Source organism: Kogia breviceps, chromosome 20, assembly GCF_026419965.1.
Source record: "Kogia breviceps isolate mKogBre1 chromosome 20, mKogBre1 haplotype 1, whole genome shotgun sequence".
NCBI lineage: Eukaryota > Metazoa > Chordata > Mammalia > Artiodactyla > Physeteridae > Kogia > Kogia breviceps.
This window is the reverse complement of record NC_081329.1, coordinates 38,374,629-38,518,807: the sequence shown is the minus strand read 5'-3', so window position 1 is coordinate 38,518,807 and position 144,179 is coordinate 38,374,629.

Below are 144,179 nucleotides of genomic sequence, written 5' to 3'. Positions count from 1 at the left end.
ACGTTGGGATGCCTGTGACCTGAGGTTCTTTGGTTTTCTTGAAAATATACGTCCTTGAGTGGAAGTGTCCTATGTGCTGTAGCTTTGTTTCTTACATTATTTTTGAATACACCATAGTCTTCGCCAGGGTGCTGATTGCCATTGTTCATCCTGGAATCCACAAAATGTGGGTACGATTTACCTCCATGCTACCCTGAATTTCTAGTCCTTACACTTTTCGTAGATGACCCTTTGTTTAGATGGGAAGTGATAGCACTATGTAGTGTTGATTTGCACCGAGCCCTTGCCTGGTTGCCCAAAAACTGTGTATGCCTTTATTCGGAATATATTCAGGATAAAGGCATACACCGTTTTTCGACAAAGGCATGGTTGAAGAAGTACTGCCACATTCTAGGTTCTTACCAGGCGAGACGCGTCTCCCTCTTGAAATCCCATTTTTGCAATTCTGCCTTGCTCTCAAGTTCTTTTCTCTGGCTCAACCCAAGTCATTTGTCCACATTAGGTGTCTTTGACCATCCTGCAGGCCCATGAATTATAGGCTCGCTGAGATCACCTGCTCAACATCCCACTTTTGGAACTGGTCACAAATCAGCGGGAAATTTTCAAGCCCTATTCTCCTTCTGAGAGCAAGCTTAGACTTGGTTCAATTCTTGTTCAGCAGTTGAAATTAGAGCACCATATGTCTGTCCAAATATATAGGCATCGTGTCTTATTCTTCCCCGTTGTAGTTCATCCATGGAACCAATTCCAAGCTATAAGAAAGAAGGTTTTGAAAGTGCTGACTTCCGCAAGTGGGGATATTTTCAGGAAAGTGGCTGGAAGCTTGAACCCGAGCACCAGGATATGAGAAGATGAGGTGCCTTTTCATGTTTTTTCCCGTTCCAATGGGGTAGCATCCTGTGGCTGACCCATGCATGTGTTTGCTGTAGAAGGGTCGTCTACATTTGGAGATTTCCGGTCAATGGAATCAGGGCAAGGCAGTGTTATTCTACAAGGGCTGCATTTGCTGACTCATGCTCACGAAGACACTCAGACCCACGATTGTCCTCCCTTAGGTCCCATCTTTCTGTGTGTGAATATGTGCTGAAAACAACTCCAATCACAGCCCCTGAACGAAGTCTCGAAAAATTTATCTGTCACTCACTGCCTTTATTTTGCAGTTTATTTTTCTCACCGGGTGTAGCCGATTTTCCGTGCTGTGTTGCTTGCTGCTGTGCATCCACTAGATTCTCTTCCAGAGAGACATAGATAAATTGTTTTTCAAATTCTGACCAGTTGTCAATAATCTTTTCTGGTGTGTAAAGTGGGCTGAGTTCAGTCCTTTGAGGTTTAGAGTAAGTTGTCTTGATTCCCTCCTTGGTCTATATGGAATGGTATTTGTGCTCATTGAAAACACCTGGTTTTTCCTCACCTCATGTGACCTTTGCGCTCCCACAGGCATAAGTGTGTTTGCTAAATGTGTAATTCTCTCTGTCGTCTGCCATTTCGTTCAAGGGACGCAATTTTATATTCCACCTGTACCTCATATCTTTGATAAACCACTTTTTTCTATGTGACTAAATACACTGAGAATGATTGTAACTAAGAACACTCCGGTGGCGCCAAGTGACGTTATTTCATTGATTTCCTGGCTCTGTAATATATCATTGTAGATAAGAATCACATATTCTCCATCCATGTATTCCGTCCAAGGAAATTTATATTGTATCCTAGTCGAGGCTTTTGTATAGAGAGCAGCAGTAAACGTTGGGTTGCCTGTGACCTGAGGTTCTTTGGTTTTCCTGAAAATATACGTCCTTGAATGGAAGTGTCCTATGTGCTGTAGCATTGTTTCTTACTTTATCTTCGAATACACCATAGAATTCGCCAGGGTGCCGATTGCAATTGGTCATCCCACAATCCACAAAATGTGGGTACGATTTACCTCCACGTTACCCTGCATTTCTGGTCTTTACACTTTTCGTACATGACCCTTTGTTTTGATGGGAAGTGATAGCATTATGTAGTGTTGATTTGCACAGAGCCCCTGCCTGGTTGCCCAAAAACGGTGTATGCCTTTATCCTAAAGATATTCAGGATAAAGGCATACACCCTTTTTCGACAAAGGCATGTTTGAAGAAGTACTGCCACATCCTAGGTTCTTACCAGGCGAGACGCTTCTCCCTCTTGAAATCCCAGTTTTGCAATTCTGCCTTGCTCTCAAGTTCTTTTCTCTGGTTCAACCCAAGTCATTTTTCCACATTACGTGCCTTTTACCATCCTGCAGGGCCATGAATTATAGGCTCCCTGAGATCCCCGGCTCAACTTCCCACTTTTGGAACTGGTCCCAAAGCAGCAGGACATTTTCAAGCCCAATTCTCCTTCCGAGAGCAAGCTTAGACTTGGGTCAATTCTTGTTCAGCATTGGAAATTAGAGCGCCATGTGCCTGTCCAAATATATAGCCATCGTCTCTTATTCTTCCCCATGGTAGTTCATCCATGGAACCAATTCCAAGTTATAAGTAAGAGTGTTTTGAAAGTGCTGACTTCCCCAATTGGGTATATTTTCAGAACAGCGGCTGAAAGCTTGAACCCGAGCACCAGGATACGAGAAGATGAGGTGGCTTTTCATGTTTATTTGCCGTTCCAATGGGGTAGCGTCCTGTGGCTGTCCCATGCATGTGTTCGCTGTAGGAAGGGTCGTCTGCATTTGGAGATTTTGGGTCCATGGAATCAGGAAAAGGCAGTGTTATTCAACAAGTGCTGCATTTGCTGACTCATGCTCACGAAGACACTCAGACCCACGAGTGTCCTTCCTTAGGTCCGATCATTCTGTGTGTTAATATATGCTCAAAACAACTTCAATGACAGCCCCTGAACGAAGTCTCGAAGAATTTATCTCTCACTCACTGCCTTTATTTTGCAGTTTATTTTTCTCACGGGGTGTAGCCGATTTTGTGTGCTGTGTTGCTTGCTGCTGTGCATCCACTTGATTCTCTTCCAGAGAGACATCGATAAATTGTTTTTCAAATTCTAACCAGTTGTAAATAATCTTTTCTGGTGTGTAAAGTGGGCTGAGTTCAGTCCTTTGAGGTTTAGAGTAAGTTGTCTTGATTGCCTCTTTGGTCTATATGGAATGGTATCTGTGCTCATTGAAAACACCTTCTTTTTTCCTCACCTCAAGTGAACTTCGCGCTCCTACAGGCATAAGTGTGTTTGCTAAATGTGTGATGCTTTCTCTCGTCTGCCATTTCATTCATGGGATGCAATTTTGTATTCCACCTGTACCTCATATCTTTGATAAACCACTTTTTTCTATGTGACTAAATTTACTCAGAATGATTGTAACTACGACCACTCCTTTGGCTGCAAGTGACGTTATTTCATTGATTTCCTGGCTCAGTAATATATCATTGTAGATAAGAATCACATATTCTCCATCCATGTTTTCCATCCAAGGAAATTTTGATTGTATCCTAGTCGAGGCTTTTGTAAAGAGAGCAGCAGTAAACGTTGGGTTGCCTGTGACCTGAGGTTCTTTGGTTTTCTTGAAAATATACGTCCTTGAGTGGAAGTGTCCTATGTGCTGTAGCTTTGTTTCTTACATTATTTTTGAATACACCATAGACTTCGCCAGGGTGCCGATTGCCATTGTTCATCCTGGAATCCACAAAATGTGGGTACGATTTACCTCCATGCTACCCTGAATTTCTCGTCTTTACACTTTTCGTAGATGACGCTTTGTTTAGATGGGAAGTGATAGCACTATGTAGTGTTGATTTGCACCGAGCCACTGCCTGGTTGCCCAAAAACGGTGTATGCCTTTATTCGGAATATATTCAGGATAAAGGCATACACCGTTTTTCGACAAAGGCATGGTTGAAGAAGTACTGCCACATTCTAGGTTCTTACCAGGCGAGACGCGTCTCCCTCTTGAAATCCCATTTTTGCAATTCTGCCTTGCTCTCAAGTTCTTTTCTCTGGCTCAACCCAAGTCATTTGTCCACATTAGGTGTCTTTGACCATCCTGCAAGCCCATGAATTATAGGCTCGCTGAGATCCCCTGCTCAACTTCCCAATTTTGTTACTGGTCACAAATCAGCGGGAAATTTTCAAGCCCTATTCTCCTTCTGAGAGCAAGCTTAGACTTGGGTCAATTCTTGTTCAGCAGTTGAAATTAGAGCACCATATGCCTGTCCAAATATATAGGCATCGTGTCTTATTCTTCCCCGTTGTAGTTCATCCATGGAACCAATTCCAAGCTATAAGAAAGAAGGTTTTGAAAGTGCTGACTTCCGCAAGTGGGGATATTTTCATGAAAGTGGCTGGAAGCTTGAACCCGAGCACCAGGATATGAGAAGATGAGGTGCCTTTTCATGTTTTTTCCCGTTCCAATGGGGTAGCATCCTGTGGCTGACCCATGCATGTGTTTGCTGTAGAAGGGTCGTCTACATTTGGAGATTTCGGGTCAATGGAATCAGGGCAAGGCAGTGTTATTCTACAAGGGCTGCATTTGCTGACTCATGCTCACGAAGACACTCAGACCCACGATTGTCCTCCCTTAGGTCCCATCTTTCTGTGTGTGAATATGTGCTGAAAACAACTCCAATCACAGCCCCTGAACGAAGTCTCGAAAAATTTATCTGTCACTCACTGCCTTTATTTTGCAGTTTATTTTTCTCACCGGGTGTAGCCGATTTTCCGTGCTGTGTTGCTTGCTGCTGTGCATCCACTAGATTCTCTTCCAGAGAGACATAGATAAATTGTTTTTCAAATTCTGACCAGTTGTCAATAATCTTTTCTGGTGTGTAAAGTGGGCTGAGTTCAGTCCTTTGAGGTTTAGAGTAAGTTGTCTTGATTCCCTCCTTGGTCTATATGGAATGGTATCTGTGCTCATTGTAAACACCTGGTTTTTCCTCACCTCATGTGACCTTTGGGCTCCTACAGGCATAAGTGTGTTTGCTAAATGTGTAATTCTCTCTGTCGTCTGCCATTTCGTTCAAGGGACGCAATTTTATATTCCACCTGTACCTCATATCTTTGATAAACCACTTTTTTCTATGTGACTAAATTCACTGAGAATGATTGTAACTAAGAACACTCTGGTGGCGCCAAGTGACGTTATTTCATTGATTTCCTGGCTCTGTAATATATCATTGTAGATAAGAAGCACATATTCTCCATCCATGTATTCCGTCCAAGGAAATTTATATTGTATCCTAGTCGAGGCTTTTGTATAGAGAGCAGCAGTAAACGTTGGGTTGCCTGTGACCTGAGGTTCTTTGGTTTTCCTGAAAATATACGTCCTTGAATGGAAGTGTCCTATGTGCTGTAGCATTGTTTCTTACTTTATCTTCGAATACACCATAGAATTCGCCAGGGTGCCGATTGCAATTGGTCATCCCACAATCCACAAAATGTGGGTACGATTTACCTCCACGTTACCCTGCATTTCTGGTCTTTACACTTTTCGTACATGACCCTTTGTTTTGATGGGAAGTGATAGCATTATGTAGTGTTGATTTGCACAGAGCCCCTGCCTGGTTGCCCAAAAACGGTGTATGCCTTTATCCTAAAGATATTCAGGATAAAGGCATACACCCTTTTTCGACAAAGGCATGTTTGAAGAAGTACTGCCACATCCTAGGTTCTTACCAGGCGAGACGCTTCTCCCTCTTGAAATCCCAGTTTTGCAATTCTGCCTTGCTCTGAAGTTCTTTTCTCTGGTTCAACCCAAGTCATTTTTCCACATTACGTGCCTTTTACCATCCTGCAGGGCCATGAATTATAGGCTCCCTGAGATCCCCGGCTCAACTTCCCACTTTCGGAACTGGTCCCAAAGCAGCAGGGAATTTTCAAGTCCAATTCTCCTTCCGAGAGCAAGCTTAGACTTGGGTCAATTCTTGTTCAGCATTGGAAATTAGAGCGCCATGTGCCTGTCCAAATATATAGCCATCGTCTCTTATTCTTCCCCATTGTAGTTCATCCATGGAACCAATTCCAAGTTATAAGTAAGAGTGTTTTGAAAGTGCTGACATCCCCAATTGGGTATATTTTCAGAAAAGCGGTAGAAAGCTTGAACCCGAGCAACAGGATATGAGAAGATGAGGTGGCTTTTCATGTTTTTTTGCCGTTCCAATGGAGTAGCATCCTGTGGCTGTCCCATGCATGTGTTCGCTGTAGGAAGGGTCGTCTGCCTTTGGAAATTTCGGGTCCATGGAATCAGGAAAAGGCAGTGTTATTCGACAAGGGCTGCATTTGCTGACTCATGCTCACGAAGACACTCAAACCCACGAGTGTCCTCCCTTAGGTCCGATCCTTCTGTGTGTTAATATATGCTCAAAACAACTTCAATGACAGCCCCTGAACGAAGTCTCGAAGAACTTATCTCTCACTCACTGCCTTTATTTTGCAGTTTATTTTTCTCACGGGGTGTAGCCGATTTTGAGTGCTGTGTTGCTTGCTGCTGTGCATCCACTTGATTCTCTTCCAGAGAGACATCGATAAATTGTTTTTCAAATTCTAACCAGTTGTAAATAATCTTTTCTGGTGTGTAAAGTGGGCTGAGTTCAGTCCTTTGAGGTTTAGAGTAAGTTGTCTTGATGCCCTCTTTGGTCTATATGGAATGGTATCTGTGCTCATTGAAAACATCTGGTTTTTCCTCACCTCAAGTGACCTTCGCGCTCCTACAGGCATAAGTGTGTTTGCTAAATGTGTGATGCTTTCTCTCGCCTGCCATTTCATTCATGGGATGCAATTTTGTATTCCACCTGTACCTCATATCTTTGATAAACCACTTTTTTCTATGTGACTAAATTTACTGAGAATGATTGTAACTACGACCACTCCTTTGGCGGCAAGTGATGTTATTTCATTGATTTCCTGGCTCAGTAATATATCATTGTAGATAAGAATCACATATTCTCCATCCATGTTTTCCGTCCAAGGAAATTTAGATTGTATCCTAGTCGAGGCTTTTGTAAAGAGAGCAGCAGTAAACGTTGGGTTGCCTGTGACCTGAGGTTCTTTGGTTTTCTTGAAAATATACGTCCTTGAGTGGAAGTGTCCTATGTGCTGTAGCTTTGTTTCTTACATTATTTTTGAATACACCATAGACTTCGCCACGGTGCCGATTGCCATTGTTCATCCTGGAATCCACAAAATGTGGGTACGATTTACCTCCATGCTACCCTGAATTTCTCGTCTTTACACTTTTCGTAGATGACCCTTTGTTTAGATGGGACGTGATAGCACTATGTAGTGTTGATTTGCACCGAGCCCTTGCCTGGTTGCCCAAAAACGGTGTATGCCTTTATTCGGAATATATTCAGGATAAAGGCATACACCGTTTTTCGACAAAGGCATGGTTGAAGAAGTACTGCCACATTCTAGGGTCTTACCAGGCGAGACGCGTCTCCCTCTTGAAATCCCATTTTTGCAATTCTGCCTTGCTCTCAAGTTCTTTTCTCTGGTTCAACCCAAGTCATTTGTCCACATTAGGTGTCTTTGACCATCCTGCAGGCCCATGAATTATAGGCTCGCTGAGATCACCTGCTCAACATCCCACTTTCGGAACTGGTCACAAATCAGCGGGAAATTTTAAAGCCCTATTCTCCTTCTGAGAGCAAGCTTAGACTTGAGTCAATTCTTGTTCAGCAGTTGAAATTAGAGCACCATATGCCTGTCCAAATATATAGGCATCGTGTCTTATTCTTCCCCGTTGTAGTTCATCCATGGAACCAATTCCAAGCTATAAGAAAGAAGGTTTTGAAAGTGCTGACTTCCCCAATTGGGTATATTTTCAGAAAAGCGGCTGAAAGCTTGAACCCGAGCACCAGGATATGAGAAGATGAGGTGGCTTTTCATGTTTTTTTGCCGTTCCAATGGGGTAGCATCCTGTGGCTGTCCCATGCATGTGTTCGCTGTAGGAAGGGTCGTCTGCATTTGGAGATTTCGGGTCCATGGAATCAGGAAAAGGCAGTGTTATTCGACAAGGGCTGCATTTGCTGACTCATGCTCACGAAGACACTCAGACCCACGTGTGTCCTCCCTTAGGTCCGATTCTTCTGTGTGTTAATATATGCTCAAAACAACTTCAATGACAGCCCCTGAACGAAGTCTCAAAGAATTTATCTCTCACTCACTGCCTTTAATTTGCAGTTCATTTTTCTCACGGGGTGTAGCCGATTTTCAGTGCTGTGTTGCTTGCTGCTGTGCATCCACTTGATTCTCTTCCAGAGAGACATCGATAAATTGTTTTTCAAATTCTGACCAGTTGTCAATAATCTTTTCTGGTGTGTAAAGTGGGCTGAGTTCAGTCCTTTGAGGTTTAGAGTAAGTTGTCTTGATTCCCTCTTTGGTCTATATGGAATGGTATCTGTGCTCATTGAAAACACCTGGTTTTTCCTCACCTCAAGTGACCTTCGCGCTCCTACAGGCATAAGTGTGTTTGCTAAATGTGTGATGCTTTCTCTCGTCTGCCATTTCATTCATGGGACGCAATTTTGTATTCCAGCTGTACCTCATATCTTTGATAAACCACTTTTTTCTATGTGACTAAATTTACTGAGAATGATTGTAACTACAAACACTCCTTTGGTGGCAAGTGACGTTACTTCATTGATTTCCTGGCTCAGTAATATATCTTTGTAGATAAGAATCACATATTCTCCATCCATGTTTTCCGTCCAAGGAAATTTAGATTGTATCCTAATCGAGGCTTTTGTAAAGAGAGCAGCAGTAAACGTTGGGTTGCCTGTGACCTGAGGTTCTTTGATTTTCTTGAAAATATACGTCCTTGAGTGGAAGTGTCCTATGTGCTGTAGCTTTGTTTCTTACATTATTTTTGAATACACCATAGACTTCGCCAGGGTGCCGATTGCCATTTTTCATCCTGGAATCCACAAAATGAGGGTACGATTTACCTCCATGCTACCCTGAATTTCTAGTCTTCACACTTTTCCTAAATGACACTTTGTTTAGATGGGAAGTGATAGCACTATGTAGTGTTGATTTGGACAGAGCCCCTGCCTGGTTGCCCAAAAACGGTGTATGCCTTTATTCGGAATATATTCAGGATAAAGGCATACACCGTTTTTCGACAAAGGCATGGTTGAAGAAGTACTGCCACATTCTAGTTTCTTACCAGGCGAGACGCGTCTCCCTCTTGAAATCCCATTTTTGCAATTCTGCCTTGCTCTCAAGTTCTTTTCTCTGGCTCAACCCAAGTCATTTGTCCACATTAGGTGTCTTTGACCATCCTGCAGGCCCATGAATTATAGGATCGCTGAGATCCCCTGCTCAACTTCCCACTTTCGGAACTGGTCACAAATCAGCGGGAAATTTTCAAGCCCTATTCTCCTTCTGAGAGCAAGCTTAGACTTGGGTCAATTCTTGTTCAGCAGTTGAAATTAGAGCACCATATGCCTGTCCAAATATATAGGCATCGTGTCTTATTCTTCCCCGTTGTAGTTCATCCATGGAACCAATTCCAAGCTATAAGAAAGAAGGTTTTGAAAGTGCTGACTTCCCCAAGTGGGGATATTTTCAGGAAAGTGGCTGGAAGCTTGAACCCGAGCACCAGGATATGAGAAGATGAGGTGCCTTTTCATGTTTTTTCCCTTTCCAATGAGATAGCATCCTGTGCCTGACCCATGCATGTGTTCGCTGTAGAAGGGTCGTCTACATTTCGAGATTTCGGGTCAATGGAATCAGGGCAAGGCAGTGTTATTCTACAAGGGCTGCATTTGCTGACTCATGCTCACGAAGACACTCAGACCCACGATTGTCCTCCCTTAGGTCCCATCTTTCTGTGTGTGAATATATGCTGAAAACAACTCCAATCACAGCCCCTGAACGAAGTCTCGAAGAATTTATCTGTCACTCACTGCCTTTATTTTGCAGTTTATTTTTCTCACCGGGTGTAGCCGATTTTCCGTGCTGTGTTGCTTGCTGCTGTGCATCCACTAGATTCTCTTCCAGAGAGACATAGATAAATTGTTTTTCAAATTCTAACCAGTTGTAAATAATCTTTTCTGGTGTGTAAAGTGGGCTGAGTTCAGTCCTTTGAGGTTTAGAGTAAGTTGTCTTGATGCCCTCTTTGGTCTATATGGAATGGTATCTGTGCTCATTGAAAACACCTGGTTTTTCCTCACCTCAAGTGACCTTCGCGCTCCTACAGGCATAAGTGTGTTTGCTAAATGTGTGATGCTTTCTCTCCTCTGCCATTTCATGCATTGGACGCAATTTTGTATTCCACCTGTACCTCATATCTTTGATAAACCACTTTTTTCTATGTGACTAAATTTACTGAGAATGATTGTAACTACGAACACTCCTTTGGCGGCATGTGGCGTTATTTCATTGATTTCCTGGCTCAGTAATATATCATTGTAGATAAGAATCACATATTCTCCATCCATGTTTTCCGTCCAAGGAAATTTAGATTGTATCCTAGTCGAGGCTTTTGTAAAGAGAGCAGCAGGAAACGTTGGGATGCCTGTGACCTGAGGTTCTTTGGTTTTCTTGAAAATATACGTCCTTGAGTGGAAGTGTCCTATGTGCTGTAGCTTTGTTTCTTACATTATTTTTGAATACACCATAGTCTTCGCCAGGGTGCTGATAGCCATTTTTCATCCTGGAATCCAGAAAATGTGGGTACGATTTACCTCCATGCTACCCTGAATTTCTAGTCTTTACACTTTTCGTAGATGACCCTTTGTTTAGATGGGAAGTGATAGCACTATGTAGTGTTGATTTGCACCGAGCCCCTACCTGGTTGCCCAAAAACGGTGTATGCCTTTATTCGGAATATATTCAGGATAAAGGCATACACCGTTTTTCGACAAAGGCATGGTTGAAGAAGTATTGCCACATTCTAGTTTCTTACCAGGCGAGACGCGTCTCTCTCTTGAAATCCCATTTTTGCAATTCTGCCTTGCTCTCAAGTTCTTTTCTCTGGCTCAACCCAAGTCATTTGTCCACATTAGGTGTCTTGGCCCATCCTGCAGGCCCATGAATTATATGCTCGCTGAGATCCCCTGCTCAACTTCCCACTTTTTTTACTGGTCACAAGTCAGCGGGAAATTTTCAAGCCCTATTCTCCTTCTGAGAGCAAGCTTAGAGTTGGGTCAATTCTTGTTCAGCAGTTGAAATTAGAGCACCATATGTCTGTCCAAATATATAGGCATCGTGTCTTATTCTTCCCCGTTGTAGTTCATCCATGGAACCAATTCCAAGCTATAAGAAAGAAGGTTTTGAAAGTGCTGACTTCCCCAAGTGGGGATATTTTCAGGAAAGTGGCTGGAAGCTTGAACCCGAGCACCAGGATATGAGAAGATGAGGTGCCTTTTCATGTTTTTTCCCTTTCCAATGGGGTAGCATCCTGTGGCTGACCCATGCATGTGTTCGCTGTAGAAGGGTCGTCTGCATTTGGAGATTTCGGGTCCATGGAATCAGGAAAAGGCAGTGTTATTCGACAAGGGCTGCATTTGCTGACTCATGCTCACGAAGACACTCAGACCCACGAGTGTCCTCCCTTAGGTCCCATCTTTCTGTGTGTGAATATATGCTGAAAACAACTCCAATCACAGCCCCTGAACGAAGTCTCGAGAATTTATCTGTCACTCACTGCCTTTATTTTGCAGTTTATTTTTCTCACCGGGTGTAGCCGATTTTCAGTGCTGTGTTGCTTGCTGCTGTGCATCCACTTGATTCTCTTCCAGAGAGACATCGATAAATTGTTTTTCAAATTCTGACCAGTTGTCAATAATCTTTTCTGGTGTGTAAAGTGGGCTGAGTTCAGTCCTTTGAGGTTTAGAGTAAGTTGTCTTGATTCCCTCCTTGGTCTATATGGAATGGTATCTGTGCTCATTGAAAACACCTGGTTTTTCCTCACCTCATGTGACTTTCGCGCTCCTACAGGCATAAGTGTGTTTGCTAAATGTGTAATTCTCTCTGTCGTCTGCCATTTCGTTCAAGGGATGCAATTTTATATTCCACCTGTACCTCATATCTTTGATCAACCCCTTTTTTCTATTTGACTAAATTCACTGAGAATGATTGTAACTAAGAACACTCCTTTGGCGGAAAGTGACGTTACTTCATTGATTTCCTGGCTCAGTAATATATCATTGTAGATAAGAATCACATATTCTCCATCCATGTTTTCCGTCCAATGAAATTTAGATTGTATCCTAGTCGAGGCTTTTGTAAAGAGAGAAGCAGTAAACGTTGGGTTGCCTGTGACCTGAGGTTCTTTGGTTTTCTTGAAAATATACATCCTTGAGTGGAAGTGTCCTATGTGATGTAGCTTTGTTTCTTACATTATTTTTGAATACACCATAGACTTCGCCAGGGTGCCGATTGCCATTTTTCATCCTGGAATCCACAAAATGAGGGTACGATTTACCTCCATGCTACCCTGAATTTCTAGTCTTTACAATTTTCGTAGATGACCCTTTGTTTAGATGGGAAGTGATAGCACTATGTAGTGTTGATTTGCACCGAGCCCCTGCCTGGTTGCCCAAAAACGGTGTATGCCTTTATTCGGAATATATTCAGGATAAAGGCATACACCGTTTTTCGACAAAGGCATGGTTGAAGAAGTACTGCCACATTCTAGGTTCTTACCAGGCGAGACGCTTCTCCCTCTTGAAATCCCATTTTTGCAATTCTGCCTTGCTCTCAAGTTCTTTTCTCTGGCTCAACCCAAGTCATTTGTCCACATTAGGTGTCTTTGACCATCCTGCAGGCCCATGAATTATAGGCTCGCTGAGATCCCCTGCTCAACTTCCCAATTTTGTTACTGGTCACAAATCAGCGGGAAATTTTCAAGCCCTATTCTCCTTCTGAGAGCAAGCTTAGACTTGGGTCAATTCTTGTTCAGCAGTTGAAATTAGAGCACCATATGCCTGTCCAAATATATAGGCATCGTGTCTTATTCTTCCCCGTTGTAGTTCATCCATGGAACCAATTCCAAGCTATAAGAAAGAAGGTTTTGAAAGTGCTGACTTCCGCAAGTGGGGATATTTTCATGAAAGTGGCTGGAAGCTTGAACCCGAGCACCAGGATATGAGAAGATGAGGTGCCTTTTCATGTTTTTTCCCGTTCCAATGGGGTAGCATCCTGTGGCTGACCCATGCATGTGTTTGCTGTAGAAGGGTCGTCTACATTTGGAGATTTCGGGTCAATGGAATCAGGGCAAGGCAGTGTTATTCTACAAGGGCTGCATTTGCTGACTCATGCTCACGAAGACACTCAGACCCACGATTGTCCTCCCTTAGGTCCCATCTTTCTGTGTGTGAATATGTGCTGAAAACAACTCCAATCACAGCCCCTGAACGAAGTCTCGAAAAATTTATCTGTCACTCACTGCCTTTATTTTGCAGTTTATTTTTCTCACCGGGTGTAGCCGATTTTCCGTGCTGTGTTGCTTGCTGCTGTGCATCCACTAGATTCTCTTCCAGAGAGACATAGATAAATTGTTTTTCAAATTCTGACCAGTTGTCAATAATCTTTTCTGGTGTGTAAAGTGGGCTGAGTTCAGTCCTTTGAGGTTTAGAGTAAGTTGTCTTGATTCCCTCCTTGGTCTATATGGAATGGTATCTGTGCTCATTGTAAACACCTGGTTTTTCCTCACCTCATGTGACCTTTGGGCTCCTACAGGCATAAGTGTGTTTGCTAAATGTGTAATTCTCTCTGTCGTCTGCCATTTCGTTCAAGGGACGCAATTTTATATTCCACCTGTACCTCATATCTTTGATAAACCACTTTTTTCTATGTGACTAAATTCACTGAGAATGATTGTAACTAAGAACACTCTGGTGGCGCCAAGTGACGTTATTTCATTGATTTCCTGGCTCTGTAATATATCATTGTAGATAAGAAGCACATATTCTCCATCCATGTATTCTGTCCAAGGAAATTTATATTGTATCCTAGTCGAGGCTTTTGTATAGAGAGCAGCAGTAAACGTTGGGTTGCCTGTGACCTGAGGTTCTTTGGTTTTCCTGAAAATATACGTCCTTGAATGGAAGTGTCCTATGTGCTGTAGCATTGTTTCTTACTTTATCTTCGAATACACCATAGAATTCGCCAGGGTGCCGATTGCAATTGGTCATCCCACAATCCACAAAATGTGGGTACGATTTACCTCCACGTTACCCTGCATTTCTGGTCTTTACACTTTTCGTACATGACCCTTTGTTTTGATGGGAAGTGATAGCATTATGTAGTGTTGATTTGCACAGAGCCCCTGCCTGGTTGCCCAAAAACGGTGTATGCCTTTATCCTAAAGATATTCAGGATAAAGGCATACACCCTTTTTCGACAAAGGCATGTTTGAAGAAGTACTGCCACATCCTAGGTTCTTACCCGGCGAGACGCTTCTCCCTCTTGAAATCCCAGTTTTGCAATTCTGCCTTGCTCTGAAGTTCTTTTCTCTGGTTCAACCCAAGTCATTTTTCCACATTACGTGCCTTTTACCATCCTGCAGGGCCATGAATTATAGGCTCCCTGAGATCCCCGGCTCAACTTCCCACTTTCGGAACTGGTCCCAAAGCAGCAGGGAATTTTCAAGTCCAATTCTCCTTCCGAGAGCAAGCTTAGACTTGGGTCAATTCTTGTTCAGCATTGGAAATTAGAGCGCCATGTGCCTGTCCAAATATATAGCCATCGTCTCTTATTCTTCCCCATTGTAGTTCATCCATGGAACCAATTCCAAGTTATAAGTAAGAGTGTTTTGAAAGTGCTGACATCCCCAATTGGGTATATTTTCAGAAAAGCGGTAGAAAGCTTGAACCCGAGCAACAGGATATGAGAAGATGAGGTGGCTTTTCATGTTTTTTTGCCGTTCCAATGGAGTAGCATCCTGTGGCTGTCCCATGCATGTGTTCGCTGTAGGAAGGGTCGTCTGCCTTTGGAAATTTTGGGTCCATGGAATCAGGAAAAGGCAGTGTTATTCGACAAGGGCTGCATTTGCTGACTCATGCTCACGAAGACACTCAAACCCACGAGTGTCCTCCCTTAGGTCCGATCCTTCTGTGTGTTAATATATGCTCAAAACAACTTCAATGACAGCCCCTGAACGAAGTCTCGAAGAACTTATCTCTCACTCACTGCCTTTATTTTGCAGTTTATTTTTCTCACGGGGTGTAGCCGATTTTGAGTGCTGTGTTGCTTGCTGCTGTGCATCCACTTGATTCTCTTCCAGAGAGACATCGATAAATTGTTTTTCAAATTCTAACCAGTTGTAAATAATCTTTTCTGGTGTGTAAAGTGGGCTGAGTTCAGTCCTTTGAGGTTTAGAGTAAGTTGTCTTGATGCCCTCTTTGGTCTATATGGAATGGTATCTGTGCTCATTGAAAACATCTGGTTTTTCCTCACCTCAAGTGACCTTCGCGCTCCTACAGGCATAAGTGTGTTTGCTAAATGTGTGATGCTTTCTCTCGCCTGCCATTTCATTCATGGGATGCAATTTTGTATTCCACCTGTACCTCATATCTTTGATAAACCACTTTTTTCTATGTGACTAAATTTACTGAGAATGATTGTAACTACGACCACTCCTTTGGCGGCAAGTGATGTTATTTCATTGATTTCCTGGCTCAGTAATATATCATTGTAGATAAGAATCACATATTCTCCATCCATGTTTTCCGTCCAAGGAAATTTAGATTGTATCCTAGTCGAGGCTTTTGTAAAGAGAGCAGCAGTAAACGTTGGGTTGCCTGTGACCTGAGGTTCTTTGGTTTTCTTGAAAATATACGTCCTTGAGTGGAAGTGTCCTATGTGCTGTAGCTTTGTTTCTTACATTATTTTTGAATACACCATAGACTTCGCCACGGTGCCGATTGCCATTGTTCATCCTGGAATCCACAAAATGTGGGTACGATTTACCTCCATGCTACCCTGAATTTCTCGTCTTTACACTTTTCGTAGATGACCCTTTGTTTAGATGGGACGTGATAGCACTATGTAGTGTTGATTTGCACCGAGCCCTTGCCTGGTTGCCCAAAAACGGTGTATGCCTTTATTCGGAATATATTCAGGATAAAGGCATACACCGTTTTTCGACAAAGGCATGGTTGAAGAAGTACTGCCACATTCTAGGGTCTTACCAGGCGAGACGCGTCTCCCTCTTGAAATCCCATTTTTGCAATTCTGCCTTGCTCTCAAGTTCTTTTCTCTGGTTCAACCCAAGTCATTTGTCCACATTAGGTGTCTTTGACCATCCTGCAGGCCCATGAATTATAGGCTCGCTGAGATCACCTGCTCAACATCCCACTTTTGGAACTGGTCACAAATCAGCGGGAAATTTTCAAGCCCTATTCTCCTTCTGAGAGCAAGCTTAGACTTGGTTCAATTCTTGTTCAGCAGTTGAAATTAGAGCACCATATGTCTGTCCAAATATATAGGCATCGTGTCTTATTCTTCCCCGTTGTATTTCATCCATGGAACCAATTCCAAGCTATAAGAAAGAAGGTTTTGAAAGTGCTGACTTCCCCAAGTGGGGATATTTTCAGGAAAGTGACTGGAAGCTTGAACCCGAGCACCACGATATGAGAAGATGAGGTGCCTTTTCATGTTTTTTCCCTTTCCAATGGGATAGCATCCTGTCGCTGACCCATGCATGTGTTCGCTGTAGAAGGGTCGTCTACATTTGGAGATTTCGGGTCAATGGAATCAGGGCTAGGCAGTGTTATTCTACAAGGGCTGCATTTGCTGACTCATGCTCACGAAGACACTCAGAACCACGATTGTCCTCCCTTAGGTCCCATCTTTCTGTGTGTGAATATATGCTGAAAACAACTCCAATCACAGCCCCTGAACGAAGTCTCGAAGAATTTATCTGTCACTCACTGCCTTTATTTTGCAGTTTATTTTTCTCACCGGGTGTAGCCGATTTTCCGTGCTGTGTTGCTTGCTGCTGTGCATCCACTAGATTCTCTTCCAGAGAGACATAGATAAATTGTTTTTCAAATTCTGACCAGTTGTCAATAATCTTTTCTGGTGTGTAAAGTGGGCTGAGTTCAGTCCTTTGAGGTTTAGAGTAAGTTGTCTTGATTCCCTCCTTGGTCTATATGGAATGGTATTTGTGCTCATTGAAAACACCTGGTTTTTCCTCACCTCATGTGACCTTTGCGCTCCCACAGGCATAAGTGTGTTTGCTAAATGTGTAATTCTCTCTGTCGTCTGCCATTTCGTTCAAGGGACGCAATTTTATATTCCACCTGTACCTCATATCTTTGATAAACCACTTTTTTCTATGTGACTAAATACACTGAGAATGATTGTAACTAAGAACACTCCGGTGGCGCCAAGTGACGTTATTTCATTGATTTCCTGGCTCTGTAATATATCATTGTAGATAAGAATCACATATTCTCCATCCATGTATTCCGTCCAAGGAAATTTATATTGTATCCTAGTCGAGGCTTTTGTATAGAGAGCAGCAGTAAACGTTGGGTTGCCTGTGACCTGAGGTTCTTTGGTTTTCCTGAAAATATACGTCCTTGAATGGAAGTGTCCTATGTGCTGTAGCATTGTTTCTTACTTTATCTTCGAATACACCATAGAATTCGCCAGGGTGCCGATTGCAATTGGTCATCCCACAATCCACAAAATGTGGGTACGATTTACCTCCACGTTACCCTGCATTTCTGGTCTTTACACTTTTCGTACATGACCCTTTGTTTTGATGGGAAGTGATAGCATTATGTAGTGTTGATTTGCACAGAGCCCCTGCCTGGTTGCCCAAAAACGGTGTATGCCTTTATCCTAAAGATATTCAGGATAAAGGCATACACCCTTTTTCGACAAAGGCATGTTTGAAGAAGTACTGCCACATCCTAGGTTCTTACCAGGCGAGACGCTTCTCCCTCTTGAAATCCCAGTTTTGCAATTCTGCCTTGCTCTCAAGTTCTTTTCTCTGGTTCAACCCAAGTCATTTTTCCACATTACGTGCCTTTTACCATCCTGCAGGGCCATGAATTATAGGCTCCCTGAGATCCCCGGCTCAACTTCCCACTTTTGGAACTGGTCCCAAAGCAGCAGGACATTTTCAAGCCCAATTCTCCTTCCGAGAGCAAGCTTAGACTTGGGTCAATTCTTGTTCAGCATTGGAAATTAGAGCGCCATGTGCCTGTCCAAATATATAGCCATCGTCTCTTATTCTTCCCCATGGTAGTTCATCCATGGAACCAATTCCAAGTTATAAGTAAGAGTGTTTTGAAAGTGCTGACTTCCCCAATTGGGTATATTTTCAGAACAGCGGCTGAAAGCTTGAACCCGAGCACCAGGATACGAGAAGATGAGGTGGCTTTTCATGTTTATTTGCCGTTCCAATGGGGTAGCGTCCTGTGGCTGTCCCATGCATGTGTTCGCTGTAGGAAGGGTCGTCTGCATTTGGAGATTTTGGGTCCATGGAATCAGGAAAAGGCAGTGTTATTCAACAAGTGCTGCATTTGCTGACTCATGCTCACGAAGACACTCAGACCCACGAGTGTCCTTCCTTAGGTCCGATCATTCTGTGTGTTAATATATGCTCAAAACAACTTCAATGACAGCCCCTGAACGAAGTCTTGAAGAATTTATCTCTCACTCACTGCCTTTATTTTGCAGTTTATTTTTCTCACGGGGTGTAGCCGATTTTGTGTGCTGTGTTGCTTGCTGCTGTGCATCCACTTGATTCTCTTCCAGAGAGACATCGATAAATTGTTTTTCAAATTCTAACCAGTTGTAAATAATCTTTTCTGGTGTGTAAAGTGGGCTGAGTTCAGTCCTTTGAGGTTTAGAGTAAGTTGTCTTGATTGCCTCTTTGGTCTATATGGAATGGTATCTGTGCTCATTGAAAACACCTTCTTTTTTCCTCACCTCAAGTGAACTTCGCGCTCCTACAGGCATAAGTGTGTTTGCTAAATGTGTGATGCTTTCTCTCGTCTGCCATTTCATTCATGGGATGCAATTTTGTATTCCACCTGTACCTCATATCTTTGATAAACCACTTTTTTCTATGTGACTAAATTTACTCAGAATGATTGTAACTACGACCACTCCTTTGGCTGCAAGTGACGTTATTTCATTGATTTCCTGGCTCAGTAATATATCATTGTAGATAAGAATCACATATTCTCCATCCATGTTTTCCATCCAAGGAAATTTTGATTGTATCCTAGTCGAGGCTTTTGTAAAGAGAGCAGCAGTAAACGTTGGGTTGCCTGTGACCTGAGGTTCTTTGGTTTTCTTGAAAATATACGTCCTTGAGTGGAAGTGTCCTATGTGCTGTAGCTTTGTTTCTTACATTATTTTTGAATACACCATAGACTTCGCCAGGGTGCCGATTGCCATTGTTCATCCTGGAATCCACAAAATGTGGGTACGATTTACCTCCATGCTACCCTGAATTTCTCGTCTTTACACTTTTCGTAGATGACGCTTTGTTTAGATGGGAAGTGATAGCACTATGTAGTGTTGATTTGCACCGAGCCACTGCCTGGTTGCCCAAAAACGGTGTATGCCTTTATTCGGAATATATTCAGGATAAAGGCATACACCGTTTTTCGACAAAGGCATGGTTGAAGAAGTACTGCCACATTCTAGGTTCTTACCAGGCGAGACGCGTCTCCCTCTTGAAATCCCATTTTTGCAATTCTGCCTTGCTCTCAAGTTCTTTTCTCTGGCTCAACCCAAGTCATTTGTCCACATTAGGTGTCTTTGACCATCCTGCAAGCCCATGAATTATAGGCTCGCTGAGATCCCCTGCTCAACTTCCCAATTTTGTTACTGGTCACAAATCAGCGGGAAATTTTCAAGCCCTATTCTCCTTCTGAGAGCAAGCTTAGACTTGGGTCAATTCTTGTTCAGCAGTTGAAATTAGAGCACCATATGCCTGTCCAAATATATAGGCATCGTGTCTTATTCTTCCCCGTTGTAGTTCATCCATGGAACCAATTCCAAGCTATAAGAAAGAAGGTTTTGAAAGTGCTGACTTCCGCAAGTGGGGATATTTTCATGAAAGTGGCTGGAAGCTTGAACCCGAGCACCAGGATATGAGAAGATGAGGTGCCTTTTCATGTTTTTTCCCGTTCCAATGGGGTAGCATCCTGTGGCTGACCCATGCATGTGTTTGCTGTAGAAGGGTCGTCTACATTTGGAGATTTCGGGTCAATGGAATCAGGGCAAGGCAGTGTTATTCTACAAGGGCTGCATTTGCTGACTCATGCTCACGAAGACACTCAGACCCACGATTGTCCTCCCTTAGGTCCCATCTTTCTGTGTGTGAATATGTGCTGAAAACAACTCCAATCACAGCCCCTGAACGAAGTCTCGAAAAATTTATCTGTCACTCACTGCCTTTATTTTGCAGTTTATTTTTCTCACCGGGTGTAGCCGATTTTCCGTGCTGTGTTGCTTGCTGCTGTGCATCCACTAGATTCTCTTCCAGAGAGACATAGATAAATTGTTTTTCAAATTCTGACCAGTTGTCAATAATCTTTTCTGGTGTGTAAAGTGGGCTGAGTTCAGTCCTTTGAGGTTTAGAGTAAGTTGTCTTGATTCCCTCCTTGGTCTATATGGAATGGTATCTGTGCTCATTGTAAACACCTGGTTTTTCCTCACCTCATGTGACCTTTGGGCTCCTACAGGCATAAGTGTGTTTGCTAAATGTGTAATTCTCTCTGTCGTCTGCCATTTCGTTCAAGGGACGCAATTTTATATTCCACCTGTACCTCATATCTTTGATAAACCACTTTTTTCTATGTGACTAAATTCACTGAGAATGATTGTAACTAAGAACACTCTGGTGGCGCCAAGTGACGTTATTTCATTGATTTCCTGGCTCTGTAATATATCATTGTAGATAAGAAGCACATATTCTCCATCCATGTATTCCGTCCAAGGAAATTTATATTGTATCCTAGTCGAGGCTTTTGTATAGAGAGCAGCAGTAAACGTTGGGTTGCCTGTGACCTGAGGTTCTTTGGTTTTCCTGAAAATATACGTCCTTGAATGGAAGTGTCCTATGTGCTGTAGCATTGTTTCTTACTTTATCTTCGAATACACCATAGAATTCGCCAGGGTGCCGATTGCAATTGGTCATCCCACAATCCACAAAATGTGGGTACGATTTACCTCCACGTTACCCTGCATTTCTGGTCTTTACACTTTTCGTACATGACCCTTTGTTTTGATGGGAAGTGATAGCATTATGTAGTGTTGATTTGCACAGAGCCCCTGCCTGGTTGCCCAAAAACGGTGTATGCCTTTATCCTAAAGATATTCAGGATAAAGGCATACACCCTTTTTCGACAAAGGCATGTTTGAAGAAGTACTGCCACATCCTAGGTTCTTACCAGGCGAGACGCTTCTCCCTCTTGAAATCCCAGTTTTGCAATTCTGCCTTGCTCTGAAGTTCTTTTCTCTGGTTCAACCCAAGTCATTTTTCCACATTACGTGCCTTTTACCATCCTGCAGGGCCATGAATTATAGGCTCCCTGAGATCCCCGGCTCAACTTCCCACTTTCGGAACTGGTCCCAAAGCAGCAGGGAATTTTCAAGTCCAATTCTCCTTCCGAGAGCAAGCTTAGACTTGGGTCAATTCTTGTTCAGCATTGGAAATTAGAGCGCCATGTGCCTGTCCAAATATATAGCCATCGTCTCTTATTCTTCCCCATTGTAGTTCATCCATGGAACCAATTCCAAGTTATAAGTAAGAGTGTTTTGAAAGTGCTGACATCCCCAATTGGGTATATTTTCAGAAAAGCGGTAGAAAGCTTGAACCCGAGCAACAGGATATGAGAAGATGAGGTGGCTTTTCATGTTTTTTTGCCGTTCCAATGGAGTAGCATCCTGTGGCTGTCCCATGCATGTGTTCGCTGTAGGAAGGGTCGTCTGCCTTTGGAAATTTCGGGTCCATGGAATCAGGAAAAGGCAGTGTTATTCGACAAGGGCTGCATTTGCTGACTCATGCTCACGAAGACCCTCAAACCCACGAGTGTCCTCCCTTAGGTCCGATCCTTCTGTGTGTTAATATATGCTCAAAACAACTTCAATGACAGCCCCTGAACGAAGTCTCGAAGAACTTATCTCTCACTCACTGCCTTTATTTTGCAGTTTATTTTTCTCACGGGGTGTAGCCGATTTTGAGTGCTGTGTTGCTTGCTGCTGTGCATCCACTTGATTCTCTTCCAGAGAGACATCGATAAATTGTTTTTCAAATTCTAACCAGTTGTAAATAATCTTTTCTGGTGTGTAAAGTGGGCTGAGTTCAGTCCTTTGAGGTTTAGAGTAAGTTGTCTTGATGCCCTCTTTGGTCTATATGGAATGGTATCTGTGCTCATTGAAAACATCTGGTTTTTCCTCACCTCAAGTGACCTTCGCGCTCCTACAGGCATAAGTGTGTTTGCTAAATGTGTGATGCTTTCTCTCGCCTGCCATTTCATTCATGGGATGCAATTTTGTATTCCACCTGTACCTCATATCTTTGATAAACCACTTTTTTCTATGTGACTAAATTTACTGAGAATGATTGTAACTACGACCACTCCTTTGGCGGCAAGTGATGTTATTTCATTGATTTCCTGGCTCAGTAATATATCATTGTAGATAAGAATCACATATTCTCCATCCATGTTTTCCGTCCAAGGAAATTTAGATTGTATCCTAGTCGAGGCTTTTGTAAAGAGAGCAGCAGTAAACGTTGGGTTGCCTGTGACCTGAGGTTCTTTGGTTTTCTTGAAAATATACGTCCTTGAGTGGAAGTGTCCTATGTGCTGTAGCTTTGTTTCTTACATTATTTTTGAATACACCATAGACTTCGCCAGGGTGCCGATTGCCATTGTTCATCCTGGAATCCACAAAATGTGGGTACGATTTACCTCCATGCTACCCTGAATTTCTCGTCTTTACACTTTTCGTAGATGACCCTTTGTTTAGATGGGACGTGATAGCACTATGTAGTGTTGATTTGCACCGAGCCCTTGCCTGGTTGCCCAAAAACGGTGTATGCCTTTATTCGGAATATATTCAGGATAAAGGCATACACCGTTTTTCGACAAAGGCATGGTTGAAGAAGTACTGCCACATTCTAGGGTCTTACCAGGCGAGACGCGTCTCCCTCTTGAAATCCCATTTTTGCAATTCTGCCTTGCTCTCAAGTTCTTTTCTCTGGTTCAACCCAAGTCATTTGTCCACATTAGGTGTCTTTGACCATCCTGCAGGCCCATGAATTATAGGCTCGCTGAGATCACCTGCTCAACATCCCACTTTCGGAACTGGTCACAAATCAGCGGGAAATTTTAAAGCCCTATTCTCCTTCTGAGAGCAAGCTTAGACTTGAGTCAATTCTTGTTCAGCAGTTGAAATTAGAGCACCATATGCCTGTCCAAATATATAGGCATCGTGTCTTATTCTTCCCCGTTGTAGTTCATCCATGGAACCAATTCCAAGCTATAAGAAAGAAGGTTTTGAAAGTGCTGACTTCCCCAATTGGGTATATTTTCAGAAAAGCGGCTGAAAGCTTGAACCCGAGCACCAGGATATGAGAAGATGAGGTGGCTTTTCATGTTTTTTTGCCGTTCCAATGGGGTAGCATCCTGTGGCTGTCCCATGCATGTGTTCGCTGTAGGAAGGGTCGTCTGCATTTGGAGATTTCGGGTCCATGGAATCAGGAAAAGGCAGTGTTATTCGACAAGGGCTGCATTTGCTGACTCATGCTCACGAAGACACTCAGACCCACGTGTGTCCTCCCTTAGGTCCGATTCTTCTGTGTGTTAATATATGCTCAAAACAACTTCAATGACAGCCCCTGAACGAAGTCTCAAAGAATTTATCTCTCACTCACTGCCTTTAATTTGCAGTTCATTTTTCTCACGGGGTGTAGCCGATTTTCAGTGCTGTGTTGCTTGCTGCTGTGCATCCACTTGATTCTCTTCCAGAGAGACATCGATAAATTGTTTTTCAAATTCTGACCAGTTGTCAATAATCTTTTCTGGTGTGTAAAGTGGGCTGAGTTCAGTCCTTTGAGGTTTAGAGTAAGTTGTCTTGATTCCCTCTTTGGTCTATATGGAATGGTATCTGTGCTCATTGAAAACACCTGGTTTTTCCTCACCTCAAGTGACCTTCGCGCTCCTACAGGCATAAGTGTGTTTGCTAAATGTGTGATGCTTTCTCTCGTCTGCCATTTCATTCATGGGACGCAATTTTGTATTCCAGCTGTACCTCATATCTTTGATAAACCACTTTTTTCTATGTGACTAAATTTACTGAGAATGATTGTAACTACAAACACTCCTTTGGTGGCAAGTGACGTTACTTCATTGATTTCCTGGCTCAGTAATATATCTTTGTAGATAAGAATCACATATTCTCCATCCATGTTTTCCGTCCAAGGAAATTTAGATTGTATCCTAATCGAGGCTTTTGTAAAGAGAGCAGCAGTAAACGTTGGGTTGCCTGTGACCTGAGGTTCTTTGATTTTCTTGAAAATATACGTCCTTGAGTGGAAGTGTCCTATGTGCTGTAGCTTTGTTTCTTACATTATTTTTGAATACACCATAGACTTCGCCAGGGTGCCGATTGCCATTTTTCATCCTGGAATCCACAAAATGAGGGTACGATTTACCTCCATGCTACCCTGAATTTCTAGTCTTCACACTTTTCCTAAATGACACTTTGTTTAGATGGGAAGTGATAGCACTATGTAGTGTTGATTTGCACCGAGCCCCTGCCTGGTTGCCCAAAAACGGTGTATGCCTTTATTCGGAATATATTCAGGATAAAGGCATACACCGTTTTTCGACAAAGGCATGGTTGAAGAAGTACTGCCACATTCTAGTTTCTTACCAGGCGAGACGCGTCTCCCTCTTGAAATCCCATTTTTGCAATTCTGCCTTGCTCTCAAGTTCTTTTCTCTGGCTCAACCCAAGTCATTTGTCCACATTAGGTGTCTTTGACCATCCTGCAGGCCCATGAATTATAGGATCGCTGAGATCCCCTGCTCAACTTCCCACTTTCGGAACTGGTCACAAATCAGCGGGAAATTTTCAAGCCCTATTCTCCTTCTGAGAGCAAGCTTAGACTTGGGTCAATTCTTGTTCAGCAGTTGAAATTAGAGCACCATATGCCTGTCCAAATATATAGGCATCGTGTCTTATTCTTCCCCGTTGTAGTTCATCCATGGAACCAATTCCAAGCTATAAGAAAGAAGGTTTTGAAAGTGCTGACTTCCCCAAGTGGGGATATTTTCAGGAAAGTGGCTGGAAGCTTGAACCCGAGCACCAGGATATGAGAAGATGAGGTGCCTTTTCATGTTTTTTCCCTTTCCAATGAGATAGCATCCTGTGCCTGACCCATGCATGTGTTCGCTGTAGAAGGGTCGTCTACATTTCGAGATTTCGGGTCAATGGAATCAGGGCAAGGCAGTGTTATTCTACAAGGGCTGCATTTGCTGACTCATGCTCACGAAGACACTCAGACCCACGATTGTCCTCCCTTAGGTCCCATCTTTCTGTGTGTGAATATATGCTGAAAACAACTCCAATCACAGCCCCTGAACGAAGTCTCGAAGAATTTATCTGTCACTCACTGCCTTTATTTTGCAGTTTATTTTTCTCACCGGGTGTAGCCGATTTTCCGTGCTGTGTTGCTTGCTGCTGTGCATCCACTAGATTCTCTTCCAGAGAGACATAGATAAATTGTTTTTCAAATTCTAACCAGTTGTAAATAATCTTTTCTGGTGTGTAAAGTGGGCTGAGTTCAGTCCTTTGAGGTTTAGAGTAAGTTGTCTTGATGCCCTCTTTGGTCTATATGGAATGGTATCTGTGCTCATTGAAAACACCTGGTTTTTCCTCACCTCAAGTGACCTTCGCGCTCCTACAGGCATAAGTGTGTTTGCTAAATGTGTGATGCTTTCTCTCCTCTGCCATTTCATGCATTGGACGCAATTTTGTATTCCACCTGTACCTCATATCTTTGATAAACCACTTTTTTCTATGTGACTAAATTTACTGAGAATGATTGTAACTACGAACACTCCTTTGGCGGCATGTGGCGTTATTTCATTGATTTCCTGGCTCAGTAATATATCATTGTAGATAAGAATCACATATTCTCCATCCATGTTTTCCGTCCAAGGAAATTTAGATTGTATCCTAGTCGAGGCTTTTGTAAAGAGAGCAGCAGGAAACGTTGGGATGCCTGTGACCTGAGGTTCTTTGGTTTTCTTGAAAATATACGTCCTTGAGTGGAAGTGTCCTATGTGCTGTAGCTTTGTTTCTTACATTATTTTTGAATACACCATAGTCTTCGCCAGGGTGCTGATAGCCATTTTTCATCCTGGAATCCAGAAAATGTGGGTACGATTTACCTCCATGCTACCCTGAATTTCTAGTCTTTACACTTTTCGTAGATGACCCTTTGTTTAGATGGGAAGTGATAGCACTATGTAGTGTTGATTTGCACCGAGCCCCTACCTGGTTGCCCAAAAACGGTGTATGCCTTTATTCGGAATATATTCAGGATAAAGGCATACACCGTTTTTCGACAAAGGCATGGTTGAAGAAGTATTGCCACATTCTAGTTTCTTACCAGGCGAGACGCGTCTCTCTCTTGAAATCCCATTTTTGCAATTCTGCCTTGCTCTCAAGTTCTTTTCTCTGGCTCAACCCAAGTCATTTGTCCACATTAGGTGTCTTGGCCCATCCTGCAGGCCCATGAATTATATGCTCGCTGAGATCCCCTGCTCAACTTCCCACTTTTTTTACTGGTCACAAGTCAGCGGGAAATTTTCAAGCCCTATTCTCCTTCTGAGAGCAAGCTTAGAGTTGGGTCAATTCTTGTTCAGCAGTTGAAATTAGAGCACCATATGTCTGTCCAAATATATAGGCATCGTGTCTTATTCTTCCCCGTTGTAGTTCATCCATGGAACCAATTCCAAGCTATAAGAAAGAAGGTTTTGAAAGTGCTGACTTCCCCAAGTGGGGATATTTTCAGGAAAGTGGCTGGAAGCTTGAACCCGAGCACCAGGATATGAGAAGATGAGGTGCCTTTTCATGTTTTTTCCCTTTCCAATGGGGTAGCATCCTGTGGCTGACCCATGCATGTGTTCGCTGTAGAAGGGTCGTCTGCATTTGGAGATTTCGGGTCCATGGAATCAGGAAAAGGCAGTGTTATTCGACAAGGGCTGCATTTGCTGACTCATGCTCACGAAGACACTCAGACCCACGAGTGTCCTCCCTTAGGTCCCATCTTTCTGTGTGTGAATATATGCTGAAAACAACTCCAATCACAGCCCCTGAACGAAGTCTCGAGAATTTATCTGTCACTCACTGCCTTTATTTTGCAGTTTATTTTTCTCACCGGGTGTAGCCGATTTTCAGTGCTGTGTTGCTTGCTGCTGTGCATCCACTTGATTCTCTTCCAGAGAGACATCGATAAATTGTTTTTCAAATTCTGACCAGTTGTCAATAATCTTTTCTGGTGTGTAAAGTGGGCTGAGTTCAGTCCTTTGAGGTTTAGAGTAAGTTGTCTTGATTCCCTCCTTGGTCTATATGGAATGGTATCTGTGCTCATTGAAAACACCTGGTTTTTCCTCACCTCATGTGACTTTCGCGCTCCTACAGGCATAAGTGTGTTTGCTAAATGTGTAATTCTCTCTGTCGTCTGCCATTTCGTTCAAGGGATGCAATTTTATATTCCACCTGTACCTCATATCTTTGATCAACCCCTTTTTTCTATTTGACTAAATTCACTGAGAATGATTGTAACTAAGAACACTCCTTTGGCGGAAAGTGACGTTACTTCATTGATTTCCTGGCTCAGTAATATATCATTGTAGATAAGAATCACATATTCTCCATCCATGTTTTCCGTCCAATGAAATTTAGATTGTATCCTAGTCGAGGCTTTTGTAAAGAGAGAAGCAGTAAACGTTGGGTTGCCTGTGACCTGAGGTTCTTTGGTTTTCTTGAAAATATACATCCTTGAGTGGAAGTGTCCTATGTGATGTAGCTTTGTTTCTTACATTATTTTTGAATACACCATAGACTTCGCCAGGGTGCCGATTGCCATTTTTCATCCTGGAATCCACAAAATGAGGGTACGATTTACCTCCATGCTACCCTGAATTTCTAGTCTTTACAATTTTCGTAGATGACCCTTTGTTTAGATGGGAAGTGATAGCACTATGTAGTGTTGATTTGCACCGAGCCCCTGCCTGGTTGCCCAAAAACGGTGTATGCCTTTATTCGGAATATATTCAGGATAAAGGCATACACCGTTTTTCGACAAAGGCATGGTTGAAGAAGTACTGCCACATTCTAGGTTCTTACCAGGCGAGACGCTTCTCCCTCTTGAAATCCCATTTTTGCAATTCTGCCTTGCTCTCAAGTTCTTTTCTCTGGCTCAACCCAAGTCATTTGTCCACATTAGGTGTCTTTGACCATCCTGCAGGCCCATGAATTATAGGCTCGCTGAGATCCCCTGCTCAACTTCCCAATTTTGTTACTGGTCACAAATCAGCGGGAAATTTTCAAGCCCTATTCTCCTTCTGAGAGCAAGCTTAGACTTGGGTCAATTCTTGTTCAGCAGTTGAAATTAGAGCACCATATGCCTGTCCAAATATATAGGCATCGTGTCTTATTCTTCCCCGTTGTAGTTCATCCATGGAACCAATTCCAAGCTATAAGAAAGAAGGTTTTGAAAGTGCTGACTTCCGCAAGTGGGGATATTTTCATGAAAGTGGCTGGAAGCTTGAACCCGAGCACCAGGATATGAGAAGATGAGGTGCCTTTTCATGTTTTTTCCCGTTCCAATGGGGTAGCATCCTGTGGCTGACCCATGCATGTGTTTGCTGTAGAAGGGTCGTCTACATTTGGAGATTTCGGGTCAATGGAATCAGGGCAAGGCAGTGTTATTCTACAAGGGCTGCATTTGCTGACTCATGCTCACGAAGACACTCAGACCCACGATTGTCCTCCCTTAGGTCCCATCTTTCTGTGTGTGAATATGTGCTGAAAACAACTCCAATCACAGCCCCTGAACGAAGTCTCGAAAAATTTATCTGTCACTCACTGCCTTTATTTTGCAGTTTATTTTTCTCACCGGGTGTAGCCGATTTTCCGTGCTGTGTTGCTTGCTGCTGTGCATCCACTAGATTCTCTTCCAGAGAGACATAGATAAATTGTTTTTCAAATTCTGACCAGTTGTCAATAATCTTTTCTGGTGTGTAAAGTGGGCTGAGTTCAGTCCTTTGAGGTTTAGAGTAAGTTGTCTTGATTCCCTCCTTGGTCTATATGGAATGGTATCTGTGCTCATTGTAAACACCTGGTTTTTCCTCACCTCATGTGACCTTTGGGCTCCTACAGGCATAAGTGTGTTTGCTAAATGTGTAATTCTCTCTGTCGTCTGCCATTTCGTTCAAGGGACGCAATTTTATATTCCACCTGTACCTCATATCTTTGATAAACCACTTTTTTCTATGTGACTAAATTCACTGAGAATGATTGTAACTAAGAACACTCTGGTGGCGCCAAGTGACGTTATTTCATTGATTTCCTGGCTCTGTAATATATCATTGTAGATAAGAAGCACATATTCTCCATCCATGTATTCTGTCCAAGGAAATTTATATTGTATCCTAGTCGAGGCTTTTGTATAGAGAGCAGCAGTAAACGTTGGGTTGCCTGTGACCTGAGGTTCTTTGGTTTTCCTGAAAATATACGTCCTTGAATGGAAGTGTCCTATGTGCTGTAGCATTGTTTCTTACTTTATCTTCGAATACACCATAGAATTCGCCAGGGTGCCGATTGCAATTGGTCATCCCACAATCCACAAAATGTGGGTACGATTTACCTCCACGTTACCCTGCATTTCTGGTCTTTACACTTTTCGTACATGACCCTTTGTTTTGATGGGAAGTGATAGCATTATGTAGTGTTGATTTGCACAGAGCCCCTGCCTGGTTGCCCAAAAACGGTGTATGCCTTTATCCTAAAGATATTCAGGATAAAGGCATACACCCTTTTTCGACAAAGGCATGTTTGAAGAAGTACTGCCACATCCTAGGTTCTTACCAGGCGAGACGCTTCTCCCTCTTGAAATCCCAGTTTTGCAATTCTGCCTTGCTCTGAAGTTCTTTTCTCTGGTTCAACCCAAGTCATTTTTCCACATTACGTGCCTTTTACCATCCTGCAGGGCCATGAATTATAGGCTCCCTGAGATCCCCGGCTCAACTTCCCACTTTCGGAACTGGTCCCAAAGCAGCAGGGAATTTTCAAGTCCAATTCTCCTTCCGAGAGCAAGCTTAGACTTGGGTCAATTCTTGTTCAGCATTGGAAATTAGAGCGCCATGTGCCTGTCCAAATATATAGCCATCGTCTCTTATTCTTCCCCATTGTAGTTCATCCATGGAACCAATTCCAAGTTATAAGTAAGAGTGTTTTGAAAGTGCTGACATCCCCAATTGGGTATATTTTCAGAAAAGCGGTAGAAAGCTTGAACCCGAGCAACAGGATATGAGAAGATGAGGTGGCTTTTCATGTTTTTTTGCCGTTCCAATGGAGTAGCATCCTGTGGCTGTCCCATGCATGTGTTCGCTGTAGGAAGGGTCGTCTGCCTTTGGAAATTTTGGGTCCATGGAATCAGGAAAAGGCAGTGTTATTCGACAAGGGCTGCATTTGCTGACTCATGCTCACGAAGACACTCAAACCCACGAGTGTCCTCCCTTAGGTCCGATCCTTCTGTGTGTTAATATATGCTCAAAACAACTTCAATGACAGCCCCTGAACGAAGTCTCGAAGAACTTATCTCTCACTCACTGCCTTTATTTTGCAGTTTATTTTTCTCACGGGGTGTAGCCGATTTTGAGTGCTGTGTTGCTTGCTGCTGTGCATCCACTTGATTCTCTTCCAGAGAGACATCGATAAATTGTTTTTCAAATTCTAACCAGTTGTAAATAATCTTTTCTGGTGTGTAAAGTGGGCTGAGTTCAGTCCTTTGAGGTTTAGAGTAAGTTGTCTTGATGCCCTCTTTGGTCTATATGGAATGGTATCTGTGCTCATTGAAAACATCTGGTTTTTCCTCACCTCAAGTGACCTTCGCGCTCCTACAGGCATAAGTGTGTTTGCTAAATGTGTGATGCTTTCTCTCGCCTGCCATTTCATTCATGGGATGCAATTTTGTATTCCACCTGTACCTCATATCTTTGATAAACCACTTTTTTCTATGTGACTAAATTTACTGAGAATGATTGTAACTACGACCACTCCTTTGGCGGCAAGTGATGTTATTTCATTGATTTCCTGGCTCAGTAATATATCATTGTAGATAAGAATCACATATTCTCCATCCATGTTTTCCGTCCAAGGAAATTTAGATTGTATCCTAGTCGAGGCTTTTGTAAAGAGAGCAGCAGTAAACGTTGGGTTGCCTGTGACCTGAGGTTCTTTGGTTTTCTTGAAAATATACGTCCTTGAGTGGAAGTGTCCTATGTGCTGTAGCTTTGTTTCTTACATTATTTTTGAATACACCATAGACTTCGCCACGGTGCCGATTGCCATTGTTCATCCTGGAATCCACAAAATGTGGGTACGATTTACCTCCATGCTACCCTGAATTTCTCGTCTTTACACTTTTCGTAGATGACCCTTTGTTTAGATGGGACGTGATAGCACTATGTAGTGTTGATTTGCACCGAGCCCTTGCCTGGTTGCCCAAAAACGGTGTATGCCTTTATTCGGAATATATTCAGGATAAAGGCATACACCGTTTTTCGACAAAGGCATGGTTGAAGAAGTACTGCCACATTCTAGGGTCTTACCAGGCGAGACGCGTCTCCCTCTTGAAATCCCATTTTTGCAATTCTGCCTTGCTCTCAAGTTCTTTTCTCTGGTTCAACCCAAGTCATTTGTCCACATTAGGTGTCTTTGACCATCCTGCAGGCCCATGAATTATAGGCTCGCTGAGATCACCTGCTCAACATCCCACTTTTGGAACTGGTCACAAATCAGCGGGAAATTTTCAAGCCCTATTCTCCTTCTGAGAGCAAGCTTAGACTTGGTTCAATTCTTGTTCAGCAGTTGAAATTAGAGCACCATATGTCTGTCCAAATATATAGGCATCTTGTCTTATTCTTCCCCGTTGTATTTCATCCATGGAACCAATTCCAAGCTATAAGAAAGAAGGTTTTGAAAGTGCTGACTTCCCCAAGTGGGGATATTTTCAGGAAAGTGACTGGAAGCTTGAACCCGAGCACCACGATATGAGAAGATGAGGTGCCTTTTCATGTTTTTTCCCTTTCCAATGGGATAGCATCCTGTCGCTGACCCATGCATGTGTTCGCTGTAGAAGGGTCGTCTACATTTGGAGATTTCGGGTCAATGGAATCAGGGCTAGGCAGTGTTATTCTACAAGGGCTGCATTTGCTGACTCATGCTCACGAAGACACTCAGAACCACGATTGTCCTCCCTTAGGTCCCATCTTTCTGTGTGTGAATATATGCTGAAAACAACTCCAATCACAGCCCCTGAACGAAGTCTCGAAGAATTTATCTGTCACTCACTGCCTTTATTTTGCAGTTTATTTTTCTCACCGGGTGTAGCCGATTTTCCGTGCTGTGTTGCTTGCTGCTGTGCATCCACTAGATTCTCTTCCACAGAGACATCGATAAATTGTTTTTCAAATTCTGACCAGTTGTAAATAATCTTTTCTGGTGTGTAAAGTGGGCTGAGTTCAGTCCTTTGAGGTTTAGAGTAAGTTGTCTTGATTCCCTCCTTGGTCTATATGGAATGGTATTTGTGCTCATTGAAAACACCTGGTTTTTCCTCACCTCATGTGACCTTTGCGCTCCCACAGGCATAAGTGTGTTTGCTAAATGTGTAATTCTCTCTGTCGTCTGCCATTTCGTTCAAGGGACGCAATTTTATATTCCACCTGTACCTCATATCTTTGATAAACCACTTTTTTCTATGTGACTAAATTCACTGAGAATGATTGTAACTAAGAACACTCCGGTGGCGCCAAGTGACGTTATTTCATTCATTTCCTGGCTCTGTAATATATCATTGTAGATAAGAAGCACATATTCTCCATCCATGTATTCCGTCCAAGGAAATTTATATTGTATGCTAGTCGAGGCTTTTGTAAAGAGAGCAGCAGTAAACGTTGGGTTGCCTGTGACCTGAGGTTCTTTGGTTTTCCTGAAAATATACGTCCTTGAATGGAAGTGTCCTATGTGCTGTAGCATTGTTTCTTACTTTATCTTCGAATACACCATAGAATTCGCCAGGGTGCCGATTGCAATTGGTCATCCCACAATCCACAAAATGTGGGTACGATTTACCTCCACGTTACCCTGCATTTCAGGTCTTTACACTTTTCGTACATGACCCTTTGTTTTGATGGGAAGTGATAGCATTATGTAGTGTTGATTTGCACCGAGCCCCTACCTGGTTGCCCAAAAACGGTGTATGCCTTTATTCGGAATATATTCAGGATAAAGGCATACACCGTTTTTCGACAAAGGCATGGTTGAAGAAGTACTGCCACATTCTAGGTTCTTACCAGGCGAGACGCGTCTCCCTCTTGAAATCCCATTTTTGCAATTCTGCCTTGCTCTCAAGTTCTTTTCTCTGGCTCAACCCAAGTCATTTGTCCACATTAGGTGTCTTTGACCATCCTGCAGGCCCATGAATTATAGGCTCGCTGAGATCCCCTGCTCAACTTCCCACTTTTGGAACTGGTCACAAATCAGAGGGAAATTTTCAAGCCCTATTCTCCTTCTGAGAGCAAGCTTAGACTTGGGTCAATTCTTGTTCAGCAGTTGAAATTAGAGCACCATATGCCTGTCCAAATATATAGGCATCGTGTCTCATTCTTCCCCGTTGTAGTTCATCCATGGAACCAATTCCAAGCTATAAGAAAGAAGGTTTTGAAAGTGCTGACTTCCCCAAGTGGGGATATTTTCAGGAAAGTGGCTGGAAGCTTGAACCCGAGCACCAGGATATGAGACGATGAGCTGCCTTTTCATGTTTATTCCCGTTCCAATGGGGTAGCATCCTGTGGCTGACCCATGCATGTGTTTGCTGTAGAAGGGTCGTCTACATTTGGAGATTTCGGGTCAATGGAATCAGGGCAAGGCAGTGTTATTCTACAAGGGCTGCATTTGCTGACTCATGCTCACGAAGACACTCAGACCCACGATTGTCCTCCCTTAGGTCCCATCTTTCTGTGTGTGAATATATGCTGAAAACAACTCCAATCACAGCCCCTGAACGAAGTCTCGAAGAATTTATCTGTCACTCACTGCCTTTATTTTGCAGTTTATTTTTCTCACCGGGTGTAGCCGATTTTCCGTGCTGTGTTGCTTGCTGCTGTGCATCCACTAGATTCTCTTCCAGAGAGACATAGATAAATTGTTTTTCAAATTCTAACCAGTTGTAAATAATCTTTTCTGGTGTGTAAAGTGGGCTGAGTTCAGTCCTTTGAGGTTTAGAGTAAGTTGTCTTGATGCCCTCTTTGGTCTATATGGAATGGTATCTGTGCTCATTGAAAACACCTGGTTTTTCCTCACCTCAAGTGACCTTCGCGCTCCTACAGGCATAAGTGTGTTTGCTAAATGTGTGATGCTTTCTCTCCTCTGCCATTTCATGCATTGGACGCAATTTTGTATTCCACCTGTACCTCATATCTTTGATAAACCACTTTTTTCTATGTGACTAAATTTACTGAGAATGATTGTAACTACGAACACTCCTTTGGCGGCATGTGGCGTTATTTCATTGATTTCCTGGCTCAGTAATATATCATTGTAGATAAGAATCACATATTCTCCATCCATGTTTTCCGTCCAAGGAAATTTAGATTGTATCCTAGTCGAGGCTTTTGTAAAGAGAGCAGCAGGAAACGTTGGGATGCCTGTGACCTGAGGTTCTTTGGTTTTCTTGAAAATATACGTCCTTGAGTGGAAGTGTCCTATGTGCTGTAGCTTTGTTTCTTACATTATTTTTGAATACACCATAGTCTTCGCCAGGGTGCTGATAGCCATTTTTCATCCTGGAATCCAGAAAATGTGGGTACGATTTACCTCCATGCTACCCTGAATTTCTAGTCTTTACACTTTTCGTAGATGACCCTTTGTTTAGATGGGAAGTGATAGCACTATGTAGTGTTGATTTGCACCGAGCCCCTACCTGGTTGCCCAAAAACGGTGTATGCCTTTATTCGGAATATATTCAGGATAAAGGCATACACTGTTTTTCGACAAAGGCATGGTTGAAGAAGTATTGCCACATTCTAGTTTCTTACCAGGCGAGACGCGTCTCCCTCTTGAAATCCCATTTTTGCAATTCTGCCTTGCTCTCAAGTTCTTTTCTCTGGCTCAACCCAAGTCATTTGTCCACATTAGGTGTCTTGGCCCATCCTGCAGGCCCATGAATTATATGCTCGCTGAGATCCCCTGCTCAACTTCCCACTTTTTTTACTGGTCACAAGTCAGCGGGAAATTTTCAAGCCCTATTCTCCTTCTGAGAGCAAGCTTAGAGTTGGGTCAATTCTTGTTCAGCAGTTGAAATTAGAGCACCATATGTCTGTCCAAATATATAGGCATCGTGTCTTATTCTTCCCCGTTGTAGTTCATCCATGGAACCAATTCCAAGCTATAAGAAAGAAGGTTTTGAAAGTGCTGACTTCCCCAAGTGGGGATATTTTCAGGAAAGTGGCTGGAAGCTTGAACCCGAGCACCAGGATATGAGAAGATGAGGTGCCTTTTCATGTTTTTTCCCTTTCCAATGGGGTAGCATCCTGTGGCTGACCCATGCATGTGTTCGCTGTAGAAGGGTCGTCTGCATTTGGAGATTTCGGGTCCATGGAATCAGGAAAAGGCAGTGTTATTCGACAAGGGCTGCATTTGCTGACTCATGCTCACGAAGACACTCAGACCCACGAGTGCCCTCCCTTAGGTCCCATCTTTCTGTGTGTGAATATATGCTGAAAACAACTCCAATCACAGCCCCTGAACGAAGTCTCGAGAATTTATCTGTCACTCACTGCCTTTATTTTGCAGTTTATTTTTCTCACCGGGTGTAGCCGATTTTCAGTGCTGTGTTGCTTGCTGCTGTGCATCCACTTGATTCTCTTCCAGAGAGACATCGATAAATTGTTTTTCAAATTCTGACCAGTTGTCAATAATCTTTTCTGGTGTGTAAAGTGGGCTGAGTTCAGTCCTTTGAGGTTTAGAGTAAGTTGTCTTGATTCCCTCCTTGGTCTATATGGAATGGTATCTGTGCTCATTGAAAACACCTGGTTTTTCCTCACCTCATGTGACTTTCGCGCTCCTACAGGCATAAGTGTGTTTGCTAAATGTGTAATTCTCTCTGTCGTCTGCCATTTCGTTCAAGGGATGCAATTTTATATTCCACCTGTACCTCATATATTTGATCAACCCCTTTTTTCTATTTGACTAAATTCACTGAGAATGATTGTAACTAAGAACACTCCTTTGGCGGAAAGTGACGTTACTTCATTGATTTCCTGGCTCAGTAATATATCATTGTAGATAAGAATCACATATTCTCCATCCATGTTTTCCGTCCAATGAAATTTAGATTGTATCCTAGTCGAGGCTTTTGTAAAGAGAGAAGCAGTAAACGTTGGGTTGCCTGTGACCTGAGGTTCTTTGGTTTTCTTGAAAATATACATCCTTGAGTGGAAGTGTCCTATGTGATGTAGCTTTGTTTCTTACATTATTTTTGAATACACCATAGACTTCGCCAGGGTGCCGATTGCCATTTTTCATCCTGGAATCCACAAAATGAGGGTACGATTTACCTCCATGCTACCCTGAATTTCTAGTCTTTACAATTTTCGTAGATGACCCTTTGTTTAGATGGGAAGTGATAGCACTATGTAGTGTTGATTTGCACCGAGCCCCTGCCTGGTTGCCCAAAAACGGTGTATGCCTTTATTCGGAATATATTCAGGATAAAGGCATACACCGTTTTTCGACAAAGGCATGGTTGAAGAAGTACTGCCACATTCTAGGTTCTTACCAGGCGAGACGCTTCTCCCTCTTGAAATCCGATTTTTGCAATTCTGCCTTGCTCTCAAGTTCTTTTCTCTGGCTCAACCCAAGTCATTTGTCCACATTAGGTGTCTTTGACCATCCTGCAGGCCCATGAATTATAGGCTCGCTGACATGCCCTGCTCAACTTCCCACTTTCGGAACTGGTCACAAATCAGCGGGAAATTTTAAAGCCCTATTCTCCTTCTGAGAGCAAGCTTAGACTTGAGTCAATTCTTGTTCAGCAGTTGAAATTAGAGCACCATATGCCTGTCCAAATATATAGGCATCGTGTCTTATTCTTCCCCGTTGTAGTTCATCCATGGAACCAATTCCAAGCTATAAGTAAGAGTGTTTTGAAAGTGCTGACTTCCCCAATTGGGTATATTTTCAGAAAAGCGGCTGAAAGCTTGAACCCGAGCACCAGGATATGAGAAGATGAGGTGGCTTTTCATGTTTTTTTGCCGTTCCAATGGGGTAGCATCCTGTGGCTGTCCCATGCATGTGTTCGCTGTAGGAAGGGTCGTCTGCATTTGGAGATTTCGGGTCCATGGAATCAGGAAAAGGCAGTGTTATTCGACAAGGGCTGCATTTGCTGACTCATGCTCACGAAGACACTCAGACCCACGTGTGTCCTCCCTTAGGTCCGATCCTTCTGTGTGTTAATATATGCTCAAAACAACTTCAATGACAGCCCCTGAACGAAGTCTCAAAGAATTTATCTCTCACTCACTGCCTTTAATTTGCAGTTCATTTTTCTCACGGGGTGTAGCCGATTTTCAGTGCTGTGTTGCTTGCTGCTGTGCATCCACTTGATTCTCTTCCAGAGAGACATCGATAAATTGTTTTTCAAATTCTGACCAGTTGTCAATAATCTTTTCTGGTGTGTAAAGTGGGCTGAGTTCAGTCCTTTGAGGTTTAGAGTAAGTTGTCTTGATTCCCTCTTTGGTCTATATGGAATGGTATCTGTGCTCATTGAAAACACCTGGTTTTTCCTCACCTCAAGTGACCTTCGCGCTCCTACAGGCATAAGTGTGTTTGCTAAATGTGTGATGCTTTCTCTCGTCTGCCATTTCATTCATGGGACGCAATTTTGTATTCCACCTGTACCTCATATCTTTGATAAACCACTTTTTTCTATGTGACTAAATTTACTGAGAATGATTGTAACTACAAACACTCCTTTGGTGGCAAGTGACGTTACTTCATTGATTTCCTGGCCCAGTAATATATCATTGTAGATAAGAATCACATATTCTCCATCCATGTTTTCCGTCCAAGGAAATTTAGATTGTATCCTAATCGAGGCTTTTGTAAAGAGAGCAGCAGTAAACGTTGGGTTGCCTGTGACCTGAGGTTCTTTGATTTTCTTGAAAATATACGTCCTTGAGTGGAAGTGTCCTATGTGCTGTAGCTTTGTTTCTTACATTATTTTTGAATACACCATAGACTTCGCCAGGGTGCCGATTGCCATTTTTCATCCTGGAATCCACAAAATGAGGGTACGATTTACCTCCATGCTACCCTGAATTTCTAGTCTTCACACTTTTCCTAAATGACACTTTGTTTAGATGGGAAGTGATAGCACTATGTATTGTTGATTTGGACAGAGCCCCTGCCTGGTTGCCCAAAAACGGTGTATGCCTTTATTCGGAATATATTCAGGATAAAGGCATACACCGTTTTTCGACAAAGGCATGGTTGAAGAAGTACTGCCACATTCTAGTTTCTTACCAGGCGAGACGCGTCTCCCTCTTGAAATCCCATTTTTGCAATTCTGCCTTGCTCTCAAGTTCTTTTCTCTGGCTCAACCCAAGTCATTTGTCCACATTAGGTGTCTTTGACCATCCTGCAGGCCCATGAATTATAGGATCGCTGAGATCCCCTGCTCAACTTCCCACTTTCGGAACTGGTCACAAATCAGCGGGAAATTTTCAAGCCCTATTCTCCTTCTGAGAGCAAGCTTAGACTTGGGTCAATTCTTGTTCAGCAGTTGAAATTAGAGCACCATATGCCTGTCCAAATATATAGGCATCGTGTCTTATTCTTCCCCGTTGTAGTTCATCCATGGAACCAATTCCAAGCTATAAGAAAGAAGGTTTTGAAAGTGCTGACTTCCCCAAGTGGGGATATTTTCAGGAAAGTGGCTGGAAGCTTGAACCCGAGCACCAGGATATGAGAAGATGAGGTGCCTTTTCATGTTTTTTCCCTTTCCAATGGGATAGCATCCAGTGGCTGACCCATGCATGTGTTCGCTGTAGAAGGGTCGTCTACATTTGGAGATTTCGGGTCAATGGAATCAGGGCAAGGCAGTGTTATTCTACAAGGGCTGCATTTGCTGACTCATGCTCACGAAGACACTCAGACCCACGATTGTCCTCCCTTAGGTCCCATCTTTCTGTGTGTGAATATATGCTGAAAACAACTCCAATCACAGCCCCTGAACGAAGTCTCGAAGAATTTATCTGTCACTCACTGCCTTTATTTTGCAGTTTATTTTTCTCACCGGGTGTAGCCGATTTTCCGTGCTGTGTTGCTTGCTGCTGTGCATCCACTAGATTCTCTTAAAGAGAGACATAGATAAATTGTTTTTCAAATTCTAACCAGTTGTCAATAATCTTTTCTGGTGTGTAAAGTGGGCTGAGTTCAGTCCTTTGAGGTTTAGAGTAAGTTGTCTTGATTCCCTCCTTGGTCTATATGGAATGGTATCTGTGCTCATTGAAAACACCTGGTTTTTCCTCACCTCATGTGACCTTTGCGCTCCTACAGGCATAAGTGTGTTTGCTAAATGTGTAATTCTCTCTGTCGTCTGCCATTTCGTTCAAGGGACGCAATTTTATATTCCACCTGTACCTCATATCTTTGATAAAGCACTTTTTTCTATGTGACTAAATTCACTGAGAATGATTGTAACTAAGAACACTCCGGTGGCGCCAAGTGACTTTATTTCATTGATTTCCTGGCTCTGTAATATATCATTGTAGATAAGAATCACATATTCTCCATCCATGTATTCCGTCCAAGGAAATTTAGATTGTATCCTAGTCGAGGCTTTTGTAAAGAGAGCAGCAGTAAACGTTGGGTTGCCTGTGACCTGAGGTTCTTTGGTTTTCCTGAAAATATACGTCCTTGAATGGAAGTGTCCTATGTGCTGTAGCATTGTTTCTTACTTTATCTTCGAATACACCATAGAATTCGCCAGGGTGCCGATTGCAATTGGTCATCCCACAATCCACAAAATGTGGGTACGATTTACCTCCACGTTACCCTGCATTTCTGGTCTTTACACTTTTCGTACATGACCCTTTGTTTTGATGGGAAGTGATAGCATTATGTAGTGTTGATTTGCACCGAGCCCCTGCCTGGTTGCCCAAAAACGGTGTTTGCCTTTATCCTAAAGATATTCAGGATAAAGGCATACACCATTTTTCGACAAAGGCATGGTTGAAGAAGTACTGCCACATTCTAGGTTCTTACCAGGCGAGACGCGTCTCCCTCTTGAAATCCCATTTTTGCAATTCTGCCTTGCTCTCAAGTTCTTTTCTCTGGCTCAACCCAAGTCATTTGTCCACATTAGGTGTCTTTGACCATCCTGCAGGCCCATGAATTATAGGCTCGCTGAGATCCCCTGCTCAACTTCCCACTTTTGGAACTGGTCACAAATCAGCGGGAAATTTTCAAGCCCTATTCTCCTTCTGAGAGCAAGCTTAGACTTGGGTCAATTCTTGTTCAGCAGTTGAAATTAGAGCACCATATGCCTGTCCAAATATATAGGCATCGTGTCTTATTCTTCCCCGTTGTAGTTCATCCATGGAACCAATTCCAAGCTATAAGAAAGAAGGTTTTGAAAGTGCTGACTTCCCCAAGTGGGGATATTTTCAGGAAAGTGGCTGGAAGCTTGAACCCGAGTACCAGGATATGAGAAGATGAGGTGCCTTTTTATGTTTTTTTGCCGTTCCAATGGGGTAGCATCCTGTGGCTGACCCATGCATGTGTTTGCTGTAGAAGGGTCGTCTACATTTGGAGATTTCGGGTCAATGGAATCAGGGCAAGGCAGTGTTATTCGACAAGGGCTGCATTTGCTGACTCATGCTCACGAAGGCACTCAGACCCACGAGTGTCCTCCCTTAGGTCCCATCTTTCTGTGTGTGAATATATGCTGAAAACAACTCCAATCACAGCCCCTGAATGAAGTGTCGAAAAATTTATCTGTCACTCACTGCCTTTATTTTGCAGTTTATTTTTCTCACCGGGTGTAGCCGATTTTCCGTGCTGTGTTGCTTGCTGCTGTGCATCCACTTGATTCTCTTCCAGAGAGACATAGATAAATTGTTTTTCAAATTCTAACCAGTTGTAAATAATCTTTTCTTGTGTGTAAAGTGGGCTGAGTTCAGTCCTTTGAGGTTTAGAGTAAGTTGTCTTGATGCCCTCTTTGGTCTATATGGAATGGTATCTGTGCTCATTGAAAACACCTGGTTTTTCCTCACCTCAAGTGACCTTCGCGCTCCTACAGGCATAAGTGTGTTTGCTAAATGTGTGATGCTTTCTCTCGTCTGCCATTTCATTCATGGGACGCAATTTTGTATTCCACCTGTACCTCATATCTTTGATAAACCACTTTTTTCTAAGTGACTAAATTTACTGAGAATGATTGTAACTTCGAACACTCCTTTGGCGGCAAGTGGCGTTATTTCATTGATTTCCTGGCTCACTAATATATCATTGTAGATAAGAATCACATATTCTCCATCCATGTTTTCCGTACAAGGAAATTTAGATTGTATCCTATTCGAGGCTTTTGTAAAGAGAGCAGCAGGAAACGTTGGGATGCCTGTGACCTGAGGTTCTTTGGTTTTCTTGAAAATATACGTCCTTGAGTGGAAGTGTCCTATGTGCTGTAGCTTTGTTTCTTACATTATTTTTGAATACACCATAGACTTCGCCAGGGTGCCGATTTCCATTGTTCATCCTGGAATCCACAAAATGTGGGTACGATTTACCTCCATGCTACCCTGAATTTCTAGTCTTTACACTTTTCGTAGATGACCCTTTGTTTAGATGGGAAGTGATAGCACTATGTAGTGTTGATTTGCACCGAGCCCCTACCTGGTTGCCCAAAAACGGTGTATGCCTTTATTCGGAATATATTCAGGATAAAGGCATACACCGTTTTTCGACAAAGGCATGGTTGAAGAAGTATTGCCACATTCTAGTTTCTTACCAGGCGAGACGCGTCTCCCTCTTGAAATCCCATTTTTGCAATTCTGCCTTGCTCTCAAGTTCTTTTCTCTGGCTCAACCCAAGTCATTTGTCCACATTAGGTGTCTTTGACCATCCTGCAGGCCCATGAATTATATGCTCGCTGAGATCCCCTGCTCAACTTCCCACTTTTGTTACTGGTCACAAATCAGTGGGAAATTTTCAAGCCCTATTCTCCTTCTGAGAGCAAGCTTAGACTTGGGTCAATTCTTGTTCAGCAGTTGAAATTAGAGCACCATATGCCTGTCCAAATATATAGGCATCGTGTCTTATTCTTCCCCGTTGTAGTTCATCCATGGAACCAATTCCAAGCTATAAGAAAGAAGGTTTTGAAAGTGCTGACTTCCCCAAGTGGGGATATTTTCAGGAAAGTGGCTGGAAGCTTGAACCCGAGCACCAGGATATGAGAAGATCAGGTGCCTTTTCATGTTTTTTCCCTTTCCAATGGGGTAGCATCCTGTGGCTGACCCATGCATGTGTTCGCTGTAGAAGGGTCGTCTGCATTTGGAGATTTCGGGTCAATGGAATCAGGGCAAGGCAGTGTTATTCTACAAGGGCTGCATTTGCTGACTCATGCTCACGAAGACACTCAGACCCACGATTGTCCTCCCTTAGGTCCCATCTTTCTGTGTGTGAATATATGCTGAAAACAACTCCAATCACAGCCCCTGAACGAAGTCTCGAGAATTTATCTGTCACTCACTGCCTTTATTTTGCAGTTTATTTTTCTCACCGGGTGTAGCCGATTTTCCGTGCTGTGTTGCTTGCTGCTGTGCATCCACTAGATTCTCTTCCAGAGAGACATAGATAAATTGTTTTTCAAATTCTGACCAGTTGTCAATAATCTTTTCTGGTGTGTAAAGTGGGCTGAGTTCAGTCCTTTGAGGTTTAGAGTAAGTTGTCTTGATTCCCTCCTTGGTCTATATGGAATGGTATCTGTGCTCATTGAAAACACCTGGTGTTTCCTCACCTCATGTGACCTTCGCGCTCCTACAAGCATAAGTGTGTTTGCTAAATGTGTAATTCTCTCTGTCTTCTGCCATTTCGTTCAAGGGACGCAATTTTATATTCCACCTGTACCTCATATCTTTGATAAACCACTTTTTTCTATGTGACTAAATTCACTGAGAATGATTGTAACTAAGAACACTCCGGTGGCGCCAAGTGACGTTATTTCATTGATTTCCTGGCTCTGTAATATATCATTGTAGATAAGAATCACATATTCTCCATCCATGTTTTCCGTCCAAGGAAATTTAGATTGTATCCTAGTCGAGGCTTTTGTAAAGAGAGCAGCAGTAAACGTTGGGTTGCCTGTGACCTGAGGTTCTTTGGTTTTCCTGAAAATATACGTCCTTGAATGGAAGTGTCCCATGTGCTGTAGCATTGTTTCTTACTTTATCTTCGAATACACCATAGAATTCGCCAGGGTGCCGATTGCAATTGGTCATCCCACAATCCACAAAATGTGGGTACGATTTACCTCCACGTTACCCTGCATTTCTGGTCTTTACACTTTTCGTACATGACCCTTTGTTTGGATGGGAAGTGATAGCATTATGTAGTGTTGATTTGCACAGAGCCCCTGCCTGGTTGCCCCAAAACGGTGTATGCCTTTATCCTAAAGATATTCAGGATAAAGGCATACACCCTTTTTCGACAAAGGCATGTTTGAAGAAGTACTGCCACATCCTAGGTTCTTACCAGGCGAGACGCTTCTCCCTCTTGGAATCCCAGTTTTGCAATTCTGCCTTGCTCTCAAGTTCTTTTCTCTGGCTCAACCCAAGTCATTTGTCCACATTAGGTGTCTTTTACCATCCTGCAGGGCCATGAATTATAGGCTCCCTGAGATCCCCGGCTCAACTTCCCACTTTCGGAACTGGTCCCAAAGCAGCAGGAAATTTTCAAGCCCAATTCTCCTTCCGAGAGCAAGCTTAGACTTGGGTCAATTCTTGTTCAGCATTGGAAATTAGAGCGCCATGTGCCTGTCCAAATATATAGCCATCGTCTCTTATTCTTCCCCATTGTATTTCATCCATGGAACCAATTCCAAGTTATAAGTAAAAGTGTTTTGAAAGTGCTGACTTCCCCAATTGGGTATATTTTCAGAAAAGGGGCTGAAAGCTTGAACCCGAGCACCAGGATATGAGAAGATGAGGTGGCTTTTCATGTTTTTTTGCCGTTCCAATGGGGTAGCATCCTGTGGCTGTCCCATGCATGTGTTCGCTGTAGGAAGGGTCGTCTGCATTTGGAGATTTCAGGTCCATGGAATCAGGAAAAGGCAGTGTTATTCGACAAGGGCTGCATTTGCTGACTCATGCTCACGAAGACATTCAGACCCACGAGTGTCCTCCCTTAGGTCCGATCCTTCTGTGTGTTAATATATGCTCAAAACAACTTCAATGACAGCCCCTGAACGAAGTCTCGAAGAATTTATCTCTCACTCACTGCCTTTATTTTGCAGTTTATTTTTCTCACCGGGTGTAGCCGATTTTCCGTGCTGTGTTGCTTGCTGCTGTGCATCCACTAGATTCTCTTCCAGAGAGACATAGATAAATTGTTTTTCAAATTCTGACCAGTTGTCAATAATCTTTTCTGGTGTGTAAAGTGGGCTGAGTTCAGTCCTTTGAGGTTTAGAGTAAGTTGTCTTGATTCCCTCCTTGGTCTATATGGAATGGTATCTGTGCTCATTGAAAACACCTGGTTTTTCCTCACCTCATGTGACCTTTGCGCTCCTGCAGGCATAAGTGTGTTTTCTAAATGTGTAATTCTCTCTGTCATCTGCCATTTCGTTCAAGGGATGCAATTTTATATTCCACCTGTACCTCATATCTTTGATAAACCACTTTTTTCTATGTGACTAAATTCACTGAGAATGATTGTAACTAAGAACACTCCGGTGGCGCCAAGTGACGTTATTTCATTGATTTCCTGGCTCTGTAATATATCATTGTAGATAAGAATCACATATTCTCCATCCATGTATTCCGTCCAAGGAAATTTAGACTGTATCCTTGTCGAGGCTTTTGTAAAGAGAGCAGCAGTAAACGTTGGGTTGCCTGTGACCTGAGGTTCTTTGGTTTTCCTGAAAATATACGTCCTTGAATGGAAGTGTCCTATGTGCTGTAGCATTGTTTCTTACTTTATCTTCGAATACACCATAGAATTCGCCAGGGTGCCGATTGCAATTGGTCATCCCACAATCCACAAAATGTGGGTACGATTTACCTCCACGTTAGCCTGCATTTCTGGTCTTTACACTTTTCGTACATGACCCTTTGTTTGGATGGGAAGTGATAGCATTATGTAGTGTTGATTTGCACAGAGCCCCTGCCTGGTTGCCCCAAAACGGTGTATGCCTTTATGCTAAAGATATTCAGGATAAAGGCATACACCCTTTTTCGACAAAGGCATGTTTGAAGAAGTACTGCCACATCCTAGGTTCTTACCATGCGAGACGCGTCTCCCTCTTGAAATCCCATTTTTGCAATTCTGCCTTGCTCTCAAGTTCTTTTCTCTGGCTCAACCCAAGTCATTTGTCCACATTAGGTGTCTTTTACCATCCTGCAGGGCCATGAATTATAGGCTCCCTGAGATCCCCGGCTCAACTTCCCACTTTCGGAACTGGTCCCAAAGCAGCAGGAAATTTTCAAGCCCAATTCTCCTTCCGAGAGCAAGCTTAGACTTGGGTCAATTCTTGTTCAGCATTGGAAATTAGAACGCCATGTGCCTGTCCAAATATATAGCCATCGTCTCTTATTCTTCCCCATTGTAGTTCATCCATGGAACCAATTCCAAGTTATAAGTAAGAGTGTTTTGAAAGTGCTGACTTCCCCAATTGGGTATATTTTCAGAAAAGCGGCTGAAAGCTTGAACCCGAGCACCAGGATATGAGAAGATGAGGTGGCTTTTCATGTTTTTTTGCCGTTCCAATGGGGTAGCATCCTGCGGCTGTCCCATGCATGTGTTCGCTGTAGGAAGGGTCGTCTGCATTTGGAAATTTCGGGTCCATGGAATCAGGAAAAGGCAGTGTTATTCTACAAGGGCTGCATTTGCTGACTCATGCTCACGAAGACACTCAGACCCACGAGTGTCCTTCCTTAGGTCCGATCATTCTGTGTGTTAATATATGCTCAAAACAACTTCAATGACAGCCCCTGAACGAAGTCTCGAAGAATTTATCTCTCACTCACTGCCTTTATTTTGCAGTTTATTTTTCTCACGGGGTGTAGCCGATTTTGAGTGCTGTGTTGCTTGCTGCTGTGCATCCACTTGATTCTCTTCCAGAGAGACATCGATAAATTGTTTTTCAAATTCTAACCAGTTGTAAATAATCTTTTCTGGTGTGTAAAGTGGGCTGAGTTCAGTCCTTTGAGGTTTAGAGTAAGTTGTCTTGATGCCCTCTTTGGTCTATATGGAATGGTATCTGTGCTCATTGAAAACACCTGGTTTTTCCTCACCTCAAGTGACCTTCGCGCTCCTACAGGCATAAGTGTGTTTGCTAAATGTGTGATGCTTTCTCTCGTCTGCCATTTCATTCATGGGATGCAATTTTGTATTCCACCTGTACCTCATATCTTTGATAAACCACTTTTTTCTATGTGACTAAATTTACTGAGAATGATTGTAACTACGAACACTCCTTTGGCGGCAAGTGACGTTATTTCATTGATTTCCTGGCTCAGTAATATATCATTGTATATAAGAATCACATATTCTCCATCCATGTTTTCCGTCCAAGGAAATTTAGATTGTATCCTAGTCGAGGTTTTTGTAAAGAGAGCAGCAGTAAACGTTGGGTTGCCTGTGACCTGAGGTTCTTTGGTTTTCTTGAAATTATACGTCCTTGAGTGGAAGTGTCCTATGTGCTGTAGCTTTGTTTCTTACATTATTTTTGAATACACCATAGACTTCGCCAGGGTGCCGATTGCCATTGTTCATCCTGGAATCCACAAAATGTGGGTACGATTTACCTCCATGCTACCCTGAATTTCTAGTCTTTACACTTTTCGTAGATGACCCTTTGTTTAGATGGGAAGTGATAGCACTATGTAGTGTTGATTTGCACCGAGCCCCTGCCTGGTTGCCCAAAAACGGTGTATGCCTTTATTCGGAATATATTCAGGATAAAGGCATACACCGTTTTTCGACAAAGGCATGGTTGAAGAAGTACTGCCACATTCTAGGTTCTTACCAGGCGAGACGCGTCTCCCTCTTGAAATCCCATTTTTGCAATTCTGCCTTGCTCTCAAGTTCTTTTCTCTGGCTCAACCCAAGTCATTTGTCCACATTAGGTGTCTTTGACCATCCTGCAGGCCCATGAATTATAGGCTCGCTGAGATACCCTGCTCAACTTCCCACTTTTGGAACTGGTCACAAATCAGCGGGAAATTTTCAAGCCCTATTCTCCTTCTGAGAGCAAGCTTAGACTTGGGTCAATTCTTGTTCAGCAGTTGAAATTAGAGCACCATATGCCTGTCCAAATATATAGGCATCGTGTCTTATTCTTCCCCGTTGTAGTTCATCCATGGAACCAATTCCAAGCTATAAGAAAGAAGGTTTTGAAAGTGCTGACTTCCCCAAGTGGGGATATTTTCAGGAAAGTGGCTGGAAGCTTGAACCCGAGCACCAGGATATGAGAAGATGAGGTGCCTTTTCATGTTTTTTCCCGTTCCAATGGGGTATATCCTGTGGCTGACCCATGCATGTGTTTGCTGTAGAAGGGTCGTCTACATTTGGAGATTTCGGGTCAATGGAATCAGGGCAAGGCAGTGTTATTCTACAAGGGCTGCATTTGCTGACTCATGCTCACGAAGACACTCAGACCCACGATTGTCCTCCCTTAGGTCCCATCTTTCTGTGTGTGAATATATGCTGAAAACAACTCCAATCACAGCCCCTGAACGAAGTCTCGAAAAATTTATCTGTCACTCACTGCCTTTATTTTGCAGTTTATTTTTCTCACGGGGTGTAGCCGATTTTCCGTGCTGTGTTGCTTGCTGCTGTGCATCCACTAGATTCTCTTCCAGAGAGACATAGATAAATTGTTTTTCAAATTCTGACCAGTTGTCAATAATCTTTTCTGGTGTGTAAAGTGGGCTGAGTTCAGTCCTTTGAGGTTTAGAGTAAGTTGTCTTGATTCCCTCCTTGGTCTATATGGAATGGTATCTGTGCTCATTGAAAACACCTGGTTTTTCCTCACCTCATGTGACCTTTGCGCTCCTACAGGCATAAGTGTGTTTGCTAAATGTGTAATTCTCTCTGTCGTCTGACATTTCGTTCAAGGGACGCAATTTTATATTCCACCTGTACCTCATATCTTTGATAAACCACTTTTTTCTATGTGACTAAATTCACTGAGAATGATTGTAACTACGAACACTCCGGTGGCGCCAAGTGACGTTATTTCATTGATTTCCTGGCTCTGTAATATATCATTGTAGATAAGAATCACATATTCTCCATCCATGTTTTCCGTCCAAGGAAATTTAGATTGTATCCTAGTCGAGGCTTTTGTAAAGAGAGCAGCAGTAAACGTTGGGTTGCCTGTGACCTGAGGTTCTTTGGTTTTCCTGAAAATATACGTCCTTGAATGGAAGTGTCCTATGTGCTGTAGCATTGTTTCTTACTTTATCTTCGAATACACCATAGAATTCGCCAGGGTGCCGATTGCAATTGGTCATCCCACAATCCACAAAATGTGGGTACGATTTACCTCCACGTTACCCTGCATTTCTGGTCTTTACACTTTTCGTACATGACCCTTTGACTTGATGGGAAGTGATAGCATTATGTAGTGTTGATTTGCACCGAGCCCCTGCCTGGTTGCCCAAAAACGGTGTTTGCCTTTATCCTAAAGATATTCAGGATAAAGGCATACACCATTTTTCGACAAAGGCATGGTTGAAGAAGTACTGCCACATTCTAGGTTCTTACCAGGCGAGACGCGTCTCCCTCTTGAAATCCCATTTTTGCAATTCTGCCTTGCTCTCAAGTTCTTTTCTCTGGCTCAACCCAAGTCATTTGTCCACATTAGGTGTCTTTGACCATCCTGCAGGCCCATGAATTATAGGCTCGCTGAGATCCCCTGCTCAACTTCCCACTTTTGGAACTGGTCACAAATCAGCGGGAAATTTTCAAGCCCTATTCTCCTTCTGAGAGCAAGCTTAGACTTGGGTCAATTCTTGTTCAGCAGTTGAAATTAGAGCATCATATGCCTGTCCAAATATATAGGCATCGTGTCTTATTCTTCCCCGTTGTAGTTCATCCATGGAACCAATTCCAAGCTATAAGAAAGAAGGTTTTGAAAGTGCTGACTTCCCCAAGTGGGGATATTTTCAGGAAAGTGGCTTGAAGCTTGAACCCGAGCACCAGGATATGAGACGATGAGCTGCCTTTTCATGTTTATTCCCGTTCCAATGGGGTAGCATCCTGTGGCTGACCCATGCATGTGTTTGCTGTAGAAGGGTCGTCTACATTTGGAGATTTCGGGTCAATGGAATCAGGGCAAGGCAGTGTTATTCGACAAGGGCTGCATTTGCTGACTCATGCTCACGAAGACACTCAGACCCACGAGTGTCCTCCCTTAGGTCCCATCTTTCTGTGTGTGAATATATGCTGAAAACAACTCCAATCACAGCCCCTGAACGAAGTGTCGAAAAATTTATCTGTCAATCACTGCCTTTATTTTGCAGTTTATTTTTCTCACCGGGTGTAGCCGATTTTCCGTGCTGTGTTGCTTGCTGCTGTGCATCCACTTGATTCTCTTCCAGAGAGACATCGATAAATTGTTTTTCAAATTCTAACCAGTTGTAAATAATCTTTTCTGGTGTGTAAAGTGGGCTGAGTTCAGTCCTTTGAGGTTTAGAGTAAGTTGTCTTGATGCCCTCTTTGGTCTATATGGAATGGTATCTGTGCTCATTGAAAACACCTGGTTTTTCCTCACCTCAAGTGACCTTCGCGCTCCTACAGGCATAAGTGTGTTTGCTAAATGTGTGATGCTTTCTCTCGTCTGCCATTTCATTCATGGGACGCAATTTTGTATTCCACCTGTACCTCATATCTTTGATAAACCACTTTTTTCTATGTGACTAAATTTACTGAGAATGATTGTAACTACGAACACTCCTTTGGCGGCAAGTGGCGTTATTTCATTGATTTCCTGGCTCAGTAATATATCATTGTAGATAAGAATCACATATTCTCCATCCATGTTTTCCGTCCAAGGAAATTTAGATTGTATCCTAGTCGAGGCTTTTGTAAAGAGAGCAGCAGGAAACGTTGGGATGCCTGTGACCTGAGGTTCTTTGGTTTTCTTGAAAATATACGTCCTTGAGTGGAAGTGTCCTATGTGCTGTAGCTTTGTTTCTTACATTATTTTTGAATACACCATAGACTTCGCCAGGGTGCCGATTTCCATTGTTCATCCTGGAATCCACAAAATGTGGGTACGATTTACCTCCATGCTACCCTGAATTTCTAGTCTTTACACTTTTCGTAGATGACCCTTTGTTTAGATGGGAAGTGATAGCACTATGTAGTGTTGATTTGCACCGAGCCCCTACCTGGTTGCCCCAAAACGGTGTATGCCTTTATTCGGAATATATTCAGGATAAAGGCATACACCGTTTTTCGACAAAGGCATGGTTGAAGAAGTATTGCCACATTCTAGTTTCTTACCAGGCGAGACGCGTCTCCCTCTTGAAATCCCATTTTTGCAATTCTGCCTTGCTCTCAAGTTCTTTTCTCTGGCTCAACCCAAGTCATTTGTCCACATTAGGTGTCTTGGCCCATCCTGCAGGCCCATGAATTATATGCTCGCTGAGATCCCCTGCTCAACTTCCCACTTTTGTTACTGGTCACAAATCAGTGGGAAATTTTCAAGCCCTATTCTCCTTCTGAGAGCAAGCTTAGACTTGGGTCAATTCTTGTTCAGCAGTTGAAATTAGAGCACCATATGTCTGTCCAAATATATAGGCATCGTGTCTTATTCTTCCCCGTTGTAGTTCATCCATGGAACCAATTCCAAGCTATAAGAAAGAAGGTTTTGAAAGTGCTGACTTCCCCAAGGGGGGATATTTTCAGGAAAGTGGCTGGAAGCTTGAACCCGAGCACCAGGATATGAGAAGATCAGGTGCCTTTTCATGTTTTTTCCCTTTCCAATGGGGTAGCATCCTGTGGCTGACCCATGCATGTGTTCGCTGTAGAAGGGTCGTCTGCATTTGGAGATTTCGGGTCCATGGAATCAGGAAAAGGCAGTGTTATTCGACAAGGGCTGCATTTGCTGACTCATGCTCACGAAGACACTCAGACCCACGAGTGTCCTCCCTTAGGTCCCATCTTTCTGTGTGTGAATATATGCTGAAAACAACTCCAATCACAGCCCCTGAACGAAGTCTCGAGAATTTATCTGTCACTCACTGCCTTTATTTTGCAGTTTATTTTTCTCACCGGGTGTAGCCGATTTTCAGTGCTGTGTTGCTTGCTGCTGTGCATCCACTTGATTCTCTTCCAGAGAGACATCGATAAATTGTTTTTCAAATTCTGACCAGTTGTCAATAATCTTTTCTGGTGTGTAAAGTGGGCTGAGTTGAGTCCTTTGAGGTTTAGAGTAAGTTGTCTTGATTCCCTCTTTGGTCTATATGGAATGGTATCTGTGCTCATTGAAAACACCTGGTGTTTCCTCACCTCATGTGACCTTCGCGCTCCTACAGGCATAAGTGTGTTTCCTAAATGTGTAATTCTCTCTGTCGTCTGCCATTTCGTTCAAGGGATGCAATTTTATATTCCACCTGTACCTCATATATTTGATCAACCCCTTTTTTCTATTTGACTAAATTCACTGAGATTGATTGTAACTAAGAACACTCCTTTGGCGGAAAGTGACGTTACTTCATTGATTTCCTGGCTCAGTAATATATCATTGTAGATAAGAATCACATATTCTCCATCCATGTTTTCCGTCCAATGAAATTTAGATTGTATCCTAGTCGAGGCTTTTGTAAAGAGAGAAGCAGTAAACGTTGGGTTGCCTGTGACCTGAGGTTCTTTGGTTTTCTTGAAAATATACATCCTTGAGTGGAAGTGTCCTATGTGATGTAGCTTTGTTTCTTACATTATTTTTGAATACACCATAGACTTCGCCAGGGTGCTGATTGCCATTTTTCATCCTGGAATCCACAAAATGAGGGTACGATTTACCTCCATGCTACCCTGAATTTCTAGTCTTTACAATTTTCGTAGATGACCCTTTGTTTAGATGGGAAGTGATAGCACTATGTAGTGTTGATTTGCACCGAGCCCCTGCCTGGTTGCCCAAAAACGGTGTATGCCTTTATTCGGAATATATTCAGGATAAAGGCATACACCGTTTTTCGACAAAGGCATGGTTGAAGAAGTACTGCCACATTCTAGGTTCTTACCAGGCGAGACGCTTCTCCCTCTTGAAATCCCATTTTTGCAATTCTGCCTTGCTCTCAAGTTCTTTTCTCTGGCTCAACCCAAGTCATTTGTCCACATTAGGTGTCTTTGCCCATCCTGCAGGCCCATGAATTATAGGCTCGCTGACATGCCCTGCTCAACTTCCCACTTTCGGAACTGGTCACAAATCAGCGGGAAATTTTAAAGCCCTATTCTCCTTCTGAGAGCAAGCTTAGACTTGAGTCAATTCTTGTTCAGCAGTTGAAATTAGAGCACCATGTGCCTGTCCAAATATATAGGCATCGTGTCTTATTCTTCCCCGTTGTAGTTCATCCATGGAACCAATTCCAAGCTATAAGTAAGAGTGTTTTGAAAGTGCTGACTTCCCCAATTGGGTATATTTTCAGAAAAGCGGCTGAAAGCTTGAACCCGAGCACCAGGATATGAGAAGATGAGGTGCCTTTTCATGTTTTTTTGCCGTTCCAATGGGGTAGCATCCTGTGGCTGTCCCATGCATGTGTTCGCTGTAGGAAGGGTCGTCTGCATTTGGAGATTTCGGGTCCATGGAATCAGGAAAAGGCAGTGTTATTCGACAAGGGCTGCATTTGCTGACTCATGCTCACGAAGACACTCAGACCCACGAGTGTCCTCCCTTAGGTCCGATCCTTCTGTGTGTTAATATATGCTCAAAACAACTTCAATGACAGCCCCTGAACGAAGTCTCGAAGAATTTATCTCTCACTCACTGCCTTTATTTTTCACTTTATTTTTCTCACGGGGTGTAGCCGATTTTCAGTGCTGTGTTGCTTGCTGCTGTGCATCCACTTGATTCTCTTCCAGAGAGACATCGATAAATTGTTTTTCAAATTCAAACCAGTTGTAAATAATCTTTTCTGGTGTGTAAAGTGGGCTGAGTTCAGTCCTTTGAGGTTTAGAGTAAGTTGTCTTGATGCCCTCTTTGGTCTATATGGAATGGTATCTGTGCTCATTGAAAACACCTGGTTTTTCCTCACCTCAAGTGACCTTCGAGCTCCTACAGGCATAAGTGTGTTTGCTAAATGTGTGATGCTTTCTCTCGTCTGCCATTTCATTCATGGGACGCAATTTTGTATTCCACCTGTACCTCATATCTTTGATAAACCACTTTTTTCTATGTGACTAAATTTACTGAGAATGATTGTAACTACGAACACTCCTTTGACGGCAAGTGACGTTATTTCATTGATTTCCTGGCTCAGTAATATATCATTGTAGATAAGAATCACATATTCTTCATCCATGTTTCCGTCCAAGGAAATTTAGATTGTATCCTAGTCGAGGCTTTTGTAAAGAGAGCAGCAGTAAACGTTCGGTTGCCTGTGACCTAACGTTCTTTGGTTTCCTTGAAAATATACGTCCTTGAGTGGAAGTGTCCTACGTGCTGTAGTTTTGTTTCTTACATTATTTTTGAATACACCATAGACTTCGCCAGGGTGCCGGTTGCCATTGTTCATCCTGGAATCCACAAAATGTGGGTACGATTTACCTCCATGCTACCCTGAATTTCTCGTCTTTACACTTTCCGTAGATGACCCTTTGTTTAGATGGGAAGTGATAGCACTATGTAGTGTTGATTTGCACCGAGCCCCTGCCTGGTTGCCCAAAAACGGTGTATGCCTTTATTCGGAATATATTCAGGATAAAGGCATACACCGTTTTTCGACAAAGGCATGGTTGAAGAAGTACTGCCACATTCTAGGTTCTTACCAGGCGAGACGCGTCTCCCTCTTGAAATCCCATTTTTGCAATTCTGCCTTGCTCTCAAGTTCTTTTCTCTGGCTCAACCCAAGTCATTTGTCCACATTAGGTGTCTTTGACCATCCTGCAGGCCCATGAATTATAGGCTCGCTGAGATCCCCTGCTCAACTTCCCACTTTTGGAACTGGTCACAAATCAGCGGGAAATTTTCAAGCCCTATTCTCCTTCTGAGAGCAAGCTTAGACTTGGGTCAATTCTTGTTCAGCAGTTGAAATTAGAGCACCATATGCCTGTCCAAATATATAGGCATCGTGTCTTATTCTTCCCCGTTGTAGTTCATCCATGGAACCAATTCCAAGCTATAAGAAAGAAGGTTTTGAAAGTGCTGACTTCCCCAAGTGGGGATATTTTCAGGAAAGTGGCTGGAAGCTTGAACCCGAGCACCAGGATATGAGAAGATGAGGTGCCTTTTCATGTTTTTTCCCGTTCCAATGGGGTAGCATCCTGTGGCTGACCCATGCATGTGTTTGCTGTAGAAGGGTCGTCTACATTTGGAGATTTCGGGTCAATGGAATCAGGGCAAGGCAGTGTTATTCTACAAGGGCTGCATTTGCTGACTCATGCTCACGAAGACACTCAGACCCACGAGTGTCCTCCCTTTGGTCCGATCCTTCTGTGTGTTAATATATGCTGAAAACAACTCCAATCACAGCCCCTGAACGAAGTCTCGAAAAATTTATCTGTCACTCACTGCCTTTATTTTGCAGTTTATTTTTCTCACCGGGTGTAGCCGATTTTCCGTGCTGTGTTGCTTGCTGCTGTGCATCCACTAGATTCTCTTCCAGAGAGACATAGATAAATTGTTTTTCAAATTCTGACCAGTTGTCAATAATCTTTTCTGGTGTGTAAAGTGGGCTGAGTTCAGTCCTTTGAGGTTTAGAGTAAGTTGTCTTGATTCCCTCCTTGGTCTATATGGAATGGTATCTGTGCTCATTGAAAACACCTGGTTTTTCCTCACCTCATGTGACCTTTGCGCTCCTACAAGCATAAGTGTGTTTGCTAAATGTGTAATTCTCTCTGTCGTCTGCCATTTCGTTCAAGGGACGCAATTTTATATTCCACCTGTACCTCATATCTTTGATAAACCACTTTTTTCTATGTGACTAAATTCACTGAGAATGATTGTAACTAAGAACACTCCGGTGGCGCCAAGTGACGTTATTTCATTGATTTCCTGGCTCTGTAATATATCATTGTAGATAAGAATCACATATTCTCCATCCATGTTTTCCGTCCAAGGAAATTTAGATTGTATCCTAGTCGAGGCTTTTGTAAAGAGAGCAGCAGTAAACGTTGGGTTGCCTGTGACCTGAGGTTCTTTGGTTTTCCTGAAAATATACGTCCTTGAATGGAAGTGTCCTATGTGCTGTAGCATTGTTTCTTACTTTATCTTCGAATACACCATAGAATTCGCCAGGGTGCCGATTGCAATTGGTCATCCCACAATCCACAAAATGTGGGTACGATTTACCTCCACGTTACCCTGCATTTCTGGTCTTTACACTTTTCGTACATGACCCTTTGTTTTGATGGGAAGTGATAGCATTATGTAGTGTTGATTTGCACAGAGCCCCTGCCTGGTTGCCCCAAAACGGTGTATGCCTTTATCCTAAAGATATTCAGGATAAAGGCATACACACTTTTTCGACAAAGGCATGTTTGAAGAAGTACTGCCACATCCTAGGTTCTTACCAGGCGAGACGCTTCTCCCTCTTGGAATCCCAGTTTTGCAATTCTGCCTTGCTCTCAAGTTCTTTTCTCTGGTTCAACCCAAGTCATTTATCCACATTATGTGCCTTTTACCATCCTGCAGGGCCATGAATTATAGGCTCCCTGAGATCCCCTGCTCAACTTCCCACTTTCGGAACTGGTCCCAAAGCAGCAGGAAATTTTCAAACCCAATTCTCCTTCCGAGAGCAAGCTTAGACTTGGGTCAATTCTTGTTAAGCATTGGAAATTAGAGCGCCATGTGCCTGTCCAAATATATAGCCATCGTCTCTTATTCTTCCCCATTGTATTTCATCCATGGAACCAATTCCAAGTTATAAGTAAAAGTGTTTTGAAAGTGCTGACTTCCCCAATTGGGTATATTTTCAGAAAAGGGGCTGAAAGCTTGAACCCGAGCACCAGGATATGAGAAGATGAGGTGGCTTTTCATGTTTTTTTGCCGTTCCAATGGGGTAGCATCCTGTGGCTGTCCCATGCATGTGTTCGCTGTAGGAAGGGTCGTCTGCATTTGGAGATTTCAGGTCCATGGAATCAGGAAAAGGCAGTGTTATTCGACAAGGGCTGCATTTGCTGACTCATGCTCACGAAGACATTCAGACCCACGAGTGTCCTCCCTTAGGTCCGATCCTTCTGTGTGTTAATATATGCTCAAAACAACTTCAATGACAGCCCCTGAACGAAGTCTCGAAGAATTTATCTCTCACTCACTGCCTTTATTTTGCAGTTTATTTTTCTCACGAGGTGTAGCCGATTTTCAGTGCTGTGTTGCTTGCTGCTGTGCATCCACTTGATTCTCTTCCAGAGAGGCATCGATAAATTGTTCTTCAAATTCTAACCAGTTGTAAATAATCTTTTCTGGTGTGTAAAGTGGGCTGAGTTCAGTCCTTTGAGGTTTAGAGTAAGTTGTCTTGATGCCCTCTTTGGTCTATATGGAATGGTATCTGTGCTCATTGAAAACACCTGGTTTTTCCTCACCTCAAGTGACCTTCGCGCTCCTACAGGCATAAGTGTGTTTGCTAAATGTGTGATGCTTTCTCTCGTCTGCCATTTCATTCATGGGACGCAATTTTGTATTCCACCTGTACCTCATATCTTTGATAAACCACTTTTTTCTATGTGACTAAATTTACTGAGAATGATTGTAACTACGAACACTCCTTTGGCGGCAAGTGACGTTATTTCATTGATTTCCTGGCTCAGTAATATATCATTGTAGATAAGAATCACATATTCTCCATCCATGTTTTCCGTACAAGGAAATTTAGATTGTATCCTAGTCGAGGCTTTTGTAAAGAGAGCAGCAGTAAACGTTGGGTTGCCTGTGACCTGAGGTTCTTTGGTTTTCTTGAAAATATACGTCCTTGAGTGGAAGTGTCCTATGTGCTGTAGCTTTGTTTCTTACATTATTTTTGAATACACAATAGAATTCGCCAGGGTTCCGATTGCAATTGGTCATCCCACAATCCACAAATGTGGGTACGATTTACCTCCATGCTACCCTGAATTTCTAGTCTTTACACTTTTCGTAGGTGACCCTTTGTTTAGATGGGAAGTGATAGCACTATGTAGTGTTGATTTGCACCGAGCCCCTGCCTGGTTGCCCAAAAACGGTGTATGCCTTTATTCGGAATATATTCAGGATAAAGGCATTCACCGTTTTTCGACAAAGGCATGGTTGAAGAAGTACTGCCACATTCTAGATTCTTACCAGGCGAGACGCGTCTCCCTCTTGAAATCCCATTTTTGCAATTCTGCCTTGCTCTCAAGTTCTTTTCTCTGGCTCAACCCAAGTCATTTGTCCACATTAGGTGTCTTTGACCATCCTGCAGGCCCATGAATTATAGGCTCGCTGAGATACCCTTCTCAACTTCCCACTTTTGGAACTGGTCACAAATCAGCGGGAAATTTTCAAGCCCTATTCTCCTTCTGAGAGCAAGCTTAGACTTGGGTCAATTCTTGTTCAGCAGTTGAAATTAGAGCAACATATGCCTGTCCAAATATATAGGTATCGTGTCTTATTCTTCCCCGTTGTAGTTCATCCATGGAACCAATTCCAAGCTATAAGAAAGAAGGTTTTGAAAGTGCTGACTTCCCCAAGTGGGGATATTTTCAGGAAAGTGGCTGGAAGCTTGAACCCGAGTACCAGGATATGAGAAGATGAGGTGCCTTTTCATGTTTTTTCCCGTTCCAATGGGGTAGCATCCTGTGGCTGACCCATGCATGTGTTTGCTGTAGAAGGGTCGTCTACATTTGGAGATTTCGGGTCAATGGAATCAGGGCAAGGCAGTGTTATTCTACAAGGGCTGCATTTGCTGACTCATGCTCACGAAGACACTCAGACCCACGATTGTCCTCCCTTAGGTCCCATCTTTCTGTGTGTGAATATATGCTGAAAACAACTCCAATCACAGCCCCTGAACGAAGTCTCGAAAAATTTATCTGTCACTCACTGCCTTTATTTTGCAGTTTATTTTTCTCACCGGGTGTAGCCGATTTTCCGTGCTGTGTTGCTTGCTGCTGTGCATCCACTAGATTCTCTTCCAGAGAGACATAGATAAATTGTTTTTCAAATTCTGACCAGTTGTCAATAATCTTTTCTGGTGTGTAAAGTGGGCTGAGTTCAGTCCTTTGAGGTTTAGAGTAAGTTGTCTTGATTCCCTCCTTGGTCTATATGGAATGGTATCTGTGCTCATTGAAAACACCTGGTTTTTCCTCACCTCATGTGACCTTTGCGCTCCTACAGGCATAAGTGTGTTTGCTAAATGTGTAATTCTCTCTGTCATCTGCCATTTCGTTCAAGGGATGCAATTTTATATTCCACCTGTACCTCATATCTTTGATAAACCACTTTTTTCTATGTGACTAAATTCACTGAGAATGATTGTAACTAAGAACACTCCGGTGGCGCCAAGTGACGTTATTTCATTGATTTCCTGGCTCTGTAATATATCATTGTAGATAAGAATCACATATTCTCCATCCATGTATTCCGTCCAAGGAAATTTAGATTGTATCCTAGTCGAGGCTTTTGTAAAGAGAGCAGCAGTAAACGTTGGGTTGCCTGTGACCTGAGGTTCTTTGGTTTTCCTGAAAATATACGTCCTTGAATGGAAGTGTCCTATGTGCTGTAGCATTGTTTCTTACTTTATCTTCGAATACACCATAGAATTCGCCAGGGTGCCGATTGCAATTGGTCATCCCACAATCCACAAAATGTGGGTACGATTTACCTCCACGTTACCCTGCATTTCTGGTCTTTACACTTTTCGTACATGACCCTTTGTTTGGATGGGAAGTGATAGCATTATGTAGTGTTGATTTGCACAGAGCCCCTGCCTGGTTGCCCAAAAACGGTGTATGCCTTTATCCTAAAGATATTCAGGATAAAGGTATACACCCTTTTTCGACAAAGGCATGTTTGAAGAAGTACTGCCACATCCTAGGTTCTTACCAGGCGAGACGCGTCTCCCTCTTGAAATCCCATTTTTGCAATTCTGCCTTGCTCTCAAGTTCTTTTCTCTGGCTCAACCCAAGTCATTTGTCCACATTAGGTGTCTTTTACCATCCTGCAGGGCCATGAATTATAGGCTCCCTGAGATCCCCGGCTCAACTTCCCACTTTCGGAACTGGTCCCAAAGCAGCAGGAAATTTTCAAGCCCAATTCTCCTTCCGAGAGCAAGCTTAGACTTGGGTCAATTCTTGTTCAGCATTGGAAATTAGAGCGCCATGTGCCTGTCCAAATATATAGCCATCGTCTCTTATTCTTCCCCATTGTAGTTCATCCATGGAACCAATTCCAAGTTATAAGTAAGAGTGTTTTGAAAGTGCTGACTTCCCCAATTGGGTATATTTTCAGAAAAGCGGCTGAAAGCTTGAACCCGAGCACCAGGATATGAGAAGATGAGGTGGCTTTTCATGTTTTTTTGCCGTTCCAATGGGGTAGCATCCTGTGGCTGTCCCATGCATGTGTTCGCTGTAGGAAGGGTCGTCTGCATTTGGAAATTTCGGGTCCATGGAATCAGGAAAAGGCAGTGTTATTCTACAAGGGCTGCATTTGCTGACTCATGCTCACGAAGACACTCAGACCCACGAGTGTCCTTCCTTAGGTCCGATCATTCTGTGTGTTAATATATGCTCAAAACAACTTCAATGACAGCCCCTGAACGAAGTCTCGAAGAATTTATCTCTCACTCACTGCCTTTATTTTGCAGTTTATTTTTCTCACGGGGTGTAGCCGATTTTGAGTGCTGTGTTGCTTGCTGCTGTGCATCCACTTGATTCTCTTCCAGAGAGACATCGATAAATTGTTTTTCAAATTCTAACCAGTTGTAAATAATCTTTTCTGGTGTGTAAAGTGGGCTGAGTTCAGTCCTTTGAGGTTTAGAGTAAGTTGTCTTGATGCCCTCTTTGGTCTATATGGAATGGTATCTGTGCTCATTGAAAACACCTGGTTTTTCCTCACCTCAAGTGACCTTCGCGCTCCTACAGGCATAAGTGTGTTTGCTAAATGTGTGATGCTTTCTCTCGTCTGCCATTTCATTCATGGGACGCAATTTTGTATTCCACCTGTACCTCATATCTTTGATAAACCACTTTTTTCTATGTGACTAAATTTACTGAGAATGATTGTAACTACGAACACTCCTTTGGCGGCAAGTGACGTTATTTCATTGATTTCCTGGCTCAGTAATATATCATTGTAGATAAGAATCACATATTCTCCATCCATGTTTTCCGTCCAAGGAAATTTAGATTGTATCCTAGTCGAGGCTTTTGTAAAGAGAGCAGCAGTAAACGTTGGGTTGCCTGTGACCTGAGGTTCTTTGGTTTTCTTGAAAATATACGTCCTTGAGTGGAAGTGTCCTATGTGCTGTAGCTTTGTTTCTTACATTATTTTTGAATACACAATAGAATTCGCCAGGGTTCCGATTGCAATTGGTCATCCCACAATCCACAAATGTGGGTACGATTTACCTCCATGCTACCCTGAATTTCTAGTCTTTACACTTTTCGTCAACACCCTTTGTTTAGATGGGAAGTGATAGCACTATGTAGTGTTGATTTGGACCGAGCCCCTGCCTGGTTGCCCAAAAACGGTGTATGCCTTTATTCGGAATATATTCAGGATAAAGGCATACACTGTTTTTCGACAAAGTCATGGTTGAAGAAGTACTGCCACATTCTAGGTTCTTACCAGGCGAGACGCGTCTCCCTCTTGAAATCCCATTTTTGCAATTCTGCCTTGCTCTCAAGTTCTTTTCTCTGGCTCAACCCAAGTCATTTGTCCACATTAGGTGTCTTTGACCATCCTGCAGGCCCATGAATTATAGGCTCCCTGAGATCCCCTGCTCAACTTCCCACTTTTGGAACTGGTCACAAAGCAGCGGGAAATTTTCAAGCCCTATTCTCCTTCTGAGAGCAAGCTTAGACTTGGGTCAATTCTTGTTCAGCAGTTGAAATTAGAGCACCATATGCCTGTCCAAATATATAGGCATCGTGTCTTATTCTTCCCCGTTGTAGTTCATCCATGGAAACAATTCCAAGCTATAAGAAAGAAGGTTTTGAAAGTGCTGACTTCCCCAAGTGGGGATATTTTCAGGAAAGTGGCTGGAAGCTTGAACCCGAGCACCAGGATATGAGAAGATGAGGTGCCTTTTCATGTTTTATCCCATTCCAATGGGGTAGCATCCTGTGGCTGACACATGCATGTGTTCGCTGTAGAAGGGTCATCTACATTTGGAGATTTCGGGTCAATGGAATCAGGGCAAGGCAGTGTTATTCTACAAGGGCAGCATTTGCTGACTCATGCTCACGAAGACACTCAGACCCACGATTGTCCTCCCTTAGGTCCCATCTTTCTGTGTGTGAATATATGCTGAAAACAACTCCAATCACAGCCCCTGAACGAAGTCTCGAAGAATTTATCTGTCACTCACTGCCTTTATTTTGCAGTTTATTTTTCTCACCGGGTGTAGCCGATTTTCCGTGCTGTGTTGCTTGCTGCTGTGCATCCACTAGATTCTCTTCCAGAGAGACATAGATAAATTGTTTTTCAAATTCTGACCAGTTGTCAATAATCTTTTCTGGTGTGTAAATTGGGCTGAGTTCAGTCCTTTGAGGTTTAGAGTAAGTTGTCTTGATTCCCTCCTTGGTCTATGTGGAATGGTATCTGTGCTCATTGAAAACACCTGGTTTTTCCTCACCTCATGTGACCTTTGCGCTCCTACAGGCATAAGTGTGTTTGCTAAATGTGTAATTCTCTCTGTCGTCTGCCATTTCGTTCAAGGGACGCAATTTTATATTCCACCTGTACCTCATATCTTTGATAAACCACTTTTTTCTATGTGACTAAATTCACTGAGAATGATTGTAACTAAGAACACTCCGGTGGTGCAAGTGACGTTATTTCATTGATTTCCTGGCTCTGTAATATATCATTGTAGATAAGAATCACATATTCTTCATCCATGTTTCTGTCCAAGGAAATTTAGATTGTATCCTCGTCGAGGCTTTTGTAAAGAGAGCAGCAGTAAACGTTGGGTTGCCTGTGACCTGAGGTTCTTTGGTTTCCTTGAAAATATACGTCCTTGAGTGGAAGTGTCCTATGTGCTGTAGCATTGTTTCTTACTTTATCTTCGAATACACCATAGAATTCGCCAGGGTGCCGATTGCCATTGTTCATCCCACAGTCCACAAAATGTGGGTACGATTTACCTCCACGTTACCCTGCATTTCTGGTCTTTACACTTTTCGTACATGACCCTTTGTTTTGATGGGAAGTGATAGCATTATGTAGTGTTGATTTGCACCGAGCCCCTGCCTGGTTCCCCAAAAACGGTGTATGCCTTTATCCTAAAGATATTCAGGATAAAGACATACACCCTTTTTCGACAAAGGCATGTTTGAAGAAGTACTGCCACATCCTAGGTTCTTACCAGGCGAGACGCTTCTCCCTCTTGAAATCCCAGTTTTGCAATTCTGCCTTGCTCTCAAGTTCTTTTCTCTGGTTCAACCCAAGTCATTTTTCCACATTACGTGCCTTTTACCATCCTGTAGGGCCATGAATTATAGGCTCCCTGAGATCCCCGGCTCAACTTCCCACTGTCGGAACAGGTCCCAAAGCAGCAGGAAATTTTCAAGCCCAATTCTCCTTCTGAGAGCAAGCTTAGACTTGGGTCAATTCTTGTTCAGCATTGGAAATTAGAGCGCCATGTTCCTGTCCACATATATAGCCATCGTCTCTTATTCTTCCCCGATGTAGTTCATCCATGGAACCAATTCCAAGTTATAAGTAAGAGTGTTTTGAAAGTGCTGACTTCCCCAATTGGGTATATTTTCAGAAAAGCGGCTGAAAGCTTGAACCCGAGCACCAGGATATGAGAAGATGAGGTGGCTTTTCATGTTTTTTGCCGTTCCAATGGGGTAGCATCCTGTGGCTGTCCCATGCATGTGTTCGCTGTAGGAAGGGTCGTCTGCATTTGGAGATTTCGGGTCCATGGAATCAGGAAAAGGCAGTGTTATTCGACAAGGGCTGCATTTGCTGACTCATGCTCACGAAGACACTCAGACCCACGAGTGTCCTCCCTTAGGTCCGATCCTTCTGTGTGTTAATATATGCTCAAAACAACTTCAATGACAGCCCCTGAACGAAGTCTCGAAGAATTTATCTGTCACTCACTGCCTTTATTTTGCAGTTTATTTTTCTCACGGGGTGTAGCCGATTTTCAGTGCTGTGTTGCTTGCTGCTGTGCATCCACTTGATTCTCTTCCAGAGAGACATCGATAAATTGTTTTTCAAATTCTAACCAGTTGTAAATAATCTTTTCTGGTGTGTAAAGTGGGCTGAGTTCAGTCCTTTGAGGTTTAGAGTAAGTTGTCTTGATGCCCTCTTTGGTCTATATGGAATGGTATCTGTGCTCATTGAAAACACCTGTTTTTTCCTCACCTCAAGTGACCTTCGCGCTCCTACAGGCATAAGTGTGTTTGCTAAATGTGTGATGCTTTCTCTCGTCTGCCATTTCATTCATGGGACGCAATTTTGTATTCCACCTGTACCTCATATCTTTGATAAACCACTATTTTCTATGTGACTAAATTTACTGAGAATGATTGTAACTACGAACACTCCTTTGGCGGCAAGTAACGTTATTTCATTGATTTCCTGGCTCAGTAATATATCATTGTAGATAAGAATCACATATTCTTCATCCATGTTTCTGTTCAAGGAAATTTAGATTGTATCCTCGTCGAGGCTTTTGTAAAGAGAGCAGCAGTAAACGTTGGGTTGCCTGTGACCTGAGGTTCTTTGGTTTCCTTGAAAATATACGTCCTTGAGTGGAAGTGTCCTATGTGCTGTAGCTTTGTTTCTTACATTATTTTTGAATACACCATAGACTTCGCCAGGGTGCCGATTGCCATTGTTCATCCTGGAATCCACAAAATGTGGGTACGATTTACCTCCATGCTACCCTGAATTTCTAGTCTTTACACTTTTCGTAGATGACCCTTTGTTTAGATGGAAAGTGATAGCACTATGTAGTGTTGATTTGCACCGAGCCCCTGCCTGGTTGCCCAAAAACGGTGTATGCCTTTATCCTAAAGATATTCAGGATAAAGGCATACACCGTTTTTCGACAAAGGCATGGTTGAAGAAGTACTGCCACATCCTAGGTTCTTACCAGGCAAGACGCTTCTCCCTCTTGAAATCCCAGTTTTGCAATTCTGCCTTGCTCTCAAGTTCTTTTCTCTGGTTCAACCCAAGTCATTTTTCCACATTACGTGCCTTTTACCATCCTGCAGGGCCATGAATTATAGGCTCCCTGAGATCCCCGGCTCAACTTCCCACTTTCGGAACTGGTCCCAAAGCAGCAGGACATTTTCAAGCCCAATTCTCCTTCCGAGAGCAAGCTTAGACTTGGGTCAATTCTTGTTCAGCATTGGAAATTAGAGCGCCATGTTCCTGTCCAAATATATAGCCATCGTCTCTTATTCTTCCCCATTGTAGTTCATCCATGGAACCAATTCCAAGTTATAAGTAAGAGTGTTTTGAAAGTGCTGACTTCCCCAATTGGGTATATTTTCAGAAAAGCGGCTGAAAGCTTGAACCCGAGCACCAGGGTATGAGAAGATGAGGTGGCTTTTCATGTTTTTTTGCCGTTCCAATGGGGTAGCATCCTGTGGCTGTCCCATGCATGTGTTCGCTGTAGGAAGGGTCGTCTGCATTTGGAGATTTCCGGTCCATGGAATCAGGAAAAGGCAGTGTTATTCGACAAGGGCTGCATTTGCTGACTCATGCTCACGAAGACACTCAGACCCACGAGTGTCCTCCCTTAGGTCCGATCCTTCTGTGTGTTAATATATGCTCAAAACAACTTCAATGACAGCCCCTGAACGAAGTCTCGAAGAATTTATCTCTCACTCACTGCCTTTATTTTGCAGTTTATTTTTCTCACGGGGTGTAGCCGATTTTGAGTGCTGTGTTGCTTGCTGCTGTGCATCCACTTGATTCTCTTCCAGAGAGACATCGATAAATTGTTTTTCAAATTCTAACCAGTTGTAAATAATCTTTTCTGGTGTGTAAAGTGGGCTGAGTTCAGTCCTTTGAGGTTTAGAGTAAGTTGTCTTGATGCCCTCTTTGGTCTATATGGAATGGTATCTGTGCTCATTGAAAACACCTGTTTTTTCCTCACCTCAAGTGACCTTCGCGCTCCTACAGGCATAAGTGTGTTTGCTAAATGTGTGATGCTTTCTCTCGTCTGCCATTTCATTCATGGGACGCAATTTTGTATTCCACCTGTACCTCATATCTTTGATAAACCACGTTTTTCTATGTGACTAAATTTACTGAGAATGATTGTAACTACGAACACTCCTTTGGCGGCAAGTGACGTTATTTCATTGATTTCCTGGCTCAGTAATATATCATTGCAGATAAGAATCACATATTCTCCATCCATGTTTTCCATCCAAGGAAATTTAGATTGTATCCTAGTCGAGGCTTTTGTAAAGAGAGCAGCAGTAAACGTTATGTTGCCTGTGACCTGAGGTTCTTTGGTTTTCGTGAAAATATATGTCCTTGAATGGAAGTGTCCTATGTGCTGTAGCATTGTTTCTTACTTTATCTTCGAATACACCATAGAATTCGCCAGGGTGCCGATTGCAATTGGTCATCCCACAATCCACAAAATGTGGGTACGATTTACCTCCATGCTACCCTGAATTTCTAGTCTTTACACTTTTCGTCAACACCCTTTGTTTAGATGGGAAGTGATAGCACTATGTAGTGTTGATTTGGACCGAGCCCCTGCCTGGTTGCCCAAAAACGGTGTATGCCTTTATTCGGAATATATTCAGGATAAAGGCATACACTGTTTTTCGACAAAGGCATGGTTGAAGAAGTACTGCCACATTCTAGGTTCTTACCAGGCGAGACGCGTCTCCCTCTTGAAATCCCATTTTTGCAATTCTGCCTTGCTCTCAAGTTCTTTTCTCTGGCTCAACCCAAGTCATTTGTCCACATTAGGTGTCTTTGACCATCCTGCAGGCCCATGAATTATAGGCTCCCTGAGATCCCCTGCTCAACTTCCCACTTTTGGAACTGGTCACAAAGCAGCGGGAAATTTTCAAGCCCTATTCTCCTTCTGAGAGCAAGCTTAGACTTGGGTCAATTCTTGTTCAGCAGTTGAAATTAGAGCACCATATGCCTGTCCAAATATATAGGCATCGTGTCTTATTCTTCCCCGTTGTAGTTCATCCATGGAACCAATTCCAAGCTATAAGAAAGAAGGTTTTGAAAGTGCTGACTTCCCCAAGTGGGGATATTTTCAGGAAAGTGGCTGGAAGCTTGAACCCGAGCACCAGGATATGAGAAGATGAGGTGCCTTTTCATGTTTTATCCCATTCCAATGGGGTAGCATCCTGTGGCTGACACATGCATGTGTTCGCTGTAGAAGGGTCATCTACATTTGGAGATTTCGGGTCAATGGAATCAGGGCAAGGCAGTGTTATTCTACAAGGGCTGCATTTGCTGACTCATGCTCACGAAGACACTCAGACCCACGATTGTCCTCCCTTAGGTCCCATCTTTCTGTGTGTGAATATATGCTGAAAACAACTCCAATCACAGCCCCTGAACGAAGTCTCGAAGAATTTATCTGTCACTCACTGCCTTTATTTTGCAGTTTATTTTTCTCACCGGGTGTAGCCGATTTTCCGTGCTGTGTTGCTTGCTGCTGTGCATCCACTAGATTCTCTTCCAGAGAGACATAGATAAATTGTTTTTCAAATTCTGACCAGTTGTCAATAATCTTTTCTGGTGTGTAAAGTGGGCTGAGTTCAGTCCTTTGAGGTTTAGAGTAAGTTGTCTTGATTCCCTCCTTGGTCTATGTGGAATGGTATCTGTGCTCATTGAAAACACCTGGTTTTTCCTCACCTCATGTGACCTTTGCGCTCCTACAGGCATAAGTGTGTTTGCTAAATGTGTAATTCTCTCTGTCGTCTGCCATTTCGTTCAAGGGACGCAATTTTATATTCCACCTGTACCTCATATCTTTGATAAACCACTTTTTTCTATGTGACTAAATTCACTGAGAATGATTGTAACTAAGAACACTCCGGTGGTGCAAGTGACGTTATTTCATTGATTTCCTGGCTCTGTAATATATCATTGTAGATAAGAATCACATATTCTTCATCCATGTTTCTGTCCAAGGAAATTTAGATTGTATCCTCGTCGAGGCTTTTGTAAAGAGAGCAGCAGTAAACGTTGGGTTGCCTGTGACCTGAGGTTCTTTGGTTTCCTTGAAAATATACGTCCTTGAGTGGAAGTGTCCTATGTGCTGTAGCATTGTTTCTTACTTTATCTTCGAATACACCATAGAATTCGCCAGGGTGCCGATTGCCATTGTTCATCCCACAGTCCACAAAATGTGGGTACGATTTACCTCCACGTTACCCTGCATTTCTGGTCTTTACACTTTTCGTACATGACCCTTTGTTTTGATGGGAAGTGATAGCATTATGTAGTGTTGATTTGCACCGAGCCCCTGCCTGGTTCCCCAAAAACGGTGTATGCCTTTATCCTAAAGATATTCAGGATAAAGACATACACCCTTTTTCGACAAAGGCATGTTTGAAGAAGTACTGCCACATCCTAGGTTCTTACCAGGCGAGACGCTTCTCCCTCTTGAAATCCCAGTTTTGCAATTCTGCCTTGCTCTCAAGTTCTTTTCTCTGGTTCAACCCAAGTCATTTTTCCACATTACGTGCCTTTTACCATCCTGTAGGGCCATGAATTATAGGCTCCCTGAGATCCCCGGCTCAACTTCCCACTGTCGGAACAGGTCCCAAAGCAGCAGGAAATTTTCAAGCCCAATTCTCCTTCTGAGAGCAAGCTTAGACTTGGGTCAATTCTTGTTCAGCATTGGAAATTAGAGCGCCATGTTCCTGGCCACATATATAGCCATCGTCTCTTATTCTTCCCCGATGTAGTTCATCCATGGAACCAATTCCAAGTTATAAGTAAGAGTGTTTTGAAAGTGCTGACTTCCCCAATTGGGTATATTTTCAGAAAAGCGGCTGAAAGCTTGAACCCGAGCACCAGGATATGAGAAGATGAGGTGGCTTTTCATGTTTTTTGCCGTTCCAATGGGGTAGCATCCTGTGGCTGTCCCATGCATGTGTTCGCTGTAGGAAGGGTCGTCTGCATTTGGAGATTTCGGGTCCATGGAATCAGGAAAAGGCAGTGTTATTCGACAAGGGCTGCATTTGCTGACTCATGCTCACGAAGACACTCAGACCCACGAGTGTCCTCCCTTAGGTCCGATCCTTCTGTGTGTTAATATATGCTCAAAACAACTTCAATGACAGCCCCTGAACGAAGTCTCGAAGAATTTATCTGTCACTCACTACCTTTATTTTGCAGTTTATTTTTCTCACGGGGTGTAGCCGATTTTCAGTGCTGTGTTGCTTGCTGCTGTGCATCCACTTGATTCTCTTCCAGAGAGACATCGATAAATTGTTTTTCAAATTCTAACCAGTTGTAAATAATCTTTTCTGGTGTGTAAAGTGGGCTGAGTTCAGTCCTTTGAGGTTTAGAGTAAGTTGTCTTGATGCCCTCTTTGGTCTATATGGAATGGTATCTGTGCTCATTGAAAACACCTGTTTTTTCCTCACCTCAAGTGACCTTCGCGCTCCTACAGGCATAAGTGTGTTTGCTAAATGTGTGATGCTTTCTCTCGTCTGCCATTTCATTCATGGGACGCAATTTTGTATTCCACCTGTACCTCATATCTTTGATAAACCACTATTTTCTATGTGACTAAATTTACTGAGAATGATTGTAACTACGAACACTCCTTTGGCGGCAAGTGACGTTATTTCATTGATTTCCTGGCTCAGTAATATATCATTGTAGATAAGAATCACATATTCTTCATCCATGTTTCTGTTCAAGGAAATTTAGATTGTATCCTCGTCGAGGCTTTTGTAAAGAGAGCAGCAGTAAACGTTGGGTTGCCTGTGACCTGAGGTTCTTTGGTTTCCTTGAAAATATACGTCCTTGAGTGGAAGTGTCCTATGTGCTGTAGCTTTGTTTCTTACATTATTTTTGAATACACCATAGACTTCGCCAGGGTGCCGATTGCCATTGTTCATCCTGGAATCCACAAAATGTGGGTACGATTTACCTCCATGCTACCCTGAATTTCTAGTCTTTACACTTTTCGTAGATGACCCTTTGTTTAGATGGAAAGTGATAGCACTATGTAGTGTTGATTTGCACCGAGCCCCTGCCTGGTTGCCCAAAAACGTTGTATGCCTTTATCCTAAAGATATTCAGGATAAAGGCATACACCGTTTTTCGACAAAGGCATGGTTGAAGAAGTACTGCCACATCCTAGGTTCTTACCAGGCAAGACGCTTCTCCCTCTTGAAATCCCAGTTTTGCAATTCTGCCTTGCTCTCAAGTTCTTTTCTCTGGTTCAACCCAAGTCATTTTTCCACATTACGTGCCTTTTACCATCCTGCAGGGCCATGAATTATAGGCTCCCTGAGATCCCCGGCTCAACTTCCCACTTTCGGAACTGGTCCCAAAGCAGCAGGACATTTTCAAGCCCAATTCTCCTTCCGAGAGCAAGCTTAGACTTGGGTCAATTCTTGTTCAGCATTGGAAATTAGAGCGCCATGTTCCTGTCCAAATATATAGCCATCGTCTCTTATTCTTCCCCATTGTAGTTCATCCATGGAACCAATTCCAAGTTATAAGTAAGAGTGTTTTGAAAGTGCTGACTTCCCCAATTGGGTATATTTTCAGAAAAGCGGCTGAAAGCTTGAACCCGAGCACCAGGGTATGAGAAGATGAGGTGGCTTTTCATGTTTTTTTGCCGTTCCAATGGGGTAGCATCCTGTGGCTGTCCCATGCATGTGTTCGCTGTAGGAAGGGTCGTCTGCATTTGGAGATTTCCGGTCCATGGAATCAGGAAAAGGCAGTGTTATTCGACAAGGGCTGCATTTGCTGACTCATGCTCACGAAGACACTCAGACCCACGAGTGTCCTCCCTTAGGTCCGATCCTTCTGTGTGTTAATATATGCTCAAAACAACTTCAATGACAGCCCCTGAACGAAGTCTCGAAGAATTTATCTCTCACTCACTGCCTTTATTTTGCAGTTTATTTTTCTCACGGGGTGTAGCCGATTTTGAGTGCTGTGTTGCTTGCTGCTGTGCATCCACTTGATTCTCTTCCAGAGAGACATCGATAAATTGTTTTTCAAATTCTAACCAGTTTTAAATAATCTTTTCTGGTGTGTAAAGTGGGCTGAGTTCAGTCCTTTGAGGTTTAGAGTAAGTTGTCTTGATGCCCTCTTTGGTCTATATGGAATGGTATCTGTGCTCATTGAAAACACCTGTTTTTTCCTAACCTCAAGTGACCTTCGCGCTCCTACAGGCATAAGTGTGTTTGCTAAATGTGTGATGCTTTCTCTCGTCTGCCATTTCATTCATGGGACGCAATTTTGTATTCCACCTGTACCTCATATCTTTGATAAACCACTATTTTCTATGTGACTAAATTTACTGAGAATGATTGTAACTACGAACACTCCTTTGGCGGCAAGTGACGTTATTTCATTGATTTCCTGGCTCAGTAATATATCATTGTAGATAAGAATCACATATTCTCCATCCATGTTTTCCGTCCAAGGAAATTTAGATTGTATCCTAGTCGAGGCTTTTGTAAAGAGAGCAGCAGTAAACGTTGGGTTGCCTGTGACCTGAGGTTCTTTGGTTTTCCTGAAAATATATGTCCTTGAATGGAAGTGTCCTATGTGCTGTAGCATTGTTTCTTACTTTATCTTCGAATACACCATAGAATTCGCCAGGGTGCCGATTGCAATTGGTCATCCCACAATCCACAAAATGTGGGTACGATTTACCTCCATGCTACCCTGAATTTCTAGTCTTTACACTTTTCGTAGAAGACCCTTTGTTTAGATGGGAAGTGATAGCACTATGTAGTGTTGATTTGGACCGAGCCCGTGCCTGGTTGCCCAAAAACGGTGTATGCCTTTATTCGGAATATATTCAGGATAAAGGCATACACCGTTTTTCGACAAAGGCATGGTTGAAGAAGTACTGCCACATTCTAGGTTCTTACCAGGCGAGACGCGTCTCCCTCTTGAAATCCCGTTTTTGCAATTCTGCCTTGCTCTCAAGTTCTTTTCTCTGGCTCAACCCAAGTCATTTGTCCACATTAGGTGTCTTTGACCATCCTGCAGGCCCATGAATTATAGGCTCCCTGAGATCCCCTGCTCAACTTCCCACTTTTGGAACTGGTCACAAAGCAGCGGGAAATTTTCAAGCCCTATTCTCCTTCTGAGAGCAAGCTTAGACTTGGGTCAATTCTTGTTCAGCAGTTGAAATTAGAGCACCATATGCCTGTCCAAATATATAGGCATCGTGTCTTATTCTTCCCCGTTGTAGTTCATCCATGGAAACAATTCCAAGCTATAAGAAAGAAGGTTTTGAAAGTGCTGACTTCCCCAAGTGGGGATATTTTCAGGAAAGTGGCTGGAAGCTTGAACCCGAGCACCAGGATATGAGAAGATGAGGTGCCTTTTCATGTTTTATCCCATTCCAATGGGGTAGCATCCTGTGGCTGACACATGCATGTGTTCGCTGTAGAAGGGTCATCTACATTTGGAGATTTCGGGTCAATGGAATCAGGGCAAGGCAGTGTTATTCTACAAGGGCTGCATTTGCTGACTCATGCTCACGAAGACACTCAGACCCACGAGTGTCCTCCCTTAGGTCCGATCCTTCTGTGTGTTAATATATGCTCAAAACAACTTCAATGACAGCCCCTGAACGAAGTCTCGAAGAATTTATCTCTCACTCACTGCCTTTATTTTGCAGTTTATTTTTCTCACGGGGTGTAGCCGATTTTGAGTGCTGTGTTGCTTGCTGCTGTGCATCCACTTGATTCTCTTCCAGAGAGACATCGATAAATTGTTTTTCAAATTCTAACCAGTTTTAAATAATCTTTTCTGGTGTGTAAAGTGGGCTGAGTTCAGTCCTTTGAGGTTTAGAGTAAGTTGTCTTGATGCCCTCTTTGGTCTATATGGAATGGTATCTGTGCTCATTGAAAACACCTGTTTTTTCCTAACCTCAAGTGACCTTCGCGCTCCTACAGGCATAAGTGTGTTTGCTAAATGTGTGATGCTTTCTCTCGTCTGCCATTTCATTCATGGGACGCAATTTTGTATTCCACCTGTACCTCATATCTTTGATAAACCACTATTTTCTATGTGACTAAATTTACTGAGAATGATTGTAACTACGAACACTCCTTTGGCGGCAAGTGACGTTATTTCATTGATTTCCTGGCTCAGTAATATATCATTGTAGATAAGAATCACATATTCTCCATCCATGTTTTCCGTCCAAGGAAATTTAGATTGTATCCTAGTCGAGGCTTTTGTAAAGAGAGCAGCAGTAAACGTTGGGTTGCCTGTGACCTGAGGTTCTTTGGTTTTCCTGAAAATATATGTCCTTGAATGGAAGTGTCCTATGTGCTGTAGCATTGTTTCTTACTTTATCTTCGAATACACCATAGAATTCGCCAGGGTGCCGATTGCAATTGGTCATCCCACAATCCACAAAATGTGGGTACGATTTACCTCCATGCTACCCTGAATTTCTAGTCTTTACACTTTTCGTAGAAGACCCTTTGTTTAGATGGGAAGTGATAGCACTATGTAGTGTTGATTTGGACCGAGCCCGTGCCTGGTTGCCCAAAAACGGTGTATGCCTTTATTCGGAATATATTCAGGATAAAGGCATACACCGTTTTTCGACAAAGGCATGGTTGAAGAAGTACTGCCACATTCTAGGTTCTTACCAGGCGAGACGCGTCTCCCTCTTGAAATCCCGTTTTTGCAATTCTGCCTTGCTCTCAAGTTCTTTTCTCTGGCTCAACCCAAGTCATTTGTCCACATTAGGTGTCTTTGACCATCCTGCAGGCCCATGAATTATAGGCTCCCTGAGATCCCCTGCTCAACTTCCCACTTTTGGAACTGGTCACAAAGCAGCGGGAAATTTTCAAGCCCTATTCTCCTTCTGAGAGCAAGCTTAGACTTGGGTCAATTCTTGTTCAGCAGTTGAAATTAGAGCACCATATGCCTGTCCAAATATATAGGCATCGTGTCTTATTCTTCCCCGTTGTAGTTCATCCATGGAAACAATTCCAAGCTATAAGAAAGAAGGTTTTGAAAGTGCTGACTTCCCCAAGTGGGGATATTTTCAGGAAAGTGGCTGGAAGCTTGAACCCGAGCACCAGGATATGAGAAGATGAGGTGCCTTTTCATGTTTTATCCCATTCCAATGGGGTAGCATCCTGTGGCTGACACATGCATGTGTTCGCTGTAGAAGGGTCATCTACATTTGGAGATTTCGGGTCAATGGAATCAGGGCAAGGCAGTGTTATTCTACAAGGGCTGCATTTGCTGACTCATGCTCACGAAGACACTCAGACCCACGATTGTCCTCCCTTAGGTCCCATCTTTCTGTGTGTGAATATATGCTGAAAACAACTCCAATCACAGCCCCTGAACGAAGTCTCGAAGAATTTATCTGTCACTCACTGCCTTTATTTTGCAGTTTATTTTTCTCACCGGGTGTAGCCGATTTTCCGTGCTGTGTTGCTTGCTGCTGTGCATCCACTAGATTCTCTTCCAGAGAGACATAGATAAATTGTTTTTCAAATTCTGACCAGTTGTCAATAATCTTTTCTGGTGTGTAAAGTGGGCTGAGTTCAGTCCTTTGAGGTTTAGAGTAAGTTGTCTTGATTCCCTCCTTGGTCTATGTGGAATGGTATCTGTGCTCATTGAAAACACCTGGTTTTTCCTCACCTCATGTGACCTTTGCGCTCCTACAGGCATAAGTGTGTTTGCTAAATGTGTAATTCTCTCTGTCGTCTGCCATTTCGTTCAAGGGACGCAATTTTATATTCCACCTGTACCTCATATCTTTGATAAACCACTTTATTCTATGTGACTAAATTCACTGAGAATGATTGTAACTAAGAACACTCCGGTGGCGCAAGTGACGTTATTTCATTGATTTCCTGGCTCTGTAATATATCATTGTAGATAAGAATCACATATTCTTCATCCATGTTTCTGTCCAAGGAAATTTAGATTGTATCCTCGTCGAGGCTTTTGTAAAGAGAGCAGCAGTAAACGTTGGGTTGCCTGTGACCTGAGGTTCTTTGGTTTCCTTGAAAATATACGTCCTTGAGTGGAAGAGTCCTATGTGCTGTAGCATTGTTTCTTACTTTATCTTCGAATACACCATAGAATTCGCCAGGGTGCCGATTGCCATTGTTCATCCCACAATCCACAAAATGTGGGTACGATTTACCTCCACGTTACCCTGCATTTCTGGTCTTTACACTTTTCGTACATGACCCTTTGTTTTGATGGGAAGTGATAGCATTATGTAGTGTTGATTTGCACCGAGCCCCTGCCTGGTTCCCCAAAAACGGTGTATGCCTTTATCCTAAAGATATTCAGGATAAAGACATACACCGTTTTTCGACAAAGGCATGTTTGAAGAAGTACTGCCACATCCTAGGTTCTTACCAGGCGAGACGCTTCTCCCTCTTGAAATCCCAGTTTTGCAATTCTGCCTTGCTCTCAAGTTCTTTTCTCTGGTTCAACCCAAGTCATTTTTCCACATTACGTGCCTTTTACCATCCTGTAGGGCCATGAATTATAGGCTCCCTGAGATCCCCGGCTCAACTTCCCACTTTCGGAACAGGTCCCAAAGCAGCAGGAAATTTTCAAGCCCAATTCTCCTTCTGAGAGCAAGCTTAGACTTGGGTCAATTCTTGTTCAGCATTGGAAATTAGAGCGCCATGTTCCTGTCCACATATATAGCCATCGTCTCTTATTCTTCCCCGATGTAGTTCATCCATGGAACCAATTCCAAGTTATAAGTAAGAGTGTTTTGAAAGTGCTGACTTCCCCAATTGGGTATATTTTCAGAAAAGCGGCTGAAAGCTTGAACCCGAGCACCAGGATATGAGAAGATGACGTGGCTTTTCATGTTTTTTGCCGTTCCAATGGGGTAGCATCCTGTGGCTGTCCCATGCATGTGTTCGCTGTAGGAAGGGTCGTCTGCATTTGGAGATTTCGGGTCCATGGAATCAGGAAAAGGCAGTGTTATTCGACAAGGGCTGCATTTGCTGACTCATGCTCACGAAGACACTCAGACCCACGAGTGTCCTCCCTTAGGTCCGATCCTTCTGTGTGTTAATATATGCTCAAAACAACTTCAATGACAGCCCCTGAACGAAGTCTCGAAGAATTTATCTCTCACTCACTGCCTTTATTTTGCAGTTTATTTTTCTCACGGGGTGTAGCCGATTTTCAGTGCTGTGTTGCTTGCTGCTGTGCATCCACTTGATTCTCTTCCAGAGAGACATCGATAAATTGTTTTTCAAATTCTAACCAGTTGTAAATAATCTTTTCTGGTGTGTAAAGTGGGCTGAGTTCAGTCCTTTGAGGTTTAGAGTAAGTTGTCTTGATGCCCTCTTTGGTCTATATGGAATGGTATCTGTGCTCATTGAAAACACCTGTTTTTTCCTCACCTCAAGTGACCTTCGCGCTCCTACAGGCATAAGTATGTTTGCTAAATGTGTGATGCTTTCTCTCGTCTGCCATTTCATTAATGGGACGCAATTTTGTATTCCACCTGTACCTCATATCTTTGATAAACCACTTTTTTCTATGTGACTAAATTTACTGAGAATGATTGTAACTACGAACACTCCTTTGGCGGCAAGTGACGTTATTTCATTGATTTCCTGGCTCAGTAATATATCATTGTAGATAAGAATCACATATTCTCCATCCATGTTTTCCGTCCAAGGAAATTTAGATTGTATCCTAGTCGAGGCTTTTGTAAAGAGAGCAGCAGAAAACGTTGGGTTGCCTGTGACCTGAGGTTCTTTGGTTTTCTTGAAAATATACGTCCTTGTGTGGAAGTGTCCTATGTGCTGTAGCTTTGTTTCTTACATTATTTTTGAATACACCATAGACTTCGCCAGGGTGCCGATTGCCATTGTTCATCCTGGAATCCACAAAATGTGGGTACGATTTACCTCCATGCTACCCTGAATTTCTAATCTTTACACTTTTCGTAGATGACCCTTTGTTTAGATGGAAAGTGATAGCACTATGTAGTGTTGATTTGCACCGAGCCCCTGCCTGGTTGCCCAAAAACGGTGTATGCCTTTATCCTAAAGATATTCAGGATAAAGGCATACACCGTTTTTCGAGAAAGGCATGGTTGAAGAAGTACTGCCACATCCTAGGTTCTTACAAGGCAAGACGCTTCTCCCTCTTGAAATCCCAGTTTTGCAACTCTGCCTTGCTCTCAAGTTCTTTTCTCTGGTTCAACCCAAGTCATTTTTCCACATTACGTGCCTTTTACCATCCTGCAGGGCCATGAATTATAGGCTCCCTGAGATCCCCGGCTCAACTTCCCACTTTCGGAACTGGTCCCGAAGCAGCAGGACATTTTCAAGCCCAATTCTCCTTCCGAGAGCAAGCTTAGACTTGGGTCAATTCTTGTTCAGCATTGGAAATTAGAGCGCCATGTGCCTGTCCAAATATATAGCCATCGTCTCTTATTCTTCCCCATTGTAGTTCATCCATGGAACCAATTCCAAGTTATAAGTAAGAGTGTTTTGAAAGTGCTGACTTCCCCAATTGGGTATATTTTCAGAAAAGCGGCTGAAAGCTTGAACCCGAGCACCAGGGTATGAGAAGATGAGGTGGCTTTTCATGTTTTTTTGCCGTTCCAATGGGGTAGCATCCTGTGGCTGTCCCATGCATGTGTTCGCTGTAAGAAGGGTCGTCTGCATTTGGAGATTTCCGGTCCATGGAATCAGGAAAAGGCAGTGTTATTCGACAAGGGCTGCATTTGCTGACTCATGCTCACGAAGACACTCAGACCCACGAGTGTCCTCCCTTAGGTCCGATCCTTCTGTGTGTTAATATATGCTCAAAACAACTTCAATGACAGCCCCTGAACGAAGTCTCGAAGAATTTATCTCTCACTCACTGCCTTTATTTTGCAGTTTATTTTTCTCACCTGGTGTAGCCGATTTTGAGTGCTGTGTTGCTTGCTGCTGTGCATCCACTTGATTCTCTTCCAGAGAGACATCGATAAATTGTTTTTCAAATTCTGACCAGTTGTCAATAATCTTTTCTGGTGTGTAAAGTGGGCTGAGTTCAGTCCTTTGAGGTTTAGAGTAAGTTGTCTTGATTCCCTCCTTGGTCTATGTGGAATGGTATCTGTGCTCATTGAAAACACCTGGTTTTTCCTCACCTCATGTGACCTTTGCGCTCCTACAGGCATAAGTGTGTTTGCTAAATGTGTAATTCTCTCTGTCGTCTGCCATTTCGTTCAAGGGACGCAATTTTATATTCCACCTGTACCTCATATCTTTGATAAACCACTTTTTTCTATGTGACTAAATTCACTGAGAATGATTGTAACTAAGAACACTCCGGTGGCGCAAGTGACGTTATTTCATTGATTTCCTGGCTCTGTAATATATCATTGTAGATAAGAATCACATATTCTTCATCCATGTTTCTGTCCAAGGAAATTTAGATTGTATCCTCGTCGAGGCTTTTGTAAAGAGAGCAGCAGTAAACGTTGGGTTGCCTGTGACCTGAGGTTCTTTGGTTTCCTTGAAAATATACGTCCTTGAGTGGAAGTGTCCTATGTGCTGTAGCATTGTTTCTTACTTTATCTTCGAATACACCATAGAATTCGCCAGGGTGCCGATTGCCATTGTTCATCCCACAGTCCACAAAATGTGGGTACGATTTACCTCCACGTTACCCTGCATTTCTGGTCTTTACACTTTTCGTACATGACCCTTTGTTTTGATGGGAAGTGATAGCATTATGTAGTGTTGATTTGCACCGAGCCCCTGCCTGGTTCCCCAAAAACGGTGTATGCCTTTATCCTAAAGATATTCAGGATAAAGACATACACCCTTTTTCGACAAAGGCATGTTTGAAGAAGTACTGCCACATCCTAGGTTCTTACCAGGCGAGACGCTTCTCCCTCTTGAAATCCCAGTTTTGCAATTCTGCCTTGCTCTCAAGTTCTTTTCTCTGGTTCAACCCAAGTCATTTTTCCACATTACGTGCCTTTTACCATCCTGTAGGGCCATGAATTATAGGCTCCCTGAGATCCCCGGCTCAACTTCCCACTGTCGGAACAGGTCCCAAAGCAGCAGGAAATTTTCAAGCCCAATTCTCCTTCTGAGAGCAAGCTTAGACTTGGGTCAATTCTTGTTCAGCATTGGAAATTAGAGCGCCATGTTCCTGTCCACATATATAGCCATCGTCTCTTATTCTTCCCCGATGTAGTTCATCCATGGAACCAATTCCAAGTTATAAGTAAGAGTGTTTTGAAAGTGCTGACTTCCCCAATTGGGTATATTTTCAGAAAAGCGGCTGAAAGCTTGAACCCGAGCACCAGGATATGAGAAGATGAGGTGGCTTTTCATGTTTTTTGCCGTTCCAATGGGGTAGCATCCTGTGGCTGTCCCATGCATGAGTTCGCTGTAGGAAGGGTCGTCTGCATTTGGAGATTTCGGGTCCATGGAATCAGGAAAAGGCAGTGTTATTCGACAAGGGCTGCATTTGCTGACTCATGCTCACGAAGACACTCAGACCCACGAGTGTCCTCCCTTAGGTCCGATCCTTCTGTGTGTTAATATATGCTCAAAACAACTTCAATGACAGCCCCTGAACGAAGTCTCGAAGAATTTATCTGTCACTCACTGCCTTTATTTTGCAGTTTATTTTTCTCACGGGGTGTAGCCGATTTTCAGTGCTGTGTTGCTTGCTGCTGTGCATCCACTTGATTCTCTTCCAGAGAGACATCGATAAATTGTTTTTCAAATTCTAACCAGTTGTAAATAATCTTTTCTGGTGTGTAAAGTGGGCTGAGTTCAGTCCTTTGAGGTTTAGAGTAAGTTGTCTTGATGCCCTCTTTGGTCTATATGGAATGGTATCTGTGCTCATTGAAAACACCTGTTTTTTCCTCACCTCAAGTGACCTTCGCGCTCCTACAGGCATAAGTGTGTTTGCTAAATGTGTGATGCTTTCTCTCGTCTGCCATTTCATTCATGGGACGCAATTTTGTATTCCACCTGTACCTCATATCTTTGATAAACCACTATTTTCTATGTGACTAAATTTACTGAGAATGATTGTAACTACGAACACTCCTTTGGCGGCAAGTGACGTTATTTCATTGATTTCCTGGCTCAGTAATATATCATTGTAGATAAGAATCACATATTCTCCATCCATGTTTTCCGTCCAAGGAAATTTAGATTGTATCCTAGTCGAGGCTTTTGTAAAGAGAGCAGCAGAAAACGTTGGGTTGCCTGTGACCTGAGATTCTTTGGTTTTCTTGAAAATATACGTCCTTGAGTGGAAGTGTCCTATGTGCTGTAGCTTTGTTTCTTACATTATTTTTGAATACACCATAGACTTCGCCAGGGTGCCGATTGCCATTGTTCATCCTGGAATCCACAAAATGTGGGTACGATTTACCTCCATGCTACCCTGAATTTCTAGTCTTTACACTTTTCGTAGATGACCCTTTGTTTAGATGGAAAGTGATAGCACTATGTAGTGTTGATTTGCACCGAGCCCCTGCCTGGTTGCCCAAAAACGGTGTATGCCTTTATCCTAAAGATATTCAGGATAAAGGCATACACCGTTTTTCGACAAAGGCATGGTTGAAGAAGTACTGCCACATCCTAGGTTCTTACCAGGCAAGACGCTTCTCCCTCTTGAAATCCCAGTTTTGCAATTCTGCCTTGCTCTCAAGTTCTTTTCTCTGGTTCAACCCAAGTCATTTTTCCACATTACGTGCCTTTTACCATCCTGCAGGGCCATGAATTATAGGCTCCCTGAGATCCCCGGCTCAACTTCCCACTTTCGGAACTGGTCCCAAAGCAGCAGGACATTTTCAAGCCCAATTCTCCTTCCGAGAGCAAGCTTAGACTTGCGTCAATTCTTGTTCAGCATTGGAAATTAGAGCGCCATGTTCCTGTCCAAATATATAGCCATCGTCTCTTATTCTTCCCCATTGTAGTTCATCCATGGAACCAATTCCAAGTTATAAGTAAGAGTGTTTTGAAAGTGCTGACTTCCCCAATTGGGTATATTTTCAGAAAAGCGGCTGAAAGCTTGAACCCGAGCACCAGGGTATGAGAAGATGAGGTGGCTTTTAATGTTTTTTTGCCGTTCCAATGGGGTAGCATCCTGTGGCTGTCCCATGCATGTGTTCGCTGTAGGAAGGGTCGTCTGCATTTGGAGATTTCCGGTCCATGGAATCAGGAAAAGGCAGTGTTATTCGACAAGGGCTGCATTTGCTGACTCATGCTCACGAAGACACTCAGACCCACGAGTGTCCTCCCTTAGGTCCGATCCTTCTGTGTGTTAATATATGCTCAAAACAACTTCAATGACAGCCCCTGAACGAAGTCTCGAAGAATTTATCTCTCACTCACTGCCTTTATTTTGCAGTTTATTTTTCTCACGGGGTGTAGCCGATTTTGAGTGCTGTGTTGCTTGCTGCTGTGCATCCACTTGATTCTCTTCCAGAGAGACATCGATAAATTGTTTTTCAAATTCTAACCAGTTGTAAATAATCTTTTCTGGTGTGTAAAGTGGGCTGAGTTCAGTCCTTTGAGGTTTAGAGTAAGTTGTCTTGATGCCCTCTTTGGTCTATATGGAATGGTATCTGTGCTCATTGAAAACACCTGTTTTTTCCTCACCTCAAGTGACCTTCGCGCTCCTACAGGCATAAGTGTGTTTGCTAAATGTGTGATGCTTTCTCTCGTCTGCCATTTCATTCATGGGACGCAATTTTGTATTCCACCTGTACCTCATATCTTTGATAAACCACTTTTTTCTATGTGACTAAATTTACTGAGAATGATTGTAACTACGAACACTCCTTTGGCGGCAAGTGACGTTATTTCATTGATTTCCTGGCTCAGTAATATATCATTGTAGATAAGAATCACATATTCTCCATCCATGTTTTCCGTCCAAGGAAATTTAGATTGTATCCTAGTCGAGGCTTTTGTAAAGAGAGCAGCAGGAAACGTTGGGTTGCCTGTGACCTGAGGTTCTTTTGTTTTCCTGAAAATATATGTCCTTGAATGGAAGTGTCCTATGTGCTGTAGCATTGTTTCTTACTTTATCTTCGAATACACCATAGAATTCGCCAGGGTGCCGATTGCAATTCGTCATCCCACAATCCACAAAATGTGGGTACGATTTACCTCCATGCTACCCTGAATTTCTAGTCTTTACACTTTTCGTAGAAGACCCTTTGTTTAGATGGGAAGTGATAGCACTATGTACTGTTGATTTGGACCGAGCCCCTGCCTGGTTCCCCAAAAACAGTGTATGCCTTTATTCGGAATATATTCAGGATAAAGGCATACACCGTTTTTCGACAAAGGCATGGTTGAAGAAGTACTGCCACATTCTAGGTTCTTACCATGCGAGACGCGTCTCCCTCTTGAAATCCCATTTTTGCAATTCTGCCTTGCTCTCAAGTTCTTTTCTCTGGCTCAACCCAAGTCATTTGTCCACATTAGGTGTCTTTGACCATCCTGCAGGCCCATGAATTATAGGCTCCCTGAGATCCCCTGCTCAACTTCCCACTTTTGGAACTGGTCACAAAGCAGCGGGAAATTTTCAAGCCCTATTCTCCTTCTGAGAGCAAGCTTAGACTTGGGTCAATTCTTGTTCAGCAGTTGAAATTAGAGCACCATATGCCTGTCCAAATATATAGGCATCGTTTCTTATTCTTCCCCGTTGTAGTTCATCCATGGAACCAATTCCAAGCTATAAGAAAGAAGGTTTTGAAAGTGCTGACTTCCCCAAGTGGGGATATTTTCAGGAACGTGGCTGGAAGCTTGAACCCGAGCACCAGGATATGAGAAGATGAGGTGCCTTTTCATGTTTTTTCCCATTCCAATGGGGTAGCATCCTGTGGCTGACACATGCATGTGTTCGCTGTAGAAGGGTCATCTACATTTGGAGATTTCGGGTCAATGGAATCAGGGCAAGGCAGTGTTATTCTACAAGGGCTGCATTTGCTGACTCATGCTCACGAAGACACTCAGACCCACGATTGTCCTCCCTTAGGTCCCAACTTTCTGTGTGTGAATATATGCTGAAAACAACTCCAATCACAGCCCCTGAACGAAGTCTCGAAGAATTTATCTGTCACTCACTGCCTTTATTTTGCAGTGTATTTTTCTCACCGGGTGTAGCCGATTTTCCGTGCTGTGTTGCTTGCTGCTGTGCATCCACTAGATTCTCTTCCAGAGAGACATAGATAAATTGTTTTTCAAATTCTGACCAGTTGTCAATAATCTTTTCTGGTGTGTAAAGTGGGCTGAGTTCAGTCCTTTGAGGTTTAGAGTAAGTTGTCTTGAATCCCTCCTTGGTCTATGTGGAATGGTATCTGTGCTCATTGAAAACACCTGGTTTTTCCTCACCTCATGTTACCTTTGCGCTCCTACAGGCATAAGTGTGTTTGCTAAATGTGTAATTCTCTCTGTCGTCTGCCATTTCGTTCAAGGGACGCAATTTTATATTCCACCTGTACCTCATATCTTTGATAAACCACTTTTTTCTATGTGACTAAATTCACTGAGAATGATTGTAACTAAGAACACTCCGGTTGCGCAAGTGACGTTATTTCATTGATTTCCTGGCTCTGTAATATATCATTGTAGATAAGAATCACATATTCTTCATCCATGTTTCTGTCCAAGGAAATTTAGATTGTATCCTCGTCGAGGCTTTTGTAAAGAGAGCCGCAGTAAACGTTGGGTTGCCGGTGACCTGTGGTTCTTTGGTTTTCCTGAAAATATACGTCCTTGAATGGAAGTGTCCTATGTGCTGTAGCATTGTTTCTTACTTTATCTTCGAATACACCATAGAATTCGCCAGGGTGCCGATTGCAATTGGTCATCCCACAATCCACAAAATGTGGGTACGATTGACCTCCACATAACCCTGCATTTCTGGTCTTTACAATTTTCGTACATGACCCTTTGTTTTGATGGGAAGTGATAGCATTATGTAGTGTTGATTTGCACCGAGCCCCTGCCTGGTTGCCCAAAAACGGTGTATGCCTTTATCCTAAAGATATTCAGGATAAAGGCATACACCCTTTTTCGACAAAGGCATGTTTGAAGAAGTACTGCCACATCCTAGGTTCTTACCAGGCGAGACGCTTCTCCCTCTTGAAATCCCAGTTTTGCAATTCTGCCTTGCTCTCAAGTTCTTTTCTCTGGTGCAACCCAAGTCATTTTTCCACATTGCGTGCCTTTTACCATGCTGCAGGGCCATGAATTATAGGCTCCCTGAGATCCCCGGCTCAACTTCCCACTTTCGGAACTGGTCCCAAAGCAGCAGGAAATTTTCAAGCCCAATTCTCCTTCTGAGAGCAAGCTTAGACTTGGGTCAATTCTTGTTCAGCATTGGAAATTAGAGCGCCATGTGCATGTCCAAATATATAGCCATCGTCTCTTATTCTTCCCCGTTGTAGTTCATCCATGGAACCAATTCCAAGTTATAAGTAAGAGTGTTTTGAAAGTGCTGACTTCCCCAATTGGGTATATTTTCAGAAAAGCGGCTGAAAGCTTGAACCCGAGCACCAGGGTATGAGAAGATGAGGTGGCTTTTCATTTTTTTGCCGTTCCAATGGGGTAGCATCCTGTGCCTGTCCCATGCATGTGTTCGCTGTAGGAAGGGTCGTCTGCATTTGGAGATGTCGGGTCCATGGAATCAGGAAAAGGCAGTGTTATTCTACAAGGGCTGCATTTGCTGACTCATGCTCACGAAGACACTCAGACCCACGAGTGTCCTCCCTTAGGTCTGATCCTTCTGTGTGTTAATATATGCTCAAAAGAACTTCAATGACAGCCCCTGAACGAAGTCTCGAAGAATTTATCTGTCACTCACTGCCTTTATTTTGCAGTTTATTTTTCTCACGGGGTGTAGCCGATTTTCAGTGCTGTGTTGCTTGCTGCTGTGCATCCACTTGATTCTCTTCCAGAGAGACATCGATAAATTGTTTTTCAAATTCTAACCAGTTGTAAATAATCTTTTCTGGTGTGTAAAATGGGCTGAGTTCAGTCCTTTGAGGTTTAGAGTAAGTTGTCCTCATTCCCTCTTTGGTCTATATGGAATGGTATCTGTGCTCATTGAAAACACCTGGTTTTTCCTCACCTCAAGTGACCTTCGCGCTCCTACAGGCATAAGTGTGTTTGCTAAATGTGTGATGCTTTCTCTCGTCTGCCATTTCATTCATGGGACGCAATTTTGTATTCCACCTGTACCTCATATCTTTGATAAACCACTTTTTTCTATGTGACTAAATTTACTGAGAATGATTGTAACTACGAACACTCCTTTGGCGGCAAGTGACATTATTTCATTGATTTCCTGGCTCAGTAATATATCATTGTAGATAAGAATCACATATTCTCCATCCATGTTTTCCGTCCAAGGATATTTAGATTGTATCCTAGTCGAGGCTTTTGTAAAGAGATCAGCAGTGAACGTTGGGTTGCCTGTGACCTGAGGTTCTTTGGTTTTCCTGAAAATATACGTCCTTGAATGGAAGTGTCCTATGTGCTGTAGCATTGTTTCTTACATTATTTTTGAATACACCATAGACTTCGCCAGGGTGCCGATTGCCATTTTTCATCCTGGAATCCACAAAATGTGGGTACGATTTACCTCCATGCTACCCTGAATTTCTAGTCTTTACAATTTTCGTAGATGACCCTTTGTTTAGATGGGAAGTGATAGCACTATGTAGTGTTGATTTGCACCGAGCCCCTACCTGGTTGCCCAAAAACGGTGTACGCCTTTATTCGGAATATATTCAGGATAAAGGCATACACCATTTTTCGACAAAGGCATGGTTGAAGAAGTATTGCCACATTCTAGTTTCTTACCAGGCGAGACGCGTCTCCCTCTTGAAATCCCATTTTTGCAATTCTGCCTTGCTCTCAAGTTCTTTTCTCTGGCTCAACCCAAGTCATTTGTCCACATTAGGTGTCTTGGCCCATCCTGCAGGCCCATGAATTATAGGCTCGCTGAGATCCCCTGCTCAACTTCCCACTTTTGGAACTGGTCACAAATCAGCGGGAAATTTTCAAGCCCTATTCTCCTTCTGAGAGCAAGCTTAGACTTGGGTCAATTCTTGTTCAGCAGTTGAAATTAGAGCACCATATGCCTGTCCAAATATATAGGCATCGTGTCTTATTCTTCCCCGTTGTAGTTCATCCATGGAACCAATTCCAAGCTATAAGAAAGAAGGTTTTGAAAGTGCTGACTTCCCCAAGTGGGGATATTTTCAGGAACGTGGCTGGAAGCTTGAACCCGAGCACCAGGATATGAGAAGATGAGGTGCCTTTTCGTGTTTTTTCCCTTTCCAATGGGGTAGCATCCTGTGGATGACCCATGCATGTGTTCGCTGTAGAAGGGTCGTCTACATTTGGAGATTTCGGGTCAATGGAATCAGGGCAAGGCAGTGTTATTCTACAAGGGCTGCATTTGCTGACTCATGCTCACGAAGACACTCAGACCCACGATTGTCCTCCCTTAGGTCCCATCTTTCTGTGTGTTAATATATGCTGAAAACAACTCCAATCACAGCCCCTGAACGAAGTCTCGAAGAATTTATCTGTCACTCACTGCCTTTATTTTGCAGTTTATTTTTCTCACCGGGTGTAGCCAATTTTCCGTGCTGTGTTGCTTGCTGCTGTGCATCCACTAGATTCTCTTCCAGAGAGACATAGATAAATTGTTTTTCAAATTCTGACCAGTTGTCAATAATCTTTTCTGGTGTGTAAAGTGGGCTGAGTTCAGTCCTTTGAGGTTTAGAGAAAGTTGTCCTCATTCCCTTCTTGGTCTATATGGAATGGTATCTTTGCTCATTGAAAACACCTGGTTTTTCCTCACCTCATGTGACCTTTGCGCTCCTACAGGCATAAGTGTGTTCGCTAAATGTGTAATTCTCTCTGTCGTCTTCCATTTCGTTCAAGGGACGCAATTTTATATTCCACCTGTACCTCATATCTTTGATAAACCACTTTTTTCTATGTGACTAAATTCACTGAGAATGATTGTAACTAAGAACACTCCGGTGGCGCCGAGTGACGTTATTTCATTGATTACCTGGCTCTGTAATATATCATTGTAGATAAGAATCACATATTCTTCATCCATGTTTTCCGTCCAAGGAAATTTAGATTGTATCCTAGTCGAGGTTTTTGTAAAGAGAGCAGCAGTAAACGTTGGGTTGCCTGTGACCTGAGGTTCTTTGGTTTTCCTGAAAATATACGTCCTTGAATGGAAGTGTCCTATGTGCTGTAGCATTGTTTCTTACTTTATCTTCGAATACACCATAGAATTCGCCAGGGTGCCGATTGCAATTGGTCATCCCAGAATCCACAAAATGTGGGTACGATTAACTCCACGTTACCCTGCATTTCTGGTCTTTACACTTTTCGTACATGACCCTTTGTTTTGATGGGAAGTGATAGCATTATGTAGTGTTGATTTGCACCGAGCCCCTGCCTGGTTGCCCCAAAACGGTGTATGCCTTTATCCTAAAGATATTCAGGATAAAGGCATACACCCTTTTTCGACAAAGGCATGTTTGAAGAAGTACTGCCACATCCTAGGTTCTTACCAGGCGAGACGCTTCTCCCTCTTGAAATCCCAGTTTTGCAATTCTGCCTTGCTCTCAAGTTCTTTTCTCTGGTGCAACCCAAGTCATTTTTCCACATTACGTGCCTTTTACCATGCTGCAGGGCCATGAATTATAGGCTCCCTGAGATCCCCGGCTCAACTTCCCACTTTCGGAACTGGTCCCAAAGCAGCAGGGAATTTTCAAGCTCAATTCTCCTTCCGAGAGCAAGCTTAGACTTGGGTCAATTCTTGTTCAGCATTGGAAATTAGAGCGCCATGTGCCTGTCCAAATATATAGCCATCGTCTCTTATTCTTCCCCGTTGTAGTTCATCCATGGAACCAATTCCAAGTTATAAGTAAGAGTGTTTTGAAAGTGCTGACTTCCCCAATTGGGTATATTTTCAGAAAAGCGGCTGAAAGCTTGAACCCGAGCACCAGGATATGAGAAGATGAGGTGGCTTTTCATGTTTTTTGCCGTTCCAATGGGGTAGCATCCTGTGGCTGTCCCATGCATGTGTTCGCTGTAGGAAGGGTCGTCTGCATTTGGAGATGTCGGGTCCATGGAATCAGGAAAAGGCAGTGTTATTCTACAAGGGCTGCATTTGCTGACTCATGCTCACGAAGACACTCAGACCCACGAGTGTCCTCCCTTAGGTCTGATCCTTCTGTGTGTTAATATATGCTCAAAAGAACTTCAATGACAGCCCCTGAACGAAGTCTCGAAGAATTTATCTCTCACTCACTGCCTTTATTTTGCAGTTTATTTTTCTCACAGGGTGTAGCCGATTTTCAGTGCTGTGTTGTTGCTGCTGTGCATCCACTTGATTCTCTTCCAGAGAGACATCGATAAATTGTTTTTCAAATTCTAACCAGTTGTAAATAATCTTTTCTGGTGTGTAAAGTGGACTGAGTTCAGTCCTTTGAGGTTTAGAGTAAGTTGTCCTCATTCCCTCTTTGGTCTATAAGGAATGGTATCTGTGCTCATTGAAAACACCTGGTTTTTCCTCACCTCAAGTGACCTTCGCGCTCCTACAGGCATAAGTGTGTTTGCTAAATGTGTGATTCTCTCTGTCGTCTGCCATTTCATTCATGGGACGCAATTTTGTATTCCACCTGTACCTCATATCTTTGATAAACCACTTTTTTCTATGTGACTAAATTTACTGAGAATGATTGTAACTACGAACACTCCTTTGGCGGCAAGTGACGTTACTTCATTTATTTCCTGGCTCAGTAATATATCATTGTAGATAAGAATCACATATTCTCCATCCATGTTTTCCCTCCAAGGAAATTTAGATTGTATCCTAGTCGAGGCTTTTGTAAAGAGAGCAGCAGTAAACGTTGGGTTGCCTATGACCTGAGGTTCTTTGATTTTCTTGAAAATATACATCCTTGAGTGGAAGTGTCCTATGTGCTGTAGCTTTGTTTCTTACATTATTTTTGAATACACCATAGACTTCGCCAGGGTGCCGATTGCCATTGTTCATCCTGGAATCCACCAAATGAGGGTACGATTTACCTCCATGCTACCCTGAATTTCTAGTCTTCACACTTTTCCTAGATGACACTTTGTTTAGATGGGAAGTGATAGGACTATTTAGTGTTGATTTGCACCGAGCCCCTGCCCGGTTGCCGAAAAAAGGTGTATGCCTTTATTCTGAATATATTCAGGATAAAGGCATACAACGTTTTTCGACAAAGGCATGGTTGAAGAAGTACTGCCACATTCTAGGTTCTTACCAGGCGAGACGCTTCTCCCTCTTGAAATCCCATTTTTGCAATTCTGCCTTGCTTTTAAGTTCTTTTCTCTGGCTCAACCCAAGTCATTTGTCCTCATTAGGTGTCTTGGACCATCCTGCAGGCCCATGAATTATAGGATCGCTGAGATCCCCTGCTCAACTTCCCACTTTCGGAACTGGTCACAAAGCAGCGGGAAATTTTCAAGCCCTATTCTCCTTCTGAGAGCAAGCTTAGACTTGGGTCAATTCTTGTTCAGCAGTTGAAATTAGAGCACCATATGCCTGTCCAAATATATAGGCATCGTGTCTTATTCTTCCCCGTTGTAGTTCATCCATGGAACCAATTCCAAGCTATAAGAAAGAAGGTTTTGAAAGTGCTGACATCCCCAAGTGGGGATATTTTCAGGAAAGTGGCTGGAAGCTTGAACCCGAGCACCAGGATATGAGAAGATGAGGTGCCTTTTCATGTTTTTCCCGTTCCAATGGGGTAGCATCCTGTGGCTGACCCATGCATGTGTTCGCTGTATAAGGGTCGTCTACATTTGCAGATTTCGGGTCAATGGAATCAGGGCAAGGCAGTGTTATTCTACAAGGGCTGCATTTGCTGACTCATGCTCACGAAGACACTCAGACCCACGATTGTCCTCCCTTAGGTCCCATCTTTCTGTGTGTGAATATATGCTGAAAACAACTCCAATCACAGCCCCTGAACGAAGTCTCGAGAATTTATCTGTCACTCACTGCCTTTATTTTGCAGTTTATTTTTCTCACCGGGTGTAGCCGATTTTCCGTGCTGTGTTGCTTGCTGCTGTGCATCCACTAGATTCTCTTCCAGAGAGACATAGATAAATTGTTTTTCAAATTCTGACCAGTTGTCAATAATCTTTTCTGATGTGTAAAGTGGGCTGAGTTCAGTCCTTTGAGGTTTAGAGTAAGTTGTCTTGATTCCCTCCTTGGTCTATATGGAATGGTATCTGTGCTCATTGAAAACACCTGGTTTTTCCTCACCTCATGTGACCTTTGCGCTCCTACAGGCATAAGTGTGTTTGCTAAATGTGTAATTCTCTCTGTCGTCTGCCATTTCGTTCAAGGGACGCAATTTTATATTCCACCTGTACCTCATATATTTGATCAACCCCTTTTTTCTATTTGACTAAATTCACTGAGAATGATTGTAACTAAGAACACACCGGTGGCGCCAAGTGACGTTATTTCATTGATTTTCTGGCTCTGTAATATATCATTGTAGATAAGAATCACATATTCTTCATCCATGTATTCCATCCAAGGAAATTTAGATTGTATCCTGGTCGAGGCTTTTGTAAAGAGAGCCGCAGTAAACGTTGGGTTGCCTGTGACCTGAGGTTCTTTGGTTTTCCTGAAAATATACGTCCTTGAATGGAAGTGTCCTATGTGCTGTAGCATTGTTTCTTACTTTATCTTCGAATACACCATAGAATTCGCCAGGGTGCCGATTGCAATTGGTCATCCCACAATCCACAAAATGTGGGTACGATTTACCTCCACGTTACCCTGCATTTCTGGTCTTTACACTTTTCGTACATGACCCTTTGTTTTGATGGGAAGTGATAGCATTATGTAGTGTTGATTTGCACCGAGCCCCTGCCTGGTTGCCCCAAAACGGTGTATGCCTTTATCCTAAAGATATTCAGGATAAAGGCATACACCCTTTTTCGACAAAGGCATGTTTGGAGAAGTACTGCCGCATCCTAGGTTCTTACCAGGCGAGACGCTTCTCCCTCTTGAAATCCCAGTTTTGCAATTCTGCCTTGCTCTCAAGTTCTTTTCTCTGGTGCAACCCAAGTCATTTTTCCACATTACGTGCCTTTTACCATGCTGCAGGGCCATGAATTATAGGCTCCCTGAGATCCCCGGCTCAACTTCCCACTTTCGGAACTGGTCCCAAAGCAGCAGGGAATTTTCAAGCTCAATTCTCCTTCCGAGAGCAAGCTTAGACTTGGGTCAATTCTTGTTCAGCATTGGAAATTAGAGCGCCATGTGCCTGTCCAAATATATAGCCATCGTCTCTTATTCTTCCCCGTTGTAGTTCATGCATGGAACCAATTCCAAGTTATAAGTAAGAGTGTTTTGAAAGTGCTGACTTCCCCAATTGGGTATATTTTCAGAAAAGCGGCTGAAAGCTTGAACCCGAGCACCAGGATATGAGAAGATGAGGTGGCTTTTCATGTTTTTTGCCGTTCCAATGGGGTAGCATCCTGTGGCTGTCCCATGCATGTGTTCGTTGTAGGAAGGGTCGTCTGCATTTGGAGATTTCGGGTCCATGGAATCAGGAAAAGGCAGTGTTATTCTACAAGGGCTGCATTTGCTGACTCATGCTCACGAAGACACTCAGACCCACGAGTGTCCTCCCTTAGGTCTGATCCTTCTGTGTGTTAATATATGCTCAAAAGAACTTCAATGACAGCCCCTGAACGAAGTCTCGAAGAATTTATCTCTCACTCACTGCCTTTATCTTGCAGTTTATTTTTCTCACGGGGTGTAGCCGATTTTCAGTGCTGTGTTGCTTGCTGCTGTGCATCCACTTGATTCTCTTCCAGAGAGACATCGATAAATTGTTTTTCAAATTCTAACCAGTTGTAAATAATCTTTTCTGGTGTGTAAAGTGGGCTGAGTTCAGTCCTTTGAGGTTTAGAGTAAGTTGTCCTCATTCCCTCTTTGGTCTATATGGAATGGTATCTGTGCTCATTGAAAACACCTGGTTTTTCCTCACCTCAAGTGACCTTCGCGCTCCTACAGGCATAAGTGTGTTTGCTAAATGTGTGATGCTTTCTCTCCTCTGCCATTTCATGCATTGGACGCAATTTTGTATTCCACCTGTACCTCATATCTTTGATAAACCACTTTTTTCTATGTGACTAAATTTACTGAGAATGATTGTAACTACGAACACTCCTTTGGCGGCAAGTGGCGTTATTTCATTGATTTCCTGGCTCTGTAATATATCATTGTAGATAAGAATCACATATTCTCCATCCATGTTTTCCGTCCAAGGAAATTTAGATTGTATCCTAGTCGAGGCTTTTGTAAAGAGAGCAGCAGGAAACGTTGGGTTGCCTGTGACCTGAGGTTCTTTGGTTTTCTTGAAAACATACGTCCTTGAGTGGAAGTGTCCTATGTGCTGTAGCTTTGTTTCTTACATTATTTTTGAATACACCAGAGACTTCGCCAGGGTGCCGATTGCCATTTTTCATCCTGGAATCCACAAAATGTGGGTACGATTTACCTCCATGCTACCCTGAATTTCTAGTCTTTACAATTTTCGTAGATGACCCTTTGTTTAGATGGGAAGTGATAGCACTATGTAGTGTTGATTTGCACCGAGCCCCTACCTGGTTGCCCAAAAACGGTGTATGCCTTTATTCGGAATATATTCAGGATAAAGGCATACACCATTTTTCGACAAAGGCATGGTTGAAGAAGTATTGCCACATTCTAGTTTCTTACCAGGCGAGACGCGTCTCCCTCTTGAAATCCCATTTTTGCAATTCTGCCTTGCTCTCAAGTTCTTTTCTCTGGCTCAACCCAAGTCATTTGTCCACATTAGGTGTCTTTGACTATCCTGCAGGCCCATGAATTATAGGCTCGCTGAGATCCCTTGCTCAACTTCCCACTTTTGGAAATGGTCACAAATCAGTGGGAAATTTTCAAGCCCTATTCTCCTTCTGAGAGCAAGCTTACAGTTGGGTCAATTCTTGTTCAGCAGTTGAAATTAGAGCACCATATGCCTGTCCAAATATATAGGCATCGTGTCTTATTCTTCCCCGTTGTAGTCCATCCATGGAACCAATTCCAAGCTATAAGAAAGAAGGTTTTGAAAGTGCTGACTTCCCCAAGTGGGGATATTTTCAGGAAAGTGGCTGGAAGCTTCAACCCGAGCACCAGGATATGAGAAGATGAGGTGCCTTTTCATGTTTTTTCCCATTCCAATGGGGTAGCATCCTGTGGCTGACACATGCATGTGTTCGCTGTAGAAGGGTCATCTATATTTGGAGATTACGGGTCAATGGAATCAGGGCAAGGCAGTGTTATTCTACAAGGGCTGCATTTGCTGACTCATGCTCACGAAGACACTCAGACCCACGATTGTCCTCCCTTAGGTCCCATCTTTCTGTGTGTGAATATATGCTGAACACAACTCCAATCACAGCCCCTGAACGAAGTCTCGAAGAATTTATCTCTCACTCACTGCCTTTATTTTGCAGTTTATTTTTCTCACCGAGTGTAGCCGATTTTCCGTGCTGTGTTGCTTGCTGCTGTGCATCCACTAGATTCTCTTCCAGAGAGACATCGATAAATTGTTTTTCAAATTCTAACCAGTTGTAAATAATCTTTTCTGATGTGCAAAGTGGGCTGAGTACAGTCCTTTGAGGTTTAGAGTAAGTTGTCTTGATTCCCTCTTTGGTCTATATGGAATGGTATCTGTGCTCATTGAAAACACCTCGTTTTTCCTCACCTCAAGTGACCTTCGCGCTCCTACAGGCATAAGTGTGTTTGCTAAATGTGTAATTCTCTCTGTCGTCTGCCATTTCGTTCAAGGGACGCAATTTTATATTCCACCTGTACCTCATATCTTTGATAAACCACTTTTTTCTATGTGACTACATTCACTGAGAATGATTGTTACTAAGAACACTCCGGTGGCACCAAGTGACGTTATTTCATTGATTTCCTGGCTCTGTAATATATCATTGTAGATAAGAATCACATATTCTCCATCCATGTATTCCGTCCAAGGAAATTTAGATTGTATCCTAGTCGAGGCTTTTGTAAAGAGAGCAGCAGTAAACGTTGGGTTGCCTGTGACCTGAGGTTCTTTGGTTTTCCTGAAAATATACGTCCTTGAATGGAAGTGTCCTATGTGCTGTAGCATTGTTTCTTACTTTATCTTCGAATACACCATAGAATTCGCCAGGGTGCCGATTGCAATTGGTCATCCCACAATCCACAAAATGTGGGTACGATTTACCTCCACGTTACCCTGCATTTCTGGTCTTTACACTTTACGTACATGACCCTTTGTTTTGATGGGAAGTGATAGCATTATGTAGTGTTGATTTGCACCGAGCCCCTGCCTGGTTCCCCAAAAACGGTGTATGCCTTTATCCTAAAGATATTCAGGATAAAGGCATACACCCTTTTTCGACAAAGGCATGTTTGAAGAAGTACTGCCACATCCTAGGTTCTTCCCAGGCGAGACGCTTCTCCCTCTTGAAATCCCAGTTTTGCAATTCTGCCTTGCTCTCAAGTTCTTTTCTCTGGTTCAACCCAAGTCATTTTTCCACATTACGTGCCTTTTACCATCCTGCAGGGCCATGAATTATAGGCTCACTGAGATCCCCGGCTCAACTTCCCACTTTCGGAACTGGTCCCAAAGCAGCAGGAAATTTTCAAGCCCAATTCTCCTTCCGAGAGCAAGCTTAGACTTGGGTCAATTCTTGTTCAGCATTGGAAATTAGAGCGCCATGTGCCTGTCCAAATATATAGCCATCGTCTCTTTTTCTTCCCCATTGTAGTTCATCCATGGAACCAATTCCAAGTTATAAGTAAGAGTGTTTTGAAAGTGCTGACTTCCCCAATTGGGTATATTTTCAGAAAAGCGGCTGAAAGCTTGAACCCAAGCACCAGGATATGAGAAGATGAGGTGGCTTTTCATGTTTTTTTGCCGTTCCAATGGGGTAGCATCCTGTGGCTGTCCCATGCATGTGTTCGCTGTAGGAAGGGTCGTCTGCATTTGGAGATTTCGGGTCCATGGAATCAGGAAAAGGCAGTGTTATTCGACAAGGGCTGCATTTGCTGACTCATGCTCAGGAAGACACTCAGACCCACGAGTGTCCTCCCTTAGGTCCGATCCTTCTGTGTGTTAATATATGCTCAAAACAACTTCAATGACAGCCCCTGAACGAAGTCTCAAAGAATTTATCTCTCACTCACTGCCTTTATTTTGCAGTTTATTTTTCTCACGGGGTGTAGCCGATTTTGAGTGCTGTGTTGCTTGCTGCTGTGCATCCACTTGATTCTCTTCCAGAGAGACATCGATAAATTGTTTTTCAAATTCTAACCAGTTGTAAATAATCTTTTCTGGTGTGTAAAGTGGGCTGAGTTCAGTCCTTTGAGGTTTAGAGTAAGTTGTCTTGATGCCCTCTTTGGTCTATATGGAATGGTATCTGTGCTCATTGAAAACACCTGGTTTTTCCTCACCTCAAGTGACCTTCGCGCTCCTACAGGCATAAGTGTGCTTGCTAAATGTGTGATGTTTTGTCTCGTCTGCCATTTCATTCATGGGACGCAATTTTGTATTCCACCTGTACCTCATATCTTTGATTAACCACTTTTTTCTATGTGACTAAATTTACTGAGAATGATTGTAACTACGAACACTCCTTTGGCGGCAAGTGACGTTATTTCATTGATTTCCTGGCTCAGTAATATATCATTGTAGATAAGAATCACATATTCTCCATCCATGTTTTCCGTCCAAGGAAATTTAGATTGTATCCTAGTCGAGGCTTTTGTAAAGAGAGCAGCAGTAAACGTTGGGTTGCCTGTGACCTGAGGTTCTTTGGTTTTCTTGAAAATATACGTCCTTGAGTGGAAGTGTCCTATGTGCTGTAGCTTTGTGTCTTACAATATTTTTGAATACACCATAGACTTCGCCAGGGTACCGATTGCCATTGTTCATCCTGGAATCCACAAAATGTGGGTACGATTTACCTCCATGCTACCCTGAATTTCTAGTCTTTACACTTTTCGTAGATGACCCTTTGTTTAGATGGGAAGTGATAGCACTATGTAGTGTTGATTTGCACCGAGCCCCTGCCTGGTTGCCCAAAAACGGTGTATGCCTTTATTCGGAATATATTCAGGATAAAGGCATACACCGTTTTTCGACAAAGGCATGGTTGAAGAAGTACTGCCACATTCTAGGTTCTTACCAGGCGAGACGCGTCTCCCTCTTGAAATCCCATTTTTGCAATTCTGCCTTGCTCTCAAGTTCTTTTCTCTGGTTCAACCCAAGTCATTTGTCCACATTAGGTGTCTTTGACCATCCTGCAGGCCCATGAATTATAGGCTCGCTGAGATCCCCTGCTCAACATCCCACTTTGGGAACTGGTCACAAATCAGCGGGAAATTTTCAAGCCCTATTCTCCTTCTGAGAGCAAGCTTACAGTTGGGTCAATTCTTGTTCAGCAGTTGAAATTAGAGCACCATATGTCTGTCCAAATATATAGGCATCGTGTCTTATTCTTCCCCGTTGTAGTTCATCCATGGAACCAATTCAAAGCTATAAGAAAGAAGGTTTTGAAAGTGCTGACTTCCCCAAGTGGAGATATTTTCAGGAAAGTGGCTGGAAGCTTGAATCCAAGCACCAGGATATGAGAAGATGAGGTGCCTTTTCATGTTTTTTCCCTTTCCAATGGGATAGCATCCTGTGGATGACCCATGCATGTGTTCGCTGTAGAAGGGTCGTCTACATTTGGAGATTTTGGGTCAATGGAATCAGGGCTAGGCAGTGTTATTCTACAAGGGCTGCATTTGCTGACTCATGCTCACGAAGACACTCATACCCACGATTGTCCTCCCTTAGGTCCCATCTTTCTGTGTGTGAATATATGCTGAAAACAACTCCAATCACAGCCCCTGAACGAAATCTCGAAGAATTTATCTGTCACTCACTGCCTTTATTTTGCAGTTTATTTTTCTCACCAGGTGTAGCCGATTTTCCGTGCTGTGTTGCTTGCTGCTGTGCATCCACTAGATTCTCTTCCAGAGAGACATAGATAAATTGTTTTTCAAATTCTGACCAGTTGTCAATAATGTTTTCTGGTGTGTAAAGTGGGCTGAGTTCAGTCCTTTGAGGTTTAGAGTAAGTTGTCTTGATTCCCTCCTTGGTCTATATGGAATGGTATCTGTGCTCATTGAAAACACCTGGGTTTTCCTCACCTCATGTGACCTTTGCGCTCCTACAGGCATAAGTGTGTTTGCTAAATGTGTAATTCTCTCTGTCGTCTGCCATTTCGTTCAAGGGACGCAATTTTATATTCCACCTGTACCTCATATCTTTGATAAACCACTTTTTTCTATGTGACTAAATTCACTGAGAATGACTGTAACTAAGAACACTCCGGTGGCGCCAAGTGACGTTATTTCATTGATTTCCTGGCTCTGTAATATATCATTGTAGATAAGAATCACATATTCTCCATCCATGTATTCCGTCCAAGGAAATTCAGATTGTATCCTAGTCGAGGCTTTTGTAAAGAGAGCAGCAGTAAACGTTGGGTTGCCTGTGACCTGAGGTTCTTTGGTTTTCCTGAAAATATACGTCCTTGAATGGAAGTGTCCTATGTGCTGTAGCATTGTTTCTTACTTTATCTTCGAATACACCATAGAATTCGCCAGGGTGCCGATTGCAATTGGTCATCCCACAATCCACAAAATGTGGGTACGACTTACCTCCACGTTACCCTGCATTTCTGGTCTTTACACTTTTCGTACATGACCCTTTGTTTTGATGGGAAGTGATAGCATTATGTAGTGTTGATTTGCACAGAGCCCCTGCCTGGTTGCCCAAAAACGGTGTATGCCTTTATCCTAAAGATATTCATGATAAAGGCATACACCCTTTTTCGACAAAGGCATGTTTGAAGAAGTACTGCCACATCCTAGGTTCTTACCAGGCGAGACGCTTCTCCCTCTTGAAATCCCAGTTTTGCAATTCTGCCTTGCTCTCAAGTTCTTTTCTCTGGTTCAACCCAAGTCATTTTTCCACATTACGTGCCTTTTACCATCCTGCAGGGCCATGAATTATAGGCTCCCTGAGATCCCCGGCTCAACTTCCCACTTTCGGAACTGGTCCCAAAGCAGCAGGAAATTTTCAAGCCCAATTCTCCTTCCGAGAGCAAGCTTAGACTTGGGTCAATTCTTGTTCAGCATTGGAAATTAGAGCGCCATGTGCCTGTCCAAATATATAGCCATCGTCTCTTTTTCTTCCCCATTGTAGTTCATCCATGGAACCAATTCCAAGTTATAAGTAAGAGTGTTTTGAAAGTGCTGACTTCCCCAATTGGGTATATTTTCAGAAAAGCGGCTGAAAGCTTGAACCCAAGCACCAGGATATGAGAAGATGAGGTGGCTTTTCATGTTTTTTTGCCGTTCCAATGGGGTAGCATCCTGTGGCTGTCCCATGCATGTGTTCGCTGTAGGAAGGGTCGTCTGCATTTGGAGATTTCGGGTCCATGGAATCAGGAAAAGGCAGTGTTATTCGACAAGGGCTGCATTTGCTGACTCATGCTCACGAAGACACTCAGAACCACGAGTGTCCTCCCTTAGGTCCGATCCTTCTGTGTGTTAATATATGCTCAAAACAACTTCAATGACAGCCCCTGAACGAAGTCTCGAAGAATTTATCTCTCACTCACTGCCTTTATTTTGCAGTTTATTTTTCTCACGGGGTGTAGCCGATTTTGAGTGCTGTGTTGCTTGCTGCTGTGCATCCACTTGATTCTCTTCCAGAGAGACATCGATAAATTGTTTTTCAAATTCTAACCAGTTGTAAATAATCTTTTCTGGTGTGTAAAGTGGGCTGAGTTCAGTCCTTTGAGGTTTAGAGTAAGTTGTCTTGATGCCCTCTTTGGTCTATATGGAATGGTATCTGTGCTCATTGAAAACACCTGGTTTTTCCTCACCTCAAGTGACCTTCGCGCTCCTACAGGCATAAGTGTGTTTGCTAAATGTGTGATGCTTTCGCTCATCTGCCATTTCATTCATGGGACGCAATTTTGTATTCCACCTGTACCTCATATCTTTGATAAACCACTTTTTTCTATGTGACTAAATTTACTGAGAATGATTGTAACTACGAACACTCCTTTGGCGGCAAGTGACGTTATTTCATTGATTTCCTGGCTCAGTAATATATCATTGTAGATAAGAATCACATATTCTCCATCCATGTTTTCCGTCCAAGGAAATTTAGATTGTATCCTAGTCGAGGCTTTTGTAAAGAGAGCAGCAGAAAACGTTGGGTTGCCTGTGACCTGAGGTTCTTTGGTTTTCTTGAAAATATACGTCCTTGAGTGGAAGTGTCCTATGTGCTGTAGCTTTGTGTCTTACATTATTTTTGAATACACCATAGACTTCGCCAGGGTACCGATTGCCATTGTTCATCCTGGAATCCACAAAATGTGGGTACGATTTACCTGCATGCTACCCTGAATTTCTAGTCTTTACACTTTTCGTAGATGACCCTTTGTTTAGATGGGAAGTGATAGCACTATGAAGTGTTGATTTGCACCGAGCCCCTGTCTGGTTGCCCAAAAACGGTGTATGCCTTTATTCGGAATATATTCAGGATAAAGGCATACACCGTTTTTCGACAAAGGCATGGTTGAAGAAGTACTGCCACATTCTAGGTTCTTACCAGGCGAGACGCGTCTCCCTCTTGAAATCCCATTTTTGCAATTCTGCCTTGCTCTCAAGTTCTTTTCTCTGGCTCAACCCAAGTCATTTGTCCACATTAGGTGTCTTTGACCATCCTGCAGGCCCATGAATTATAGGCTCGCTGAGATCCCCTGCTCAACATCCCAATTTGTGAACTGGTCACAAATCAGCGGGAAATTTTCAAGCCCTATTCTCCTTCTGAGAGCAAGCTTAGACTTGGGTCAATTCTTGTTCAGCAGTTGAAATTAGAGCACCATATGTCTGTCCAAATATATAGGCATCGTGTCTTATTCTTCCCCGTTGTAGTTCATCCATGGAACCAATTCCAAGCTATTAGAAAGAAGGTTTTGAAAGTGCTGACTTCCCCAAGTGGGGATATTTTCAGGAAAGTGGCTGGAAGCTTGAATCCGAGCACCAGGATATGAGAAGGTGAGGTGCCTTTTCATGTTTTTTCCCTTTCCAATGGGATAGCATCCTGTGGCTGACCCATGCATGTGTTCGCTGTAGAAGGGTCGTCTACATTTGGAGATTTTGGGTCAATGGAATCTGGGCAAGGCAGTGTTATTCTACAAGGGCTGCATTTGCTGACTCATGCTCACGAAGACACTCAGACCCACGATTGTCCTCCCTTAGGTCCCATCTTTCTGTGTGTGAATATATGCTGAAAACAATTCCAATCACAGCCCCTGAACGAAGTCTCGAAGAATTTATCTGTCACTCACTGCCTTTATTTTGCAGTTTATTTTTCTCACCGGGTGTAGCCGATTTTCCGTGCTGTGTTGCTTGCCGCTGTGCATCCACTAGATTCTCTTCCAGAGAGACATAGATAAATAGTTTTTCAAATTCTGACCAGTTGTCAATAATCTTTTCTGGTGTGTAAAGTGGGCTGAGTTCAGTCCTTTGAGGTTTAGAGTAAGTTGTCTTGATTCCCTCCTTGGTCTATATGGAATGGTATCTGTGCTCATTGAAAACACCTGGGTTTTCCTCACCTCATGTGACCTTTGCGCTCCTACAGGCATAAGTGTGTTTGCTAAATGTGTAATTCTCTCTGTCGTCTGCCATTTCGTTCAAGGGACGCAATTTTATATTCCACCTGTACCTCATATCTTTAATAAACCACTTTTTTCTATGTGACTAAATTCACTGAGAATGATTGTAACTAAGAACACTCCGGTGGCGCCAAGTGACGTTATTTCATTGATTTCCTGGCTCTGTAATATATCATTGTAGATAAGAATCACATATTCTCCATCCATGTATTCCGTCCAAGGAAATTTAGATTGTATCCTAGTCGAGGCTTTTGTAAAGAGAGCAGCAGTAAACGTTGGGTTGCCTGTGACCTGAGGTTCTTTGGTTTTCCTGAAAATATACGTCCTTGAATGGAAGTGTCCTATGTGCTGTAGCATTGTTTCTTACTTTATATTCGAATACACCATAGAATTCGCCAGGGTGCTGATTGCAATTGGTCATCCCACAATCCACAAAATGAAGGTACGATTTACCTCCACGTTACCCTGCATTTCTGGTCTTTACACTTTTCGTACATGACCCTTTGCTTTGATGGGAAGTGATAGCATTATGTAGTGTTGATTTGCACCGAGCCCCTGCCTGGTTCCCCAAAAACGGTGTATGCCTTTATCCTAAAGATATTCAGGATAAAGGCATACACCCTTTTTCGACAAAGGCATGTTTGAAGAAGTACTGCCACATCCTAGGTTCTTACCAGGCGAGACGCTTCTCCCTCTTGAAATCCCAGTTTTGCAATTCTGCCTTGCTCTCAAGTTCTTTTCTCTGGTTCAACCCAAGTCATTTTTCCACATTACGTGCCTTTTACCATCCTGCAGGGCCATGAATTATAGGCTCACTGAGATCCCCGGCTCAACTTCCCACTGTCGGAACAGGTCCCAAAGCAGCAGGAAATTTTCAAGCCCAATTCTCCTTCTGAGAGCAAGCTTAGACTTGGGTCAATTCTTGTTCAGCATTGGAAATTAGAGCGCCATGTTCCTGTCCACATATATAGCCATCGTCTCTTATTCTTCCCCGATGTAGTTCATCCATGGAACCAATTCCAAGTTATAAGTAAGAGTGTTTTGAAAGTGCTGACTTCCCCAATTGGGTATATTTTCAGAAAAGCGGCTGAAAGCTTGAACCCGAGCACCAGGATATGAGAAGATGAGGTGGCTTTTCATGTTTTTTGCCGTTCCAATGGGGTAGCATCCTGTGGCTGTCCCCTGCATGTGTTCGCTGTAGGAAGGGTCGTCTGCATTTGGAGATTTCGGGTCCATGGAATCAGGAAAAGGCAGTGTTATTCGACAAGGGCTGCATTTGCTGACTCATGCTCACGAAGACACTCAGACCCACGAGTGTCCTCCCTTAGGTCCGATCCTTCTGTGTGTTAATATATGCTCAAAACAACTTCAATGACAGCCCCTGAACGAAGTCTCGAAGAATTTATATCTCACTCACTGCCTTTATTTTTCACTTTATTTTTCTCATGGGGTGTAGCCGATTTTCAGTGCTGTGTTGCTTGCTGCTGTGCATCCACTTGATTCTCTTCCAGAGAGACATCGATAAATTGTTTTTCAAATTCTAACCAGTTGTAAATAATCTTTTCTGGTGTGTAAAGTGGGCTGAGTTCAGTCCTTTGAGGTTTAGAGTAAGTTGTCTTGATGCCCTCTTTGGTCTATATGGAATGGTATCTGTGCTCATTGAAAACACCTGGTTTTTCCTCACCTCAAGTGACCTTCGCGCTCCTACAGGCATAAGTGTGTTTGCTAAATGTGTGATGCTTTCTCTCGTCTGCCATTTCATTCATGGGACGCAATTTTGTATTCCACCTGTACCTCATATCTTTGATAAACCACTTTTTTCTATGTGACTAAATTTACTGAGAATGATTGTAACTACAAACACTCCTTTGGCGGCAAGTGACGTTACTTCATTGATTTCCTGGCTCAGTAATATATCATTGTAGATAAGAATCACATATTCTCCATCCATGTTTTCCGTCCAAGGAAATTTAGATTGTATCCTAATCGAGGCTTTTGTAAAGAGAGCAGCAGTAAACGTTGGGTTGCCTATGACCTGAGGTTCTTTGATTTTCTTGAAAATATACATCCTTGAGTGGAAGTGTCCTATGTGCTGTAGCTTTGTTTCTTACATTATTTTTGAATACACCATAGACTTCGCCAGGGTGCCGATTGCCATTGTTCATCCTGGAATCCACAAAATGAGGGTACGATTTACCTCCATGCTACCCTGAATTTCTAGTCTTCACACTTTTCCTAGATGACACTTTGTTTAGATGGGAAGTGATAGCACTATTTAGTGTTGATTTGCACCGAGCCCCTGCCTGGTTGCCCAAAAACGGTGTATGCCTTTATTCGGAATATATTCAGGATAAAGGCATACACCGTTTTTCGACAAAGGCATGGTTGAAGAAGTACTGCCACATTCTAGGTTCTTACCAGGCGAGACGCGTCTCCCTCTTGAAATCCCATTTTTGCAATTCTGCCTTGCTCTCAAGTTCTTTTCTCTGGCTCAACCCAAGTCATTTGTCCACATTAGGTGTCTTTGACCATCCTGCAGGCCCATGAATTATAGGCTCGCTGAGATCCCCTGCTCAACATCCCAATTTGTGAACTGGTCACAAATCAGCGGGAAATTTTCAAGCCCTATTCTCCTTCTGAAAGCAAGCTTAGACTTGGGTCAATTCTTGTACAGCAGTTGAAATTAGAGCACCATATGCCTGTCCAAATATATAGGCATCGTGTCTTATTCTTCCCCGTTGTAGTTCATCCATGGAACCAATTCAAAGCTATAAGAAAGAAGGTTTTGAAAGTGCTGACTTCCCCAAGTGGGGATATTTTCAGGAACGTGGCTGGAAGCTTGAACCCGAGCACCAGGATATGAGAAGATGAGGTGCCTTTTCATGTTTTCTCCCTTTCCAATGGGGTAGCATCCTGTGGATGACCCATGCATGTGTTCGCTGTAGAAGGGTCGTCTACATTTCGAGATTTCGGGTCAATGGAATCAGGGCAAGGCAGTGTTATTCTACAAGGGCTGCATTTGCTGACTCATGCTCACGAAGACACTCAGACCCACGATTGTCCTCCCTTAGGTCCCATCTTTCTGTGTGTGAATATATGCTGAAAACAACTCCAATCACAGCCTCTGAACAAAGTCTCGAAGAATTTATCTGTCACTCACTGCCTTTATTTTGCAGTTTATTTTTCTCACCGGGTGTAGCCGATTTTCCGTGCTGTGTTGCTTGCTGCTGTGCATCCACTAGATTCTCTTCCAGAGAGACATAGATAAATTGTTTTTCAAATTCTGACCAGTTGTCAATAATCTTTTCTGGTGTGTAAAGTGGGCTGAGTTCAGTCCTTTGAGGTTTAGAGAAAGTTGTCCTCATTCCCTTCTTGGTCTATATGGAATGGTATCTTTGCTCATTGAAAACACCTGGTTTTTCCTCACCTCATGTGACCTTTGCGCTCATACAGGCATAAGTGTGTTCGCTAAATGTGTAATTCTCTCTGTCGTCTGCCATTTCGTTCAAGGGACGCAATTTTATATTCCACCTGTACCTCATATCTTTGATAAACCACGTTTTTCTATGTGACTAAATTCACTGAGAATGATTGTAACTAAGAACACTCCGGTGGCGCCGAGTGACGTTATTTCATTGATTACCTGGCTCTGTAATATATCATTGTAGATAAGAATCACATATTCTTCATCCATGTTTTCCGTCCAAGGAAATTTAGATTGTATCCTAGTCGAGGCTTTTGTAAAGAGAGCAGCAGTAAACGTTGGGTTGCCTGTGACCTGAGGTTCTTTGGTTTTCCTGAAAATATACGTCCTTGAATGGAAGTGTCCTATGTGCTGTAGCATTGTTTCTTACTTTATCTTCGAATACACCATAGAATTCGCCAGGGTGCCGATTGCAATTGGTCATCCCACAATCCACAAAATGTGGGTACGATTTACCTCCACGTTACCCTGCATTTCTGGTCTTTACACTTTTCGTACATGACCCTTTGTTTTGATGGGAAGTGATAGCATTATGTAGTGTTGATTTGCACCAAGCCCCTGCCTGGTTGCCCAAAAACGGTGTATGCCTTTATCCTAAAGATATTCAGGATAAAGGCATACACCCTTTTTCGACAAAGGCATGTTTGAAGAAGTACTGCCACATCCTAGGTTCTTACCAGGCGAGACGCTTCTCCCTCTTGAAATCCCAGTTTTGCAATTCTGCCTTGCTCTCAAGTTCTTTTCTCTGGTTCAACCCAAGTCATTTTTCCACATTACGTGCCTTTTACCATCCTGCAGGGCCATGAATTATAGGCTCCCTGAGATCCCCGGCTCAACTTCCCACTCTCGGAACTGGTCCCAAAGCAGCAGGAAATTTTCAAGCCCAATTCTCCTTCCGAGAGCAAGCTTAGACTTGGGTCAATTCTTGTTCAGCATTGGAAATTAGAGCGCCATGTGCCTGTCCAAATATATAGCCATCGTCTCTTATTCTTCCCCATTGTAGTTCATCCATGGAACCAATTCCAAGTTATAAGTAAGAGTGTTTTGAAAGTGCTGACTTCCCCAATTGGGTATATTTTCAGAAAAGCGGCTGAAAGCTTGAACCCGAGCACCAGGATATGAGAAGATGAGGTGGCTTTTCATGTTTTTTGCCGTTCCAATGGGGTAGCATCCTGTGGCTGTCCCATGCATGTGTTCGCTGTAGGAAGGGTCGTCTGCATTTGGAGATTTCGGGTCCATGGAATCAGGAAAAGGCAGTGTTATTCTACAAGGGCTGCATTTGCTGACTCATGCTCACGAAGACACTCAGACCCACGAGTTTCCTCCCTTAGGTCCGATCCTTCTGTGTGTTAATATATGCTCAAAAGAACTTCAATGACAGCCCCTGAACAAAGTCTCGAATAATTTATCTCTCACTCACTGCCTTTATTTTGAGGTTTATTTTTCTCACGGGGTGTAGCCGATTTTCAGTGCTGTGTTGCTTGCTGCTGTGCATCCACTTGATTCTCTTCCAGAGAGACATCGATAAATTGTTTTTCAAATTCTAACCAGTTGTAAATAATCTTTTCTGGTGTGTAAAGTGGGCTGAGTTCAGTCCTTTGAGGTTTAGAGTAAGTTGTCTTGATGCCCTCTTTGGTCTATATGGAATGGTATCTGTGCTCATTGAAAACACCTGGTTTTTCCTCACCTCAAGTGACCTTCGCGCTCCTACAGGCATAAGTGTGTTTGCTAAATGTGTGATGCTTTCTCTCCTCTGCCATTTCATGCATTGGACGCAATTTTGTATTCCACCTGTACCTCATATCTTTGATAAACCACTTTTTTCTATGTGACTAAATTTACTGAGAATGATTGTAACTACAAACACTCCTATGGCGGCAAGTGGCGTTATTTCATTGATTTCCTGGCTCTGTAATATATCATTGTAGATAAGAATCACATATTCTCCATCCATGTTTTCCGTCCAAGGAAATTTAGATTGTATCCTAGTCGAGGCTTTTGTAAAGAGAGCAGCAGGAAACGTTGGGATGCCTGTGACCTGAGGTTCTTTGGTTTTCTTGAAAATATACGTCCTTGAGTGGAAGTGTCCTATGTGCTGTAGCTTTGTTTCTTACATTATTTTTGAATACACCATAGACTTCGCCAGGGTGCCGATTGCCATTTTTCTTCCTGGAATCCACAAAATGTGGGTACAATTTACCTCCATGCTACCCTGAATTTCTAGTCTTTACAATTTTCGTAGATGACCCTTTGTTTAGATGGGAAGTGATAGCACTATGTAGTGTTGATTTGCACCGAGCCCCTGCCTGGTTGCCCAAAAACGGTGTATGCCTTTATTCGGAATATATTCAGGATAAAGGCATACACCGTTTTTCGACAAAGGCATGGTTGAAGAAGTATTGCCACATTCTAGTTTCTTACCAGGCGAGACGCGTCTCCCTCTTGAAATCCCATTTTTGCAATTCTGCCTTGCTCTCAAGTTCTTTTCTCTGGCTCAACCCAAGTCATTTGTCCACATTAGGTGTCTTGGCCCATCCTGCAGGCCCATGAATTATATACTCGCTGAGATCCCCTGCTCCACTTCCCACTTTTGGAACTGGTCACAAATCAGCGGGAAATTTTCAAGCCCTATTCTCCTTCTGAGAGCAAGCTTAGACTTGGGTCAATTCTTGTTCAGTAGTTGAAATTAGAGCACGATATGCCTGTCCAAATATATAGGCATCGTGTCTTATTCTTCCCCATTGTAGTTCATCCATGGAACCAATTCCAAGCTATAAGAAAGAAGGTTTTGAAAGTGCTGACTTCCCCAAGTGGGGATATTTTCAGGAAAGTGGCTGGAAGCTTGAACCCGAGCACCAGGATATGAGAAGATGAGGGGCCTTTTCATGTTTTTTCCCTTTCCAATGGGGTAGCATCCTGTGGATGACCCATGCATGTGTTCGCTGTAGAAGGGTCGTCTACATTTGGAGATTTCGGGTCCATGGAATCACGAAAAGGCAGTGTTATTCGACAAGGGCTGCATTTGCTGACTCTTCCTCACGAAGACACTCAGACCCACGAGTGTCCTCCCTTAGGTCTGATCCTTCTGTGTGTTAATATATGCTCAAAAGAACTTCAATGACAGCCCCTGAACGAAGTCTCGAAGAATTTATCTCTCACTCACTGCCTTTATTTTGCAGTTTATTTTTCTCACGGGGTGTAGCCGATTTTCAGTGCTGTGTTGCTTGCTGCTGTGCATCCACTTGATTCTCTTCCAGAGAGACATCGATAAATTGTTTTTCAAATTCTGACCAGTTGTCAATAATCTTTTCTGGTGTGTAAAGTGGGCTGAGTTCAGTCCTTTGAGGTTTAGAGTAAGTTGTCTTGATTCCCTCTTTGGTCTATATGGAATGGTATCTGTGCTCATTGAAAACACCTGGTTTTTCCTCACCTCAAGTGACCTTCGCGCTCCTACAGGCATAAGTGTGTTTGCTAAATGTGTGATGCTTTCTCTCCTCTGCCATTTCATTCATGGGACCCAATTTTGTATTCCACCTGTACCTCATATCTTTGATAAACCACTTTTTTCTATGTGACTAAATTTACTGAGAATGATTGTAACTACGAACACTCCTTTGGCGGCAAGTGACGTTACATCATTGATTTCCTGGCTCAGTTATATATCATTGTAGATAAGAATCACATATTCTCCATCCATGTTTTCCATCCAAGGAAATTTAGATTGTATCCTAGTCGAGGCTTTTGTAAAGAGAGAAGCAGTAAACGTTGGGTTGCCTGTGACCTGAGGTTCTTTGGTTTTCTTGAAAATATACGTCCTTGAGTGGAAGTGTCCTATGTGCTGTACCTTTGTTTCTTACATTATTTTTGAATACACCATGGACTTCGCCAGGGTGCCGATTGCCATTGTTCATCCTGGAATCCACAAAATGTGGGTACGATTTACCTCCATGCTACCCTGAATTTCTAGTCTTTACACTTTTCGTAGATGACCCTTTGTTTAGATGGGATGTGATAGCACTATGTAGTGTTGATTTGCACCGAGCCCCTGCCTGGTTGCCCAAAAACGGTGTATGCCTTTATTCGGAATATATTCAGGATAAAGGCATACACCGTTTTTCGACAAAGGCATGGTTGAAGAAGTACTGCCACATTCTAGGTTCTTACCAGGCGAGAAGCGTCTCCCTCTTGAAATCCCATTTTTGCAATTCTGCCTTGCTCTCAAGTTCTTTTCTCTGGCTCAACCCATGTCATTTGTTCACATTAGGTGTCTTTGACCATCCTGCAGGCCCATGAATTATAGGCTCGCTGAGATCCCCTGCTCAACTTCCCACTTTTGGAAATGGTCACAAATCAGTGGGAAATTTTCAAGCCCTATTCTCCTTCTGAGAGCAAGCTTACAGTTGGGTCAATTCTTGTTCAGCAGTTGAAATTAGAGCACCATATGCCTGACCAAATATATAGGCATCGTGTCTTATTCTTCCCCGTTGTAGTCCATCCATGGAACCAATTCCAAGCTATAAGAAAGAAGGTTTTGAAAGTGCTGACTTCCCCAAGTGGGGATATTTTCAGGAAAGTGGCTGGAAGCTTGAACCCGAGCACCAGGATATGAGAATATGAGGTGCCTTTTCATGTTTTTTCCCATTCCAATGGGGTAGCATCCTGTGGCTGACACATGCATGTGTTCGCTGTAGAACGGTCATCTATATTTGGAGATTTCGGGTCAATGGAATCAGGGCAAGGCAGTGTTATTCTACAAGGGCTGCATTTGCTGACTCATGCTCACGAAGACACTCAGACCCACGATTGTCCTCCCTTAGGTCCCATCTTTCTGTGTGTGAATATATGCTGAAAACAACTCCAATCACAGCCCCTGAACGAAGTCTCGAAGAATTTATCTGTCACTCACTGCCTTTATTTTGCAGTTTATTTTTCTCACCGGGTGTAGCCGATTTTCCGTGCTGTGTTGCTTGCTGCTGTGCATCCACTAGATTCTCTTCCAGAGAGACATAGATAAATTGTTTTTCAAATTCTGACCAGTTGTCAATAATCTTTTCTGGTGTGTAAAGTGGGCTGAGTTCAGTCCTTTGAGGTTTAGAGTAAGTTGTCTTGATTCCCTCTTTGGTCTATATGGAATGGTATCTGTGCTCATTGAAAACACCTGGTTTTTCCTCACCTCAAGTGACCTTCGCGCTCCTACAGGCATAAGTGTGTTTGCTAAATGTGTGATGCTTTCTCTCTTCTGCCATTTCATTCATTGGAAGCAATTTTGTATTCCACCTGTACCTCATATCTTTGATAAACCACTTTTTTCATTGTGACTAAATTTACTGAGAATGATTGTAACTACGAACACTCCTTTGGCGGCAAGTGACGTTATTTCATTGATTTCCTGGCTCAGTAATATATCATTGTAGATAAGAATCACATATTCTCCATCCATGTTTTCCGTCCAAGGAAATTTAGATTGTATCCTAGTCGAGGCTTTTGTAAAGAGAGCAGCAGTAAACGTAAGGTTGCCTGTGACCTGAGGTTCTTTGGTTTTCCTGAAAATATATGTCCTTGAATGGAAGTGTCCTATGTGCTGTAGCATTGTTTCTTACTTTATCTTCGAATACACCATAGAATTCGCCAGGGTGCCGATTGCAATTGGTCATCCCACAATCCACAAAATGTGGGTACGATTTACCTCCATGCTACCCTGAATTTCTAGTCTTTACACTTTTCATAGAAGACCCTTTGTTTAGATGGGAAGTGATAGCACTATGTACTGTTGATTTGGACCGAACCCCTGCCTGGTTGCCCAAAAACGGTGTATGCCTTTATTCGGAATATATTCAGGATAAATGCATACACCGTTTTTCGACAAAGGCATGGTTGAAGAAGTACTGCCACATTCTAGGTTCTTACCAGGCGAGACGCGTCTCCCTCTTGAAATCCCATTTTTGCAATTCTGCCTTGCTCTCAAGTTCTTTTCTCTGGCTCAACCCAAGTCATTTGTCCACATTAGGTGTCTTTGACCATCCTGCAGGCCCATGAATTATAGGCTCCCTGACATCCCCTGCTCAACTTCCCACTTTTGGAACTGGTCACAAATCAGTGGGAAATTTTCAAGCCCTATTCTCCTTCTGAGAGCAAGCTTAGACTTGGGTCAATTCTTGTTCAGCAGTTGAAATTAGAGCACCATATGCCTGTCCAAATATATAGGCATCGTTTCTTATTCTTCCCCGTTGTAGTTCATCCATGGAACCAATTCCAAGCTATAAGAAAGAAGGTTTTGAAAATGCTGACTTCCCGAAGTGGGGATATTTTCAGGAACGTGGCTGGAAGCTTGAACCCGAGCACCAGGATATGAGAAGATGAGGTGCCTTTTCATGTTTTTTCCCATTCCAATGGGGTAGCATCCTGTGGCTGACACATGCATGTGTTCGCTGTAGAAGGGTCATCTACATTTGGAGATTTCGGGTCAATGGAATCAGGGCAAGGCAGTGTTATTCTACAAGGGCTGCATTTGCTGACTCATGCTCACAAAGACACTCAGACCCACGATTGTCCTCCCTTAGGTCCCATCTTTCTGTGTGTTAATATATGCTGAAAACAACTCCAATCACAGCCCCTGAACGAAGTCTCGAAGAATTTATCTGTCACTCACTGCCTTTATTTTGCAGTTTATTTTTCTCACCGGGTGTAGCCGATTTTCCGTGCTGTGTTGCTTGCTGCTGTGCATCCACTAGATTCTCTTCCAGAGAGACATAGATAAATTGTTTTTCAAATTCTGACCAGTTGTCAATAATCTTTTCTGGTGTGTAAAGTGGGCTGAGTTCAGTCCTTTGAGGTTTAGAGTAAGTTGTCTTGATTCCCTCCTTGGTCTATATGGAATGGTATCTGTGCTCATTGAAAACACCTGGTTTTTCCTCACCTCATGTGACCTTTGCGCTCCTACAGGCATAAGTGTGTTCGCTAAATATGTAATTCTCTCTGTCGTCTGCCATTTCGTTCAAGGGACGCAATTTTATATTCCACCTGTACCTCATATCTTTGATAAACCACTTTTTTCTATGTGACTAAATTCACTGAGAATGATTGTAACTAAGAACACTCCGGTGGCACCGAGTGACGTTATTTCATTGATTACCTGGCTCTGTAATATATCATTGTAGATAAGAATCACATATTCTTCATCCATGTTTTCCGTCCAAGGAAATTTAGATTGTATCCTAGTCGAGGCTTTTGTAAAGAGAGCAGCAGTAAACGTTGGGTTGCCTGTGACCTGAGGTTCTTTGGTTTTCCTGAAAATATACGTCCTTGAATGGAAGTGTCCTATGTGCTGTAGCATTGTTTCTTACTTTATCTTCGAATACACCATAGAATTCGCCAGGGTGCCGATTGCAATTGGTCATCCCACAATCCACAAAATGTGGGTACGATTTACCTCCACGTTACCCTGCATTTCTGGTCTTTACACTTTTCGTACATGACCCTTTGTTTTGATGGGAAGTGATAGCATTATGTAGTGTTGATTTGCACCGAGCCCCTGCCTGGTTGCCCAAAAACGGTGTATGCCTTTATCCTAAAGATATTCAGGATAAAGGCATACACCCTTTTTCGACAAAGGCATGTTTGAAGAAGAACTGCCACATCCTAGGTTCTTACCAGGCGAGACGCGTCTCCCTCTTGAAATCCCAGTTTTGCAATTCTGCCTTGCTCTCAAGTTCTTTTCTCTGGTTCAACCCAAGTCATTTTTCCACATTACGTGCCTTTTACCATGCTGCAGGGCCATGAATTATAGGCTCCCTGAGATCCCCGGCTCAACTTCCCACTTTCGGAACTGGTCCCAAAGCAGCAGGGAATTTTCAAGCTCAATTCTCCTTCTGAGAGCAAGCTTAGACTTGGGTCAATTCTTGTTCAGCATTGGAAATTAGAGCGCCATGTGCCTGTCCAAATATATAGCCATCGTCTCTTATTCTTCCCCGTTGTAGTTCATCCATGGAACCAATTCCAAGTTATAAGTAAGAGTGTTTTGAAAGTGCTGACTTCCCCAATTGGGTATATTTTCAGAAAAGCGGCTGAAAGCTTGAACCCGAGCACCAGGATATGAGAAGATGAGGTGGCTTTTCATGTTTTTTGCCATTCCAATGGGGTAGCATCCTGTGGCTGTCCCATGCATGTGTTCGCTGTAGGAAGGGTCGTCTGCATTTGGAGATTTCGGGTCCATGGAATCAGGAAAAGGCAGTGTTATTCTACAAGGGCTGCATTTGCTGACTCATGCTCACGAAGACACTCAGACCCACGAGTGTCCTCCCTTAGGTCTGATCCTTCTGTGTGTTAATATATGCTCAAAAGAACTTCAATGACAGCCCCTGAACGAAGTCTCGAAGAATTTATCTCTCACTCACTGCCTTTATTTTGCAGTTTATTTTTCTCACGGGGTGTAGCCTATTTTCAGTGCTGTGTTGCTTGCTGCTGTGCATCCACTTGATTCTCTTCCAGAGAGACATCGATAAATTGTTTTTCAAATTCTAACCAGTTGTAAATAATCTTTTCTGGTGTGTAAAGTGGGCTGAGTTCAGTCCTTTGAGGTTTAGAGTAAGTTGTCCTCATTCCCTCTTTGGTCTATATGGAATGGTATCTGTGCTCATTGAAAACACCTGGTTTTTCCTCACCTCAAGTGACCTTCACGCTCCTACAGGCATAAGTGTGTTTGCTAAATGTGTGATGCTTTCTCTCCTCTGCCATTTCATGCATTGGACGCAATTTTGTATTCCACCTGTACCTCATATCTTTGATAAACCACTTTTTTCTATGTGACTAAATTTACTGAGAATGATTGTAACTACAAACACTCCTTTGGCGGCAAGTGGCGTTATTTCATTGATTTCCTGGCTTTGTAATATATCATTGTAGATAAGAATCACATATTCTCCATCCATGTTTTCCGTCCAAGTAAATTTAGATTGTATCCTAGTCGAGGCTTTTGTAAAGAGAGCAGCAGGAAACGTTGGGATTCCTGTGACCTGAGGTTCTTTGGTTTTCTTGAAAATATACGTCCTTGAGTGGAAGTGTCCTATGTGCTGTAGCTTTGTTTCTTACATTATTTTTGAATACACCATAGACTTCGCCAGGGTGCCGATTGCCATTTTTCATCCTGGAATCCACAAAATGTGGGTACGATTTACCTCCATGCTACCCAGAATTTCTAGTCTTTACAATTTTCGTAGATGACCCTTTGTTTAGATGGGAAGTGATAGCACTATGTAGTGTTGATTTGCACCGAGCCCCTACCTAGTTGCCCAAAAACGGTGTATGCCTTTATTCGGAATATATTCAGGATAAAGGCATACACCGTTTTTCGACAAAGGCATTGTTGAAGAAGTATTGCCACATTCTAGTTTCTTACCAGGCGAGACGCGTCTCCCTCTTGAAATCCCATTTTTGCAATTCTGCCTTGCTCTCAAGTTCTTTTCTCTGGCTCAACCCAAGTCATTTGTCCACATTAGGTGTCTTGGCCCATCCTGCAGGCCCATGAATTATAGGCTCGCTGAGATCCCCTGCTCAACTTTCCACTTTTGGAACTGGTCACAAATCAGCGGGAAATTTTCAAGCCCTATTCTCCTTCTGAGAGCAAGCTTAGACTTGGGTCAATTCTTGTTCAGCAGTTGAAATTAGAGCACCATATGCCTGTCCAAATATATAGGCATCGTGTCTTATTCTTCCCCGTTGTAGTTCATACATGGAACCAATTCCAAGCTATAAGAAAGAAGATTTTGAAAGTGCTGACTTCCCCAAGTGGGGATATTTTCAGGAACGTGGCTGGAAGCTTGAACCCGAGCACCAGGATATGAGAAGATGAGGTGCCTTTTCATGTTTTTTCCCTTTCCAATGGGGTAGCATCCTGTGGATGACCCATGCATGTGTTCGCTGTAGAAGGGTCGTCTACATTTGGAGATTTCGGGTCAATGGAATCAGGGCAAGGCAGTGTTATTCTACAAGGGCTGCATTTGCTGACTCATGCTCACAAAGACACTCAGACCCACGATTGTCCTCCCTTAGGTCCCATCTTTCTGTGTGTTAATATATGCTGAAAACACCTCCAATCACAGCCCCTGAACGAAGTCTCGAAGAATTTATCTGTCACTCACTGCCTTTATTTTGCAGTTTATTTTTCTCACCGGGTGTAGCCGATTTTCCGTGCTGTGTTGCTTGCTGCTGTGCATCCACTAGATTCTCTTCCAGAGAGACATAGATAAATTGTTTTTCAAATTCTGACCAGTTGTCAATAATCTTTTCTGGTGTGTAAAGTGGGCTGAGTTCAGTCCTTTGAGGTTTAGAGAAAGTTGTCCTCATTCCCTTCTTGGTCTATATGGAATGGTATCTTTGCTCATTGAAAACACCTGGTTTTTCCTCACCTCATGTGACCTTTGCGCTCCTACAGGCATAAGTGTGTTCGCTAAATATGTAATTCTCTCTGTCGTCTGCCATTTCGTTCAAGGAACGCAATTTTATATTCCACCTGTACCTCATATCTTTGATAAACCACGTTTTTCTATGTGACTAAATTCACTGAGAATGATTGTAACTAAGAACACTCCGGTGACGCCGAGTGACGTTATTTCATTGATTACCTGGCTCTGTAATATATCATTGTAGATAACAATCACATATTCTTCATCCATGTTTTCCGTCCAAGGAAATTTAGATTGTATCCTAGTCGAGGCTTTTGTAAAGAGAGCAGCAGTAAACGTTGGGTTGCCTGTGACCTGAGGTTCTTTGTTTTTCCTGAAAATATACGTCCTTGAATGGAAGTGTCCTATGTGCTGTAGCATTGTTTCTTACTTTATCTTCGAATACACCATAGAATTCGCCAGGGTGCCGATTGCAATTAGTCATCCCACAATCCACAAAATGTGGGTACGATTTACCTCCACGTTACCCTGCATTTCTGGTCTTTACACTTTTCGTACATGACCCTTTGTTTTGATGGGAAGTGATAGAATTATGTAGTGTTGATTTGCACCGAGCCCCTGCCTGGTTGCCCAAAAACGGTGTATGCCTTTATCCTAAAGATATTCAGGATAAAGGCATACACCCTTTTTCGACAAAGGCATGTTTGAAGAAGTACTGCCACATCCTAGGTTCTTACCAGGCGAGACGCTTCTCCCTCTTGAAATCCCAGTTTTGCAATTCTGCCTTGCTCTCAAGTTCTTTTCTCTGGTGCAACCCAAGTCATTTTTCCACATTACGTGCCTTTTACCATGCTGCAGGGCCATGAATTATAGGCTCCCTGAGATCCCCGGCTCAACTTCCCACTTTCGGAACTGGTCCCAAAGCAGCAGGGAATTTTCAAGCTCAATTCTCCTTCCGAGAGCAAGCTTAGACTTGGGTCAATTCTTGTTCAGCATTGGAAATTAGAGCGCCATGTGCCTGTCCAAATATATAGCCATCGTCTCTTATTCTTCCCCGTTGTAGTTCATCCATGGAACCAATTCCAAGTTATAAGTAAGAGTGTTTTGAAAGTGCTGACTTCCCCAATTGGGTATATTTTCAGAAAAGCGGCTGAAAGCTTGAACCCGAGCACCAGGATATGAGAAGATGAGGTGGCTTTTCATGTTTTTTGCCGTTCCAATGGGGTAGCATCCTGTGGCTGTCCCATGCATGTGTTCGCTGTAGGAAGGGTCGTCTGCATTTGGAGATGTCGGGTCCATGGAATCAGGAAAAGGCAGTGTTATTCTACAAGGGCTGCATTTGCTGACTCATGCTCACGAAGACACTCAGACCCACGAGTGTCCTCCCTTAGGTCTGATCCTTCTGTGTGTTAATATATGCTCAAAAGAACTTCAATGACAGCCCCTGAACGAAGTCTCGAAGAATTTATCTCTCACTCACTGCCTTTATTTTGCAGTTTATTTTTCTCACGGGGTGTAGCCGATTTTGAGTGCTGTGTTGCTTGCTGCTGTGCATCCACTTGATTCTCTTCCAGAGAGACATCGATAAATTGTTTTTCAAATTCTAACCAGTTGTAAATAATCTTTTCTGGTGTGTAAAGTGGGCTGAGTTCAGTCCTTTGAGGTTTAGAGTAAGTTGTCCTCATTCCCTCTTTGGTCTATATGGAATGGTATCTGTGCTCATTGAAAACACCTGGTTTTTCCTCACCTCAAGTGACCTTCGCGCTCCTACAGGCATAAGTGTGTTTGCTAAATGTGTGATGATTTCTCTCCTCTGCCATTTCATGCATGGGACGCAATTTTGTATTCCACCTGTACCTCATATCTTTGATAAACCACTTTTTTCTATGTGACTAAATTTACTGAGAATGATTGTAACTACAAACACTCCTTTGGCGGCAAGTGGCGTTATTTCATTGATTACCTGGCTCTGTAATATATCATTGTAGATAAGAATCACATATTCTCCATCCATGTTTTCCGTCCAAGGAAATTTAGATAGTATCCTAGTCGAGGCTTTTGTAAAGAGAGCAGCAGGAAACGATGGGATGCCTGTGACCTGAGGTTCTTTGGTTTTCTTGAAAATATACGTCCTTGAGTGGAAGTGTCCTATGTGCTGTAGCTTTGTTTCTTACATTATTTTTGAATACACCATAGACTTCGCCAGGGTGCCGATTGCCATTTTTCATCCTGGAATCCACAAAATGTGGGTACGATTTACCTCCATGCTACCCAGAATTTCTAGTCTTTACAATTTTCGTAGATGACCCTTTGTTTAGATGGGAAGTGATAGCACTATGTAGTGTTGATTTGCACCGAGCCCCTACCTGGTTGCCCAAAAACGGTGTATGCCTTTATTCGGAATATATTCAGGATAAAGGCATACACCGTTTTTCGACAAAGGCATTGTTGAAGAAGTATTGCCACATTCTAGTTTCTTACCAGGCGAGACGCGTCTCCCTCTTGAAATCCCATTTTTGCAATTCTGCCTTGCTCTCAAGTTCTTTTCTCTGGCTCAACCCAAGTCATTTGTCCACATTAGGTGTCTTGGCCCATCCTGCAGGCCCATGAATTATAGGCTCGCTGAGATCCCCTGCTCAACTTCCCACTTTTGGAACTGGTCACAAATCAGCGGGAAATTTTCAAGCCCTATTCTCCTTCTGAGAGCAAGCTTAGACTTGGGTCAATTCTTGTTCAGCAGTTGAAATTAGAGCACCATATGCCTGTCCAAATATATAGGCATCGTGTCTTATTCTTCCCCGTTGTAGTTCATCCATGGAACCAATTCCAAGCTATAAGAAAGAAGGTTTTGAAAGTGCTGACTTCCCCAAGTGGGGATATTTTCAGGAACGTGGCTGGAAGCTTGAACCCGAGCACCAGGATATGAGAAGATGAGGTGCCTTTTCATGTTTTTTCCCTTTCCAATGGGGTAACATCCTGTGGATGACCCATGCATGTGTTCGCTGTAGAAGGGTCGTCTACATTTGGAGATTTCGGGTCAATGGAATCAGGGCAAGGCAGTGTTATTCTACAAGGGCTGCATTTGCTGACTCATGCTCACGAAGACACTCAGACCCACGATTGTCCTCCCTTAGGTCCCATCTTTCTGTGTGTGAATATATGCTGAAAACAACTCCAATCACAGCCCCTGAACGAAGTCTCGAAGAATTTATCTGTCACTCACTGCCTTTATTTTGCAGTTTATTTTTCTCACCGGGTGTAGCCGATTTTCCGTGCTGTGTTGCTTGCTGCTGTGCATCCACTAGATTCTCTTCCAGAGAGACATAGATAAATTGTTTTTCAAATTCTGACCAGTTGTCAATAATCTTTTCTGGTGTGTAAAGTGGGCTGAGTTCAGTCCTTTGAGGTTTAGAGAAAGTTGTCCTCATTCCCTTCTTGGTCTATATGGAATGGTATCTTTGCTCATTGAAAACACCTGGTTTTTCCTCACCTCATGTGACCTTTGCGCTCCTACAGGCATAAGTGTGTTCGCTAAATATGTAATTCTCTCTGTCGTCTGCCATTTCGTTCAAGGGACGCAATTTTATATTCCACCTGTACCTCATATCTTTGATAAACCACGTTTTTCTATGTGACTAAATTCACTGAGAATGATTGTAACTAAGAACACTCCGGTGGCGCCGAGTGACGTTATTTCATTGATTACCTGGCTCTGTAATATATCATTGTAGATAACAATCACATATTCTTCATCCATGTTTTCCGTCCAAGGAAATTTAGATTGTATCCTAGTCGAGGCTTTTGTAAAGAGAGCAGCAGTAAACGTTGGGTTGCCTGTGACCTGAGGTTCTTTGTTTTTCCTGAAAATATACGTCCTTGAATGGAAGTGTCCTATGTGCTGTAGCATTGTTTCTTACTTTACCTTCGAATACACCATAGAATTCGCCAGGGTGCCGATTGCAATTGGTCATCCCACAATCCACAAAATGTGGGTACGATTTACCTCCACGTTACCCTGCATTTCTGGTCTTTACACTTTTCGTACATGACCCTTTGTTTTGATGGGAAGTGATAGCATTATGTAGTGTTGATTTGCACCGAGCCCCTGCCTGGTTGCCCAAAAACGGTGTATGCCTTTATCCTAAAGATATTCAGGATAAAGGCATACACCCTTTTTCGACAAAGGCATGTTTGAAGAAGTACTGCCACATCCTAGGTTCTTACCAGGCGAGACGCTTCTCCCTCTTGAAATCCCAGTTTTGCAATTCTGCCTTGCTCTCAAGTTCTTTTCTCTGGTGCAACCCAAGTCATTTTTCCACATTACGTGCCTTTTACCATGCTGCAGGGCCATGAATTATAGGCTCCCTGAGATCCCCGGCTCAACTTCCCACTTTCGGAACTGGTCCCAAAGCAGCAGGGAATTTTCAAGCTCAATTCTCCTTCCGAGAGCAAGCTTAGACTTGGGTCAATTCTTGTTCAGCATTGGAAATTAGAGCGCCATGTGCCTGTCCAAATATATAGCCATCGTCTCTTATTCTTCCCCGTTGTAGTTCATCCATGGAACCAATTCCAAGTTATAAGTAAGAGTGTTTTGAAAGTGCTGACTTCCCCAATTGGGTATATTTTCAGAAAAGCGGCTGAAAGCTTGAACCCGAGCACCAGGATATGAGAAGATGAGGTGGCTTTTCATGTTTTTTGCCGTTCCAATGGGGTAGCATCCTGTGGCTGTCCCATGCATGTGTTCGCTGTAGGAAGGGTCGTCTGCATTTGGAGATGTCGGGTCCATGGAATCAGGAAAAGGCAGTGTTATTCTACAAGGGCTGCATTTGCTGACTCATGCTCACGAAGACACTCAGACCCACGAGTGTCCTCCCTTAGGTCTGATCCTTCTGTGTGTTAATATAGGCTCAAAAGAACTTCAATGACAGCCCCTGAACGAAGTCTCGACGAATTTATCTCTCACTCACTGCCTTTATTTTGCAGTTTATTTTTCTCACGGGGTGTAGCCGATTTTGAGTGCTGTGTTGCTTGCTGCTGTGCATCCACTTGATTCTCTTCCAGAGAGACATCGATAAATTGTTTTTCAAATTCTAACCAGTTGTAAATAATCTTTTCTGGTGTGTAAAGTGGGCTGAGTTCAGTCCTTTGAGGTTTAGAGTAAGTTGTCCTCATTCCCTCTTTGGTCTATATGGAATGGTATCTGTGCTCATTGAAAACACCTGGTTTTTCCTCACCTCAAGTGACCTTCGCGCTCCTACAGGCATAAGTGTGTTTGCTAAATGTGTGATGATTTCTCTCCTCTGCCATTTCATGCATGGGACGCAATTTTGTATTCCACCTGTACCTCATATCTTTGATAAACCACTTTTTTCTATGTGACTAAATTTACTGAGAATGATTGTAACTACAAACACTCCTTTGGCGGCAAGTGGCGTTATTTCATTGATTACCTGGCTCTGTAATATATCATTGTAGATAAGAATCACATATTCTCCATCCATGTTTTCCGTCCAAGGAAATTTAGATAGTATCCTAGTCGAGGCTTTTGTAAAGAGAGCAGCAGGAAACGATGGGATGCCTGTGACCTGAGGTTCTTTGGTTTTCTTGAAAATATACGTCCTTGAGTGGAAGTGTCCTATGTGCTGTAGCTTTGTTTCTTACATTATTTTTGAATACACCATAGACTTCGCCAGGGTGCCGATTGCCATTTTTCATCCTGGAATCCACAAAATGTGGGTACGATTTACCTCCATGCTACCCAGAATTTCTAGTCTTTACAATTTTCGTAGATGACCCTTTGTTTAGATGGGAAGTGATAGCACTATGTAGTGTTGATTTGCACCGAGCCCCTACCTGGTTGCCCAAAAACGGTGTATGCCTTTATTCGGAATATATTCAGGATAAAGGCATACACCGTTTTTCGACAAAGGCATTGTTGAAGAAGTATTGCCACATTCTAGTTTCTTACCAGGCGAGACGCGTCTCCCTCTTGAAATCCCATTTTTGCAATTCTGCCTTGCTCTCAAGTTCTTTTCTCTGGCTCAACCCAAGTCATTTGTCCACATTAGGTGTCTTGGCCCATCCTGCAGGCCCATGAATTATAGGCTCGCTGAGATCCCCTGCTCAACTTCCCACTTTTGGAACTGGTCACAAATCAGCGGGAAATTTTCAAGCCCTATTCTCCTTCTGAGAGCAAGCTTAGACTTGGGTCAATTCTTGTTCAGCAGTTGAAATTAGAGCACCATATGCCTGTCCAAATATATAGGCATCGTGTCTTATTCTTCCCCGTTGTAGTTCATCCATGGAACCAATTCCAAGCTATAAGAAAGAAGGTTTTGAAAGTGCTGACTTCCCCAAGTGGGGATATTTTCAGGAACGTGGCTGGAAGCTTGAACCCGAGCACCAGGATATGAGAAGATGAGGTGCCTTTTCATGTTTTTTCCCTTTCCAATGGGGTAACATCCTGTGGATGACCCATGCATGTGTTCGCTGTAGAAGGGTCGTCTACATTTGGAGATTTCGGGTCAATGGAATCAGGGCAAGGCAGTGTTATTCTACAAGGGCTGCATTTGCTGACTCATGCTCACGAAGACACTCAGACCCACGATTGTCCTCCCTTAGGTCCCATCTTTCTGTGTGTGAATATATGCTGAAAACAACTCCAATCACAGCCCCTGAACGAAGTCTCGAAGAATTTATCTGTCACTCACTGCCTTTATTTTGCAGTTTATTTTTCTCACCGGGTGTAGCCGATTTTCCGTGCTGTGTTGCTTGCTGCTGTGCATCCACTAGATTCTCTTCCAGAGAGACATAGATAAATTGTTTTTCAAATTCTGACCAGTTGTCAATAATCTTTTCTGGTGTGTAAAGTGGGCTGAGTTCAGTCCTTTGAGGTTTAGAGAAAGTTGTCCTCATTCCCTTCTTGGTCTATATGGAATGGTATCTTTGCTCATTGAAAACACCTGGTTTTTCCTCACCTCATGTGACCTTTGCGCTCCTACAGGCATAAGTGTGTTCGCTAAATATGTAATTCTCTCTGTCGTCTGCCATTTCGTTCAAGGGACGCAATTTTATATTCCACCTGTACCTCATATCTTTGATAAACCACGTTTTTCTATGTGACTAAATTCACTGAGAATGATTGTAACTAAGAACACTCCGGTGGCGCCGAGTGACGTTATTTCATTGATTACCTGGCTCTGTAATATATCATTGTAGATAACAATCACATATTCTTCATCCATGTTTTCCGTCCAAGGAAATTTAGATTGTATCCTAGTCGAGGCTTTTGTAAAGAGAGCAGCAGTAAACGTTGGGTTGCCTGTGACCTGAGGTTCTTTGGTTTTCCTGAAAATATACGTCCTTGAATGGAAGTGTCCTATGTGCTGTAGCATTGTTTCTTACTTTATCTTCGAATACACCATAGAATTCGCCAGGGTGCCGATTGCAATTGGTCATCCCACAATCCACAAAATGTGGGTACGATTTACCTCCACGTTACCCTGCATTTCTGGTCTTTACACTTTTCGTACATGACCCTTTGTTTTGATGGGAAGTGATAGCATTATGTAGTGTTGATTTGCACCGAGCCCCTGCCTGGTTGCCCAAAAAAGGTGTATGCCTTTATCCTAAAGATATTCAGGATAAAGGCATACACCCTTTTTCGACAAAGGCATGTTTGAAGAAGTACTGCCACATCCTAGGTTCTTACCAGGCGAGACGCTTCTCCCTCTTGAAATCCCAGTTTTGCAATTCTGCCTTGCTCTCAAGTTCTTTTCTCTGGTGCAACCCAAGTCATTTTTCCACATTACGTGCCTTTTACCATGCTGCAGGGCCATGAATTATAGGCTCCCTGAGATCCCCGGCTCAACTTCCCACTTTCGGAACTGGTCCCAAAGCAGCAGGGAATTTTCAAGCTCAATTCTCCTTCCGAGAGCAAGCTTAGACTTGGGTCAATTCTTGTTCAGCATTGGAAATTAGAGCGCCATGTGCCTGTCCAAATATATAGCCATCGTCTCTTATTCTTCCCCATTGTAGTTCATCCATGGAACCAATTCCAAGTTATAAGTAAGAGTGTTTTGAAAGTGCTGACTTCCCCAATTGGGTATATTTTCAGAAAAGCGGCTGAAAGCTTGAACCCGAGCACCAGGATATGAGAAGATGAGGTGGCTTTTCATGTTTTTTGCCGTTCCAATGGGGTAGCATCCTGTGGCTGTCCCATGCATGTGTTCGCTGTAGGAAGGGTCGTCTGCATTTGGAGATGTCGGGTCCATGGAATCAGGAAAAGGCAGTGTTATTCTACAAGGGCTGCATTTGCTGACTCATGCTCACGAAGACACTCAGACCCACGAGTGTCCTCCCTTAGGTCTGATCCTTCTGTGTGTTAATATATGCTCAAAAGAACTTCAATGACAGCCCCTGAACGAAGTCTCGAAGAATTTATCTCTCACTCACTGCCTTTATTTTGCAGTTTATTTTTCTCACGGGGTGTAGCCGATTTTGAGTGCTGTGTTGCTTGCTGCTGTGCATCCACTTGATTCTCTTCCAGAGAGACATCGATAAATTGTTTTTCAAATTCTAACCAGTTGTAAATAATCTTTTCTGGTGTGTAAAGTGGGCTGAGTTCAGTCCTTTGAGGTTTAGAGTAAGTTGTCCTCATTCCCTCTTTGGTCTATATGGAATGGTATCTGTGCTCATTGAAAACACCTGGTTTTTCCTCACCTCAAGTGACCTTCGCGCTCCTACAGGCATAAGTGTGTTTGCTAAATGTGTGATGATTTCTCTCCTCTGCCATTTCATGCATGGGACGCAATTTTGTATTCCACCTGTACCTCATATCTTTGATAAACCACTTTTTTCTATGTGACTAAATTTACTGAGAATTATTGTAACTACAAACACTCCTTTGGCGGCAAGTGGCGTTATTTCATTGATTACCTGGCTCTGTAATATATCATTGTAGATAAGAATCACATATTCTCCATCCATGTTTTCCGTCCAAGGAAATTTAGATAGTATCCTAGTCGAGGCTTTTGTAAAGAGAGCAGCAGGAAACGATGGGATGCCTGTGACCTGAGGTTCTTTGGTTTTCTTGAAAATATACGTCCTTGAGTGGAAGTGTCCTATGTGCTGTAGCTTTGTTTCTTACATTATTTTTGAATACACCATAGACTTCGCCAGGGTGCCGATTGCCATTTTTCATCCTGGAATCCACAAAATGTGGGTACGATTTACCTCCATGCTACCCAGAATTTCTAGTCTTTACAATTTTCGTAGATGACCCTTTGTTTAGATGGGAAGTGATAGCACTATGTAGTGTTGATTTGCACCGAGCCCCTACCTGGTTGCCCAAAAACGGTGTATGCCTTTATTCGGAATATATTCAGGATAAAGGCATACACCGTTTTTCGACAAAGGCATTGTTGAAGAAGTATTGCCACATTCTAGTTTCTTACCAGGCGAGACGCGTCTCCCTCTTGAAATCCCATTTTTGCAATTCTGCCTTGCTCTCAAGTTCTTTTCTCTGGCTCAACCCAAGTCATTTGTCCACATTAGGTGTCTTGGCCCATCCTGCAGGCCCATGAATTATAGGCTCGCTGAGATCCCCTGCTCAACTTCCCACTTTTGGAACTGGTCACAAATCAGCGGGAAATTTTCAAGCCCTATTCTCCTTCTGAGAGCAAGCTTAGACTTGGGTCAATTCTTGTTCAGCAGTTGAAATTAGAGCACCATATGCCTGTCCAAATATATAGGCATCGTGTCTTATTCTTCCCCGTTGTAGTTCATCCATGGAACCAATTCCAAGCTATAAGAAAGAAGGTTTTGAAAGTGCTGACTTCCCCAAGTGGGGATATTTTCAGGAACGTGGCTGGAAGCTTGAACCCGAGCACCAGGATATGAGAAGATGAGGTGCCTTTTCATGTTTTTTCCCTTTCCAATGGGGTAACATCCTGTGGATGACCCATGCATGTGTTCGCTGTAGAAGGGTCGTCTACATTTGGAGATTTCGGGTCAATGGAATCAGGGCAAGGCAGTGTTATTCTACAAGGGCTGCATTTGCTGACTCATGCTCACGAAGACACTCAGACCCACGATTGTCCTCCCTTAGGTCCCATCTTTCTGTGTGTGAATATATGCTGAAAACAACTCCAATCACAGCCCCTGAACGAAGTCTCGAAGAATTTATCTGTCACTCACTGCCTTTATTTTGCAGTTTATTTTTCTCACCGGGTGTAGCCGATTTTCCGTGCTGTGTTGCTTGCTGCTGTGCATCCACTAGATTCTCTTCCAGAGAGACATAGATAAATTGTTTTTCAAATTCTGACCAGTTGTCAATAATCTTTTCTGGTGTGTAAAGTGGGCTGAGTTCAGTCCTTTGAGGTTTAGAGAAAGTTGTCCTCATTCCCTTCTTGGTCTATATGGAATGGTATCTTTGCTCATTGAAAACACCTGGTTTTTCCTCACCTCATGTGACCTTTGCGCTCCTACAGGCATAAGTGTGTTCGCTAAATATGTAATTCTCTCTGTCGTCTGCCATTTCGTTCAAGGGACGCAATTTTATATTCCACCTGTACCTCATATCTTTGATAAACCACGTTTTTCTATGTGACTAAATTCACTGAGAATGATTGTAACTAAGAACACTCCGGTGGCGCCGAGTGACGTTATTTCATTGATTACCTGGCTCTGTAATATATCATTGTAGATAACAATCACATATTCTTCATCCATGTTTTCCGTCCAAGGAAATTTAGATTGTATCCTAGTCGAGGCTTTTGTAAAGAGAGCAGCAGTAAACGTTGGGTTGCCTGTGACCTGAGGTTCTTTGGTTTTCCTGAAAATATACGTCCTTGAATGGAAGTGTCCTATGTGCTGTAGCATTGTTTCTTACTTTATCTTCGAATACACCATAGAATTCGCCAGGGTGCCGATTGCAATTGGTCATCCCACAATCCACAAAATGTGGGTACGATTTACCTCCACGTTACCCTGCATTTCTGGTCTTTACACTTTTCGTACATGACCCTTTGTTTTGATGGGAAGTGAAAGCATTATGTAGTGTTGATTTGCACCGAGCCCCTGCCTGGTTGCCCAAAAAAGGTGTATGCCTTTATCCTAAAGATATTCAGGATAAAGGCATACACCCTTTTTCGACAAAGGCATGTTTGAAGAAGTACTGCCACATCCTAGGTTCTTACCAGGCGAGACGCTTCTCCCTCTTGAAATCCCAGTTTTGCAATTCTGCCTTGCTCTCAAGTTCTTTTCTCTGGTGCAACCCAAGTCATTTTTCCACATTACGTGCCTTTTACCATGCTGCAGGGCCATGAATTATAGGCTCCCTGAGATCCCCTGCTCAACTTCCCACTTTCGGAACTGGTCCCAAAGCAGCAGGGAATTTTCAAGCTCAATTTTCCTTCCGAGAGCAAGCTTAGACTTGGGTCAATTCTTGTTCAGCATTGGAAATTAGAGCGCCATGTGCCTGTCCAAATATATAGCCATCGTCTCTTATTCTTCCCCATTGTAGTTCATCCATGGAACCAATTCCAAGTTATAAGTAAGAGTGTTTTGAAAGTGCTGACTTCCCCAATTGGGTATATTTTCAGAAAAGCGGCTGAAAGCTTGAACCCGAGCACCAGGATATGAGAAGATGAGGTGGCTTTTCATGTTTTTTGCCGTTCCAATGGGGTAGCATCCTGTGGCTGTCCCATGCATGTGTTCGCTGTAGGAAGGGTCGTCTGCATTTGGAGATGTCGGGTCCATGGAATCAGGAAAAGGCAGTGTTATTCTACAAGGGCTGCATTTGCTGACTCATGCTCACGAAGACACTCAGACCCACGAGTGTCCTCCCTTAGGTCTGATCCTTCTGTGTGTTAATATATGCTCAAAAGAACTTCAATGACAGCCCCTGAACGAAGTCTCGAAGAATTTATCTCTCACTCACTGCCTTTATTTTGCAGTTTATTTTTCTCACGGGGTGTAGCCGATTTTCAGTGCTGTGTTGCTTGCTGCTGTGCATCCACTTGATTCTCTTCCAGAGAGACATCGATAAATTGTTTTTCAAATTCTAACCAGTTGTAAATAATCTTTTCTGGTGTGTAAAGTGGGCTGAGTTCAGTCCTTTGAGGTTTAGAGTAAGTAGTCCTCATTCCCTCTTTGGTCTATATGGAATGGTATCTGTGCTCATTGAAAACACCTGGTTTTTCCTCACCTCAAGTGACCTTCGCGCTCCTACAGGCATAAGTGTGTTTGCTAAATGTGTGATGCTTTCTCTCCTCTGCCATTTCATGCATTGGACGCAATTTTGTATTCCACCTGTACCTCATATCTTTGATAAACCACTTTTTTCTATGTGACTAAATTTACTGAGAATTATTGTAACTACAAACACTCCTTTGGCGGCAAGTGGCGTTATTTCATTGATTTCCTGGCTCTGTAATATATCATTGTAGATAAGAATCACATATTCTCCATCCATGTTTTCCGTCCAAGGAAATTTAGATTGTATCCTAGTCGAGGCTTTTGTAAAGAGAGCAGCAGGAAACGTTGGGATGCCTGTGACCTGAGGTTCTTTGGTTTTCTTGAAAATATACGTCCTTGAGTGGAAGTGTCCTATGTGCTGTAGCTTTGTTTCTTACATTATTTTTGAATACACCATAGACTTCGCCAGGGTGCCGATTGCCATTTTTCATCCTGGAATCCACAAAATGTGGGTACGATTTACCTCCATGCTACCCTGAATTTCTAGTCTTTACAATTTTCGTAGATGACCCTTTGTTTAGATGGGAAGTGATAGCACTATGTAGTGTTGATTTGCACCGAGCCCCTGCCTGGTTGCCCAAAAACGGTGTATGCCTTTATTCGGAAAATATTCAGGATAAAGGCATACACCGTTTTTCGACAAAGGCATGGTTGAAGAAGTATTGCCACATTCTAGTTTCTTACCAGGCGAGACGCGTCTCCCTCTTGAAATCCCATTTTTGCAATTCTGCCTTGCTCTCAAGTTCTTTTCTCTGGCTCAACCCAAGTAATTTGTCCACATTAGGTGTCTTGGCCCATCCTGCAGGCCCATGAATTATATGCTCGCTGAGATCCCCTGCTCAACTTCCCACTTTTGGAACTGGTCACAAATCAGCGGGAAATTTTCAAGCCCTATTCTCCTTCTGAGAGCAAGCTTAGACTTGGGTCAATTCTTGTTCAGCAGTTGAAATTAGAGCACCATATGCCTGTCCAAATATATAGGCATCGTGTCTTATTCTTCCCCGTTGTAGTTCATCCATGGAACCAATTCCAAGCTATAAGAAAGAAGGTTTTGAAAGTGCTGACTTCCCCAAGTGGGGATATTTTCAGGAACGTGGCTGGAAGCTTGAACCCGAGCACCAGGATATGAGAAGATGAGGTGGCTTTTCATGTTTTTTCCCTTTCCAATGGGGTAGCATCCTGTGGATGACCCATGCATGTGTTCGCTGTAGAAGGGTCGTCTACATTTGGAGATTTCGGGTCAATGGAATCAGGGCAAGGCAGTGTTATTCTACAAGGGCTGCATTTGCTGACTCATGCTCACGAAGACACTCAGACCCACGATTGTCCTCCCTTAGGTCCCATCTTTCTGTGTGTGAATATATGCTGAAAAGAACTCCAATCACAGCCCCTGAACGAAGTCTCGAAGAATTTATCTGTCACTCACTGCCTTTATTTTGCAGTTTATTTTTCTCACCGGGTGTAGCCGATTTTCCGTGCTGTGTTGCTTGCTGCTGTGCATCCACTAGATTCTCTTCCAGAGAGACATAGATAAATTGTTTTTCAAATTCTGACCAGTTGTCAATAATCTTTTCTGGTGTGTAAAGTGGGCTGAGTTCAGTCCTTTGAGGTTTAGAGAAAGTTGTCCTCATTCCCTTCTTGGTCTATATGGAATGGTATCTTTGCTCATTGAAAACACCTGGTTTTTCCTCACCTCATGTGACCTTTGCGCTCCTACAGGCATAAGTGTGTTCGCTAAATATGTAATTCTCTCTGTCGTCTGCCATTTCGTTCAAGGGACGCAATTTTATATTCCACCTGTACCTCATATCTTTGATAAACCACGTTTTTCTATGTGACTAAATTCACTGAGAATGATTGTAACTAAGAACACTCCGGTGGCGCCGAGTGACGTTATTTCATTGATTACCTGGCTCTGTAATATATCATTGTAGATAACAATCACATATTCTTCATCCATGTTTTCCGTCCAAGGAAATTTAGATTGTATCCTAGTCGAGGCTTTTGTAAAGAGAGCAGCAGTAAACGTTGGGTTGCCTGTGACCTGAGGTTCTTTGGTTTTCCTGAAAATATACATCCTTGAATGGAAGTGTCCTATGTGCTGTAGCATTGTTTCTTACTTTATCTTCGAATACACCATAGAATTCGCCAGGGTGCCGATTGCAATTGGTCATCCCACAATCCACAAAATGTGGGTACGATTTACCTCCACGTTACCCTGCATTTCTGGTCTTTACACTTTTCGTACATGACCCTTTGTTTTGATGGGAAGTGATAGCATTATGTAGTGTTGATTTGCACCGAGCCCCTGCCTGGTTGCCCAAAAAAGGTGTATGCCTTTATCCTAAAGATATTCAGGATAAAGGCATACACCCTTTTTCGACAAAGGCATGTTTGAAGAAGTACTGCCACATCCTAGGTTCTTACCAGGCGAGACGCTTCTCCCTCTTGAAATCCCAGTTTTGCAATTCTGCCTTGCTCTCAAGTTCTTTTCTCTGGTGCAACCCAAGTCATTTTTCCACATTACGTGCCTTTTACCATGCTGCAGGGCCATGAATTATAGGCTCCCTGAGATCCCCTGCTCAACTTCCCACTTTCGGAACTGGTCCCAAAGCAGCAGGGAATTTTCAAGCTCAATTCTCCTTCCGAGAGCAAGCTTAGACTTGGGTCAATTCTTGTTCAGCATTGGAAATTAGAGCGCCATGTGCCTGTCCAAATATATAGCCATCGTCTCTTATTCTTCCCCATTGTAGTTCATCCATGGAACCAATTCCAAGTTATAAGTAAGAGTGTTTTGAAAGTGCTGACTTCCCCAATTGGGTATATTTTCAGAAAAGCGGCTGAAAGCTTGAACCCGAGCACCAGGATATGAGAAGATGAGGTGGCTTTTCATGTTTTTTGCCGTTCCAATGGGGTAGCATCCTGTGGCTGTCCCATGCATGTGTTCGCTGTAGGAAGGGTCGTCTGCATTTGGAGATGTCGGGTCCATGGAATCAGGAAAAGGCAGTGTTATTCTACAAGGGCTGCATTTGCTGACTCATGCTCACGAAGACACTCAGACCCACGAGTGTCCTCCCTTAGGTCTGATCCTTCTGTGTGTTAATATATGCTCAAAAGAACTTCAATGACAGCCCCTGAACGAAGTCTCGAAGAATTTATCTCTCACTCACTGCCTTTATTTTGCAGTTTATTTTTCTCACGGGGTGTAGCCGATTTTGAGTGCTGTGTTGCTTGCTGCTGTGCATCCACTTGATTCTCTTCCAGAGAGACATCGATAAATTGTTTTTCAAATTCTAACCAGTTGTAAATAATCTTTTCTGGTGTGTAAAGTGGGCTGAGTTCAGTCCTTTGAGGTTTAGAGTAAGTTGTCCTCATTCCCTCTTTGGTCTATATGGAATGGTATCTGTGCTCATTGAAAACACCTGGTTTTTCCTCACCTCAAGTGACCTTCGCGCTCCTACAGGCATAAGTGTGTTTGCTAAATGTGTGATGCTTTCTCTCCTCTGCCATTTCATGCATTGGACGCAATTTTGTATTCCACCTGTACCTCATATCTTTGATAAACCACTTTTTTCTATGTGACTAAATTTACTGAGAATTATTGTAACTACAAACACTCCTTTGGCGGCAAGTGGCGTTATTTCATTGATTTCCTGGCTCTGTAATATATCATTGTAGATAAGAATCACATATTCTCCATCCATGTTTTCCGTCCAAGGAAATTTAGATTGTATCCTAGTCGAGGCTTTTGTAAAGAGAGCAGCAGGAAACGTTGGGATGCCTGTGACCTGAGGTTCTTTGGTTTTCTTGAAAATATACGTCCTTGAGTGGAAGTGTCCTATGTGCTGTAGCTTTGTTTCTTACATTATTTTTGAATACACCATAGACTTCGCCAGGGTTCCGATTGCAATTGGTCATCCCACAATCCACAAATGTGGGTACGATTTACCTCCATGCTACCCTGAATTTCTAGTCTTTACAATTTTCGTAGATGACCCTTTGTTTAGATGGGAAGTGATAGCACTATGTAGTGTTGATTTGCACCGAGCCCCTGCCTGGTTGCCCAAAAACGGTGTATGCCTTTATTCGGAAAATATTCAGGATAAAGGCATACACCGTTTTTCGACAAAGGCATGGTTGAAGAAGTATTGCCACATTCTAGTTTCTTACCAGGCGAGACGCGTCTCCCTCTTGAAATCCCATTTTTGCAATTCTGCCTTGCTCTCAAGTTCTTTTCTCTGGCTCAACCCAAGTAATTTGTCCACATTAGGTGTCTTGGCCCATCCTGCAGGCCCATGAATTATATGCTCGCTGAGATCCCCTGCTCAACTTCCCACTTTTGGAACTGGTCACAAATCAGCGGGAAATTTTCAAGCCCTATTCTCCTTCTGAGAGCAAGCTTAGACTTGGGTCAATTCTTGTTCAGCAGTTGAAATTAGAGCACCATATGCCTGTCCAAATATATAGGCATCGTGTCTTATTCTTCCCCGTTGTAGTTCATCCATGGAACCAATTCCAAGCTATAAGAAAGAAGGTTTTGAAAGTGCTGACTTCCCCAAGTGGGGATATTTTCAGGAACGTGGCTGGAAGCTTGAACCCGAGCACCAGGATATGAGAAGATGAGGTGGCTTTTCATGTTTTTTCCCTTTCCAATGGGGTAGCATCCTGTGGATGACCCATGCATGTGTTCGCTGTAGAAGGGTCGTCTACATTTGGAGATTTCGGGTCAATGGAATCAGGGCAAGGCAGTGTTATTCTACAAGGGCTGCATTTGCTGACTCATGCTCACGAAGACACTCAGACCCACGATTGTCCTCCCTTAGGTCCCATCTTTCTGTGTGTTAATATATGCTGAAAACAACTCCAATCACAGCCCCTGAACGAAGTCTCGAAGAATTTATCTGTCACTCACTGCCTTTATTTTGCAGTTTATTTTTCTCACCGGGTGTAGCCGATTTTCCGTGCTGTGTTGCTTGCTGCTGTGCATCCACTAGATTCTCTTCCAGAGAGACATAGATAAATTGTTTTTCAAATTCTGACCAGTTGTCAATAATCTTTTCTGGTGTGTAAAGTGGGCTGAGTTCAGTCCTTTGAGGTTTAGAGAAAGTTGTCCTCATTCCCTTCTTGGTCTATATGGAATGGTATCTTTGCTCATTGAAAACACCTGGTTTTTCCTCACCTCATGTGACCTTTGCGCTCCTACAGGCATAAGTGTGTTCGCTAAATATGTAATTCTCTCTGTCGTCTGCCATTTCGTTCAAGGGACGCAATTTTATATTCCACCTGTACCTCATATCTTTGATAAACCACGTTTTTCTATGTGACTAAATTCACTGAGAATGATTGTAACTAAGAACACTCCGGTGGCGCCGAGTGACGTTATTTCATTGATTACCTGGCTCTGTAATATATCATTGTAGATAACAATCACATATTCTTCATCCATGTTTTCCGTCCAAGGAAATTTAGATTGTATCCTAGTCGAGGCTTTTGTAAAGAGAGCAGCAGTAAACGTTGGGTTGCCTGTGACCTGAGGTTCTTTGGTTTTCCTGAAAATATACGTCCTTGAATGGAAGTGTCCTATGTGCTGTAGCATTGTTTCTTACTTTATCTTCGAATACACCATAGAATTCGCCAGGGTGCCGATTGCAATTGGTCATCCCACAATCCACAAAATGTGGGTACGATTTACCTCCACGTTACCCTGCATTTCTGGTCTTTACACTTTTCGTACATGACCCTTTGTTTTGATGGGAAGTGATAGCATTATGTAGTGTTGATTTGCACCGAGCCCCTGCCTGGTTGCCCAAAAAAGGTGTATGCCTTTATCCTAAAGATATTCAGGATAAAGGCATACACCCTTTTTCGACAAAGGCATGTTTGAAGAAGTACTGCCACTTCCTAGGTTCTTACCAGGCGAGACGCTTCTCCCTCTTGAAATCCCAGTTTTGCAATTCTGCCTTGCTCTCAAGTTCTTTTCTCTGGTGCAACCCAAGTCATTTTTCCACATTACGTGCCTTTTACCATGCTGCAGGGCCATGAATTATAGGCTCCCTGAGATCCCCGGCTCAACTTCCCACTTTCGGAACTGGTCCCAAAGCAGCAGGGAATTTTCAAGCTCAATTCTCCTTCCGAGAGCAAGCTTAGACTTGGGTCAATTCTTGTTCAGCATTGGAAATTAGAGCGCCATGTGCCTGTCCAAATATACAGCCATCGTCTCTTATTCTTCCCCGTTGTAGTTCATCCATGGAACCAATTCCAAGTTATAAGTAAGAGTGTTTTGAAAGTGCTGACTTCCCCAATTGGGTATATTTTCAGAAAAGCGGCTGAAAGCTTGAACCCGAGCACCAGGATATGAGAAGATGAGGTGGCTTTTCATGTTTTTTGCCGTTCCAATGGGGTAGCATCCTGTGGCTGTCCCATGCATGTGTTCGCTGTAGGAAGGGTCGTCTGCATTTGGAGATGTCGGGTCCATGGAATCAGGAAAAGGCAGTGTTATTCTACAAGGGCTGCATTTGCTGACTCATGCTCACGAAGACACTCAGACCCACGAGTGTCCTCCCTTAGGTCTGATCCTTCTGTGTGTTAATATATGCTCAAAAGAACTTCAATGACAGCCCCTGAACGAAGTCTCGAAGAATTTATCTGTCACTCACTGCCTTTATTTTGCAGTTTATTTTTCTCACCGGGTGTAGCCGATTTTCCGTGCTGTGTTGCTTGCTGCTGTGCATCCACTAGATTCTCTTCCAGAGAGACATAGATAAATTGTTTTTCAAATTCTGACCAGTTGTCAATAATCTTTTCTGGTGTGTAAAGTGGGCTGAGTTCAGTCCTTTGAGGTTTAGAGAAAGTTGTCCTCATTCCCTTCTTGGTCTATATGGAATGGTATCTTTGCTCATTGAAAACACCTGGTTTTTCCTCACCTCATGTGACCTTTGCGCTCCTACAGGCATAAGTGTGTTCGCTAAATATGTAATTCTCTCTGTCGTCTGCCATTTCGTTCAAGGGACGCAATTTTATATTCCACCTGTACCTCATATCTTTGATAAACCACGTTTTTCTATGTGACTAAATTCACTGAGAATGATTGTAACTAAGAACACTCCGGTGGGGCCGAGTGACGTTATTTCATTGATTACCTGGCTCTGTAATATATCATTGTAGATAACAATCACATATTCTTCATCCATGTTTTCCGTCCAAGGAAATTTAGATTGTATCCTAGTCGAGGCTTTTGTAAAGAGAGCAGCAGTAAACGTTGGGTTGCCTGTGACCTGAGGTTCTTTGGTTTTCCTGAAAATATACATCCTTGAATGGAAGTGTCCTATGTGCTGTAGCATTGTTTCTTACTTTATCTTCGAATACACCATAGAATTCGCCAGGGTGCCGATTGCAATTGGTCATCCCACAATCCACAAAATGTGGGTACGATTTACCTCCACGTTACCCTGCATTTCTGGTCTTTACACTTTTCGTACATGACCCTTTGTTTTGATGGGAAGTGATAGCATTATGTAGTGTTGATTTGCACCGAGCCCCTGCCTGGTTGCCCCAAAAAAGGTGTATGCCTTTATCCTAAAGATATTCAGGATAAAGGCATACACCCTTTTTCGACAAAGGCATGTTTGAAGAAGTACTGCCACATCCTAGGTTCTTACCAGGCGAGACGCTTCTCCCTCTTGAAATCCCAGTTTTGCAATTCTGCCTTGCTCTCAAGTTCTTTTCTCTGGTGCAACCCAAGTCATTTTTCCACATTACGTGCCTTTTACCATGCTGCAGGGCCATGAATTATAGGCTCCCTGAGATCCCCTGCTCAACTTCCCACTTTCGGAACTGGTCCCAAAGCAGCAGGGAATTTTCAAGCTCAATTCTCCTTCCGAGAGCAAGCTTAGACTTGGGTCAATTCTTGTTCAGCATTGGAAATTAGAGCGCCATGTGCCTGTCCAAATATATAGCCATCGTCTCTTATTCTTCCCCATTGTAGTTCATCCATGGAACCAATTCCAAGTTATAAGAGTGTTTTGAAAGTGCTGACTTCCCCAATTGGGTATATTTTCAGAAAAGCGGCTGAAAGCTTGAACCCGAGCACCAGGATATGAGAAGATGAGGTGGCTTTTCATGTTTTTTGCCGTTCCAATGGGGTAGCATCCTGTGGCTGTCCCATGCATGTGTTCGCTGTAGGAAGGGTCGTCTGCATTTGGAGATGTCGGGTCCATGGAATCAGGAAAAGGCAGTGTTATTCTACAAGGGCTGCATTTGCTGACTCATGCTCACGAAGACACTCAGACCCACGAGTGTCCTCCCTTAGGTCTGATCCTTCTGTGTGTTAATATATGCTCAAAAGAACTTCAATGACAGCCCCTGAACGAAGTCTCGAAGAATTTATCTCTCACTCACTGCCTTTATTTTGCAGTTTATTTTTCTCACGGGGTGTAGCCGATTTTGAGTGCTGTGTTGCTTGCTGCTGTGCATCCACTTGATTCTCTTCCAGAGAGACATCGATAAATTGTTTTTCAAATTCTAACCAGTTGTAAATAATCTTTTCTGGTGTGTAAAGTGGGCTGAGTTCAGTCCTTTGAGGTTTAGAGTAAGTTGTCCTCATTCCCTCTTTGGTCTATATGGAATGGTATCTGTGCTCATTGAAAACACCTGGTTTTTCCTCACCTCAAGTGACCTTCGCGCTCCTACAGGCATAAGTGTGTTTGCTAAATGTGTGATGCTTTCTCTCCTCTGCCATTTCATGCATTGGACGCAATTTTGTATTCCACCTGTACCTCATATCTTTGATAAACCACTTTTTTCTATGTGACTAAATTTACTGAGAATTATTGTAACTACAAACACTCCTTTGGCGGCAAGTGGCGTTATTTCATTGATTTCCTGGCTCTGTAATATATCATTGTAGATAAGAATCACATATTCTCCATCCATGTTTTCCGTCCAAGGAAATTTAGATTGTATCCTAGTCGAGGCTTTTGTAAAGAGAGCAGCAGGAAACGTTGGGATGCCTGTGACCTGAGGTTCTTTGGTTTTCTTGAAAATATACGTCCTTGAGTGGAAGTGTCCTATGTGCTGTAGCTTTGTTTCTTACATTATTTTTGAATACACCATAGACTTCGCCAGGGTGCCGATTGCCATTTTTCATCCTGGAATCCACAAAATGTGGGTACGATTTACCTCCATGCTACCCTGAATTTCTAGTCTTTACAATTTTCGTAGATGACCCTTTGTTTAGATGGGAAGTGATAGCACTATGTAGTGTTGATTTGCACCGAGCCCCTGCCTGGTTGCCCAAAAACGGTGTATGCCTTTATTCGGAAAATATTCAGGATAAAGGCATACACCGTTTTTCGACAAAGGCATGGTTGAAGAAGTATTGCCACATTCTAGTTTCTTACCAGGCGAGACGCGTCTCCCTCTTGAAATCCCATTTTTGCAATTCTGCCTTGCTCTCAAGTTCTTTTCTCTGGCTCAACCCAAGTCATTTGTCCACATTAGGTGTCTTGGCCCATCCTGCAGGCCCATGAATTATATGCTCGCTGAGATCCCCTGCTCAACTTCCCACTTTTGGAACTGGTCACAAATCAGCGGGAAATTTTCAAGCCCTATTCTCCTTCTGAGAGCAAGCTTAGACTTGGGTCAATTCTTGTTCAGCAGTTGAAATTAGAGCACCATATGCCTGTCCAAATATATAGGCATCGTGTCTTATTCTTCCCCGTTGTAGTTCATCCATGGAACCAATTCCAAGCTATAAGAAAGAAGGTTTTGAAAGTGCTGACTTCCCCAAGTGGGGATATTTTCAGGAACGTGGCTGGAAGCTTGAACCCGAGCACCAGGATATGAGAAGATGAGGTGGCTTTTCATGTTTTTTCCCTTTCCAATGGGGTAGCATCCTGTGGATGACCCATGCATGTGTTCGCTGTAGAAGGGTCGTCTACATTTGGAGATTTCGGGTCAATGGAATCAGGGCAAGGCAGTGTTATTCTACAAGGGCTGCATTTGCTGACTCATGCTCACGAAGACACTCAGACCCACGATTGTCCTCCCTTAGGTCCCATCTTTCTGTGTGTTAATATATGCTGAAAACAACTCCAATCACAGCCCCTGAACGAAGTCTCGAAGAATTTATCTGTCACTCACTGCCTTTATTTTGCAGTTTATTTTTCTCACCGGGTGTAGCCGATTTTCCGTGCTGTGTTGCTTGCTGCTGTGCATCCACTAGATTCTCTTCCAGAGAGACATAGATAAATTGTTTTTCAAATTCTGACCAGTTGTCAATAATCTTTTCTGGTGTGTAAAGTGGGCTGAGTTCAGTCCTTTGAGGTTTAGAGAAAGTTGTCCTCATTCCCTTCTTGGTCTATATGGAATGGTATCTTTGCTCATTGAAAACACCTGGTTTTTCCTCACCTCATGTGACCTTTGCGCTCCTACAGGCATAAGTGTGTTCGCTAAATATGTAATTCTCTCTGTCGTCTGCCATTTCGTTCAAGGGACGCAATTTTATATTCCACCTGTACCTCATATCTTTGATAAACCACGTTTTTCTATGTGACTAAATTCACTGAGAATGATTGTAACTAAGAACACTCCGGTGGCGCCGAGTGACGTTATTTCATTGATTACCTGGTTCTGTAATATATCATTGTAGATAACAATCACATATTCTTCATCCAAGTTTTCCGTCCAAGGAAATTTAGATTGTATCCTAGTCGAGGCTTTTGTAAAGAGAGCAGCAGTAAACGTTGGGTTGCCTGTGACCTGAGGTTCTTTGGTTTTCCTGAAAATATACGTCCTTGAATGGAAGTGTCCTATGTGCTGTAGCATTGTTTCTTACTTTATCTTCGAATACACCATAGAATTCGCCAGGGTGCCGATTGCAATTGGTCATCCCACAATCCACAAAATGTGGGTACGATTTACCTCCACGTTACCCTGCATTTCTGGTCTTTACACTTTTCGTACATGACCCTTTGTTTTGATGGGAAGTGATAGCATTATGTAGTGTTGATTTGCACCGAGCCCCTGCCTGGTTGCCCAAAAAAGGTGTATGCCTTTATCCTAAAGATATTCAGGATAAACGCATACACCCTTTTTCGACAAAGGCATGTTTGAAGAAGTACTGCCACTTCCTAGGTTCTTACCAGGCGAGACGCTTCTCCCTCTTGAAATCCCAGTTTTGCAATTCTGCCTTGCTCTCAAGTTCTTTTCTCTGGTGCAACCCAAGTCATTTTTCCACATTACGTGCCTTTTACCATGCTGCAGGGCCATGAATTATAGGCTCCCTGAGATCCCCGGCTCAACTTCCCACTTTCGGAACTGGTCCCAAAGCAGCAGGGAATTTTCAAGCTCAATTCTCCTTCCGAGAGCAAGCTTAGACTTGGGTCAATTCTTGTTCAGCATTGGAAATTAGAGCGCCATGTGCCTGTCCAAATATATAGCCATCGTCTCTTATTCTTCCCCGTTGTAGTTCATCCATGGAACCAATTCCAAGTTATAAGTAAGAGTGTTTTGAAAGTGCTGACTTCCCCAATTGGGTATATTTTCAGAAAAGCGGCTGAAAGCTTGAACCCGAGCACCAGGATATGAGAAGATGAGGTGGCTTTTCATGTTTTTTGCCGTTCCAATGGGGTAGCATCCTGTGGCTGTCCCATGCATGTGTTCACTGTAGGAAGGGTCGTCTGCATTTGGAGATGTCGGGTCCATGGAATCAGGAAAAGGCAGTGTTATTCTACAAGGGCTGCATTTGCTGACTCATGCTCACGAAGACACTCAGACCCACGAGTGTCCTCCCTTAGGTCTGATCCTTCTGTGTGTTAATATATGCTCAAAAGAACTTCAATGACAGCCCCTGAACGAAGTCTCGAAGAATTTATCTGTCACTCACTGCCTTTATTTTGCAGTTTATTTTTCTCACCGGGTGTAGCCGATTTTCCGTGCTGTGTTGCTTGCTGCTGTGCATCCACTAGATTCTCTTCCAGAGAGACATAGATAAATTGTTTTTCAAATTCTGACCAGTTGTCAATAATCTTTTCTGGTGTGTAAAGTGGGCTGAGTTCAGTCCTTTGAGGTTTAGAGTAAGTTGTCCTCATTCCCTCTTTGGTCTATATGGAATGGTATCTGTGCTCATTGAAAACACCTGGTTTTTCCTCACCTCAAGTGACCTTCGCGCTCCTACAGGCATAAGTGTGTTTGCTAAATGTGTGATGCTTTCTCTCGTCTGCCATTTCATTCATGGGACGCAATTTTGTATTCCACCTGTACCTCATATCTTTGATAAACCACTTTTTTCTATGTGACTAAATTTACTGAGAATGATTGTAACTACGAACACTCCTTTGGCGGCAAGTGACGTTACATCATTGATTTCCTGGCTCAGTTATATATCATTGTAGATAAGAATCACATATTCTCCATCCATGTTTTCCATCCAAGGAAATTTAGATTGTATCCTAGTCGAGGCTTTTGTAAAGAGAGAAGCAGTAAACGTTGGGTTGCCTGTGACCTGAGGTTCTTTGGTTTTCTTGAAAATATACGTCCTTGAGTGGAAGTGTCCTATGTGCTGTACCTTTGTTTCTTACATTATTTTTGAATACACCATGGACTTCGCCAGGGTGCCGATTGCCATTGTTCACCCTGGAATCCACAAAATGTGGGTACGATTTACCTCCATGCTACCCTGAATTTCTAGTCTTTACAATTTTCGTAGATGACCCTTTGTTTAGATGGGATGTGATAGCACTATGTAGTGTTGATTTGCACCGAGCCCCTACCTGGTTGCCCAAAAATGGTGTATGCCTTTATTCGGAATATATTCAGGATAAAGGCATACACCGTTTTTCGACAAAGGCATGGTTGAAGAAGTACTGCCACATTCTAGGTTCTTACCAGGCGAGAAGCGTCTCCCTCTTGAAATCCCATTTTTGCAATTCTGCCTTGCTCTCAAGTTCTTTTCTCTGGCTCAACCCAAGTCATTTGTCCACATTAGGTGTCTTTGACCATCCTTCAGGCCCATGAATTATAGGCTCGCTGAGATCCCCTGCTCAACTTCCCACTTTTGGAAATGGTCACAAATCAGTGGGAAATTTTCAAGCCCTATTCTCCTTCTGAGAGCAAGCTTACAATTGGGTCAATTCTTGTTCAGCAGTTGAAATTAGAGCACCATATGCCTGTCCAAATATATAGGCATCGTGTCTTATTCTTCCCCGTTGTAGTCCATCCATGGAACCAATTCCAAGCTATAAGAAAGACGGTTTTGAAAGTGCTGACTTCCCCAAGTGGGGATATTTTCAGGAAAGTGGCTGGAAGCTTGAACCCGAGCACCAGGATATGAGAAGATGAGGTGCCTTTTCATGTTTTTTCCCATTCCAATGGGGTAGCATCCTGTGGCTGACACATGCATGTGTTCGCTGTAGAAGGGTCATCTACATTTGGAGATTTCGGGTCAATGGAATCAGGGCAAGGCAGTGTTATTCTACAAGGGCTGCATTTGCTGACTCATGCTCACGAAGACACTCAGACCCACGAGTGTCCTCCCTTAGGTCCCATCTTTCTGTGTGTGAATATATGCTGAAAACAACTCCAATCACAACCCCTGAACGAAGTCTCGAAGAATTTATCTCTCACTCACTGCCTTTATTTTGCAATTTATTTTTCTCACCGGGTGTAGCCGATTTTGAGTGCTGTGTTGCTTGCTGCTGTGCATCCACTAGATTCTCTTCCAGAGAGACATCGATAAATTGTTTTTCAAATTCTGACCAGTTGTCAATAATCTTTTCTGGTGTGTAAAGTGGGCTGAGTTCAGTCCTTTGAGGGTTAGAGTAAGTTGTCTTGATTCCCTCCTTGGTCTATATGGAATGGTATCTGTGCTCATTGAAAACACCTGGTTTTTCCTCACCTCATGTGACCTTTGCGCTCCTACAGGCATAAGTGTGTTTGCTAAATGTGTGATGCTTTCTCTCGTCTGCCATTTCATTCATGGGACGCAATTTTGTATTCCACCTGTACCTCATATCTTTGATAAACCACTTTTTTCTATGTGACTAAATTTACTGAGAATGATTGTAACTACGAACACTCCTTTGGCGGCAAGTGACGTTACTTCATTGATTTCCTGGCTCAGTAATATATCATTGTAGATAAGAATCACATATTCTCCATCCATGTTTTCCGTCCAAGGAAATTTAGATTGTATCCTAGTCGAGGCTTTTGTAAAGAGAGAAGCAGTAAACGTTGGGTTGCCTGTGACCTGCGGTTCTTTGGTTTTCTTGAAAATATACGTCCTTGAGTGGAAGTGTCCTATGTGCTGTAGCTTTGTTTCTTACATTATTTTTGAATATACCATAGACTTCGCCAGGGTGCCGATTGCCATTTTTCATCCTGGAATCCACAAAATGTGGGTACGATTTACCTCCATGCTACCCTGAATTTCTAGTCTTTACAATTTTCGTAGATGACCCTTTGTTTAGATGGGAAGTGATAGCACTATGTAGTGTTGATTTGCACCGAGCCCCTGCCTGGTTGCCCAAAAACGGTGTATGCCTTTATTCGGAATATATTCAGGATAAAGGCATACACCGTTTTTCGACAAAGGCATGGTTGAAGAAGTACTGCCACATTCTAGGTTCTTACCAGGCGAGACGCGTCTCCCTCTTGAAATCCCATTTTTGCAATTCTGCCTTGCTCTCAAGTTCTTTTCTCTGGCTCAACCCAAGTCATTTGTCCACATTAGGTGTCTTTTACCATCCTGCAGGGCCATGAATTATAGGCTCCCTGAGATCCCCGGCTCAACTTCCCACTTTTGGAACTGGTCACAAATCAGCGGGAAATTTTCAAGCCCTATTCTCCTACTGAGAGCAAGCTTAGACTTGGGTCAATTCTTGTTCAGCAGTTGAAATTAGAGCACCATATGCCTGTCCAAATATATAGGCATCGTGTCTTATTCTTCCTGGTTGTAGTTCATCCATGGAACCAATTCCAAGCTATAAGAAAGAAGGTTTTGAAAGTGCTGACTTCCCCAAGTGGGGATATTTTCAGGTAAGTGGCTGGAAGCTTGAACCCGAGTACCAGGATATGAGAAGATGAGGTGCCTTTTCATGTTTTTTTGCCGTTCCAATGGGGTAGCATCCTGTGGCTGACCCATGCATGTGTTTGCTGTAGGAGGGTCGTCTACATTTGGAGATTTCGGGTCAATGGAATCAGGGCAAGGCAGTGTTATTCTACAAGGGCTGCATTTGCTGACTCATGCTCACGAAGACACTCAGACCCACGATTGTCCTCCCTTAGGTCCCATCTTTCTGTGTGTGAATATATGCTGAAAACAACTCCAATCACAGCCCCTGAACGAAGTCTTGAAAAATTTATCTGTCACTCACTGCCTTTATTTTGCAGTTTATTTTTCTCACCGGGTGTAGCCGATTTTCCGTGCTGTGTTGCTTGCTGCTGTGCATCCACTAGATTCTCTTCCAGAGAGACATAGATAAATTGTTTTTCAAATTCTGACCAGTTGTCAATAATCTTTTCTGGTGTGTAAAGTGGGCTGAGTTCAGTCCTTTGAGGTTTAGAGTAAGTTGTCTTGATGCCCTCCTTGGTCTATATGGAATGGTATCTGTGCTCATTGAAAACACCTGGTTTTTCCTCACCTCATGTGACCTTTGCGCTCCTACAGGCATAAGTGTGTTTGCTAAATGTGTAATTCTCTCTGTCATCTGCCATTTCGTTCAAGGGATGCAATTTTATATTCCACCTGTACCTCATATCTTTGATAAACCACTTTTTTCTATGTGACTAAATTCACTGAGAATGATTGTAACTAAGAACACTCCGGTGGCGCCGAGTGACGTTATTTCATTGATTACCTGGCTCTGTAATATATCATTGTAGATAACAATCACATATTCTCCATCCATGTATTCCGTCCAAGGAAATTTAGATTGTATCCTAGTCGAGGGTTTTGTAAAGAGAGCAGTAGTAAACGTTGGGTTGCCTGTGACCTGAGGTTCTTTGGTTTTCCTGAAAATATACGTCCTTGAATGGAAGTGTCCTATGTGCTGTAGCATTGTTTCTTACTTTATCTTCGAATACACCATAGAATTCGCCAGGGTGCCGATTGCAATTGGTCATCCCACAATCCACAAAATGTGGGTACGATTTACCTCCACGTTACCCTGCATTTCTGGTCTTTACACTTTTCGTACATGACCCTTTGTTTTGATGGGAAGTGATAACATTATGTAGTGTTGATTTGCACAGAGCCCCTGCCTGGTTGCCCAAAAACGGTGTATGCCTTTATCCTAAAGATATTCAGGATAAAGGCATACACCCTTTTTCGACAAAGGCATGTTTGAAGAAGTACTGCCACATCCTAGGTTCTTACCAGGCGAGACGCGTCTCCCTCTTGAAATTCCATTTTTGCAATTCTGCCTTGCTCTCAAGTTCTTTTCTCTGGCTCACCCCAAGTCATTTGTCCACATTAGGTGTCTTTTACCATCCTGCAGGGCCATGAATTATAGGCTCCCTGAGATCCCCGGCTCAACTTCCCACTTTCGGAACTGGTCCCAAAGCAGCAGGAAATTTTCAAGCCCAATTCTCCTTCCGAGTGCAAGCTTAGACTTGGGTCAATTCTTGTTCAGCATTGGAAATTAGAGCGCCATGTGCCTGTCCAAATATATAGCCATCGTCTCTTATTCTTCCCCATTGTAGTTCATCCATGGAACCAATTCCAAGTTATAAGTAAGAGTGTTTTGAAAGTGCTGACTTCCCCAATTGGGTATATTTTCAGAAAAGCGGCTGAAAGCTTGAACCCGAGCACCAGGATATGAGAAGATGAGGTGGCTTTTCATGTTTTTTTGCCGTTCCAATGGGGTAGCATCCTGTGGCTGTCCCATGCATGTGTTCGCTGTAGGAAGGGTCGTCTGCATTTGGAGATTTCGTGTCCATGGAATCAGGAAAAGGCAGTGTTATTCGACAAGGGCTGCATTTGCTGACTCATGCTCACGAAGACACTCAGACCCACGAGTGTCCTCCCTTAGGTCCGATCCTTCTGTGTGTTAATATATGCTCAAAACAACTTCAATGACAGATCCTGAACGAAGTCTCGAATAATTTATCTCTCACGCACTGCCTTTATTTTGCAGTTTATTTTTCTCACGGGGTGTAGCCGATTTTGAGTGCTGTGTTGCTTGCTGCTGTGCATCC